The 121896-nt window shown below is 42.0% G+C and overlaps 4 protein-coding genes and 1 pseudogene across 4 annotated transcripts; 4 read left to right on the top strand and 1 right to left on the bottom strand.

Annotated features, from left to right (window-relative positions):
* The first annotated feature begins 395 nt into the window (after positions 1-395).
* LOC132480780 (zinc finger protein 836-like) lies at positions 396-18251 on the top strand. Its single transcript, XM_060085209.1, has 4 exons — positions 396-479; positions 9465-9552; positions 11625-11751; positions 15598-18251. Exons 2-4 carry the CDS (start codon positions 9538-9540, stop codon positions 17958-17960), a joined length of 2505 nt encoding a protein of 834 aa, XP_059941192.1. The 5' UTR covers positions 396-479; positions 9465-9537; the 3' UTR covers positions 17961-18251.
* On the top strand, positions 18017-18842 carry LOC132480695 (putative zinc finger protein 818). The gene is given in 3 exon segments (XM_060085076.1): positions 18017-18093; positions 18224-18422; positions 18513-18842. Coding segments are annotated over 3 exon segments (606 nt in total).
* Positions 18843-36151: 17309 nt separating this feature from the next.
* LOC132480855 (zinc finger protein 701-like) lies at positions 36152-54215 on the top strand. The gene is made up of 4 exons (XM_060085367.1): positions 36152-36867; positions 39088-39159; positions 42256-42407; positions 54149-54215. Exons 1-4 carry the CDS (start codon positions 36770-36772, stop codon positions 54163-54165), a joined length of 339 nt encoding a protein of 112 aa, XP_059941350.1. The 5' UTR covers positions 36152-36769; the 3' UTR covers positions 54166-54215.
* A 1207-nt stretch (positions 54216-55422) lies between these two features.
* LOC132480694 (zinc finger protein 69-like) lies at positions 55423-96814 on the top strand (the record flags this gene model as incomplete). The annotated part of the gene is made up of 7 exons (XM_060085075.1): positions 55423-55474; positions 56653-57005; positions 69926-70079; positions 88135-88202; positions 89594-89661; positions 90959-91085; positions 92889-96814. Coding segments are annotated over 6 exons (708 nt in total), but the record flags the coding sequence as incomplete, so codon positions are not given.
* On the bottom strand, positions 92771-94171 carry LOC132480814 (paraneoplastic antigen-like protein 5; annotated as a pseudogene).
* Positions 96815-121896: the final 25082 nt, after the last annotated feature.

Below are 121896 nucleotides of genomic sequence, written 5' to 3'. Positions count from 1 at the left end.
AAATGTTCCCAGATCCAACCACTGCCCTACAGCTACCACTTGGAGACCCACATTCCCAACCTCTGAATTGCTTGAGCCTCTGGAACGCGGCATGCGAGCAAACTGCTGGGAAAAACAGCTTTTTATTGAAGCCGTTTCAACCTGTTAGGAGGAAACGTTAGTTTTACGACATCAGTGGCCAACACATCTGTAAAGCTTTTACCATAAAACTTCTAGATAGTAACCTAAAATCGGCACTTTCAAAGTGCCGGAAAGTAACATACCTCAGCCCCTTACTACGCCCCTGGCGATCTCCGCGATGATGTGAGCACCCTTGCCCCGCCCCTCGCGGTCGCGCTCCACTCAGTTCAAGTCCCTGGAAGCCCTGCCTCTAACTCTGCGCGTGCGCAGTTTCTTATGGAACCGGAAGCAGAGAGCTCGGCGTGGAGCTTGGCGTGGAGCTTGGCGTGGAGCTTGGCGTGGAGCTCGCGCTCCCGGAGGTAAGTTTCTCCTTTCTAGTGTAAATTTGTGCTGCGTGGTCCACCATATCCCACCCTCAGCGTCTTGGGAGTCACTACGGACTTAAAATGCCGGCCCCCGGCCTTCCGCCCCCAGTAAATCCAGACGTCGCCGTCACAGGTCTGGTGTTTTCCTTTGCGTTTGAAATCGCTCTGAGGTGGGTCCCGGAGCCCTTGACAAAAGCCTTAGGTCCAGGTAGACACCGCCTTTCGCTTCTTTTTCCTTCATAAAGCCCTTTACTGCCTCTGCCCTCCCCCTGTAAAGCCCTCTTCCGTGAGGTGGATTCGCGGCTGCGCAGCCTCCCCCCCTCGGCCCCTGGAGGGCGGCGCTGGTCGCCCCGCTCCCGGAGAGCTCGCGTCCTCTCCCAGGTCCTGGGATTCTGCAGAGCCCGCCCCTCTCCGGAACCCCCTCCCTCCCTCGCAGCCTCTTTGTCCTCGTGTCTCCTCAAGCCGGTCCTTCTGCTCCGCAGGCCTCCCCTTCGTAGTCAGCCCTTCCCCTCGCCCCGCGTAGGGGGAGGTGACCTGGCCAGCCGTGTGACACCCAATGTTCTTCGGTCTCCCCAGTGGAAAATACGTTTTTCGGGTAGGCGGGTATCTTATTTAGTCGCCATCCCTGTAAATACGTGGGAGAGGGGGACCAGGAGAAGCTGAGACAGAGAGCGACTGAGAGAAGAATAGAAAAACCGAGGTGAGAAAAGAATGAGGGAGAACCAATAGAGACGTAGAGGCTTGGCTTAGGGACTTGTAAAGAGACAATAAAATGGAAGAGACTAAGCCTTGCAAGTAACAGGTGGATAAAGTAAAGAAGTGAATTATACAGAATCTAATTATACATTAGATTTCCTCTCATCCACAGATTAGAGGAAAACATAGATAGAGGGGCCCTGATTCAGCGGTAGGAAGGGAGGCAACAGCGATGAGGCCCTTCACACAGAGAGCGGGGGGAGAGCGTAGATGAGGTGGAACCATGGCCTTCAGAGCATCAAGGTGCTGGGAGAGAGAACAGCAGAGGAAGAAAGAAGAACACCAAGGAACCATAGCCACCTGGGGTGCCAGAGAGTGAGGAGGGAGGGAGTGTATCACGGACAGAAGGGGTGTAACCCGGAGGGCAGAGAGGGAGCAGAGGTGGGGGAGGAAAGAGCATCAAGAGGGGGAACAGGTTGCAGAGCGGGGCAGGCCAGGTGTGCGGGAGGAAATGGAGAGGAGGGCAGGCACAGCGGGAGAGCGGAGGGGAGCAGAGAGACGGAGACGGAGAAAACTAGGGAGACAGATAAACGGAGTGAAATGGAAGCACCTAGTAGTGCAGGTAGAGCGGGAACTGGATGCAGGTGGGTGGTGGTGAGTTGTTTGGATGTGGATGATTAAGCTGTGATGTATGATCTGTGGTTTCAGAAGGTAGTAAATTTAAAATTTGTTTTCTTAAATTATACAGATGAGCGTGAGAATTGGAAAACTTTCTTATAAGGTTTGTGCATTTTGCAGTTATTTGTATCAGAAGATAACTTCCATCTCCAGTCCCTATTCAGCCAGGGGGCAGTGACTTGACTCAAGACAGCTGTGGGTCACCCCCTTTCCTTTTCCTGGCATGAGATAGAGCACAGGGGAGAGAAGTGGGGCAAGAAATGACTGACTTTGTTACTGCGTGGTGCCTCTTTGAAGGAACATTAAAAGTGAGTTTTTTTCTAATGGATTCACTTTTTTCTCTTTCTTTTTTTTTTCATTTTTTTTACATTTAATTCTTTTTGTAACTTGGAATAAATCTTGGTGCATTAAATTTCTACTTCTCTAATTATAAACTTCTGAAATAAGCTTTGGTGATCTTCTATAATCAACTCGTGATTCTTTTCTAAATATGATATATTCTCAGTTTTTATAACTTTCACACCAGAATTTTAAAAAAATTCACAAAATACTTCTTTTTAAAATGTGTTTAAGGTTTGTTTGAGGCCTGCCTCCTGTCTCCTCTTTATCTTGTGTATTGGGAAAGTTCTTTGGTAACTAGTAAATAATTTTAGACTGTTATGATGAGTTAAGATGATACTAAGATGTCAGTCATCTTTTATATTAACAGTCAAAACCTAGTTTAACCAGTTAGTATAATATTCAGTTTTTTTCCATTGTATTTGATCTCTTAGGATAGTGAGCTATGAAGTGATAGGAAGATGCTTCCCTCAGGTCCCACTTGACTGTTCTCTACAAATATTGAAGGATTGGGTGTAGTGACTTGGAACCTTCTTCCATCAGAGCCCCTCTATTCATGATGAAGTTTGCTCAGAGCTGATTTCTAACCTGACTCTTTCCAATGTTTTCTTCACCGGTGGTATATTTTTGCAAATCTGCATGTTTAAAAGATTTTACTGCAGTCTTCTGGAAAAGAATTAAATGCTTGGTACCAGACCAGACCTTGAAACAGAAGGTTCCTTTGCTGAGGCAAATGAAAGATGGTCTGGTGTTTTAGGTTGGAAGGATGATAAGGACAAACTCTGCCCACTGGCCCTTCTGGATCCCACTTAAGAATTCAGTTCCACCTAATTCTGTTCACTCAACCTGGACTTTCTCATACGTGTCTCCCCTCTGGGCCTCAGGGAGCTCACTTGTAACATGGAGATGAGAGACTAGACCAGAAACTCTCAGCTTGGGTAACTTTGAGCCCTGAAATGATTGGCCAAATCGTGTATGTGTCTGTGTGTGGCAGTTCTTTTTAGAGGGGAGTGTCCAGTTCTATTTAGAATTTTGAATGGGTCCCTGTCTTCCCAGAATGAAAAACAAAAGCAAAATGCTAGAATGGAGACAAGAACGTAGGGTCAGAGTGGAAGTGACCATGGTCAGATGTATTTTTCTGCGTTAAGTGTAAATTTGAAGAGAGTTTATATCAATTCTGCCCCTCAGACCTCCACTGGCTCTTATTTGTCCTCAGGACAAAATCCGAACTCCTCACTGTGGCTTCACATCCCTGTGTCATCCTCAGGGCCCCGCGAGTGTCTCCTGCCTCATCGTGGGATCTGGCCCTTTTCCCATGGTTCACTTTACCCCAGTCACATTCACCTTTTGGTGTTCCCAAACACCAAAACCGTTTCTCTCTCAAATCTTAGTTCCCGTTCTTACCTTCTGCCTTTAAATCCCAGTGGCTCAGGTCCTTTGTGCTCCTTCAGGATTAGGCTCAGAGAGGTCTCTCCATCCCTTCCTGACAATCTCTGTCACGTTGACCATTTATTGCCTCTGTATCAATCAGCGTCATCAGAAATGCCATTTTCTTTTCTTTTTTTTCTTGAATTTTATTTTATTTATGTATTTCTTACACAGCAGGTTCTTATTAGTTATTATTTTATATATATTAGTGTATATATTGTCAATCCCCGTCTCCCAATTCATCCCACCCCTCCTCCCTCCCAAGAAATGCCATTTTCTATTGCTTTGGAGTCTTTCTTGTTTTTTCTCCATTGAAGGAGTACAGTGTTTCTCTTCCTTCCGGGATGGCTGCAGCATCTCACTCTGGGGATGTGTTTAGATGCTAAGACTGTGGGTTGGGCTAAATAATCCTCAGGGAAGACCAGGTGAACAGTGTAGGTGATAAGGATGGTTCCCATGTTTGTTTTGAATATTTCAACTGTAATTGATCCTTACCCCATGTGGCTACTTAATAACTCAAAATAAGAACCAAAAGATGTAGGGAGTCCTAAAAAGCCATACAGAATTGGTGTCCTCATGCCGTGTCCTGAGGTGTCTCCATGTTTAGTGTGCTGTGTGACTGCTCCGCTGTAGCCCCCAGTGTTCCAGGCTGTGCACATCCAGGCACCAGTCGCCACCATGGACAGGAGCATTGCCTTCCAGCAGTTCATCTGCTCAGAATCATGGATAATGATTTCACTCTGCTAAGGCGGGGGGCAGAAGTCTGGAGCCTAATGGGGCATGAAGGAGCCCCCCCCCTCAGACAGCTAGGGGATTTTTTAATTGCCTGTGAGTGTGGAGGACAGGAGACAAGAATCCTGGGGGCCAATTTTTGACCTTCATACTGAAGGTCAAGTGAATGCCCAGTGTTCTTCGGGAGGTAGCTGGTGACTGTTCCTGTTGGGACTCCTTTGCTGAGCAGGCCTTTATGCCTTTTAGCCCTGTTTTCCCATGAGCGCATGGAGAAGAGGTAGAAAAATGGGGAATTAGAGGGGAGCCTATAGTGGTCTGCAGGAGGGATATGGCATCAAGTGGGAGCTTCAAGATGAGCCCAATGAATGGTGTTTGCATTTGTCCCTTGTGGGGTCAAGGGGTGTGTGGAACTGCTGGCAAAGGGTGTTTCAGTTCTGGCTGGAGCACCTGGAATTGGGTTTATGGGTAGTTGTGGGCGCATTGCATGGTTTGAGGTGCCATAGTGTCTTAGCTCGGGTTCCCTGGGACCTCGCTGCTGACACTGAGGTTTACATGCATTGGTTTAATTAGGTATTTTTTTTTTTTTTTTTTTTTTTTTTTGCGGTATGCGGGCCTCTCACTGCCGTGGCCTCCCCCGTCGCGGAGCACAGGCTCCGGACGCGCAGGCTCCGGACGCGCAGGCTCAGCGGCCATGGCTCACGGGCCCAGCCGCTCCGCGGCATATGGGATCCTCCCAGACCGGGGCACGAACCCGTATCCCCTGCATCGGCAGGCGGACTCTCAACCACTTGCGCCACCAGGGAGGCCCTAATTAGGTATTTCTTGATCCTACCTGAGGAGGAATGAAGACAGTGGATGTAGGCAAAGAGAAACATTTTCCTCCATTGTGGTTAAAAGTGTGGCCTGAGCTGAGTGCACAGGAATCTTTGGGTGCAGGAAGATGGGTGCCTTGTCCTTAGGTGATGACTCAAGAGCGTGTCCCACAGCATCTATTCCACAGGTGACTTGGGTGTTATGGAGGTTAAGAAACATGCAATTTTTAGAGTAGTAACATAGGGCAAATTGCAGAGATTATTTGCCCACTGTCACAGGAGGGATTCAGGATACTTCAGTGTTATTTAGTATTTGGGATTGCAAATGAAGAAAGTTTCACATCCACTCTGAAAGATACAAAAGAGACTTTGGAATGTTTTCCTGGAAGATGTTGGGTTTGTTACCAAACCAAACTTGGGTCCCCTTGCTTGAGTGCAGTGAAGCCAATCTGTTGACACCAGGTTGTGGTGAAGGAAAGTGCAGCGTTTATTGTAGGTGCCAAGCAAGGAGTCCAGGTAGCTTGTGCTTAAAAGGCCTGAACTCCCTGAAAGCTTTCAGGGAAACTTTTTTTTTTTTTAAACCCTGAGGAGGGGCTGTGCCCTTTTAAAATTAATTAATTAATTAATTAATTAATTAATTAATTAATTTTATTTATTTTATTTTTTGCTGTGTTGGGTCTTTGTTGCTGTGCGTGGGCTTTTCTCTGGTTGCGGCAAGTGGGGGCTACTCTTCATTGTGGCCTGTGGGCTTCTCATTGCAGTGGCTTCTCATTGCAGAGCACAGGCTCTAGGTGCACAGGCTTCAGTAGTTGTGGCTTGCGGGCTCAGTAGTTGTGGCTCACAGGCTCTAGAGCAAGGCTCAGTCAGTAGTTGTGGTGCACGGGCTTAGTTGCTCTGCAGCATGTGGGATCTTCCCAGACCAGGGCTCAAACCCATGTCCCCTGTATTGGCAGGCGGATTTATTTATGTATGTATGTATGTATGTATGTATTTATTTTTTTTTTATTTTTTAATTTTTTTTCCTTTTTGCGGCATGCGGGCCTCTCACTGTTGTGGCCTCCCCCGTCGCGGAGCACAGGCTCCGGACGCGCAGGCTCCGGACGCGCAGGCTCAGCGGCCATGGCTCACGGGCCCAGCCGCTCCGCGGCATATGGGATCCTCCCAGACCGGGGCACGAACCCGTATCCCCTGCATCGGCAGGCGGACTCTCAACCACTTGCGCCACCAGGGAGGCCCTGTATGTATTTATTTATTTATTCATTCATTCATCTATCTATCTATCTATTTATCTATTTATCTATTTATCTATTTATTTATCTATCTTATCTATCTATCTATCTATCTATCTATCTATCTATGCTGGGTCTTTAGTTGCTGCATGTGGGATCTAGTTCCCTGACCAGGGATTGAACCTGGGTCCCCTGCATTGGGAGCGCAGAGTCTTAACCGCTGGACCACCAGGGAAGTCTGAGGCAGGAGGATTCTTAACCACTGCGCCACCAGGGAAGCCCCAAAGACTTTTAAAGACAGGATGAGGGAGGGGCATTGTGGGGTGTGTGATCAGCTCGTGGACATTCTTCTGATGGCTTGGTGCGGTAAGTGGGAGTCAACATCATCAGCCTTCTGCTTCTAACCAGTCTGGGGTCTGCGTCCTTATGGGCAGCATATAGTTAACTTTTTTCACCTGGTGGGGGTTTCAGTATCTGCAAAACAGCTCAAAGGACAGGCCTCAGAATGTTATCTATAGTCCTTGAGGAGAAACTAAAGGTCCTTGATGTTGTTTAATGGCTAAAGTATTCTTATTTTGTCTTGTTTGACTGTTTTCCTTTCTTTCTTCATTTTCTCACTTCTATGATTAAATTGTTTCTTTGACTAAAGTTTTCTACAGACAAAAGGCAGGCAGAGAGCATCGAGCGGGGGCTCTGTTCTGGGAAGTCCCCATAGGGTCCTTCTTGGTTACAGGTTCTCATTGGGGCATGTCCATCATTGGAAACATCTTACTTTTTTTTTCTTTTTTTTTTTTTTTTTTTGCGGTACGCGGGCCTCCCACCACGGAACACAGGCTCCGGACGCACAGGCCCAGCAGCCACGGCTCATGGGCCCAGACGCTCTATGGTATGTGGGATCCTCCCAGACCGGGGCACGAACCCGCGTCCCCTGCATCGGCAGGCAGACTCTCAACCACTGCACCACCAGGGAAGCCCCGAAACATCTTTTATTTATTTATTTATTTATTTATTTTCTTTTTGCGGTATGCGGGCCTCTCACTGTCGTGGCCTCTCCCGTTGCGGAGCACAGGCTCCGGACGCGCAGGCCCAGCGGCCACGGCTCACGGGCCCAGCCGCTCCGCGGCACATGGGATCTTCCCGGACCGGGGCACGAACCCGTATCCCCTGCATCGGCAGGCGGACTCTCAACCACTGCGCCACCAGGGAGGCCCAACATCTTTCTTTTATATATAGCTTTATGAGATCAGTGTTTGGTCTGTGGCCACTGTGAATAAAAATATGGTGTTTTGTGTCTGGTGGTTCCTTGGGTGTCTCATATGTATTTTGCCATCAGGCATGATTTATTAGAGTTTGGAATGTTTTCTGGTATTTTATAGCAGGATGAGTGAATATGGGTCATATGGAGACTGTGTTGGATTTATGAGATTTTGTAAGTTTACTTGAGCCCAGAAGGGAAATTATGAGTAGTAAGCTTCAAATGGCAGAACATTTTCATTAGAGAGATTCTGGTAGGTATGTGTCTATGGGCACAACTTGAGAAGGGTCATTAAGTTCTTTGATGTAGGAAAGATTGTTCCAAGAATCAGAGTACCAGCAACACCACCGTAATCTGCATTCCAGAGGCACATCCTTGGGAAAATGTAGCTGCTACTTCCTTGCTCCTGGGCCAGTATTGGTTCTTCTACTGTCCTCTCCCTACCTGTCTCAACAAAACATGCGTGTGCACACACACACACATGCACACACACATGGTATAGAGAACAGGGAGCCCTTATGCTTTGTTGGTGGGAATGTAATTGGTTCAGCTCTTAGTGAAAGCGATATGGAGTTTCCTCTATAAATTAAACAAAGAACAGGCACACAATCTGTGAAACCCACCTGTGACTAGATATCCAAAGGAAACAAAGTCATTCCAATGAAGGAAATATTTGCACTCCAGTGAGCATTATTGCATTATTCCCAACAGTCTAGGTGTAGAAAGAACCAAAATGTCTGTTGACAAATGAGTGTATATAGAAATTTATATCAGCCATAAATTATTATTATGACATTCTGGCATTACGATGATTTTTTCTGACATAATTTCGGTTGAATAAGACCCAGTTTATATGGAAACTAGAAATGTCAAACTCATAGAGCCATAGAGTATAAAGGTTGTTATGAGAACTTGGGTGGTTGGGCAGTTGGGGAGATGTTAGCCAAAGGTTACAAATAGTTCGGTTGTGAAATGAATAAGTACGGCATGGACATCTAATGTACAGTATGCTGACTGTAGTTCGTACTGTGTTACTATATGCTTGGAATTTGCTGAGAGAGTAAAACTTACATGTTCTCACCTCACAGACACACGTTGGTAATTGTGAGTTGATGGAAGGGTAAATTACTTTATTGTGATAATTGTTACACAGTGTATACATCTGTAAGATAATCACATTGTGTGCCTCCCATGTACAGCATTGTTATTTATCACCTATACCTCAGTAAAGCTGCAAAAGAAAACTAAAGTGCTCGGTGTGCTGGGCTTGCCTGCTCTGAGTGCTTCTCAACCCAGGCTTCACCGTAGATTGCTGAGGCGTTTTGTGTATACATGTTTTGTACCCTCTGACCAGAGATTTCCCTTCATATAGTTGGTATGAGGTCCAACCTCAATAGTATTTAAAGTGTCCGAGGTGATTCTAATCTGTATCCATCGCTGAGCATCGTGACTCTGGGTCCCCCCATTCCCGAGGGCTGAGATCTGGGCTGAGGGTGAGGGCTCTGCTCTGCGTGGGGATGGATCAGGGCTGGTCTGTGACCTGCAGGGGATCGTCGGGTCCAGCTGAGGTGCCCACTGCTGCTGGGTACATGAGGGCCTCACAGGAGGGGAGCCTGATCTGAAGGAAAGTGTGGGCAAACTGACTTGTTGGTCTCTGTGTGGGAGTTACTGTCCTGAGCCCCTCCTGGGACAGTGGGCAGCAGAGGACTGTCTGTTCCACATGCTGAGGGCTTCCCTGTGTGTGTGGTGGTGACTCAGGAAGCGGGTGTGTTGATTGTGAGCATTAAACAGCATCTTTTCCACTTCCAAGGTCGACTTGAAAGACTCATTGCCTGAGGAAGAAGCCCTGAAGAGGAGGGAGAGGAAAGAAGGAGGAGTCAGGAATGGCTCTTTCTCAGGTAAAGTCATATTTTCATTTGATTCTCAGTCTGTTCTTTCTGAAATGCCCTTCTTTGGACTCGCTAATCTCGTCTGACTCTGAAGTATCCTGGTTGACACTTGTACTTTCACTGTCATTAAGAGCCTTCCCTCAGTCCCTGTCAGCTCCACTTAGATTTCATTTCCCTATGACAGAGTGATCTGGATGATGAGAGCCCATGGTTTCCACTGGGCGTAGTCCTGGGCAGGATTGGAGACGTGGTGTCAGCTGTTGGGCAGCAGGAATTGTTTCGGGGTCCCATGTGGATGCAGTGTCCCCTCTCTATAAACCAGGATAAAGAAGCTGCATGTAGGAGGGTGAGAGGGAGACACAAGAGGGAGGAGAAATGGGGATATATGTATATGTTTAGCTGATACACTTTGTTATAAAGAAGAAACTAACACACCCTTGTAAAGCAATTATACTCTAATAAAGATGTTATAAGTAGAAGTCAGGTCTTAATATGCACAATACCTGGTAAAATCTGGATATCAGACTAATTAAGAGAAATTTGTTCTGGCTTTTTCTAAGGCAATTGAAACTAAATGTAGCTGACTTCAAAATCTTAATAATAGGGAATGGAAATGGTCAGTTCAGAGACAGACATCAGTGGTAGAATGTGTTTTAGTCCATCATCGAATTTAAACTATGAAATCAGCCTAAATCTCTGACAGTTGGAAATTCTTTAAATCATTTTCACACCTCCATTCCTCAGAAATTGTCTTTTCACTCTTTGGATTGTATCCTTTGACACACAGTTTCTACCTTTGATGCAGGCAGTGTTCCAGCTTCATTCTTTTGTTAGTAGATATCTAGTTTCTTAGCACCATTTGTTATTGAGACTCTGCTTTCCCTGTTGTACAGTCTTGGCATCCATGTCAATACATTTTTCATATATACCAAGGAGTATTTCTGGTATTCTAATCTGCTCCATTGTTTTATGTATCTGTGTTTCTGCAGATACATAAAATACATACATAAATACATACATACATAAATACAGATACATACATAAATAAAATCATCATGATTTTATTACTACGTAAAATATCTTTTTCAGTTGAAATGGTATCTTAAATATGTTCCATGGCCTTGAATTTTTTCTACACTCTCCTGTTAATGTATTTTGTTTTTTCTTTCAATTTTTAAATGTTTTTTGGCTGCACTGCTCGACTTGCAGGGTATTAGTTCCATTACCAGGGATTGAACTTGGGTGCTCAGTAATTAAAGTGAGGAGTCCTAACCGCTGGACTGCCAAGGAATTCCCTTAATGGTTTAAATAGTAATAATATTACTAACATTTTATGTACATTTTTGTGTGTGCCCACATCTGTAGTGACCTTTCAAGGTTTCTCCAGGAATTCTCTGTCAGTGTACTTTTACTGTTCTTTCTGTTACTAAATTTTCTGCTTCTTTAGCTTCAATTCCAGAGCCCAGCCACCTTAGTTCATGTGCTTGCTCTGTCATTTCTTAGCTTCTTAACCTCAGTTGAGTTTCTCAGACTGTCTCTGACAGTTTTCTCCTCTGTAAGATGGGAACAGATCTTACTCTAAAGAGTTGTTAGGTTGATAATAAGCTCACATCTATAAAGCCTTTAGAGTAGTTTTTTGCATATAGGAAGTATTCAACCACCATTAGTCATTGCTGTTGTCGTCATCATCATAATTTAAGATTTTGACTTTTTTTAAAGCCACTGTGGACTTAAGACATCACTCATTTTATAGCTCATCTAGATATTGAATATCACTCAGTATGTAAAACATAATATGTAATACTTCTGCATAGACAATCCATTATTGAATTTTATTTGTATGTATTTCATATATTTTCCCCCAAAATGAAAAATCCACATTAGCTGGAGGATATCATAATCTCATGAAAAAGCATAAGAAATTAAAATTAGAGACTGATAATTTTCTCCAAATACCTTTACATGGATTTGTCAGAAAACGTACTTAAACTGAATTCATCCTTACCCCTCTCTTCTTGTCATTTTGTGTGCAAATAAGAACTCTCCTCAGGGCCCCTTGGTGAAATGTATTTTCATTTCAGGAACAGTTGACATTCAAGGATATTGACATAGAATTCTCTCAGGAGGAGTGGGAATGCCTGGAACCAGTTCAGCGAGCCTTGTACAGGGACGTGATGTTGGAGACCTACAGGAACCTGCTCTTCCTGGGTGAGGATAACTTCCCTCTAGAAGTAGGGATCTTCCCTTGGTATCTTTACATTTCCTTTGTGTGCCTCATTTGAGCTGGTTTTCCTTGACTGATATGAAATCCCTGTTGACTCAGACGTGAAACGCTTCATGATATATACCTTTTCCTCCGATGATCTGCTCACTTCATGATCCATCAGGGGTTGTTCCAGAGCTCATGTAGTTATGGCAAGCTTTTGATATACCCACTTTCCTATTTTCTACCCATGGGCTTTTGATTATGGAGTTCTAGGAAAAGAACTATGTTTCTGCATGTTATACTGTTCCCTGTGTATTCAGAAGGAGGCAAGCAGTGGGTGAATTTTTGAAATATTTTTCTAGACCCATTGGTAATGTCCTCAATCCTCTGGTGAACAAGGAACTAAGTTTCTGGAAAATCCACAGCAAATCATGTTTCTTTGTTCTTAACTGGAGGAATTTCTGTTTCTCATCTGCATATTTTACCCACTTTGTAGCAAAAGAAAGAGCCCTAGGCTGTAGAGAGTGAGGTGAATGCCTTTGGGGATGTATCAAAGTTTGAATATAGGTCAGATCTCAGAAGGGCTGAGGGGAAGCCTCATTATTAATAGTGTTTGAGAAACTCTGAACACTCTTGTTGGAGAGTTCTATGAGAATACCAGTGTTTGTTTATTATTATGAACTCTCAGAGGAAGTTTTTCTGCTCCATAACTTATCACTCTTTCAACACGTAAAATGTATTCTTTCACCCTGCAGTGGTGCTGCAGCTCCTACAGAGACAAAAGCAAAGCCTTTATCATGATCTAGAACACTCCATATCTGGCTCCTGTGAACTGGTTGTTGCTTGACTTTGAGGAGCGTGAGGCGGGCTGTTTTTCGTTTCTCTTTTAAATAGTACCACATTTTATTAGTGTCATTTATTGATGTCTGTCTGTTGTGTTGGCAGCAGGGGGAAAAACAGTCAACTTTCTCATGCATTGAATATGATGGTAAAATTTCCTCAGTGTGCTCCTGCTGGCTAAGGGTGGCCTGTGGTGAAAGTTGAAAGCCAGTTCCCATTCCTGGAACATGCCCAGCATGGGCTAGGAGGCGCTTTGTGGAGGGAGGAATCCATCCCCTCCCTGGCACTCATATCTTGCCTAGGGATATTCAGCAGAAAAGGTTGCCAGTCTCAGGCTGGCAGCGGCCCTGAGCAGAGAAATGCCCACCAGGAGAATCGAGACCAGGCCATGAGTCTGGCAGGCTGGCAGTGAGTCCCTGCTGCCCAGTGATCCCAAAGCCTCCTGCTCAATTGAGTACCAGTTGTCCAAAGCGAGCTGTTTTATTGGGGTTTCTTGCCCCCTCATCTCTCCTTCAGGGCATGATTTTATTGGAAGCTCAGTTCTCAGTCCATATAGATAAGAGCTGATGCCTCCAGACTCAATACCTGAACATTTCCCAGTTCCATCCACATTTGATGTTTTTAGGATACGTAATCAGAAGATGGGAGACACTGGCTGTTCTCTTATTCCATCTGGCACCTCAGAACCTACATGGAGCTGTCTCAACCCCTGTCTGCTTATTTAGATCCCTCAGCCATTTCTTACGTTCTGCTTTTGCCACAAACTGCAGGATGTGTGTAACAGCCAGTTTGAATGGATCTTATGTAACTTTTACTTAGGAAAACTGTAAAGATAATGGACAGAGAGATCCTTTTTTTAATCCCCAGTCTTTCATGAGGTGAATATGTGAATATTCAGGGTTTTGCTTTGGCATCTGTGGGTAAAGCTCATGGTTCCATCTGAAGGTCCTATAGAATCTGACACACGTATCTTGCATTTTTTCCACTCTTGTACTGCTCTACCTAGTTGGGAAATGTATACTCTTCCTGATTTTGTACTCCTCTAAGTTTGTATGATTGTGCTTCTATAACTCTGTTTTTGAAATACATAGCCCTAGGCTCTGAAATTTTTCTAGTTTGTTTGCTGTGATAATCCACCCTTAGTTAATGGACAACTTCTGGTGGACTCTCTATGGAGTGGGTTTACTGGGTAACGGAAAATCAGAGAATACTTTTCCTCATATCTTGTAACATTTTCCTGCTACATACAGAATCACCACTTCAAGCTGTTTAGTGGAGAGTTCAGCATGTTCCAGGTTACCATCAGAGCCTGGCCGATTAGTCTTTCCACATTCTTTTTTCTGGTTTTGTGGAATGACACGAAGGCATGTCTCAAGGGCACTGTGACAGTGTTTCATATATGCTAATGACCATCCCCTTTCAGCCTCAGTTAAATGGTATAGGAATTTCTCCTAAGAAAAGTGTCCAAGTTCACATCCCCATATTTGTGACATTGTTGAGTAAATTGTTGTTGATGCCATATTTTTCATCACCTGTGTGTGCACCATTGTTCACTCTGCGTCTGCACCTAATTTTGAAGCATCTTAATGAGAGAGCTTATGAGGTGGAGTGACACCTCCAATGATGAGCCAGAAACCATTTCCAGGAGGGAGGCTTGAACAACATTTTTAGTTACACAGCTCACGTCTTCTTGCATCTCCCTTGAAGTTTTCTTTTTAAACTCTTGGAATTTGCTGTAATATTATGTGATTTATGCTGCTTGTCTGGGAAGTCATGCTTAAGTTATGTTGTTTTAGTCTGTAGGTCCAGGTTCAAATCCTGTTTCTCTCACTACTTTCTGTGTCAGTTGGGATTGTGTACATAAAACTGTGCGTCTGCTGTCCTAATTTGAAAAATTGTGCTAAGTTTCTTCAAGCCATTTAAAGGAAATTATTACTGTTAGATGCCTTTGAATAGTGCATGTTTTTAGTAAAGACTCAAAAGGTACTTTTGTATATCAAGATATATTAATAGTCTGTCATGTTTATTGACATCCCTTTGCATTTTATATTGTATGCTTATTTATTTGTTTATTTTTGCGATTTGTCTCAACAACGTTGTTTCTGACTGTAGTTAATAAATTTACCAGTTGCTCACTCTTTATTATGTATATTTTGGAGCCAATGAACTGGATGTTTAAGGGCGCTTCATAGGTTGGGAATTGCTCCATTAATTGGTTGTAAATATAAATGGAGAATATTTTATTCATAAATATTTAATTTTGATTTACGGATGATTGGCTTTTAGATGTTTTATGCTTTTTCATGGGTACGTAGTTTTATAGGAGGTACTGAGAAAAATATTTTGTTTTTTAAAAAAGTTGTTTTATCAAATTCTTCATTTTATCTATGCTATATTTGTTTCCCAATTCTATCTGCAACTCATTTAGATTATTCATTAATATGCTAGTTTTCTTTTATTTTGGCCATGCTGCACAGCTTGTGGGATCTTAGTTCTCTGACCAGGGATTGAACCTGGGCCCTCTGGAGTGAAAGTGCGGCATTCTAACCACAGGTCCGCCAGGGAATTCCCGCTAGTTTTCTATTACTGACTGTTAAAATATATTGTCTGCTATTTAACAATTATTTGTGACTATTAGGTATGCAGAATATATGCATAGTGTAATGTATTTTTCTTCTCAGTTCTGAGACAGCGGTTTGTTTACTGTTAATTGGTGTGTGCTTACACATCATGGTGGAAATACACACTTCCTGTGATAGCTAACAGAAGTTATTCCTATGTGAGTATTTTAGGCATAGGTTGTTTGAAAGTACAGTACCCTAAAATTAATTACTTTTTCTTTAGTAAAGAATCATTCCTTTTGTGTTCCTAAAAACTTTAAGATCTTTGTTGGAAAGTTAATAACTTTGGTATAAGTGTTAGTTTTGGTGTAATATCAGGTATATAACATGAAGCATTTATTTATGAATTAAAATGAATAGGCTACTTATGGTTCTTTTATCTTCTAGACATCTCTCCTATACACGTGATCAAGAAATTACAACTACAAGTAAACACTGGTAGAGGAGAAGTATTACAAACAGTGATGTTGGGAAGACATGAAAGGAATAAAATGAAATATTTTTACCTCAGGGAAGTCCAGGAAAATATATCTGACTTTGAGTCTCAGCAGAGAAGTGAGGTAAGAAATTACAAAGGAACTCCTATGTCCCATAATGAAAATCCTACTGATAAGAGAGATGGACTTGGTAGGAGTGTTGTAGGAATTAAGCCTATTGAAAATAGGCTTGCATCAAGCTTTTGGGATGAATTGCGTATATTTAAAAGTGAACAAAAAATTGATGAATTTAATCAAGCTGACAAGACTATCAACTGTAGTGCCTCATTTTCACCACTTCAGACAATTTCTCCTGTTGTCCAAACAAGCATTTCTGATACAAATGGGAATGATTTTATGCATCCTTCAGTACTGACACAAGACCAGAGGACACACAGGGAACAACCTTACAAATGTAATGAGTGTGGCAAAACCTTTCATCAGGTCTCAGACTATACTCGACATCAGATCATCCATACAGAAGAAAAATTACATAATTGTGATGTATGTGGCAAAGTTTTTAGTCGAAATTCAGACCTTGCAGTTCATCAGAGAAATCATACTGGAGAGAAATCTTACAAATATAACATGTGTGGCAAAACCCTTAAACATGGCTCACACATCACTGGACATCAGGTAATCCATACAGAAGAGAATTTATATAAATGTGACATGTGTGAAAGAGTCTTTCGTCAAAAATCATTCCTTGCAGTTCATCAGAGAATTCATACTGCAGAGAAACCTTACAAATGTAATGTGTGTGATAAAGTGTTTCATCACAACTCGAATCGTAGAAGACATCAGAGAATCCATACAGGAGCAAAACCATATAAATGTGATGTATGTGGCAGAGTCTTTAATCGAAGTTCAATCCTTTCACTTCATCAGAGAATTCATACTGGAGAGAAACCTTACAAATGTAACGAGTGTGGGAAGTTCTTTAGTCGAAAAGGAACCCTTGCAAGTCATTGGAGAATTCATACTGGAGAGAAACCTTACAAATGTAATGAGTGTGGTAAAACCTTTTATCACAGCTCAATCCTCAGTCGACATCAGATAATCCATAAAGGAGTGAAATTACATAAATGTGATGTATGTGGCAAAGTTTATAGTCGAAATTCAAATCTTGCAGTTCATCAGAGAACTCATACTGGAGAGAAGCCTTACAAATGTAACGAGTGTGGCCAGGTCTTTAGTCAAAAAGCAACGCTTGCATGTCATCAGGCAATTCATACTGGAGAGGACCCTTACAAATGTAATGTGTGTGGCAAAATCTTTCATCATAGCTCGAACCTCAGGAAACATCAGGTAATTCATAAAGGAGGAAAGTTATATAAATGTGATGTGTGTGATAGAGTCTTTAGTCAAAGTTCATACCTTACAAAACATCATAGAATTCATTCTGGAGAGAAACCTTACAAATGTAATGACTGTGGTAAGGTCTTTAGTGAAAAAGCAGTCCTTGCAGTTCATCAGAGAATTCATACTGGAGAGGAACCTTACAAATGTAGTGAGTGTGGCAAAGTCTTTAGTCAGAAAGCAGCCCTTGCAAGGCATCAGGTAATTCATACTGGAGAGAAATGTTACAAATGTAATGAGTGTGGCAAAATCTTTCAGCAGAGCTCAACCCTCACTCGACATCAGAACATCCATACAGGAGAGAAATTACATAAATGTGATATATGTGGCAAAGTTTATAGTCGAAATTCAGACCTTGCAATTCATCGGAGAAATCATACTGGAGAGAAACCTTACAAATGTAATGAGTGTGGCAAGGCCTTTAATTACAGATCGAAACTCAGTAGACATCAGTTAATCCACACAGAAGAAAAATTACATAAGTGTGATGTATGTGGCAGAGTCTTTAGTCAAAATTCATATCTTGCAAGACATCAGAGGATTCATACTGGAGAGAAACCTTACAAATGTAATGAGTGTGGCAAAACCTTTAACGATAAGTCAGCCCACAGTCGACATCAGATGATCCATACAGGAGCAAAACCATATAAATGTGATTTTGATTTTTGTGGCAAAGACTTTCGTCGTAATTCACACCTTGCAGCTCATAAGAGAACTCATACTCGAGAGAGACCTTATAAATGTAATGTCTGTGGCAAGGTCTTTACTCAAAATCCACACCTCAGGATTCATCAGAGGAGTCATACTGGAGAGAAACCTTACAAATGTAATGAGTGTGGCAAGGTATTTAGTCAAAATGCAACCCTTGCAAAGCATCAGAGAATACATACTGGAAAAAAAACCTTACAAATATAATTAGTGTGGTAAGGTCTTTAGTCAAAATTCACTACTTGCAACTCATTGTAGAATACATGCTGTAGAGAAACCTTTCAAAAATACTGAGTGCTGAAAAGCCTTTACTCAGATTTCAACCCTCACTACACATTAGGTAATAAATACAGAGGGGAAACCATATTAATGTAATATAGGTGGGAAGGACTTCCTTCAAAATTGACACTTTCAGTCCATGGGAGATTCCTAGTGGTAGAAATCATGCACATGTCTTCAGTGTGGCAAAGCCTTACGATTGGATAATCCATGCTAGACAGAAACCATAGAAATGTAATGAATGTCTCAAAGTCTTTAGTCAGAATTCATACCTTAATATCCACTAAAGAATTTATACTGGAGAGAAATCTTTCAAATATAATGTGTGGCATATCCTTCAGTTTACTTTCAATCCTACCTTACCATCAGGTAATCCATACTGGTGAGAGACTTTAAGTGAGGGTTTTGGCAGGTGTCCACATGTTACGCTTCATTGGAAAAATCACGCTGGAAAGAATCAGATAAACGTATTTAGTATGACCAGGCCTTTCGAGAAGAAATTCATTCACTAAAGAATTCATTCTGGAGACTACCTCACAAATGCCATGCATTGGAAAAACCTTTACTCAGGGCTCACATCTCACCAATCATCAGATAATCTATACTGGACAGGACATTACAGATGTAATGAATGTGTCAAAGCTTTTGCGTTGTGCCTTAAAAAGTGAGTATTGCAAGGTTTCAGATTATTGCTCATTCATCACTAGATATCAAAATACTTATCCTGGAGGGAAACCACACAAATGTAATGTGTGTGGCAAGAAATGTTGTAAAGATTTTCATTGGTGTAATGATATGGAAATATTTTGAGCCCTTCTGACAACAGACTGTGTCAGAGAATCTATACTAGAAACAGATGTCTTTAGTTCTTGGAGATTAATCTGAGATTGCATACAGCAGAATAATTACAAGTCATGTATGGTAAAACGTATGACATGATGTGTATGACAGGAAGAAGGACATTTGTGGAAATGGCCCATTATCTTCAGTGTATAAATATTTAATTATTTGTCTTTTTTTGAAAAGGCTGTGTTGCTCTTAATGCCTTTCAACCTGAAGTTTGAAGTCTGTTGATTTTATGCCTTAATTACAGGCCTTTCAGAATGGTCTCTGGGAAAGAATCAATAAGATGCGGGGGCTGACTTCATTAGCTATAGTTCATCCACATCCATGTTCCCTGGTAAAAGTGGGACCCTTTATTATCAAATTCAGTAGCGTGTGAATTAACATTAGTTGGGGGGTGGCAGTGAATAGTGTAAAACTGTGACATGACTAATCATGCTTACTATATTCAGGCCCTTCTGTAGATAGGCCATTACGGGTTACAGCACAGAATGGTCTACCAACTGGCCGTGAACAGAGCAGAAGGGACATTAAGGAACTGGACTTTTCGCAGGAGGAGAGTGACAGGTTCCTAGGGACTGATTATGTGGTAGAAACAGTACAAAGGAAAAGCTGATCACTTTTTGCAATGAATGGGAATAGCTGTTCTATATATATGTATGTTTAATGAAAAATTAGTCTTCTTGGAAATTGAAAGAGAGCAGTTAGCATGAGAGAAAAACAGTATGTGCATGTGTATGATTCACATTTGACTGTTGCCATTACATTTTGCTTTGGTTTAATTCTGAATCAATAAAAATAGGTGTTCTTTAATTAATAAAATCAATCATTTTTCATAACCCTGGATGCATCATGTTTCTTCCACCAGCACAGTTTTGTTCCACATCAGTGCTTTATAACAGAAGCACCATTAGGCTCTCAGGGTTGAAAGAATCTGTAACAATTTCTTTCCGTGGTGGAATCAAACAACATACGGTTTAGGAATTAGATATTCATAATTTGTACCTGACTTATTCTCTGCAAACTCTGCTCCAGAATATTTATGCGGCTATAGTGAAAATACCGTAGGAGTGCATTTAAGGCTCTGCCTTCTATTAAAGAACAAATATTGAACCAAGTAAATTTAAAGAACTAACTGGCTTTCTTGGATGATTTGTGAATCAGTGTGCATCCCATCTAGTATCAATAAATAAAGAGGGGCTCAAAGCAGCTGTACAAAATGGAAATCATTTGTAAATAGAAACCAGGCAGGATAAGAAAGATATTTCCAAAAGAAAAAAGTTTATTTGGCAAGGTTACCTTTTGCTGGGGGAGGGATTGCAAAGGCCTTATCCTGTAGATTACATCTGTAGTGTTGTTCAGGGAATTCCAGATTTAAGGTCACATTCCTGGGAGGGGTGAAACTGCAAGTAAGTCTTGGTTTGCTGTCCTGGGGGCAAGCGACTCCACATTGGGACTGTTTTGTTTTTTTTGAACATTCCCTAAAACCTGCTCCACATCCATGAGTATGCATTACATGAATGTAGTGCTTCATATTCTTTATTGTGTCCAAGGTAAACCTAAGGCATGCACCTTGATTTACATGACGGGAAAATACGAATATAGTACGCATATGCAAAATATTAGAAAACTTAAAAATCATAAATCTCTTTTATGCTTGAATCACTCAGTGAAATAATTTGAAAATACCGATGTTCATGAGTTTTCTCTTAAAAATGAACAATGTACAATGGGAATTTTTTTTGTTTGATAGATAAACTTGAAATTTCATACATTCACTCCCCAAATATTTTTTTGTTGTTGCTAATTGTAATTGTAGCCATTCAGTGGAAAAAGGTGGGACCCCACTAAAAGTCATTTAGATTGATATTAATGTTGAAGTGTTATGAGAATGTATGTTACATTATTCAGGTTTCTAGGGGGACAGGGGAGACTTCTAAGTTGTTCAAAAAATGATTTGAGACAACAGGGAATGGTCACTGGCTTGGTTTGTTAATGTGATCACTATTTGAGGCTTGTTGGAGGATATGCATATGGTTTGAACTACCAGTTTGCATCACAGGAGGGATCCATCAGGCTTCCTCATCAGCTTTCCCAGAGAAGCAGAATAGGAAGAGGTTGTGAGACTTAGAAGGTGTCAGTAATCAAACATCAAAAACTGGAGTCAGACTCTTTAATAAAACACCAAATGTTTACTCCTGATTTCTTGGTTAGGATACACCATAGTTTTCTTTTCCTTTTTAAAAAATATTTATTTATTTATTTGGCTGCGTCAGTCTTAGTTGCGGAGCATGGGTTCGGGTTCTTCGTTGCTGCATGCGGGCTCAAGAGCCCACAGGCTAATTTGCCCCATGGCATGTGGGATATTCGTTCCCCAACCAGGGATCGAACTCACATCCCCTGCATTGGAAGATGGATTCTTAACCACTGGACCACCAGGAAAGTTCACCATACTTTTCTTCATGCTAATAATTCATTACAGTTTTCCCCCTGCAGCAGACATAAGTTCCATTGTTCAATAGGGTTGTTGAAAAAGTCTGTAAAATACTATTTAAATAAATTGCCTAAGATATTTTTACCCTCGTTTAATAAAAATTAATGCATGGAACTGTTATTTAGATAATCTAAGCAATTTACCAGAAGAGCAATTATCCAAAGGCTATTAAAATTTTGATTATAATCATTGTATTAAGCAATAGGTTACATGGTTTCTTTACTTTTGATTTTTTTGTTTGTTTTTGTTTTGTTTTTTTGGCAGTACCGCATGGCTCGTGGGATCTTAGTTCCCCAGCCAGGGAATGAACACAGGCCGTGGCAGTGGAAGCACTGAGTCCTAACCACTGGACTGCCAAGGAATTCCCTACATGGTTTATTTTCTACTGTAATACATATATTTTTTAAATACTCCTTTTCTTTAGCATTATTTTTTCCTTCCAGACATATTCCCTTTTTACACCAAGGGATGTATAAATCTGTGGGTTGTTTGGGGACTCTTGTGACATGAATATGCTCATAACGCAATGACATGTACAAAGTAGGGGCACTATAAACCTGATAGAAGAGTGTTCTTTTAGGGGTTCAGTTAAATGGAAGAACTGGAATGGTCAAATGGTGACGTGAAATCTTTTACCTTGGGAGTTGGCTATGGTCAGGTGTTTGAACATCAAGTTTGTGGAGTTGAGCAAACAGTGAACTTGTTACCGAGTCCAAGCTTTCTCTGTTAGCCACACAACAGGCTGGTAAATCGGGAGACGAGGAAGGTGCTGAGACAGGGAACAGCAGCTTTTTCGGAAAGCCGGCAGACCAAGAAGATGGCAGACTCGTGTCTCAAAAAACCCCATCTTATTGAGGTTTGGAGGCCAGTTACTTTTATAGAAAAGAGAGGCAGAGGAGGTGGGGAACTAAAGTAAAAAGGCCATAAGTCTTGCATATATCTCCTGGAATGGCCAGCCTTGGGGAGGGGATGCGTTAATTTCTTCTTTCTTGCAGCCATTCACAGGTGGACAGGGTCAGGATGCTTCCCTGAAGAAAGGCACTTTGGTTTAGCATTCAGGCAGATGGGCAAGGTTCCCTGAGGTAGGCTGTTGTGTATAGACAGTATCCTTTTAGTGAACAAAAGCAACAGGAAGCAAAGGTTAAAGTAAAAGAAACAGATCCAACATGGAGTCAGGATTGACTCTTCCCTGTTACTAACTGAATGAAATTATAAGGATGAATAACAAAGATCGCAAGATTCCAACTATAGTTTTTGACAAGGAGACAATCTCCATTGCCAAATATCTAGAAGCCATTCTGACACTTCTCAGTGATTGGTATTCACATTCAGCGTCAGTGAATTCTGCAGAGAAAATAAGATTTGTGCTACTCATACCATGACAACTGACACCAGATATCCTCCACTTAGAATTTGATCCTGACCAAAAAAATGTTTTCCTTGGATAAGTGATCTTAATTTTGATTTGTATTATCTTTTCTCTCACAGTTCAAGTAAGAGTCACTGTTATTAAGGCTTTATGCCCAATAACTTACTGAATTTTCATGTCTGAAAAAAGCACTGACGTTTACTTTCATTTCACAAATGAAGGATTTTAGGGCAAAGACAGATTTAGACCCATTCAGTTCCATCCCAGCAAGTGACTGAATCAGGAATTGAATCCATGTTGTCCAGCTTTAAAAACAAATCTCTTAATCAAGTTGCTACACTAACAAGGCTAATTATTTCTAGCCTTCAAATACTCAACATCTGTATTTAATTTTGCATCTCTTGCCTTTTTTTTTTTTTTTTTTTTTTTTTTCGGTATGGGGGCCTCTCACTGTTGTGGCCTCTCCCGTTGCGGAGCACAGGCTCCGGACGTGCAGGCTCAGCGGCCATGGCTCACGGGCCCAGCCGCTCCGCAGCGCGTGGGATCTTCCTGGACCGGGGCACGAACCCGCGTCCCCTGCATCGGCAGGTGGACTCTCAACCACTGCGCCACCAGGGAAGCCCTGCCATTTTTAAATGACTTAACTTCATATGTAATTGTGGTTATGGTAACTTCCTATTATGTCATTACAAGCATAATTGTTTTTATTGCACTTTGCTTTATTGAGCTTCACAGATACTGTTTTTTTAAATTTTTTTTTTCCCTCCTAAACTGAAGGTTTGTGGCAATCCTGTGTGGAGCAAGTCTTTGGCACCATATTTCCAACAACATTTGGTCACTTCGTGTGTTTCTGTCACATTTGGATAATTCTCTCAATATTTCACACTTTCTCTTATTGTATTTGTCATGTTGTCTGTGACCAGTAATCTTAACAATACTAAGTCGTGAAAGAAAATGCCTGCTGCTTGGAAGGAGGCCACCCCACTGGCAAAGGAGGAGCCTGTGGACAGGTCTTATTTGATCTTTTTCTTGGGACAGGTTGCTGGCGTGGCCACAGTTCATGGGGCAGTTGACAGGATGGGGATGCAGGGAAGAATAACACGTGGGGCAGGTCCTCTTGTCCCAGTTGTGTTTCTGGGCAAGCTCCTGAGGGAAGGCTCCATGATGCCACCCCTCAGGCAAAGCACCAAGTGCAGGGTTGACTCTGGATATTGTATTCTGAGAGAGTACGAACATCCTCCACCTCTTTGCCCACAAAAATCCAAGGCTGCTGGCCTGGAACGCCCTCAGGGTCTTCACAGAGATCTGTATGTCTGCATCCACTTGGCTGCCTCCTTAAAGAGATTGCAGCAATAATGTATCTTTTATTTAACATTTTGTACTGCCATTGCACAATTTATAGTCTACAGTAAAGTATAAAATTCATAAGCACTGTGAATGTACGAAATTCATGTGACCGATTTAATTGCAGCATTTTCTTTATTGGGGTGCTCTGGAACCAAATTTCCAACATCTCCAAAATATGCCTGGGGTTTTGTTTCAGATTAGTTTCTCCTCTAGAGAAAGCCTTGTTTGATGTGGGAATGCTTTCCCAACTCATAAACCTCTTTCCCTTACAGACTCTGCCACTCAGACTGAAATAGGTAGATACTCATGTGAGCCCTTCCTGCTGCCAGGATTTCATGTGGTGTATCGGTGTTGGTCGGGGAGGTTGACAGCCAGTGTCTGAGATGTGTTTGTGGTTCTGACATACCATCTCCTAGAACTCCATATTCAACATCAATTCAACTGTAGTACAACTACAGTGTACAGCTGGTGAGCCGAGAATGTTTCTGAAAAACTTTGTTCCCATTTGCCAATCCTGTGAACAATTAAAAGTTTCTAATGGACGTCACCAGTGTATATTAGAGATGCTTCCTTTTCTATGACCCCCCTGAAGGCAGACTGGTGTTCTGCCTTCAGAACAGAAATGCCTTCAGGCAGAAACAGGAAATGCTGAAGTCTCATACTTGCTAGATAGTGATGTTGAAAATATTTTCCATGGGTGCTTTTTCAAAAATTTCTGCTCTCATGGCAAATTATAAATGTTGACATATTCAGTTTTCATTTTCACTCAATTCAGAATACATTCGAATTTCCTCCTTTTCCCAAAATTACAGGTAGATAATTATTTTCCAAATATTTGATTTCCAGGAGATTTTTCTGTTATTGATTTCTATTTTAATTCCATTGTGGTCATAGAAACATTTGGTAGAACTTGAATTCTTACAATTTATGAAGATGTGTTTGGTAGCCAGAAATATGGTTTGTCTTGCTGTTGCAGAATGTGCACTTTGAAGACTGTGTAAAATTCTCTCATTAGGTGGGTTGTTCTTGAAAAACAACAAAACAAAACCCCTCAGTTTTCTTCCTCCTGTGGAAGGAAAATTCAGACCTTCCTACTGTATGTTTCTTTCCTCTGTGTCTCCTTTATGCTGACACTACAACCACCCTTACACAGCACTTTTGACAATTTTGGTCACCAATGTGTGGGGATTTTCCCCACAACAAGCAAGTCCGTACAACCCCAGCTGGGTGTCCTGCAATGCAACTCAGTTCTGACCCTGTCTTCACAGAAATAACATGGAGACCCCACAAGACTTCCCCTCCAGCACATTTCATATGCCAGTCACGAGTTCAGGTTATCCACCTGTGCTTCTTATTAACTGGTTATGTATCACAGTTTCCAACAACTCTCTTTTTCAGTTCAATGAATTGGCTGGAGCACCTCACAAAACTCAGGAAAACACTTCCATTTACCAGTTTATTAGAGGATATGATAAAGGATACAGATGAATAGCCACATGAAAAGATACATGGGTGAATTCTGGGATGGACCCAAGTGCAGGACCTATCATTGTGGAGTTGGGGTGTGTCACCCTCCCAGCGTGGAGCTTTCTGAACCAGCTAGGGATTTTATGGAGGCTTCCTCAAGTAGGCCTGATCAATTATTACCTCCTTTTCTAGCCCTACTCTCCTCTGAAAAAATGGAGGGTAGGGTTGAAAATTCAAAGCTTCCAGTCATGGCTTGGTCCTTTTTTAAAATTGAAGTATAGTTGATCTACAATATTGTGTTAGTTTCTGTACATCAGCAATGAATTCAGTTATATATATAAATTTTCCGATTCTTTTTCATTATCATTTATTACAAGATATTGAATATAATTCCCTGTGCTATAAAGTAGGACCTTGTTGTTTTTCTGTTTTATATATAGTAGTTTGTATCTGCTAATCCCAAACCCCTAATGTATTCTTCCTCCCCCTTTCCTCTTTGGTAACCATACGTTTATTTTGTATGTCTGAAGTCTGTTTCTGTTTTGTAAATAAGTTGATTTGTATCATTTTTTAGATTCCACATGTAAGTGATATCATAATATTTATCTGTTGCTGTCTGACTTCACTTAATCTGATAATCGCTAGGTACCATCCATGTTGCTGCAAATGGCAATATTTCATTTTTTTGTGGGTAATATTCCATTGTATATAAGTACCACATATTCTTTATCCATTCATTTGTTGATGAACAGGTTGCTTCCATGTCTTGGCTATTGTAAACAGTGCTGCTGTGAACATACAGTTGCATGTATCTTTTTGAATTATAGTTTTGTCTGGATATATGCCCAGGAGTGGGATTGCTGGGTCAGATGGTAACTCTGTTTTTAGTTTTTTAAGGAACCTCCGTACTATTCTACATAGTGGCTGCACCAATTTACATTCACACCAACAGTCTGAGGGTTCCTTTTTATCTAATGTGGTCTTCAATGGCTGTTTTTATGTGGGAGCATTCCTGTGTAGCCCACGTGAGTCTAATATATTTGGTGTGAGGGCTGATTTTAGTATGGATGCCCGCCATGGCTTTTCTCACTGTGTACTGGCTGTTATCCCCTTGATAGGGGATGTGATTGGAGTGGTGGTGACCAGAGGCTGCACTGGATGTTGAATGGGGCCCGCTCTTTGCTCTGTCGTTGTCACAGCCCTTTCGGGGGCTGGGTCTGCTCTCCAGTTGTTGGAGTAGAAGCTCCATACCCACTCTGAGCTTCAGCGTGAGGTTAGGTGGGGCTGGAGCACTCCTGCTGGGAGAGGAGCCAGTGAGTATTCCTCCGCAGGAGCTGCCCACCCGGAAGTGCTCTCTGTGGAGTCGCCTGTCACTCCTGTGTGCTCACAGAGTTGTAGGCGATGCCCTCGGCCACGCCTCAGCCACGGGAACGCAGGAAATTGGCCTGGATGTCCCTCAGGCGCTGTACTCACAAAGCCACAGGAGCAGATCTGCCTAAGTCAGGCTCCGGGACCCACCATAGTGGCGCACCTGGACACCCCTTGGGAGCTATGGAATCAACCCACACCCCGGCCTCACCTACGTGTGCGCTAACATCAGACCTACCCCAGCCACTGGAGCCCCAGTAATCCTCTCAGATACCCCGCAGGCGCAGAGTTTACAAAGCCACCAGCGGGTGCACATCCTCCAAAGTTGCAGCGTCCCCAGACCCGCTCAGATTTCAGCCCCGTGTGTGGGCAACCCGCTGACGCTAGGAGCTCCTAATTAAGCTCGTGGAGGCTGAGCCCTGGCTGCTCCGGCAGCTTTCCATGCCCCACCCCTCGCCTGTAGCGCTCCGCCCAGGCCCTGCCCCCAGCCGCCCCGCCTCTTCACTCCGCACAGGCGCAGTTCCCAGCTGGAGGCGGAAAGCGCCCAGCAGAGGTCACAGTGCCGGGGGTAAGTTTCTTTCTAGTGGAAGTGACTTCACGGTCGCCCTACACGTCCTCAGGATTTGCGCGTGACTTATGAAATACCCACACCCGCCCTTCCTCTCCCACTAAATCCAGGCGTAGCCGGTACAGTCCTTCCCTTTCGGCTTTGAAATGGCCCTGAGGCCGGTCCCTGCCCTTGGCTTTTCTGCCTTCGGTTCACATAGACACCGCCTTTTGCAACATTTTCCTGCTTAAAACCCTTTACGACCTTCCTCCCTTCCCCCCCATGAAAAGTCCTTCCTCGAGTTGTATTCTAGACCCCGCAGCCTCGCCCTCTCGGCCCCTGGAGGGCAGCGCCGGCCGCCCCGCTCCCGGACAGGCCGCGTCCTTTCCCCGGTCCTGGGGTTCTGCAGAGCCCGCCCCTCTCCGGAGACCCCCTCCCTCCCTCCCCGCCCCCCTTGTCTTCGCGTCTCCTCAGGCCGGTCCTTCTGCTCCACAGGCCTCCCCTTCGTAGTCAGCCCTTCCCCTCACCCCGCGAAGGGGGACTTGACCTGGGCCAGGCGTGTGACACCCAGTGGTCTTCAGTCTCAGATTCTACCTCGCCGGAGAATGGCCTACAGAGCAACATGGTATTGGGAGAAAGAGGACAATGGTCACAAGAGGAAGGAAGAGAGAGCAGGAAGGAAGCATAGCCACTTGGGGCGCCAGAGAGTGGGGAGGAAGGGCGTGTAAAGGGAATAAAAGGGATGTGGTCGAGGGAGAGAGGAAGCAGAGATGGGGGAAGAAAGAGGCGGAAATATATGGAGATTTAGGACAGTCAGAAAGGTGGGGAGAAAGAGCATTCAGAGGGGGAGCAAGTTGCAGACTGGGCATCACAGGTGTGAAGGAAGAAATAGGAGGGGAGAAAAAGCAGTAGAGGGGGACAAAAAGAGAGAATATAGGGAGCTAGACAAAAGGGAATGAAATGGGAGCACCTAGTGTATATAGTGCAGGTAGAGGGGAAACTGGGTCCAGGTGGATGGTGGGTTGTTTGGACACGGATGATTAAGTTGTGATGTACGATTTGTGGCTTTAGAATTTAATACATTAAAATTTTTTTAAACTATACAGATAGAGGATGAGAATTGCATAGTATCTGTCTACAAGGCTTCTACATTTTGTAATTATTTGTATCAGAAGATAGCTTCCATTTGCAATCCCTGTTCAGCCAGGGGGCAGTGAGTGACTTGACTCATCAGTCAGTTGTGGGTCACCCCGCTTCCCTTTTCCTGACACAGGGTAGAGGATGGGGGAGAGAAGTGGGATTAGAAATGACTGACTTTGAATTGCATGGTGCCCTTTTAAAGGAAGATTAAAAGTGTTGTTTTTTTTCTAATGCTTTTACTTTTTTCTTCCTCGTTTCTTTACACTTAATCCTTTTTGTAGTTTGGGATAAATCTTAGTACATTCAATTTCAACTTTTTATAAATAATTGTTAACTTCTGAAAAAAGCTGTGGTGGCTTCCTACAATCGACTCATATCATTCTTTTCTAAATAGGCTATATTCCCAAAATTGTTTTAACTTTGAGACCAAATTCTTTAGATTAAAAAAAAGAAATTCTTTTCAGTTTGTTTCAGGTATATTTGAGGCCTGCATTTTACCTGAAAACTGGATTTGCCTCTTGATGGCCCTTGAGCCAAAAGACACAACAAAGTCAAAGTCTAGGAGAAGGAAGGATGTATTACTTACCCCATGTAAGGAGAACACCTAGGATCTTTCCCAAAGCAGTATTTCCTGGAACAGCAAAATGAGGGAAATTTTCAGTTAAGGGTGCATGCATATTCATGAAGGGGCTCCGTGGATATATGCAAATTCATCATGGGGCTTGAGCAGAGGAGAATTCAGCATAGAATTGGGGCAAAGCTTGACAGAGTCTGGGTCTAGTTGACTGAAGTCACTAGGGTTAGCAAAGGTTAGCATTATCATGCTTTATGTTCCAGTTAGTCTGGTGGTTGAGTGCTTGAGGAGGTTTGGATCCTGCAAAACAGCTCAAGAACATGCTTCAGGTTAATCTTTACCTTCAAAACAGGAGTGGGAGTCTTTACAACTGATTTTTTTTTTTTTTTTTTTTTTTTGCGCGGTACGCGGGCCTCTCACTGTTGTGGCCTCTCCCGTTGCGGAGCACAGGCTCCAGACGCGCAGGCTCAGCGGCCATGGCTCACGGGCCCAGCCGTTCCGCGGCATGTGGGATCTTCCCGGACCGGGGCACGAACCCGTGTCCCCTGCATCGGCAGGCAGACTCTCAACCACTGCGCCACTAGGGAAGCCCACAACTGATTTTTTGTCTCTGATATGGTTAAGTTATTTCCCTGGCCTGGCAATAGCTGTTTATTCTACATTCTATTGTTCCCTTAAAATCAGTAACTACTGAGGCCTATTCTTTTGTAAGGGCAAGAATTGTGGCCAGGTGTAGATCACAGAATGGCTTAGGCTTAAAATGGCTTCTCTTCTGTCAAGGAAACTATGTCTGATTCTCTTTCTCCAGGGACCCTCTACCCTTTTGCCTACAAAATTCCCCCCTTGAGAAATTTCACTTATTTTTGAGCGGTACAGGACTGAAGGCCATTCTTCTGTGTTGCTTCTTGCTGAGACTGGGCATCGTAGTCTCCTTACTTAGAGGAGTGAAACTCTCTCACTTCTAGAGCTAGAAAAGCTTTGGGGCCCACAGGAGTAGTGTCTGAACCTTGCTTAAAAGTCATTATTCTAGCAGGTGTAGGAGAGGCACAGCGAGAGAGACAGTTGACAGTGACCTTGTAAAACACACAGCCAGTTATCAATAGTACCAGTAAGAGAAGCAATGTCATTAGCAGAAACTTGAGCCAAGAGCCCCCTGGTATAACAGATATATGATTTGCAAATAATTTCTCCCATTCCATAGATAGTCTTTTTACTATGAGCATGCTTTAATGCACAATAGTTTGTAATTTTGATGTCCAATTTTATCTGTTTTTACTTTGCTATCTTTGCTTTTGTGGTCATATCTGTTCAATCATTGCTGAATCCAATGTGATGAAGGTCTTTCCCTATGTTTTCTTCTAGGAGTTATATACTTTTTTAAGTCTTATGTTTAGATCTTTGATCCATTTTGAGTTAGTTTTTGTATAGGGTGTGTGTCACGTAATGGTCCAACTACATTCTTTTGTATGTGTTTATCCAGTTTTCTCAATACTTTTTGTTCAATAGACTACCCTTCCCCTATTGAGTGGCCTTGACACTCTTGTGGAACATCATTTGACCATATATGGAAGAGTTTATTTCTAATATTTTTATTCTATTGCACTGGCTGGCTGGCTGTCTTATGCAAGTTCCACATTGTTTTGGTTAATTTAGGTTTGGAATAAGTTTTGAAATAAGGAAGTGTGAGACCTCCAACTTTGTTCTTTTCAAGCTTGTTTTTGCTATTCGTGGTCTGTTGACATTCCATGTGAATCCATGTTTATTTATTTCTTCAAAAACGCTGTTGGGATTTTGCTGGGTATTGCTTTGGATCTGTTGATTGCTTTGGGTACTATCGTCATCTTGACAATATTTTCTTTCAGTGCATGAATTTGGGATATCTATGCATTTATTTTTGTCTTTTCTAATATTTTTCAGCAATGTTTTTAGTTTACAGTGTGCAAATCTTCCCCTTTGGCTAAGGGTATGCTTATGTATTTTATTCTTTTTGCTATTGTAAATGGAATTGTTTTCTCAATTTCCTTTCTGATTGTTTATCATTAATATAGAAAAACAATTGATTTTGCATGCGGATTTTATACCTTGAAATTTTTCTGAGTTCATTTGTTATATCAGGGTGTTTTTTGTGGAATCTAATGGATTTTCTACTATTAGATTATTCTCGCTCTAAGCAGAGATATTTCTGCTTCTCCTTTTCCTAATTACCCAGTTTCCTAATTACCTTTTATTTATTTTCTTGCCTGTTTGTCTGGCTGGAACTTCCTGTTATGTGTTCTTTTTATTTAATTTTTTGGATGAGTTGGGTCTTTATTGCTGTGCGTGGGCTTTCTCTAGTTGCGGCGAGCCGGGGGCTGGGGTCACTCTTCGTTGCGGTGTGCGGGCTTCTCATTGTGGGGGCTTCTCTTGTTGCAGAGCATGGGCTCTAGGTGCGTGGGCTTCAGTAGTTGTGGCACGCGGGCTCTAGAGTGCAGACTCCGTAGTTGTGGCGCACTGGCTTAGTTTAGTTGCTCCGTGGCGTGGCATGTGGGATCTTCCAGGACCAGGGCTCGAACCCGTGTCCCCTGCATTGGTAGGCAGATTCTTAACCACTTCACCACCAGGGAAGTCCCCTATTATGTGTTTTATAGAAATAATGAGAGCAGGTGTCTTGTTTTGTTCCTGATCTTAGAGGAAAAGTTTTCAGGCTTTCACCACTGAGTGTGATGTCAGTTTCAGGCTTTTTATATATGTTCTTTTTTGTTCTGAGCTAGTTTTTTTTTTTCTTTTCTGTTTTTAGTTTATGATTGTTTTTATCATAAAGGCTTTTAACTAGTCTAATACTTTTCTGCATCAATTGAGATGACCATGTATTTTTTTCCTTTCATTCTATTCTATTGATTTAATTATAATGAAACATTTCCATATGTTGAACCATCCTTGCATGTGAAGAATATGTCCTCCTTGGTCATGTTGAATAATCCTTTTAATGTGCTGTTATATTTGGTTTAATATTGCTTTATTGATAATTTTTGTATAAGTATTCATTAGAGATATTGTACTCTGGTTTTCTTGTAGTGTCTTTGTCTTGCTTTGGTATTAAACTAATTCTGGCATTGTAGATGGAGTTTGGAAGTGTTCCCTCCTATTCAATTTTTTTGGTAGGGTTTGAGGAAGATTTGTCTTGTTTTAAAATATTTGGCAGAACTCTGCAGTGGAAGTCTCTGGGTTCCCTTTTTTTTTTTTTTTTTTTTTTGCTGTACGCAGGCCTCTCACTGTTGTGGCCTCTCCCGTTGCGGAGCACAGGCTCCGGACGCGCAGGCTCAGCGGCCATGGCTCACGGGCCCAGCCACTCTGCGGCATGTGGGATCTTCCCGGACCGGGGCACGAACCCGTGTCCCCTGCATCGGCAGGCAGACTCTCAACCACTGCGCCACCAGGGAAGCCCTCCCTTTATTTTTGATTAGTGATTTTCAATTAGTGTTCTTCATGACTCAGTCTTGGTAGGTTCCATATTTCTAGGAATTTATGCATTTCTTCTAGGTTATTCAATATTTTGGCCTATAACTGTTTGTTGTATTCTCTTCTAATTTTTTTTTATTTCTGTAGAATCAGTTGTAATCAGTCCCTTCTTTCATTTCTGATTTTAGTTATTCAGTCTCCAAGAACCCCTTCAATGAGGATTTTATTCAGTTGCTTTAGCAGCAGTCATGGGTCGGTTAGGGTCTCAGATGCTAGTCTTTTCCACACACTCAAACTGTGCCTGAAGAATTATTCCTCCTTCATGTATGGTATTGTCCTTGGACTGCTTTTCCAGACATGTCCACCTACCCAGATTCCTGATACATCTAACTATACAGAATCTATTTCTCAGTCTGAAATAGAAAACACTTACAAACTGTTTCCTGCTGCCCAAACTGAGCTCAATGTAATGATCAAAACAGCGGAAGCTTGTGTGTGAAGGAGGATGCCAGACCCTGAGATATGGGGTAGTGTTCCTATGACCTCATCTCCTCAAAGAATTTCAATCATCTTTTCACCTTTTTTTAAAAAATATATTTATTTGGCTGTACCACGTCTTAGTTGTGGCATGCAGGATCTTTTACTTGTGGCATGTGGGATCTAGTTCCCTGACCAGGGATTGAACCCAGGTCCCCTGCATTGGGAGCACAGAGTCTTAACCATTGGACCACCAGGGAAGTCCCAATTGTCTTTTCAACTTGAGTGGCAATGGCGGTTCACACTGGAGAATAGGAGCTGGGAATAGTTTTGAAAAACTTTTAAATTTCTTGGATCTATTAGGAATTTCTAGTGAGCATATCCAAAAGGAGAGAAATTCTTCCTTTTCCATTATTCCTGGTGGCAGACAGGGTATCATGTGGACAGAGGAGGAAATACTGAGGTCTGAGCCATGGAGGACCCACAGAGAAGCACGTGTGTCTCAGTGGATTCCCTGCCTCCCTGAGAATTTCCTTTACCCCAAATCTAACGCTTTCTGAAATCTCTGAGGACCCCTGAAATACCACCATTTATGGGCAAAGAAATGGAATCACACAATCAAGGACTTTCAATTTTTCAGTAAGTTCAATGAATTTTTAATTAGTACAAAAGAAAGAACGTGATGTCAATAATTGAGATTAGAAAATATTTGCCCCATTTCTCCAAATCAATACAAATCAACTGTGAAGCCTAGATGAAATGGACATTTTCTACGAAAATATATTCTACCAGTATTGACTCCAGTAGAAATAGGAGTCTAAACAAACAAATATCCATAGAGGTAAGGGAGAGTTTTATGAGTCCCATACAAATAAAAGCACCAGGGTCAGATTAGCAGGTAGATTCTTCCATTCTTTTAGAGAACAGATAAGCCAATGCTACGTACTCAATTCAAGCCTTAAAGAGGAAGTACAATTTCCACATTGTTTACATAAATCAAATAAAATGCTGATACTCAAATGTCCTAAAGTTTGTACCAAAAAGAATACTATGTAGAGATCTCACATCTGCGTACAGGTGGCAATATTTAAAATAAAATAGAGCAAAATAATAGATGATGACTGTGAATTTTATGTCTGGAATTCAAGCATGATTCAGTGTTTGGAAATCCATTAATACAGTACATCGTAGTAGTGGGTATAAAGAGAAATCAGGGGATCTTATAGTTACAAAAACATCTATTTGGAAGAATTGAACATGTATGTATGTTAACTTAAACTCAACACTGGGAATTGATGCATTTTTTTCTAACATGTCAAAATGAAGTGATTATCTTGCTCTTTGGGAAGCACTAGAGTTATTCCACTAAGGTTAGAAAACCACACTAAAAAAAGCATATGATCACCTGTTCAATTCATTTCTCATCTGTTGGAGGTTTAGCCAGGGCAATTTAAACTGGCATGAGAATGGGAAAGAAAAATATAAAACTGTGTTTGCAGATCATGCAATCATACATCTGGAAACACAAAGGAATTGATAGAAAATCTACAAAAGGTAAGTCAGGAAGATCATATAAATATACAAAAACAGTAGCTTTCATAGGTGCAAAAAACAATCATTTACAAGTTATAGTGCAAGAAACTTTAATTAGAAAAGCATAACCAGAAATGAAATAAACTAATTGGAAGTAAATCTAACAAACTTTTTAAACCTATGTGAAGAAAACTATAAAACATTCCTGAAATATATGAAAGTGGATATAAACAAATGGAAAATCACATCACATTCCTGGGTAAAAAACTCAGTATTATAACAAGGTCAATTCTCCTTAAGCTAATTTATAAACTTAACCTGTTCCCGATATAGACACTCAGTTTCTGAAGCTAGCAATGTTATCGAGAAAATCTTACAGAATAAAGAACAAGTAAGAATAGCCACAAAAGAGAAGCAAAAAAGAGTGGCTATCCCTGGGAGACATGTTTATTCATGACTGGTAGATAAGTGAAGTTAAAAATTCAGAAATATGCCAAAGTGCGTAACAAAAGTTAATAAGTAGCAAAACCTACAGTGCAGATACTAGTATTCGGGAAATGGAAATTCCTATCACAATGACAAGAAATGGTTTTATTTGTCACATCCTATAGTCAGACAAAGGTCAAAGAGTAAAAAATAATTAAAATATGGTTGAATTATTTAATAAGGCTTGATTCTCAAGCACCTGAGTGTAGCCAACTCCTTGCTCACAGTCTCCAAAGGAGTCCCTCATACAATGACATATTTGGGGTTGAAAATTTTCCTCTGATTTTTTTTTTTCCGTGCTGCCGGGCTTGCGGGATCTCAGTTCCCCTACCGGAGACTGAAACCCGCCGGGCAGTGAAAGCCCAGAATCCTAACCGGGGAACTCCCCGCAAATTCTGATTTTTGATGCCTCCAAGTGAATGGGGAACACAAGAAAAAGTTATGCTCTGAAGGGAAGTAAGTATAAAACTGCACATTCCGCACAGGCACAATTTTGCACTTCATGTCACACTCCAGTTTCCATCACCTACTCTAAAACTCAGGCTGTCGCTTAATTAAAATAAGAAGTTGTAACTGCCTGAGGTCTCACAAGTTCCGGGATCCAGCCGCCGCTCACAACCCCCCGTCCCTCCGTCCCTCACCCCCAGGTCCCAGCGCTCCGCCGCCTCGCTGCTCAGAGGATCCGCTTCTTTACCCGCTCGCCCCTCTCACGTAAACCGTTCTCAACTCCCCGCTTCCAGTGTAAGGGGTCCGCGCATCTCTAACTCTGCACCTAACCTGGGTGCAGAGGACACCAGACACGTTCAAAGGATCCAAAGTAGAGAAGCAGAGCCTCTCAGGAGAGAAAAGGAACAGACCAGAATCTCCCAGGGGTTGGGTGCGAGGGCCAGACCCGGCGTCAGCAGGGCTGCACCACCAGAGACACGGCCTCCACCCGCTCCACCCGCCGGAGCGTCCGAGATGCGCCCCTCGGCGGCCCCGCCCCCTGGCCCGGTGGTGCGCATGCGCACGCGCAATTACCTAGGGACGCGGAAGCGGATCCTGCGGTCAGACTGGCGCCCTCGGGTGAGTGCGTCTCGGTTTTTTGGTTCGTAAGTGCGCTATGCGATCTCCAAACCCCGCTTCTCCATACCTGCGTTTCGAGGGTGTCCCAGCAAATTAAAACCTCTGAAGGCGGTCGTCGCTCTCGCTCTGAGTCCGCCCCTTTCGCCTGTCGCGGCGTCGCCAGAAGACTCGGTTCGGTCCTGGGAGTCTGGGTCCGGTTCCGGTTAAAATCGCTCTGACGCAGGTACCGGCCCCAACTTTTTGCCTCCGGTCCGTAGAGACACTGACCTCCTGCAGCGACGTTTTCCTACTCTGACTCCCTTTCTCAAACCTTGATGTGACTCCCGGCTCCCCTCCACCACCCCCCCGCCCGGGCCCAATGCCGTTTTGTCAAGTCCTCACTCAGGAGGTGGCTCGCCCTTGACCTCCCTCCAAGGAGAGCAGAGAGGGAATACAAAGGCAGAAGAATATGCAGTTAGTGAGGCATCAGAACGTTTGGGGAGAAAGAACGACAGAGATTGCAGCAGAGCGAGGCCTAACAGTGTGAGAGGAGGACTAGGGAGGGAGGGAAACAAAATGATGCGTGTGAACGAGAGGAGAAAACACAGAAATGGACACAAAAGGAGAGGAGAGAAACAGAAGGACCCAGGGAGACATATACAGGGAACAAAGCACGTGGTGCTGGAGAAAGGGGGAACCCAAACCCAGGTGAGTACTGAGTTGATTAAATATGGAATATTAAGTTGTGAAGTACTAAGTGGTGTCTCTAAGCTAATCTGTTTAACATTTGCTGACATGTTTAAATTATGCAGAAGAGAATGACAGTTGCAAAAGCAGGTGTTTGAAGCGTCTGCATTTTCTAATCATTGCTTCAGATGATAACTCCATTTGCAAGCCCCGTTCTTCCAGAGGGTGGAGACTTAGGTCAGTCAGTTCCAGGTCATTCTCTTCCCTTCTAAGAAATGGGAAGTATTTGTGTCACCACACAGTGCTTTTGAAAATGGTCATGATTGACAGTACCGTTGCCCTACTATGGCTCATGTCAATCTTTTTAAAATTTGATGTATCCTCACACTTGTTTTAACTTTAATCTCAGAAGTGATTGGGTATGTTTTAAATGTCCAAATTATTTTCACTCTAAATTTCATTGTTCAGATTATGAGGTTTATATGCTTTCTACTGTATCCTGCATTGGAACTATTCTTTGATGTCTGCTAAATAACTTCACTATGCATGTGATAAGGGTGTTGATTGTCTTTTAACACTCAAAACCTAGTTTAACCAGTTAGTTTAATATTCAGTAGCTTCTCCTTAAGTGATCTGCTCAATTAGTGAGCTCTGAGTTTAAGTGTCCAACTAAGTAGATTGTCCCCCAAGTCCCCTTTGTCCTTTCTGTGCAGATGTTAACTGGTGGGCTGGATTTGTAACTGAGCTGGGCTCTTGGACTCTAATCAGTAGAAATTGGTAACAGGCCAGACGAAGAATTCAGGCAAAGCTTTACTGGGACTCGTGAGCGAGAACAAGAAACAGGTGCCCTTGCTCGCCCCCTGATGGGGGGTGTGTGGTGCGAGCTGGTCCCTTAAAGGGGGTGAGGGCAGGGGCAGTTCGGTGGGTCGGGCCAGACGTGTAGCTTGGGTGGTCCGCCCACCCCCTTGGTGGTGCCGGGTGCAGGGATCATGTGCAGGACCCTGCTTTGGCTCTCAGCGCCTCAGAAGTGGCAGTTGGGTTTTGGCCTTTTTGTTTCTGATTGTTCATCAGCTGTTTGCCCAAGCTGTGCATGTATGCAGTTATTTTTAGTGCCTTATGGTTTCTTTGTATTCTGTGTTCAGGACACGTTTGTCCAGGTGCAGGCACTGTAGTCAAGGGTCCCAGGTTCCAGCCTTTTCTAGATTGATGTGAAGCTTTGTTCCCACAGAACCCACGTGTTCATGATGAAGAGATTGTCAGGGCTCATCTCCACGGGTGACCCTCTTTCTTGTTTTTCTGGAGGAATAACTATTTGTAATTTCATAGTTTTTGACTATAATGTTTTCTGGAAAAGAGGAATTAAACGTTTGAATTTGATTAAACCATGAAAGAGAAGCTTCTCTTGCTCAGGAATACGAAAGGTAATCTGGAATTAGGATATTTAAACCCTTTCTACCTAAACCTATCCAGGCTGCCACTTCTACCGAGTTCTGCTCACCTAACTCAGATTTCTTCAGGGTAACTTGGTAATATGACTCCCCCTCCGAGCCTCAGTGTACCCACCTGTGACATGGAGAAGACAGAGGAGACCAGTTTGCCCGGTTATAACTGAAATTTTAAACATGTTCTGGTCTACCAACAATTATGAAAAAACACTTAAAAAAAGAGGCAGGGGCATAGGCCCAGAGACGGAGGCATACCTTTTTCTCAGCTTGTCTGTCTCTGTATCGGGGTAAATCATAAGTTTGATTGCATCATCTCTTGGCATTAAATCTTTTATTGTTTCCCATCACCCTCAGGACAAAAATCTAAATTGTTCAGTATAGCTCCACAGGGAGATCTGGAGCTGGGGTGGCCCCTCCAGAGTTGCTCCTAATTAACAAAAGGGACAAGCTTCCATCTCATGCGTCAACCGGTCACTGGATGCTGGCTGCCTCCGGAAGAGAGCAGAAGTTGGAGGAGGCACTTCCCTTTGGATTAATGCCAAGTGGACAAAGGATGGTGCAATTGCAGTCGAGTGGGCGTTTTGGCAGCAGGGGGGCTTCCTGAAGAAGTGGGTGACAAGCTCACTAATTGGTCTTCGTGTAGGAGTTTATTGTCCCTGTATCCCTCGTGTTACAGTTGGCAGCAAAGGACTGTCTTTCCCCCACGTTAAGGTTCTCCTTTGGTGGCTTTGTGGCAGATGCCAGAAGGGGGGGTATGTTGGTTGTAAGCATTAAACAGCATATTTCGCTCCCACAGACTCATCTTACCTGAAGAATCTAACAAGAAATTCAGAGGAGGAGGAAAGAAGAAGGAATGGAGCTTTCACAGGTAAAAGTCATATTCTTTGTTGATTTGTTCTCTCCTTCCTAAAATGACACAGTTTGGGCTCATTAATCTTCTCTGTCTCTGAAATGTCCGATTTACTCACACACAGGGCCTTCCCTCCGTCTCCCCTCACCTCCCTGCAGATTCCATGTCACTGTGACCCAGTGATGGGGAACTTGGGAAGAGCCCCCTTTCAGGTGGTCATCCCGTGAAAGGTTTATACTGAGGCGTGGATTGGAGATGGGGAGTAGGCTCTGTGTTGTCAGTGAGGTAGGGCAGTGAGGACTGTTTAGTGCTCCCTTCTGGTGCCCTTTCAGCTCCATAGAAACCAGGATGAAAGAGACTACATGTGTAAGTGATGTGCTCCTGTGCACAGATACCTGAGGAGGTCTAGACTGGAAGACTGATATGGGGAAACATGCTTTGTCAGATTTTATAAGTGCCTTTGAAGTTAAGTGAATCGGTGTGTTTCTGACTCTAAAATATCAACACTTTAAAACAGAATGGGAAGTTTCGAAACAGATGTAAGGAATGGATAGGGTGTCATTTAACAATAAGGGTTCTTTAAATTATTTACAAAACATTTATCTCACACAGCCTGTAGTGTTCACGTAGGGACTCTCATGCAGCAGGTGTTTTAGATAAAAATGGTTATAATTTAGCCAAGACATAGGAGCAGCACTTTCTGTCATCAGAGAGGCTGGAGGCGAATTATAATTTTACTAATTCTTGTTCAGTGTTATTTTTTTTTTAATTTTTAAAATTTTTTTGCAGTATGCGGGCCTCTCACTGTTGTGGCCTCTCCCGTTGTGGAGCACAGGCTCCGGACGCACAGGCTCAGTGGCCATGGCTCACGGGCCCAGCCGCTTCGCGGCATGTGGGATCTTCCCGGACCAGGGCATGAACCCGTGTCCCCTGCATCGGCAGGTGGACTCTCAACCACTGCACCACCAGGGAAGCCCAGTGTTATTTTTTTTTTGTATTGAACATCTCATGTATATATTTTCATGGTTCAGCTACACACAGCGATGCAGTTTAGAGACTACGAAGTAAAATATCCCCTTCCCTGTCACATCTTACACTGTCACTTACTGTCTCCATCAGAAACCAATGTTAATCCCCACTGCAGATCTTACAAAAATGCATTTATATATGGTAATGTGATTTTAGAAAGTACTCTTTAATAAATATTTTGTTATGGTATTTTATTCTGCACATTTAAATATTTACGTACCATATATCTTAGACTTGTTTTCGTGTTAGTAAACTTAGAGTTGACTTCCTTTTTTTGTATCCTCATGGAGCATTTTCTTAATGAAGACACATTGGTCCTGTACAGTTTTTACTGTGATAAAAAAAAAAGGTCATAGTGGCTGCTTCTGAGCATGCCGACTTTACTATAGATGTCTAAGAATTTCTTCAGAATGGGAAACTTGAGCGTGATTATTGGGTTAATGATGGTGTTCATAAGGAAGCACAGATACTACAGTTACTAAACAGGATTTTAAATCAACTGTCTTAAATGTACTAAGACTTAAGGGAAACCATGGAGAACGAACTAAAGGAAAGTAGGAGAACATTGTTTCAAGAAACAGAAAACATCAATAAAGAGATAGAGTTAGAACTTCTAGAGCTGAAAAGTACCAAAACTGAAATTGAAAATTCACTAGAAGATATCAACAGCAGATTGACAATCACAATAAACAGTTAGTGAACTTGGGGCTTCCCTGGTGGCGCAGTGGTTAAGAATCCACCTGCCAGTGCAGGAGACACAGGTTCGAGCCCTGGTCTGGGAAGAGCCCACATGCCGTAGAGCAACTAAGCCCATGTGCCACAACTACTGAAGCCCGTGCGCCACAACTGCTGAAGCCCGCGGGCCTAGAGCCCGTGCTCCGCAGCAAGAGAAGCCTCCGCCATGAGAAGCCTGCACACCACAACCAAGAGTAGCCCACACTCTCCACAACTAGAGAAAGCCTGCACACAGCAACAAAGACCAAATGCAGCCTAAAATAAATAAATTAAAAAAAAAAGAACTAGTGAACTTGAACATAGGTTAATTGGAATTATCTACTGTAAACAGAAGAAAGGTGAACTCCTTTACCTCCTATACCTCAAGAACACCTGTACCTCAAGAACTGAATACAAAGAATCTAATTATAAAATAGAGGCCTTTAATAGACCTTTCTTCATAGAAGATATAGAAGTAATCAGCAAGCAAATGAAAAGATGTTCAACGAAATTAGTAAAATGCAAAATCAAAACCACCATGAGGTATCATTTTACATACAATAGGATGACTATAATAAAACAGAAAAGAACAAGTTTTGGTAAAGATGTAGAGAAGTTAGTATCCTGATACATTGCTGGTAAAATGTAGCCACTGTGGAAAACAAAACCATGTGACCTAGTGATTCCACTCCTAGATAAATACCAAAAAGAATTGAGAACACGTATTCAAATACATACTTCTACGTGAAACTTCCAGCAGCACTATTAATATTAGAGAAAAGGTGGTTATAACCCAAATGTCCATCAAGGGATAAGTGAATAACCTGTGGTTTACTCATACAGTGGAATATTACTTGGCCATGAAAAGGAATGCAGTACTGATACGTAACTGTAGCATGGCTGAGCCAAAAAAATTATTCACAGTGAAAGAAACCAGACAAAAGGTCACATTTTATACCATCCCAGTTATATGGAAATATCCCAAACAGGTACATCCATTGAGACATTGCATTACTGGTGTCCAGGGACTGAGGCAAATGGGGGAGAAAGAAGCAACTGCTTCATGGGTAAAGGATTTCCTTTGGGGATGATTGAAATATTTTTGAACAAGAAAGAGATGATGTTTGTTCAACATTATAAATGTACTAAGTGCCACTGAATGGTACTTTAAAAATGGCTAACTTTATGTTATATGCATTTCACCTTGGTTACATAAAGAGAAGCCTAACTTGCTCAAAAGTATCTTACATGGATCAGTCAGAACATTCACCCCAGACAAGTCAATCCTTACATGTGTCTGCTTCTGTAAGTTTGTGTCAAACTCAGAACTCTCTCCTTGTCCACTTGGTGAAATGTGCTTTCCTTTCATAGACTGTTTACATTAAAGGATGTGGCCATTGAATTCTCTCAGGAGGAGTGGGAATGCCTGGACCCTGCTCAGAGGGCCTTGTACAGGGACGTGATGCTGGAGGCCTGCAGGAACCTGCTCTCCCTGAGTGAGGATAACTCCTCTCTGGAAGTCGGTAACTACAGGAGCACCTAACATGCTTTTGGATATATTTCCAGAAGTGGTATCGCTGGGTGATAATAGTAGTTCTATTTTTAGTTTTTTGAGAAACCTCCCTACTGTTTTCCACAGTGGCTACACCAATTTACATTCCCACCAACATTATAGGAGGGTTCCCTTTTCTCCACATCCTCACCAACATTTGTTATTTGTGTTCTTTTTGATGATAGCCATTATGACAGATGTGAGGTGATATCTCATTGTGGTTTTGCTTTGCATTCCCCTCGTGGTTAGCCATGTTGAGCATCTTTTCATGTGCTCATCGGACATCTTCATTTCTTCTTTGGAGAAATGTCTATTCCGTTCTTATGCCCATTTTTTAATTGAGTTTTATGTTTTTCTGATGTTAAGTTTTATAAGCTGTTTATATATGTTGGATATTATCCCTTATTGGTCATATAACTTGCAAATATTTTGTCCCATTTAGTAGGTTGTCTTTTCATTTTGTTTATGGTTTCCTTTGGTATGCAAAAGCTTTTAAGTTTAATTAGGTCCCTTTGGTTATTTTTGCTTTTATTTCCATTACCTTAGGAGACAGATCCAAAAAAATATTGCTGCAATTTGTCAAAGAGTGTTCTGCCTATGTTTTCCTCTAGAATTTTTATGGTTTATCATCTTATATTTAGGTCTTTAATCCATTGTGTGTTTATGTTTGTATATGGTATTAGAGAATGTCCTAATTTATTTCTTTTACATATAGCTGTCCAGTTTGACCACCACTTAGTGGAGAGACTGTCTTTTCTCCATTGTATATTTTTCCCTCCTTTGTCATAGTTTAATTGACCATAAGTGCGTGGGTTTATTTATGGGCTCTCTATCTTGTTCCATTGATCGATGTATCTGTTTTTTTGTCAGTGCCATACTGTTTTGATGATCTTATAGTATAGTCTGAAGTCAGGGAGCGCAATTCCTCCATCTCTATCCTTTCTCAAAATTGTTTTGGCTATTTGGGGTCTTTTGTGTTTCCATAGAAATGTAAAAAATTTTTGTTCTAGTTCTGTGACAAATGCCATTTGTGTTTTGATAGGAATTGCATTGAATCTGTAGATTGTTTTTGGTAGTATGGTCATTTTAAAAATGATTCTTAATATTTATTCTTCCAACCCAAAACATGGTATATCTTTCCATATGTTTGTGTCATCTTCAGTTTCTTTCATCTGTGTCTTATGGTTTTTGGAGTGCAGGTATTTTACTTCCTTAGGTATGTTTCTTCCTAAATATTTATCTATTTATTTTTGATGTGATGGTAAATGGGATTGTTTCCTTAATTTCTTTTTCTGATACTTTGTTGTTAGTGTATAGAAATGGAACAGATTTCTGTATTATTTCTGTATCTTGCAACTTTACCAGATTCATTGATGAACTCTAGTAGTTTTCTGGTGGCATCTTTAGGATTTTCTATATGTAGTATCATGTCATCTGCAAAGCTTGAGAGTTTTACTTCTTTCTTTCCAATTTCTATTCCTTTTATTTCTTTTTCTTCTCTGATTGCTGTGGCTAGGACTTCCAAAAGTATGTTGAATAGAAGTGGAAAGAGTGGGCATCCTTGTATTGCTCCTGATCTTAGATGAAATGCTTTCAGCTTTTCACCATTAAGTATGATGCTAGTTGTGGGTTTTTTATATATGGCCTTTATTATGTTGAGGTATGTTCCCTCTGTGTCTGGTTTTTTGAGAGTTTTTATCATAAATGGATGTTGAATTTTACCAAAAGGTTTTCTAGCATCTGTTGAGTTGATCATAAGGTTTTTATTCTTCAGTTTGTTAATTTGTATATCACATTGATTGATTTGCAGATATTGAGAAATCCTTGCATCCCTGTGATAAATTTCACTTGATTGTGGTGTATAATCCTTTTAATGTATCACTGGATTCAGTTTGCTGTTATTTTGTTGAGCATTTTGGCATGTATGTTCATCAGTGATATTGGCTTGTAATTTTCTTTTTTTGTTATATCTTTTTTTTTTTTTTTTTTTCGGTACACGGGCCTCTCACTGCTGTGGCCTCTCCTGTTGCAGAGCACAGGCTCCGGACGCACAGGCTTAGCGGCCATGGTTCACGGGCCCAGCTGCTCCGTGGCATGTGGGATCTTCCCAGACTGGGGCATGAACCCGTGTCCCCTGCATCGGCAGGCGGACTCTCAACCACTACGCCACCAGGGAAGCCCCTGTGATATCTTTTTCTGGTTGGTGTGAAGGTGATGCTGGCCTCATAGAATGAGTTTGGAAGTGTTCCTTCCTCTGCAATGTTTTGGAATAGTTTCTGAAGGATAGATGTTAACTCTTCCCTACATGTTTTGTAGAATTCACCTGTGAAGCCATCTAATTCTGGACTTTTGTTCTTCGGGAGTTTTTTTTTTTTTAATAGAAGTATAGTCGATTTATGAAGTTGTTATTAGTTTCAGGTGTACAGCAGTGTGATTCAGTTATACATATATATATATATAATCTTTTTCAGATTCTTTTCTCTTATAGGTTATTATAAAATACTGAGTATAGTTCTTTTTGCTGTACAGTAGGTCCTTGTTGCTTATCTATTTTATATAGAGTAGAGTGTATATGTTAATCCCAAACTCCTAATTTATCTCTCCCTTATCCCCTTTCCCCTTTGGTAACCATAAGTTTGTTTTCTATGTCTGTAGATCTGTTTCTGTTTTGTAAATAAGTTCATTCTTAGCATTTAAAAAATTTTTAGATTCCACATATAAGCAATATCATATGATATTTATCTATGTCTTACTTCACTTAGTATGATAATTCTAAGTCCATCCATGTTGCTACAGATGGCATTATTTTGTTCCTTTTTATCGCTGAATCATGTACCATTGTATATATACACCACATTTCCTTTATACATTCATCTGGTGATGGACCTTTAGGTAGCTTCCATGTCTTGGCTATTGTATATAGTGCTGCAGTGAACACTGGGGTGCATGTATCTTTTCTATCTTTGGGAGTTTTTAAATTACTGATTCAGTTTCATTACTGGTAGCTGGACTGTTCATATTTTCTATTTCTTCCTGGTTCAGTTTTGGGAGATTTTATCTAAGAATTAGTCCATTTCTTCTAGGTTGTCCACTTCATTGGCGTATAGTTGTTTGTAGTAGTCTCTTATGATTCTTTGTATGTCTGTGATGTCATTTGTAACTTCTCCTTTTTCATTTCTGATTTTATTTATTTGTGCCCTCTCTCTTTTTTTCTTTATGAGTCCTGGTTAAAGGTTTATCAATTTTGTCTATGTTTTCAAAGAACTAGCTTTTAGTTTCATTGATCTTTTCTATTTTTTTTTTTTAGTGTCTGTTTCATCTATTTTTTCAAATACATTTTTAATCTCCTTTTCTCTTTTCCTTCTGGGATCCCTATTATGCAGATATCGGCATGCTTTATATTATCCCATAGGCCTCATATATTGCTTTCATTTTTTTTTTCATTTGTCTTTCTGCTCTGCTGGTTGGATGATTTCCATTATTCTATCATCCAGGTCACCTATTCATTCTTCTGCATTACTCATTTTGCTCTTTATTACCTTTACCTCAGCTTTCATCTTGGCAAATGAATATTCTAACTTTACTTGGTTCCTCTTTATAGTTTCTAGTTACATTTTACAGTAATCTGCATTTGTGTCGATAGCCTTTCTTAATTCCTTCCATATTTTTATCATCTTCTTTTTGAATTTGGAACCTGTTACACTGGAGAGGTTGGTTTCATTGTTTGTTCTTTCAGGGGAATTCTCTTGATCTGGAATTGGGAGTGGTTCCTCTGATTCTTCATTTTACGTATATTTCTCTCACCCTGTGATTTTAGGAGATAAGTTATCTATCAATACCATGATCTTGGAGGGCTGTTTTTCTGTGAGAGCATCCTTGTGTAGCCTGCATGAGTGTAATGTTTTTGGTGCAAAGGCTCATTTTAGTGTGGATGCCTGCCGCATCTTTCTTCAGTGTGTGCTGTTTATTACCCCCTTGATAGGTGGTGTGACTGGTGCTGTGGGGACCAGAGCCTGCACTGGATATTGAGCAGGACCTCCTCTTTGCTCTGTGTTTGTCTCAGCCCTCTTGGGGGCAGGGTGCTCTCCAGTTGTTGAAGTAGAAGCTCCCATGTCTGTCTCTGAGCTTCAGTGTGAGGCAGGCCAGACTGGAGCACTGCTGCTGGGAGAGGAGCCGCTGAGTGTTCCTCCGCCGCAGCTGCCCACTGACGAGTGTGCTCTGTGGTGCTGCCTGTCACCCGTTGTTTGGGTTCACAGAGCACACTGTTGCTGGCATTTCCCTCGGCCCCACCTCAGCCGTGTGAACGCCAGCAGTTGGCCCTGGTGACCCTCAGGCTCTGTGTTCATAAAGTCACCAGCGAAGATCTGTAAGTGCAGATCCACTAAAGTCATGTGCCAGTACCACAGTAGTTGCTCTTCTGGACCCAGTGCAGGAGGTACAGAAGTAGCCTAGGCCTCAGCGCTGCCTCTCCATGCGTGCACCCACAAAGCCCAAAGCTGCTAACACTGGACCTCTTCCAGCCACGGGAGCACCCGTAATGCTCTTGGGTGTCCCGCAGATGCTGAGTTTACAAAACTGGCAGGGCTGCAGCTGCAGAGTAAATCTGCGGATTGCATAGTTGCAGAGAGTGGGCTCAGATTTCAGTCCTGTTTCCTAAATCACGTGGCCCCTGGGGCTCGGCTCTGATTTCAGCCTTGCCTCTGCACATGGGTAACGCGCTGGTGCTTCCGTGCTCCGAGAGCTCATAGAGGTGGCGTTGCACCTGCTGTGAGCTTGCCAAGAGTTAGGCTGCTGTGGCAGCGGCCCCGCCCCGCCCCTTCACGCACCCGTTAACAGTGGCACTGCTATGGCAGGCCCGGGTTCCATCTGTATACACCCCCAGTTGCGGCACGTACCACACTCCAGTCCCTTCAGTCTGTCTCCGTGCAGCCAACCGCAGTCCACTCCCTGGGTCTGTCTTCTGAAGCTCAAGTTTCAGCACCCAGTCACCTCGTGCACCAGCAGACGTGCATCTTGGCCTGGGGAATGCAGTGAGGTGGCATGGATCGTCAGTGCTGGCTTTGTTCTGCCTGCTACAGGCTGGTTGGTGCACTCCCCTCTGAGCCTCTGAAGCTCTCTGTCTGTCCCAGCTGATATGCCGGTCAGCAGGGTTCCCAGCAGGGTGAGGGAACATTTCCTCTTTCACATCTCCCTCCCAGGGTTGCAGGTGCTGTTCCGATTCCTTCTTTTCTTTTTTTCTTTCTTTTCATCCCACCTGGTTACGTGGTGATCTTTCTTGCATTTTTTTTTTTTTTTGGCCAGCATGTGCGGCATGCGGCTTGCGGGATCTTAGTTCCCTGACCAGGGCTAGAACCCGTGCCCCCTGCAGTGGAAGCGCAGAGTCTTAACCACTGGACTGCCAGGGAAGTCCCTTTTTTGCAATTTTGGTTGTCTGAGATCTTCTGCCAGCATTCATTAGCTATTCTGTGAGACTTGTTCCACATGTAGATGTGTTTTTGATGTATTTGTGGTAGGAGGTGAGCTCCACATCCTTCTATTCCATCATCTTGGTTCCTTCTCTTTTCTCTTGTTTTTTTAGTCTCCATCTTATTTATTTCTCCCCTGATTTTTATTATTTCTTTCCTTCTACTAAGTTTTCTTTTTGTTTCTTTTTCTTTCTCTAGTTACTTTAGGTATAAGTTTAGGTTGTTTGAGATTTTTCTTCTGTCCTGAGGTAAGCTTGTATTGCTATAAACTTCCCTCTTGGAACTGCTTTTACTGTGTCCCATAGGTTTTGGATCATCGTGTTTTTGTTCTCATTTTCCTCTAGGTATTTTTTATTTCCTCTTTGATTTCTTCAGTGATCCATTGGTTGTTCAGCAGCATATTGTTTAGCCTCCATGTCTGCGTTGTTTGCAGTTTTTTTCCTTGCAGTCGATTTCTAGTCTCAGTGTTGTGGTTAGAAAAGATGCTTAATATGAAGTCAGCCTCTTTAAATTCACCAAGGCTTGTTTTTTGGACTGGCTTGTGATCTATCCGTGGGGAATGTCCCAAGCATACTTAAAAAGAGTGTCTCTTCTGCTGCTTTTGGATGGAGAGCTCTTTCTGTATCAGTTAAGTCCATTTAGTCTAATGCGTTATTTAAGGCCTGTGTTTCCTTACTGATTTTCTGTCTGCATGATCTGTCCATTGATGTAAGTGGGGTGTTGAAGTCCTCTACTGTTATCGTGTTACTGTCGATTTCTTCTTTTATGTCTGTTAATATTTGCCTTACATATTTAGGTACTCCTATGTTGGGTGCATATGTAATTGTTATATCTTCTAGGATTGATCCCTTGATTATCATCTCATGTCCTTTTTTTGTCTTTTTTAACAGTCTTTATTTTAAAGTCTATTTTGTCTGATATAAGTATTGAGATTCTGGCTTTCTTTTGATTTCCATTTGTATGGAATACATTTTTCCATCCCCTCGCTTTCAGTCTCTGAGTTTCTCTAGGTCTAAAGTGAGTCTCTTGTGGGTAGCATATATACAGGTCTTGTTTTTGTATCCATTCATGCACTTTATCTCTTTTAGTTGGAGCATTTATTCCAATTACATTTGAGGTAATTATCGATATGCATATTCTTACTGCTGTTTTATTAATTATTTTGGATTTGTCTTTGTGGGTCATTTTTTCCCTTCTTCTGTTCTGCAATTTGATGACTATCTTTAGTGTTATATTTGGATTCCTTTTACTTTTTTTTTTTTTTTTTTGCCGTACGCGGGCCTCTCACTGTTGTGGCCTCTCCGGTTGCGGAGCACAGGCTCCGGACGTGCAAGCTCAGCGGCCATGGCTCACGGGCCCAGCCGCTCCGCGGCGTGTGGGATCTTCCCGGACCGGGGCACGAACCCGTGTCTCCTGCATCGGCAGGCAGACTCTCAACCACTGCGCCACCAGGGAAGCCCCCTTTTACTTTTTTGTGTGTATTATCTATTATAGATTTTTGGTTTGCAATCACCATGGGGTTTTTGTATAGCAGTCTCCATGTACGTGATTGTTTTAAGTTGCTGATCTCTTAATTTCAAATGCATTTTAATAACCCTGCATTTATACTCCACTCCTCATGATTACTGTTTTCGATACCATGTATATATTTTTATATTTATTTATTTTTATTTATTGACTTTTGGCTGCATTGGGTCTTCGTTGCTGTGCGTGAGCTTTCTCTAGGTGCAGTGAGCGGGGGCTACTCTTCGCTGCGGTGTGCGGGCTTCTCATTGTGGTGGCTTCTCATGTTGCGGAGCACAGGCTCTAGGCACATGGGCTTCAGTACTTGTGGCATGCAGGCTCAGTAGTTGTGGCTCATGGGCTTTAGAGTGCAGGCTCAGTAGTTGTGCTGCATGGGCTTAGTTGCTCCACGGTATGTGGGATCTTCCTGGACCAGGGCTTGAACCTGTGTCCCCTGCATTGGCAGGTGGATTCTTAGCCACTGCGCCACCAGGGAAGTCCCTGATAGCATATTTTACATCTAATTGTTTTTTTGTGTATCCCTTAACTGCTTATTTTGGATATAGCTGATTTTACTACTTTTGTCTTTTTGCCTCCGTACTAGCTTTGTGTGTGGATGATTTCCTACATTTACTGTATGTTTGCCTGTACTGGTGAGCTTTTTCATTTCATAATTTTCTTGTTTCTAGTTGTGGTCGATGCTGACGTTTTAAAGCTCTATTGTTATTTGTTTTGTTCAAGCCACTGATAACTTTCATCTTGTAAATTTCATTGTTATAAATGACCTTCATTTTCTTTATTCAATCATTAGTTCCATATTTTTTATGATATTCTTTTTTAAAATAATTTATTTATTTTACGTATTTTATTTTTGTCTGTGTTGGGTCTTTGTTGCTGCATGCGGGCTTTTCTCTGGTTGCGGTGAGTGGGCACTACTCTTTGTTGCAGTGCACTACTCTTCATTGTGGTGCATGGGCTTTTCGTCGTGGTGGCTTCTCTTGTTGCGGAGCATGGGCTCTAGGTGCATGCTTTACTAGTTGGCACACAGGCTCTGTAGTTGTAGCTTACAGGCTCTAGAGTGCAGGCTCAGTAGTTGTGGCACACGGGCTTAGTTGCTCCATGGCATGTGGGATCTTCCCAGACTGGGGCTCGAACTCGTGTCCCCTGCATTGGCAGGTAGATTCTTAATCACTGTGCCATCAGGGAAGCTCTATGGTATCTTAGTGTTGTTTGTTTTATACCTAATACCTAATTTGAGGCTGTGGATTCATGAATAAATATCTTTTTATATTTTATAGGATTTCTTTCTTGAGTGTTTATGACTTAACATTTCTTTCCCCAAAAGCTGTATAACCTCTAGAAAATTTTGAAAAACTAGTCTGAGTTATTCCTTTTACTCTGTTTCATATTAGTACCTGCTATGAACACATACACCTTTTTTTTTTTTTTTTTCCGGTATGCGGGCCTCTCACTGTTGTGGCCTCTCCCGTTGCGCAACACAGGCTCCGGACGTGCAGGCTCAGCGGCCATGGCTCATGGGCCTAGCTCCTCTGAGGCATGTGGGATCTTCCCGGACCGGGATACGAACCTGTGTCCCCTGCATCGGCAGGTGGACTCTCAACCACTGTGCCACCAGGGAAGCCCCACCTTCTTTTAATAGACTATTTTTTTTAAGGAATTTTAGGTTCACGGAAAAATTGAATGGAAGTTATAGAGAGTTTCCGTGCATTTTCTACCCCAGACATGCGGGCCCTCCCCAGTGATCACCATCCCACTCGAGAGTGGTATGTTTGTTATCACTGATGAACCTGCACTGACACAAATTAACACGTCAAAGTCCATATTTATGTTAGAGTTCACTCTTGCTGTTGTATATTCTGTAGGTTTGGACACACGTCTACTGACCTGCATGTAACATAATAGCACCATAAACGGTCATTTCAGTATGTAAAAATACTCTGCCCTATCTACTCATCTCTCCCTCCCTCCCAAAGTGCAGTTGCTTGGTTATGTGGTAATTTTCTGTTTAATCTTTTGAGAAACCCCCAGACTGTTTTCCAAAACAGCTGCACCATGTGATGTTTCCACCAGGAGTGAGTGTATGAATTTTTCAGTGTCTCTACATCTTCACCAACACTTGTTATTGTCTCTTTGATTACAGCCATTTAAGGGGTATGGAGGTGTATCTCGTTCTGGTTTTGATTTGCATTTCCCTATTGAATAATTACGTTAAACATCTGTTTTTTGTGTGTTTATTGGATATTTTTCTATATTCTTTGGAGAAATATCTGCTCAGATCCTTTGCCCATTTTAAAATTGGGCTATTTGACTTTCTGTTGAGTGTAAAAAGTTCTTTGTATCTTCTAAATGTAAGTGCCTTGTCAGATATATATACATATATATATATATATATATATATATATATATATATATATGGTTGGCAAGTATTTTTTATATTCTGTGTTTCCTGTTCACTTTTAGGGGGCAGAGGTTTAAAGGGTGCAGGAGATATTATTTATTTAGATTTTTTTTTTTGTATACTAGGTTTCTGTAGTATCCACAGTTAACAGTCCCAAAATGGATTTTCATGACTGGGAGGCCTTCAGGTTAGCCATAAGAATTCCTCAGTCTTAAGTTTCTGGGAGGAAAGGTGCTTAGGCCCACTTGGGAGTGCTTTCGTTTCAACTAATATCAACCTTACCTGCAGCCTCTGAGAACTGTGTTTGCAGAAATAATCGTGTTGGTCACAACACCCATGCTGCTCTCCTTAGATCCCGCCATGGCTACTCTCTACTGGCCACACTCATCTTGGTTTTACACTTCCTGTTTACAAAAGTAATTTTCAACATATAAGACCTATTTTGACCAAGGTAAAAAGGTTTCACTCCCAGAAACCTTGGTCTAGGGGGTACAGTGTCACCCCATTCGACAGGAAAGCCACCTTACATTGACTTAATCCTTTGGGAAGATGATAGTGTCTTAGTTGATCCTTTTCCTAATATCTGTCTAATAAAGTGGAGCTAAAGTGTATTTGTTTCTTTTTTGTCCATCCTGTTTTGTTACCAGGATGCATTTAATAGGAAAATTCATGATGTGGATAATGCCAAAAAGTGAAAATTCAAAAATTAGATGTAGTTTGCTTTAAATACAGCACTGGTTATTGATATCTGTAATTAACTTTTCTGTAAAAAACAAACAAAAATGCATCATTTATTATAAATGTTTATTGAATTCCTAGGGTACAGAAAATAGAAAGCAGCACATTGACAACTTTTTAAAAACTGTTTGATCCCCTTTATCCATTTTTCCCAACCTCCCCACCCCACGCCTTAGTTAACTACAAATCTGTTCTGTGTCTTTAGGTTGTTGTTGTTTTTTTTTAAGATTACACATGTAAGAGAAATCATAACGTTTTTGTCTTTCTGCATGTCACTTCAGGTAGCATAATGCCCTTCATGTTGTCACACATGGCAAGATTTCATTCTTTTTTTTTTTTTTTTTTTTTTGCAGTACGCGGGCCTCTCACTGTTGTGGCCTCTCCCGTTGCGGAGCACAGGCTCCGGATGCGCAGGCTCAGCGGCCACGGCTCACGGGCCCAGCCGCTCTGTGGCATGTGGGATCTTCCCGGACCGGGGCACGAACCCGTGTCCCCTGCATCGGCAGGTGGACTCTCAACCACTGCGCCACCAGGGAATCCCAAGATTTCATTCTTTTTAATGGCTGAATAATATTACATTGTGTATAGATACACATCTCACAGTTTCTTTATCCATTTCTTTTTTTATGGACACTTAGGTTGTTTACTCATCTGTTGTAAATAATGCTGCAGTGGGACTTCCTGGTGGTCCAGTGGTTAAGACTCAGTGCTCCCAACGCAGGTGACCTGGGTTCAATCCCTGGTCAGGGAACTAGATCCTGCATGCTGCAACTAAAGGAGTCTGCATGCCGCAACTAAAGGAGCCCGCATGCTCACAACTAAAGATCCCGCATGCCGCAATAAAGATCCCGCGTGCTGCACCTAAGACCTGGTGCAGCCAAATAAATTTTTTTTTAAAATGCTGCAATGAACAGGGAGATGCATGTATCTTTTTAAGATAGTGTTTTCATTTTCTTCATGTAAATACCCAGAAGTGGAATTGCTGGATATTATGTTAGTTCTGTTTTATTTATTTGAGGAACATCTGTATTATTTTCCATGGTGTCTGCACCGATTTACATTCCCACTAACGGAGCACAAGGGTTCCCTTTTCTCTGCATCCTTGCCAGCACTTGTTATTTCTTTTATATATATATATATATATATATATATATATATATATATATATAAATATATATATATAATTATATATATATATATATATATATATTTAAATGTCATTCTAAGAATTGTGAGGTGATATCTCATTGTGGTTTTAATTTTCATTCCCTTGATGATGAATGAGGTTCAGCATCTTTTCATGTATCTGTTGGCCATCTGTATGATTTCTTTGGAAAAAAGTCTGTTCAGATCTTCTGCCTAATTTTTAATCAGAATTTTTGTTGTTTTTATTGTTGAGTTGTGAGTTCTTTATACATTTTAGATATTAAGTCCCTTATCAAATATATGATTTGCAGATATTTTCTCCCAGCCTTTAGGTTGCCTTTGTATTTTGTTGATAGATTCCATCGCTGTCCACAAACTTCTTAGATTGATGTAGACCTACTTGCTTATTTTTTTTTCTTTTGCTTTTACTTTTGATTTCAGATTTAAAAAATCATTGACAAGATATCAAGGAGCTTTCTTTGTTTTCTTCTAGAAGTTTTTTTTTCAGGTATTACATTCAAGTCTTTATTCTGTTTTGAGTTAATGTATGCATATGGTGTAAGATAGTGGTCCAGTTTCATTCTTTTGTATGTGCCTTTCAGTTTTCTCAATACTAATTATTGATGACACTGTCCTTTCCCTCTTGCATAGTCTTGGCTCCTTTGTTGTGAATTTATTGATTGCTTGTGCATGGGTTTATTTCTGGGCTTTCTATTCTCTTCCATTGACTTATGTGTCTGTTTTAAGGCCAATAGCATGCTGTTTTAATTACGATACTTTGTAACATCATTTGAAATCAGGGAATGTGATGCCTTCACCTTTTTTATTCTTTTTCAAGATTGCTTTGGCTATTCGGTGTCTTTTTGGTTCTATACAAATTTTAGGATTATTCGTTCCATTTCATGTACATGTTTTTGCATGTAGAGAAGTTTTTTGGCTCATTTGTGTAAATAACAAGTGGTGTGATTGCTAGATCATATTTAAGATTATGTTAGTTTTGTAAGAAACCACAAACTCTTCCAAAGTGGCTATACCATTTGGCATTTTCATCAGTAATGAATGAAAGTTTTTGCTGTTCCACATCATTTCTAATATTTGGTGTTTTCCATATTCTGGATTTTGGCCGTTGTCATAGGTGTTTAATGGTATCACATTTGTTTTAACACATATTTTCCTCAATTAAATCTATGGCTTTTTTTTTTTCTTTTTTTGCAGTACGTGGGCTTCTCACTGTTGTGGCCTCTTCCACTGCGGAGCACAGGCTCCAGACGCGCAGGCCCAGCGGCCATGGCTCATGAGCCCAGCTGCTCCGCGGCACGTGGGATCTTCCCAGACCGGGGCACGACCCCGCGTCCCCTGCATCGGCAAGCGGACTCTCAACCACTGCGCCACCAGGGAAGCCCAAGAGTATACATTTTTGAGCACAGATGGAACAACTAAAATATTCACCACTGTCAAATTTAGGTAAAGAGAGATTTTATTCCAAAGGATTATGACAGTAGAGAGAGTGCTGCAACCACAAAATCTGAAAAGTCTCAACACCAGACAGAAAAGAACTTTTCATTTATACTGAGGGCTAAAGAAGTCTAGGAAAAAAATCCCATATGCAGAATAAATGAGCAGGTGGCATGACGCACAGTTGATCAGGGAACGTTTTACCCTTAAGTCACCTACTCTTGGGAGTGGATGGTGTGGCAACAGGCTTCTTCTGAATTACAGTGCTCAAGAGTGGTCCAAAATTCAGGGGCCTTGGGAGAGGAGAAAAACGTAAGTAAATGTTGCTTAAATCATGTTTACAAGCATTGTTCCGAGTGATCAATGAGGACAAACAATTCAGTAATCGTTGACAAGGCAAAGGGTGGGATTTTGGAGGGTCTGTATCTGGATGGTTCCTAAGGAAACAAAGGGGCCAACGTAAGTCTCATTGAAACTAATGGGGAAGAGTGGTTCTTAGTAAGTAAGCTGTTAAAAGGGGAAAGGAATCCTTTTACCTTTGCTGTTTTCCAGAGTTACAGAAATAGACTGAAGTCCAACGTTGTCACTATATAATGACACCAAGGAAAATTCAAAAGATAATGTATGTTAATTTTGAAAATTTGAACAATAGACACTCAGTTTCTGAAGCTAGTGATGTTATCGGAAAATCTTATGGAATAAAGAACAAGTAAGAATAGCCACAAAAGAGAAGCCAAAAGAAAGTGGATGTCCATAGGAGACATGTTTATTCATGACTGGTAGACCAATGAAGTTAAAAATTCAGAAATATGCCAAAGTGCACATGAAAAGTTAATAAGTAGCAAAACCTACAGTGGAGACATTAATATTCGGGAAATGGAAATTCCTATCACAATAAGAAAGGGTCTTATTCATCACATCCTATAGCAAGATAAAGGTCAAAGGGTAAAAAATAAAATATGGTTGAAACACACCATTATAAAACAATTATACTCCAATAAAGATGTTAAAAAAAAAGACAACATGAAGGAGGAAAAAAAATACGGTTGAATTATTCAATAAGGCTTGATGCTCAAGCACCTGACTGTGTAGCCAGTTACTTGCTCACAGCCTCCAACAGAGCCCCTCAGACAATGACAGGTTTGGGGTTGAAAATTTTCCTCAGTGATTTTTGATGCCTCCAAGTGAATGGGGAACAGAAGTGAAAATTATGCTCTGCAGGGAAGTGAGTGCAAAAATGGCACATTCCGCAAGGCACAATTTTGCCTTTCCTGTCACAGTCCAGTTTCCATCACCTACTCTAAAACTCAGGCTTTCGCTTAATAAGAACGTGTTAACTGCCTGGGGTCTCAGAAGTTCCCGGATCAGACCACGCCCACAACCTCGAGCCCCGCCCCCTCCCCCCGTCCCAGAGCTCTCAGCGCCTCGCTGCTCAGAGGATCCTCGTCTTTGCTCGCCGACGGTTCTCAACTCTCTGCTTCTGCACCTAGCCTGGCTCCAAAGGACACCAGACCACTTCAAAGGATCCGAAGTAGAGAAGCAGAGCCTCTCCGGAGGGAAGAGGAACAGACCAGAATCTCCCAAGGGCGGGTTCGAAGGCTACACCCGGCGTCCACAGGCTGCGCCCAGCCATCAGCCACCACTTCCACCCACCGGAACGTCCTTGGACGCGCCCGTTAGTGGCCCCGCCCTTGACCCGCCTCCTTGCGCACGCGCATTTGAGGTGCAGACCCGGAACGAGGGGTGCGCTCTCGCGAGTGAGTCTCGGTTTTTCGGTCCGAAACTAACGGCGCTATGCAATTTCAGGCCCCGCTTCTCCACACCTCGGTTTCGGGGGTCTCCGGTAAGTTAAAACCCCCTGAACGCGGTCGTCGCTCTCGCTCTGAGTCCGCCCCTTTCGCCTCTCGCGGCGTCGGCAGAAGACTCGGTTCGGTCCTGGGAGTGTGGGTCCGGTTCCGGTTTAAATCGCTCTGAGGCAGGTGCCGGCCCCAAATTTCTGCTTTCGGTCCGTAGAGACACTGACCTCGTGAAGCGACGTTTTCCTACTCTGACTCCCTTTCTCAAACCTTGGTGTGACTCCCGGCTCCCTTCCCCTCCCCTCCCCACCCCCACTCAGTACTGTTGCCATCACCCCTTCTCTCTTTTTTTTTTTTTTTTTTCCCGGTACGCGGGCCTCTCACTGTTGTGGCCTCTCCCGCTGCGGAGCACAGGCTCCAGACGCGCAGGCTCAGCGGCCATGGCTTACGGGCCCAGCGGCTCCGCGGCATGTGGGATCTTCCCGGACCGGGGCACGAACCCGTGTCCGCTGCATCGGCAGGCGGACTCTCAGCCACTGCGCCACCAGGGAAGCCCCACCCCCTTTCTTTGATGGCTCATTGAGTCGTGACAGTTGATGTATCCTCACACTTGTTTTACCTTTAATCTCAGAAGCCATTGGATATGTTTTAAATGTCCAAATTGCTTTCACTCTAAATTTCATTGTTCAGATTATGAGGTTTATATGCTTTCTGCTGTATTCTGTATTGGGACTGTTCTCTGATATGTGGTGGATAACTTCACTATGCATGTGGTAAGGATGCTGATCACCTTCTAACACTCAAAACTTAGTTTAACCAGTTAGTTTAATATTCAGTAGCTTCTTTCTTCCCTTAAGTGATCTGCTCAATTAATGAGCTCTGAGTTTAGGTGTCCAACTAAGTAGATTGTCCCCCAAGTCCCCTTTGTCCTTTCTGTGCAGATGTTAACTGATGGGCTGGATTTGTTACTGACCTGGGCTCTTGGACTCTGATCAGTAGAAATTGGTAACAGGCCAGACGAAGAATTCAGGCAAAGCTTTATTGGGACTCGTGAGCGAGAACAAGAAACAGGTGCCCTTGCTCGCCCCCTGATGGGGGGTGTGTAGTGCGAGCTGGTCCCTTAAAGGGGGTGAGGGTAGGGGCAGTTCGGTGGGTCGGGCCAGACGTGTAGCTTGGGTGGTCCGCCCACCCCCTTGGTGGTGCCGGGTGCAGGGATCATGCGCAGGACCCTGCTTTGGCTCTCAGCGCCTCAGAAGTGGCAGTTGGGTTTTGGCCTTTTTGTTTCTGATTGTTCATCAGCTGTTTGCCCAAGCTGCGCATGTATGCAGTTATTTTTAGTGCCTTATGGTTTCTTTGTACTCTGTGTTCAGGACACATTTGTCCAGGTGCAGGCACTGTAGTCAAGGGTCCCAGGTTCCAGCCTTTTCTAGATTGATGTGAAACTTTGTTCCCACAGAACCCACGTGTTCATGATGAAGAGATTGTCAGGGCTCATCTCCACGGGTGACCCTCTTTCTTGTTTTTCTGGAGGAATAACTATTTGTAATTTCATAGTTTTTGACTGTAATATCTTCTGGAAAAGAGGAGTTAAGTGCTTGAATTTGATTAAACCCATGAAAGAGAAGCTTCTCTTGCTCAGGAGTATGAAAGGTAATCTGGAATTAGGACATTTAAACCCTTTCTACCTAAACCTATCCAGGCTGCCACCTCTACCCAGTTCTGCTCACCTAACTCAGATTTCTTCAGGGTAACTTGGTAATATGACTCCCCCTCCGAGCCTCAGTGTACCCACCTGTGACATGGAGAAGACAGAGGAGACCAGTTTGCCCGATTATAACTGAAATTTTAAACATGTTCTGGTCTACCAACAATTATGAAAAAAACACTTTAAAAAAGAGGCAGGGGCATAGGCCCAGAGACGGAGGCATACCTTTTTCTCAGCTTGTCTTTCTCTGTCTCTGTATTGGGGGTAAATCATAGTTTGATTGTGTCATCTCTTGCCATTAAATCCTCTTATGGTTTCCCATCACCCTCGGGACAAATTGTTCAGTGTCGCTCCAGCAGGGAGCCCTGGAGATGGGCTGGCCCCCAGATTTGCTGCCAATTATTGCATCAGATGGTAACTCCATTCACAATCCCTGTTGATCCGGGCGGCAGAGACTTAGCTCAGTCAATTCCAGGTCCTCCTCTTAGTTTTCAAAAAATGGGGGAAGAATTTCTGTCACCACATGGTGCTTTTTAAAATGGCTATTATTAACAGTACTATTTTCCTCTCCCCCTTTCTACTGTGGCTCATGCCATCCTTTTCTAAATTTAATGTATCCTCACACTTGTTTTAACTTAATCTCACAACCCATTGGTTATATTTTTTTAAATATTTACTTATTTGGCTGCGTCTGGTCTTAGTTGCAGCACATGGGATCTTTAGTTGTGGTGTGCAAACTCTTTAGTTGCGGCATGTGGGATCTAGTTCGCTGACCAGGGATCGAACCTGGGCTCCCTGCATTGGGAGCACAGAGTGTTAGCCACTGGACTACCAGGGAAGTCCCTGGATATTTTTTAAATTTCCAGGGAAATAACTTTACAGTATTTCACTATGTGTGTGGTTAAGGCTGTTGATAATCTTTTAACATTCAAAACCTAGTTTAACTAGTTTAACATTCAGTAGCTGCTTTCTTCCCTTAAGTGATTTGCTAAATTAGTGAGCTCTGAGCTGAAGGCTCCAGCTTAGTAGATGCTCCCCTCTAATTCCCTTTGTCCTTTCTGTGCAGATGTTGAAGGATGGGCTGGATTTTTTGTTTTTAATTTTTTGGCCACACCATGTGGCGTGTGGGATCTTAGTTCCCTGACCAGGGATAGAACCCACACCCCCTGCAGTGGAAGCGTGGAGTCTTAACTACTGGACCGCCAGGGATGTCCCAGCATGGGCTGGGTTGATGGGGAATTTTGTTCCAACAGAGCCCATGTGTTCATGATGAAGAGATTGCTCAGAGCTCCTCTCCACAGGTGACTCTCTTTCATGGTCTCCTGGAGTAATAACTATTTATAATTTTGTATTTTTGATTCTGTTTTTTGGGAATAGAGGAATTAAACATTTGGGTTTGATTAAACCATGAAAGAGAAGCTTCTCTTGCTCAGGAATATGGAAGGTAATCTGGAATTAGGACAAACTCTTTGTATTTAAACTTATCCAGGCCATCACTTACACTCAGTTCTGCTCACTCAGCTCAGACTTCTCCAGGGTAACTTGGTAAAATTACTTCCCCTCTGAGTCTCATGCACCACCTATAACATGGAGAAGATACAGCAGACCAGGTTTTTAGAGTCTGAGCAAATGGGATCCCTGAAATGATTTTGAAAATTGGTCCTGTGTTTGCATTTGGCAGGTTTTTTGGATGTGTGCCCAGTTATCATTAGAATTTGAAATACGTCCTAGTCCTCCAGCAATAATGAAATCCACTAAGAAAGAGGCAGGCGCATAGGCCCAGAGAAAGAGGCGTGACTCTCAGCTTCTTTCTCTATCTATGAATCGTGGGGTAAATCTTTTTTCTTTATTTGAGACTTGTGATGGTTTCATAGTGTATGCAGATGTCAAATCACTATTTAGTATACTTGAAACTAACATGTATTGTACATCTATTATACTTCAAAAAATTAGAAAAATTAGAAAAAAAAGCTAATGTGACTTTAGAAAACATTTGATATAAATGCAACATTCGATATCAATATCATAAAAACAGATGGTTGGTTCTTCATCTCTTCAGTAGAATATTCTGTTTTGGACTTTGGGCCAAATTTTAGGAAGAACCTTTGACAATGTAAGATGCTTACATGAGAAAGCAGAACTGAGCCAGAGGACTTGTGGCAACTTTTTGGATAATTGCTTAATTACAATCTTCACGTAAACACTGGAGCACTGTAACTGAGTGCGAGAACCAATATTGGTTTATGATGTTTGTCATAAAAAAATACACAGTATGTTTTACTGAAGGCAGAGGTTATGAAGAAAAGATTAGACCACGTGGTTGTGGAAACTTGTAGTGTTGGATGTGTTGCTGTGTGTGTCCACGCTCATCAGTATCAGTGAGGGTATGAGTGGGCAGGTAATGCAGTCAAATGGAGAGCAGTTCCTACTCTGATTGAGGGGGTAAGAAGGCTACTTGTTGAAGATAGAAAATACCTCATCAAGATGGACGACCCTAGCTCCTTAGGTATTATTATATCCTCATATTTAATGACCTGGCTCCAGTCCCAGCTGGCATAAAATCCACTTTTTAAACAGTGCTCGAAGTTGCACCAGTGGATGTGTTGGGAGCCACATCCTTGTACCTTCTGGTAAACACAGATTTTAGCACTAGTAATCCAATAGGAAAGTAATAAAGTGATATTCACAATAAAATGACATTACTGTGAAAGTCATATTGCTGTAAACACAATGACGTCTACCAACTGGTGTATGCTTCCTTCTGCTTCTGCAGTTACACCTCTGCTCATTCAATGTCAACAACTTATTTCCAGTAAGACATTGAAACACAGATATTTCTTTCGTAGTAATTATGTTTTCATCGAGTGTTACATGATTAAGGGTATCGTCTCGGGACTTCCCTGGGGGTCCAGTGGCTAAGACTCCACACTGCCAATGCAAGGGGCCTGGGTTCAATCCCTGGTCAGGGAACTAGATCCCACGTGCTGCAACTAAAACTTCTGCAACTAAAAAGATCCCACATGCCACAACTAAGACCCAACGCAGCCAAATAAATAAATAAATACAATTTTTAAAAAAGGATATCGTCTTACTACTCAAACACCTTGTTTCAAATGGCCTATAAGTAGACCCCACTGAATGATGAGGAGCTGGGTAAGTCAGTTACTATAAGGTAGGCTTTCAAATTTTGTTCAGGAGAGATCTCAGGAGATGGTTGCCAGCATGTGGAACTGAGTGCAAGCTATGAGAGTGGAAAACATGTTCCCTTTTACACAGAGCTTACATTCTTTTAGGGAAAATAGATATGTGAATATTTTAAAACATACCTTGTTAAATGGAATAATAGAAGCATGCGTAAACTGCAGAGGTGAATAATTCTTTCTGGGTGGGATTAAATGGGACCATTAGGGGAAAAGAAAGAATCAGGAGAGGCAGCTCTTACAGCCATTTCATCTTAGTTTATTTTTATTATTCAAGTTGGATTTAAATAGTTTATATTAATTTAACAGCTAATAAAGGAGAAGGAGCATTCCAAAAGAAAGTAAGTGTGTTGTCGGGGTGAAGAAGAGGATATTAGCATCCTGTAATGTTGCTTGGATGCAGAGCGTGACGCAGAGTGAAAGAAATGCAGGCAAAGCAGGGGTCCTGTCACCAGGGCACTCACGACATAGTCTCTCCTAAGGAGCTTGATTTGATCCTGTTGACACGAAGAGGTCATTGAGAGGCTAAAACAAGATACTGATAGGTCAGTGTTGCATTTTAAATAGTGAACTCTCATAAGTATATGGATTATGGATTGAAGGAAGAAGAAATCACAGGCAAGGGAAACACTTCGCAAATCTTTGAAATTATCTGAGTGACACGTGAGGATGCGTGTGGGGTAGAAAGCATCATATGAAAGGAAAGGATGAATTTGAAACCTATTGAGAAGGTAGAGTCTGTGTCCTTTGATGATTTATTAGATGTAGGTAAGAGGACAGGATGGAGTAATTGAAGATGATACATTGTTCCCTGGAAGAATAGATACTGTGCCACTAATTAAGTTGAAGAAACAAGTATAATTACAGGTTTCAGGGTAAATCTTAAGTTTAATTGTGTCATCTCTTGGCATTAAACCCTCTTAGGGTTTCCCATCGCCTTTAGGTCAGAAATCTGAAGTCTTCAGTAGAGCTTCAGCAGGGAGCTCTGGAGCTGGGGGGCCCTTCAGAGTTGCTCCCACTTGTCGGATGGGACAAGCCTCCTATCCTGCACCAGCCAGTCACTGGATGCTGGCTTCCTCTGGGGGAGCCAGGGGCTGGGACGAGGCACTTGCCTCTGGCTGAGGACCAGGTGGACAAGGACGGCGCAGTTGCAGCGCAGTGGGCATTCCAGCGGCAGCAGGGAGGGCTTCCTGAAGAAGGGGGTGACAGGCTCACTGACTGGTCTCCTTATAGGAGGTTATTCTGTCTGCATCCGTCCTGTTGCTGTGGCCCTTCTCTCCCCCATATTAAGGTTCTCCCTGTGTGTATACTTGTGGCAGGGGAGGGAGGTATGTTGATTCTAAGCATTTAAGAACGTATTTTTGTCACACAGAATAATCCTACCTGAGAAAGCAGCTCAGAGGAAGAGGACAGAAAGGAGAAGGAATGGCCCTTTCCCAGGTGAAAGTCATATTCTTTGTGGACTGTTCTCTCCTTCCTAAAATGACACGTTTTGGACGCGCTGAGCTTCTTGGTCTCCGAAGTTTCCTGTCTAAAATATTTACTCACACACAGGGCCTTCCCTCCGTCTCCTCTCACCTTCCTGCAGATTCCATGTCACTGTGACCCAGTGACGGGGAACTTGGGAAGAGCCCCCTTTCAGGTGGTCATCCCGTGAAAGGTTTATACTGAGGCGTGGATTGGAGATGGGGAGTAGGCTCTGTGTTGTCAGTGAGGTAGGGCAGTGAGGACTGTTTAGTGCTCCCTTCTGGTGCCCTTTCAGCTCCATAGAAACCAGGATGAAAGAGACTACATGTGTAAGTGATGTGCTCCTGTGCACAGATACCTGAGGAGGTCTGGGAAGGAAGACTGATATGGGGAAACATGCTTTGTCAGATTTTATGAGTGCCTTTGAAATAAAAGGAGTGAATCAGTGTTTTTCACTCTAAAATACCAGTACTGTAAAGTAGAATGGGAAGTTGAGAAACAGAAATAAATAATAGACAGGGTGTTATCTAACAATAAAGGTTTTAAAAATTATTCACAGCACGTTCGTCTTACAGAGACCCTCCTGTTCATGTAGGGACTCTCATGCAGCGTGTATTTTATTTATTTATTTATTTATTTATTTATTTATTTAAAAAGATTTATTTATTTATTTACTTTGGCTGTGCCAGGTTTTCGTTGCAGCACGTGGGATCTTCATTCCAGCATGCGGGATCTTTGGTTGCAGCATGCAGGATCTTTTTTATTTGCGGCATGCATGTGGGATCTAGTTCCCCAACCAGAGATTGAACCTGGGCCCCCTGCATTGGTGGCGTGGAGTCTTACCCACTGGACCACCAGGGAAGTCTCAGCATGTGTTTTAGATAAAGATGGGTATAATTTAGCCAAGACATAGGAGCACAAATTTCTGTCATCAGATAGACTGGAGCCAAATTATGATTCTACTGCTTGTTGTTCAGTGTTATATTTTTTTGTTTTAAACACTTCATAGATATAGTTTTGTAATTCAACTTCACACAGCGATGCAGTTTAGAGACTAAGAAGTAAAATCTCCCCTTCCCTGTCACATCTTAACACCATCACTTACTGTCTCCATCAGAAAACACTGTTCGTTCTCAGGGCAAATCTTACAGAAGTACATTTATATGTGGAAATGTGATTTTAGAAAATATTCTTTACTAAATATTTTGTTATGGTATTTTATTCTTCAAATTTAAATATCTACATACCATATATCTTAGACTTGTTTTCATGAACAGACATAGAGATGACTTTCTTTTTTGTATTCTCAGTGGAGCATTCTCTTAATGAAGATAAATGGGTCCTTTACAGTTTTTACTGTTATAAGAAAAGGCCGGGACTTCCCTGGTCGTCCAGTGGTTAAGAATCCACCTTCCAATGCAGGGGACGCAGGTTTGATCCCTGATCGGGGAACAAGATCCCATATGCCGTGGGGCAACGGAGCCCCTGCGCTGCAGCTACTGAGCCTGTGCACTCTAGAGCCCATCCGCCACAACTAGAGAGGCTGCGTGCCGCAACAGTTGCTCGTGTGCCGCAACTAAGACCTGATGCAGCCAAATAAGTAAAATAAATTTATTATTATTAAAAACAAAAGCCACAGTGGCTGTTTCTTAGCATGCCAACTTTACTACAGATTTCTAAGAATTTCTCCAGAATGGGAAGCTTGAGCATGATTACTGGGTTCATAATGGTGTTCATAAGGAAGCACAGATACTACAGTTACTAAATAAAGATTTTAAATCAACTGTCTTAATCGTACTCAGAGACTTAAGGGAAACCATGGACAGAGAACTAAAAGAAAGTAGGAGAAAACTGTTTCAAGAAACAGAAAATATCAATAAAGAGAATTAGAAATTCTAGAGCTGAAAAGTACCACAACTGAAATTGAGAATTCACTAGAGGATTTCAACAGCAGATTGACAATCAGAATAAAGAATCAGTGAACCTGAACATACGTTAACTGGAATTATCCCCTCTAAATAGAAGAAAGGTGGTAAAAAGAAACATGAACAGAGACTAAGAAACTTTTGAGACATTCCCAAGAATACCAGTATACACATAATAGGAGTCCTAGAAGGAAAGGAGAAACAGGAAAGGGCAGAAGTAATATCTGAAGAAATAAGAGCTGAAAAACCTCACAAATTTATTAAAAATGTGAACCTGCAAATCCAAGAAAGTCAACAAACTCCAAGTATGATAAATTCATAGAGAGCTTGGGCAAGACACATAGTCAATTGTTAAAATACAAAAAAAGAATGTAGAGAGTAGCAAGACAGAAATGACTTCTCATGTACAAAGATGCTTAATAAAATCAACAGCCTCTTTCTCAGAAACTGTGGAGGCCAGGAAGGAATCTGATGATATACTTAAATTTTGAAAGATTAAAAAAAATTCATTATCAGGCAAACTATGCTTTAAAATTGGTAATGAAATTTAGAGACTCCTAGATAAACAAAAGCTTAGGAAGTTCACACTGACAGACTTATACTACATGAAACACTAAATGGAATTCTTGAGGCCAAAATGAAAGGCTATAGCAGTACCTCAAAGGCACAGGAACAAATAAAGAACAGTGGTAATATAACTACATAGGTGTATATAAAAGGCAGTATTACTGTATTTTTTGGTTTATAACTCATTTTTTAACCTGAATTAAAAGGCAAATATGTAAACAATCATTATAAATCTGTTATTGAATGCAAAATATATAAAGAAGTAATTTTTGACAATAACAATATAAAGGGAGACAGGATATATATATATATATAATATATAATCTGCAGGGTAACCACTAAGAAAATAATTTTAACATATACAGAAATGTGAATATGAAGGGAATCAAAATGTTATGCATGTACAGACATACACAAAGAAGGAAACGAGAGGAATTACAAGACCAAGAAAATATTGGACGTACAGAAAGCAAATAGCTAAATAGCAAAAGTAATTCCTCCCTTGTTTATTGGGTACTTTTAATGTAAGTAGATCAAACTCTTCATTAAAAGTCAATGATTGCAAGAATTTTTATAAAATGATTCTACTGTATCTTTCTACAGAATGCTCGCTTTAAGATACTCAAATAGGTTGAAAGTGAAAGGAAAAAACATTGTGGAAATAGTTAGCAATCTTAGCTACACGAATGTCATATTAAATAAACTTTAAGTCATAAAACTGTTACCAAAGAAGTTCAAAGATATTTATATATATATATATATAAAATTATATACATGTATATACATATATATAAGGTACATGTAAGGTATATGTATTTATATACATAAAAGAGTCAATTCATCAAGATGAAACAACTGTAAACAATATATACATAAGTAGAAAGCCCCACAGTTTTTGAAGCAAAATTTGAGGAGAGATAGACAGTTCAACTATAATAGTTGGAGACCTCAAAATACTCTCCTTTTAAACTTTTTTTTTTGGCTGTGTTGGGTCTTTGTTGCTACGTGCGGGCTTTCTCTAGTTTTGGCGAGCGGGGGCTACTCTTCATTGCAGTGTATGGGCTTCTCATTGCGGTGGCTTCACTTGCTGCGGAGCATGGCTCTAGGCACATGGGCTTTAGTAGTTGCAGCCTGCAGGCTCAGTAGTTGTGGCACACGGGCCGTAGGGCAGGTGGGCTTCAGTAGCTGTGGCGCGCAGGCTCAGTAGTTGTGGCTCACGGGCTCTAGAGTGCAGGCTCAGTAGTTGTGGCGCATGGGTTTAGTTGCTCCACAGCATGTGGGATCTTCCCAGACCAGGGATTGAACCCGTGTCCCCTGCATTGGCAGGCGGATTCTTAACCACTGCACCACCAGGGAAGTCCCTCAATACTCTCCTTTTAATAACCAGAGAGGAGCTCATTAAGGAAATAAAGAACTGAGCAAAACTGTAAACCAAGCAAACACTGTAGACCTAAGAGAAATATACAAAACACTCCATATAACAAAAACAGAGTGTACTCAAAACTAGGAATAGAAGGGATTATCTTTGGTCTTAAAAAGGATATTTATTAAAATCTCACAGTTAACATCATACTCATTGTTAAAGATGGAAAGCTTTCCCATATAATCAGGAAGAAGCAAGTGTGGGGACACATTTTTGGCACTGTATGTCAACATTGTACTGAATATCTAGCCAGATAAATTAGACCTAAAAAAAGAAAGAAAGAAAAGATGTCAAAATTAAAAAAGAAGTCAAACTACATTCACAGAAAACATGCTCTTATACGTAAAAACATCTGAGCAATCCTTAAAAAGACCATTAGTGACAATAAACAAATTCACTGAGGTTACAGAATACAATATCAATACCCAATATTCAATAGTATTTCTGTACACTAGCAGTAAACATATTGAAAGTAAGTGAAACAATTCCATTTACAAGACCATCAAAAAGAATAAGAATTTATCCAAGGAATTGGAAGATTTGTACAATGAAAACTAAAAGTATTGCTTAAAGAATTGAAGGAAAATTTAAATAAATGTCAAGATATCCTTTGTTGATGGTAAGACTTAGAGTAGTTAAGATGGCAGTACTCACCAAAGTGTTATAAAAATTGACAGCAATCCATGTCAAAATCCCAGCAGCCTTTTCTGTACAAGTGAGAACCTGATCCTTAAATTCATTTTGAATTAGTATGGACCCCAAATACCCAAAATAAGTGTGAAAAAGAGTAAAGTTGGAGGACTTACACTCCCAACATCAAACCTAACTGCAAACCATGGATAAAACTGTGGTTCCAGCTTGAGAAGAGTAATACAGATCAAAATGATAGACTAAGAGTCCACAAATAAACCCATACATCTATAGCCTATTACTTTTTCACAGGGTGCCAGAAACATTCAAGCAAAAAAAGTACTCTTAAAAAGTAGTCTCTCCAGTTGTACTGGGACAACTGGATATCCATGTGAAAGAGAATGAAATTGGACCTGTGCCTCTCACCATATAAATCAGTAAATTCAAAATGAATCAAAGACTAAGTGTAACAGGTAAAACTATAATATCCTTAAGTGAAAGCATAGGGATAAATCTTCATGATGTGGACTGGCAGTGGATTTTTTTTTAGATAGGACACTGAAAGCAAAAGATAGAAAGACAAAAATAGATAAGTTGAGCTTCACCAAAATTAATAATATTTGTACACTGAAGGACACTGTCACATAATTGAAAACATAATCTACCAAGTGAGAGGAAGTATTTCCAAATCACATATCTGGTGTCTATTACCTAGAATATATGAAGAACTCCTATACATCAAGAACCAAAATACAAAGAACCTATAGCAAAGGACTTTAATAGAACTTTCTTCACAGAAGATAGAGAAGTAACTAAGAAGCAAACAGATGTTCAATGAAATTAGTCAATAGTAAAATGCAAAATCAAAGCTACCATGAGATATAATTTCACACTCACACCTGATACGATGACTATAATAAAACAGAATAACAAGTTTTGGTAAAGATGTAGAGAAGTTAGAATCCTGATAAGTTGCCGGTAAAGTGTTGTAGCCTTTGTGGAAAACAAAACCATGTGACCTAGTGATTCCACTGCTAGATAAATACCAAAAAGAAATGAGAACAGATAATTCAAATACATACTTCTGCATGAACGTTCCAGCAGCATGGGGCTTCCCTGGTGGCACAGTGGTTGAGAATCCGCCTGCCGGTGCAGGGGACACAGGTTCAAGCCCTGGTCCGGGAAGATCCCACATGCCGCGGAGCAGCTAAGCCTGTGTGCCACAACTATTGAGCCTGCGCTCTAGAGCCTGCGAGCCTGAGCTACTGAAGCCTGAGTGCCTAGAGCCGATGCTCCACAACAAAGAGAAACCACCACAATGAGAAGCCTGCGCACCGCAACGAAGAGTAGCCCCCACTTGCCACAACTAAAGAAAGCCCGCGCTCAGCAACAAAAACCCAACGCAGCCAAAAATAAATTAATTTTTAAAAAAAGTTCCAGCAGCAGTGTTAGTAATAGACAAAAGGTGATTACAACCCAAATGTCCACCAAGGGATGAGTGAATAACCTGTGGTTTACTCATACAGTGGAATATGACTCGACCATGAAAAGGAACACAGTACTGCCACGTAACTGTAGCGTGGCTGAGCCAAAAAATTATTCACAGTGACAGAAACCAGACAAAAGGTCACATTTTATACCATCCCAGTTATATGGAAATATCCCAAACAGGTACATCCATTGAGACATTGCATTACTGGTGTCCAGGGACTGAGGCAAACGGGGGAGAAAGAAGCAACTGCTGAAATGGGTAAAGGATTTCTTTTGGGGATGACTGAAATATTTTTGAACAAGAAAGAGGTGATGTTTGTTCAACATTATAAATGTACTAAATGCCACTGAATGGTACTTTAAAAATGGCTAACTTTATGTTATATGCATTTCACCTTGGTTACATAAAGAGAAGCCTAACTTGCTCAAAAGTATCTTACATGGATCAGTCAGAACATTCACTCCAGCCAAGTCAATCCTTACACGTCTGTTTCTGTAATTTTGTGTCAAACTCAGAACTCTCTCCTTGTCCACTTGGTGAAATGTGCTTTCCTTTCAGGGACTGTTGACATTCAAGGATGTGGCCATTGAATTCTCTCAGGAGGAGTGGGAATGCCTGGACCCTGCTCAGAGGGCCTTGTATACGGACGTGATGCTGGAGACCTACAGGAACCTGCTTTCCCTGGATGAGGATAATTTCCCTCCGAAAGTCGGTAACTACTTTTGTATATCTTTGCACTTCCCCTTGGGAGTCTTTTAAGAGCCCCTAGCATGCTTACGAGAGTTTCAAATTCCTGTTCTTAAGAGAGTGAAGCTGTTTGTATTCAGAATGAAAGGCTTCATAAAGTGGCTTATGACTAACTTCTCCTTTCTTCAGAAGTTTGGCCCATGCTTGATTAGTAGTGGTTTGTAGAATATTAGTCAGAAAGCCTTATGGCAAATTAAAAAAAAATTTTCAATCTGTGGTTATACTCTTGAGCTTCTGATTGAGTAGTTCTTGGAAGGGTGCTAGATATCTACACATTTAAAATCATCTCTAAACATTCAGGAGGCAGTCAGTTGATTACTTTTTGAAACACTTTTCTAGATCCATCTATAATATCCTTTCTTCTTAGCTGAACAAAGCACTGAATATAGCATTATCATGTTGGGTTTTTTTTATAAATTGAAATCTCTTTTGAGGTGAACAGTATCTTCACTATGGAACAAGGGGAAGAGCCCTGATCTGTGGAAAGTGAAGTGAAAATAGGGAAAAATACAGAGAGGTCAGGATGTATTACTGTTATTATTTTTTTTGGCCTCACCATGCTGCTTGTGGGATCTTAGTTCCCCGACCAGGGGTTGAACCCAGGCCCTCGGCAGTGAAAGCACAGAGTCCTAACCACTGGACTGACAGGGAATTCCTGGTCAGAATGTATTTAGATGTGAACTTAAATGAGAGCTCAGATGGGCACAGAGCAAGCTTCTTCATTAAATATTCTTTGAGAAGTTCTCCTCAAATGGGAAAGAACCATGGGAAAATAGAAGTCCATTTCATATGAGTTCTCAAAGGAAATTTAACCCTGCACAAGCATCCTTATCACTGTGTTACTCAAATATATGCAAGTTTAAACTCCCACTCTGCTATGGTACTCCAGCTCATTCAAAGCCAAAGCAAAGGCTTTATCATGACCTATAACACTCTACTATCTGGCCCCTCCTACCATTTTGATGTCTTGGTTTGAGAGGGATGGAAAGTCCTCTTTCCCCTTCATCTCTTGGTTTTCAGTTAATACATATCAGAGCTAAGTCCCCTATAGTTCTGACCCCAGGACCTATTTAGTTTTCTCCACATTTTATAGTTTTGGGAGAACTTCTCAGGGGATAGGCAAAATAGCTGCTCTTCCACTATACCTGGGGTGCCATGAATCTTATGGGGCTGTGTCAGGCCTTCTCGGCCTGTTCAGGCTCCTGAGCCATTTTTTCAGTTTGCCACATGTATGTAAAGAGGAATGGGGTGCACATTTTGAGGTTGTTACTCAGAAGTAATATAATGACTAGAGACTGAGATCCTCTTTGATCCCAGCTGCTACATGGTAGTATATCTCAGTCTTTCAGGCGTTCACCCTACTACAGCCTGTGGGTAGAGCATACCACCCCTTCTCAAGAGGACCACAGTTTGACCCTGTCATTTTTTTCTCATATCTTGTATTTTTCTCCCTCTTCAGCTCTCTGCCTAGTACTGGAACATAGAAAGACCTTAGTCGTTCTGATTTCTTTCTCTCTTCTAAGATTTTGCCTCTGAAACTTGTTTTGTTTTTTTTTTTTAATTTTAATTTAAAAAAAAGTTTTTGGCTGTGTTGGGTTTTCGTTGCGGTGCATGGACTTTCTCCAGTTGCAGCGAGCAGGGGCTACTCTTTGTTGCAGTGTGAGGGCTTCTCATTGTGGTGGCTTCTCTTGTTGCGGAGCACAGGCTCTAGGCATGTGGGCTTCAGTAGTTGCAGCAGCAAGCTCAGTAGTTGCAGCTTGTGGGCCGTAGAGCACACAGGCTTCAGTAGTTGCAGCACGGGGGCTCAGTAGGTGCAGCACGTGGGCTCTAGGGTGTGGGGGCTTCAGTAGTTGTGGCGCACGGGCTTAGTTGCTCTGCGGCATGTGGGATCTTCCTGGACCAGGGATCGAACCCAAGTCCCCTGCATTGGCAGGCAGATTCTTAACCACTGTGCCACCAGGGAAGTCCCTGAAACTTGTTTTTTAAACACACATTCCAGGGGCCTAAAGTTTCAATCTCTTTGCGCCTTTAGTTCATAGGCAGCTTATGGTGGACACTTTGATGTAGGGGGTTTACTGTTTAAGAGAAGATTCTTGGAGCAAAACACTGAACAATATGTTGCAATGTTATCCTGCTCTACATGCAGAAATGTTTCTTGAAGCCACTGGATAGAGTGGTCAGCATGTCCAAGAAACTAAGATAGAAAGTATCAGGAGACCCTGACCAATAAGGACCTCCAGTTGTCCTTCTAGTTCTTGTGGAGTTTAACAATGCCTCTCTAGGGCAGGGTGACAGTGTGGGTAGGAAACAATATGGTCATCAACTCTGAGGTGGCAATAAAAGTTGAAAGAACTTATCCTAAGGAGAACACTGTCCAAGTTCACAACCTCATACCTGTGAGACTGATCAAACTACTGTTCACGCCACATTGTTAATCCTGTGTGTGCCGTCCTTCATTCACTTGCAACAAATAGGATTCTGATATGTCTTATTGAGGAAGCTTATACATTTGAATGGTGCTGACATGTTTTCTTTTTTTAAATTAAAAACTTTTTTTAATTTTATACAATTTTTAAAGGCTACATTCCATTTACAGTTATTACAAAATATTGGCTATATTCCCCGTGTTGTACAACACATCCTTGAGCCTATCTTACACCCAATAGTTTGTCCCTCCCACTCTCCCACCTCTATATTGCCCCTCCCCCACCTCTATATTGCCCCTCCCCCACTGTAACCACTAGTTATCTCTCTGCATCTGCTGCTTTTTTGTTGTATTCAGTAGTTTGTTATATTTTAAAAATTCTACATATAAGTGATACCATACAGTATTTATCTTTCTCTGTCTGACTTACTTCACTTAGCATAAAACCTTTCAAGTACATCCATGTTGCTGCACATGGCAAAATTTCATTCTTTTTTATGACTATTATTCCACTGTATGTGTGTGTGTGTGTGTGTGTGTGTACAGCACATTTTTTTTTATCCATTTGTTTGTTGATGGACCCTGAGGCTGCTTCCATATCTTGGCAATTGTAAATAATGCTGCTGTGAACATTGGGGTGCATGTGTTTTTTTGAATTACTGTTTTGGGCTTTTTTGGATATATACCCAGGATTGGAATTGCTGGGTTATATGGTAATTGTAGCTTTAGTTTTATGAGAAAACCTCCATACTGTTTTGCAAAGTGGCTGCACGGATTTAAATTCCCACCAGCACTGTAGGAGGGTTCCCTTTTCTCCATATCCTCGCCAGCACTTTGTGTTCTTTTTGAGGTAACCATTCTGACAGGTGTGAGAGGATATCATTTGGTTTGGATTTGCTTTTCCCTGATGGTTAGTGACGTTGAACATCTTTTCATGTACTTGTTGGCCATCTGCATTTCTTCTTTAGAGAAATGACTGTTCAGTTCTTGTGCCCTTTTTAAAATCGGGTTGTATGTTTTGGTTTTTTTTTGCGGTATGCAGGCCTCTCACTGTTGTGGCCTCTCCCGTTGCGGTGCACAGGCTCTGGATGCACAGGCTCAGCGGCCATGGCTCACGGGCCCAGCCGCTCCGTGGCATGTGGGATCTTCCTGAACTGGGGCACAAACCCGTGTTCCCTACATTGGTAGGCGGACTCTCAACCACTGCGCCACCAGGGAAGCCCGGTTTTAAGTTTTTTTGATGTAATGTTGTATGAGCTGTTTAAATATGTTGGATATTAATCCCTTATCATTTATATCATTTGCAAATATTTTCTCCCATTTAGTAGGCTGTCTTTTCCTTTTGTTGATGGTTTCCTTTGTTGTGCAAAAGCTTTTAAATTTAATTAGGTCCCATTTGTTTACTTGTGCTTTTATTTCCATTACTTTAGGAGATGGATCCCCCAAAATACTGCTGCAATTTATGTCAAAGAGTGTTCTGCCTGTTTTTCTCTCAGAGTTTTATGGTATATGGTCTTATATTCAGGTCTTTAATCCATTTTGAGTTTAGTTTTGTATATGGTTTTAGGGAATGTCCTAATTTCATTCTTTTACATGTAGCTGTACAGTTTTCTGAGCACCGCTTGTTTGAAGAGACTGTCTTCTGCATTTTATATTCTTGCCTCCTTTGTGGTAGATTAATTGAACATGAGTACCTGGATTTTTTTATAGTCTCTCGTGTTCCACTGATCTATGTGTCTCGTTTTGCCAGTGCCATACTGTTTCAATTACTGTAGCTTGTAGTATAGTCCCTAGGGAGCTTGATTCCTCCAGCTCTGTTCTTCTTTCTCAAGATTGTTTGGCTATTCAGGGTCCTTAGTGTTTCCATACAAATTAAAAAAAATTTTTTTCTAGTTCTGTGAAAAATGCCATTGGTGTTGTGATAGGGATTACATTGAATCTGTAGATTGCCTTAGTAGTATGGTCATTTTAACAATATTGATTCTTCCAATCCAGGAACACAGTATATCTTTCCATCCTTTTGTGTCATCTTCAGTTTCTTTCATCTGTGTCTTGTAGTTTTTGGAGTACAGGTATTTTGCCTCCTTAGGTAGGTTTATTCCTAGGTTTTATTCTTTTTGATGTGATGGTAAATGGGATTGTTTTCTTAATTTTCTCATTCTAATACTTCATTGTTAATTTATAGAAATGCAGCAGATTTCTGTATATTAATTACGTATCCTACAACTTTACGGAATTCATTGATGAGCTCCAGTAGTTTTCTGGTGGTGTCCTCAGGCTTTTCTATGTACAGTATCATGTCATCTGCAAAGAGTGATAGTTTTACTTCTTCCTTTCCAACTTGTATTCCTTCTATTTCTTTTTCTTCTCTGATTGTTGTGATAATTTATTCAAAATTATGTTGAATAAAAGTAGCCTGAGTGGGCATCCTTGTCTCGTTCCTGATCTTAGAGGAAATGCTTTCAGCTTTTCACCACTGAATATTATGTTAGCTACGGATTTCTTATATATGGCCTTTATTATGTTGAGGTATGTTCCCTCTGTGTCTGCTTTTTGGAGAGTTTTTGTTTTATCATAAATAGATGTTGAATTTTATCAAAAGGTTTTCCAGTATCTATCGAGATGATCAATAAGGTTTTCATTCTTTTTCTTACGATCAGTATTTTTTTAACTGAAGTATATAGTTGATTTACAATGTTGTGTTAATTTCTGCTGTACAGCAGTGATTCAGTTATTTTTATATATATATATATGTTCTATTTTTATGTACTTTTCCATTATGGTTTATCATAGGATATTGAATATAGTTCTCTATACTATACAGTAGGACCTTGTTGTTTATCCAGTCTATATATAAAAGCTTACATGTGCTAACCCCAACCTCCTACTCCACCCCTTCCCCAACCCCATCCCCCTTGGCAACCACTAGCCTGTTCTCTATATCCGTGATTCTATTGCTGTTTCATAGATAGGTTCATTTGTGTCATATTTTAGATTCCATATATAAGCAATAACATATGGTATTTGTCTTTCTCTTTCTGACTTACTTCACTTAGTATGATAATCTCTAGTTGCATCCATGTTGCTGCAAATGGCATTATTTCGTTCCTTTTTATGGCTGAGTAGTATTCCATTGTATATATGTACCACATCTTCTTCATCCATTCTTCTGTTTATGGACACTTAGGTTGCTTCCATGTCTTGGCTATTGTGAATAGTACTATGGACATAGGGGTTCATGTGTCTTTTTGAATTATAGTTTTGTCTAGATATATGTCCAGGACTGGGATTGCTAGATCATAAGGTAATTCTATTTTTAGTTTTCTGAGGAACCTCCATACTTTTTTCCACAGTAGCTGCACCAACTTACATTACCACCAACAGTGTAGGGTTCCCTTTTTCCATACCCTCTCCAGCATTTGTTATTTGTAGAATTTTTTTTTTTTTTTTTTTTTTTTTGGCGGTACGCGGGCCTCTCACTGTTGTGGCCTCTCCCGTTGCGGAGCACAGGCTCCGGACGCGCAGGCTCAGCGGCCATGGCTCACGGGCCCAGCCGCTCCGCGGCATGTGGGATCTTCCCGGACCGGGGCACGAACCCGTGTCCCCTGCACCCCTGCATCGGCAGGCAGACTCTCAACCACTGCGCCACCAGGGAAGCCCTATTTGTAGAATTTTTAAGGATGGCCATTCTGACTGGTATGAGGTGGTACCTCATTTTAGTTTTGATTTCCATTTCTCTAATAATGAGCGATGTAGAGGATCTTTTCATGTGCCTACTGGCCATCTGTATTTTTTCTTTGAAGAAATGTCTATTTAGGTATTCTGCCCATTTTTCAACTGGATTTTTTGTTGTTGTTGAGTTGTATGAGCTGTTTGTATATTTGGAAACTAAGCCCTTGTCGATCGCATTGTTTGCAAATATTTTCTCCCATTCTGTAGGTTGTCTTTCCGTTTTATTGATGATTTCCTTTGCTATGCAAAATGTTGTAAGTTTGATTAGGTCCCATTTGTTTCTTTTTGCTTTTATTTCTATTGCCTTGGGAGACTGACCTAAGAAAACATTGGTACAATTTATGTCAGGGAATGTTTTGCCTATGTTCTCTTTTAGGAGTTTTATGGTGTCATGTCTTATGTTTAAGTCTTTAAGCCATTTTGAGTTTATTTTTGTGTATGGTGAGAGGGTGTGTTCTAACTTCACTGATTTACATGTGGCTATCCAACTTTCCCAACACCACTTGCTGAAGAGAATGTCTTTTTCCCATTGTATATTCTTGCCTCCTTTGTTGAAGATGAATTGACCACAGGCATGTGGGTTTATTTCTGGGCTCTCTCTTCTGTTCCATTGATACATATGTCTGTTTCTGTGCCAGTACCATGCTGTCTGATTACTGTAGCTTTGTAGTATTATCTGAAGTCTGTGATGATTATGCCTCCTGCTTTGTTCTTTTTCTTCAGGATTGCTTTGGCAATTCTGGTTTTTTTATGGTTCCACATTTATTTTGTTTGGGACCCTCTTTACTTCCTGTACCTGGATATCTGTTTCCTTTTTTTAGGTTTGGAAATTTTTCAGCCATAATTTCTTCAAATACACTTTTGACCCCCTTTTCTCTTTCTTCCCCTCTGGAATCCGTGTTATATACAGATTGGCACACTTTATTATATCCCACAGATCTCTTATATTGCTTTTATTTTATTTTTTCATTTGGTTTTCTGTCTGCTGTCATGATTGTGTGATTTCCATTATTCTACCCTTCTGGTCACTTATTCTTTCTTCTGCATTATTCACTGGGCAGTTGATTGCCTTTAGCTGAGCTTTCATCTGTACAAATGAGTTTTCTAGTTTTTCTTGGTTCCCCTTAATAGTTTGTAGTTCCTTTTTACAGTACTCTGCATTTCTGTTGATAGCCTTTATTAATTCTTTCAGTATTTTCAGTATCTTCTTTTGGAAGTCGGTGTCTGTTAGACTGAAGAGGTCTGTTTCATTGTTTGTTGTTTCAAGGGAATTCTCTTGGTCTTTTAACTGGGAATTGTTCCTCTACCTTTTCATCTTAATTATATTTGTCTTACCCTGTGAGTTGAGGAGAAGCAGTTGTCTACTGTGGTCTTCGAGGGCTATTTGTATGTGGGGTGTCCCTCTGGAGCCTGTGTGGACTTCATATATTTGGTGCAAGGGCTGCTTTAGTATGGATGCCTGTTGCGTGTGTCATCAGTGTGTGCTGATCGTTATCTCCTTGATAGGAGATGTGCAGGTGAGGTGGCTGGTGTCGGGTCCTGGGGTTTTAGGCAGCGGTGGTGGCTCAGGTGCACCCCCTGAGCACGTAAGGGGAACGGAGGTGGCTTGTGACCATTCCTGGAGTCTGGGTGGGTACCGGTGGCAGCTCCTGACCACGTCTGGAGTCTGTGAGGGTGGCAGAGGCGGATCGTGACCAGCCCTGGCGCCAGTACAGGTGGTGTCCTGTTCTCTGAGAGCAGGCACGTGCACAGGGAAAAAGGGTATGATGGCGAGTCACCCCTTCCCTCGCCCACCCCTCAAACAATGGTGCCTGGCCTCTAAGGCACCCCGGGCTTCCTCCACATGCACCCTCAATTGTGGTTGCACCAGAATCCAGTCTCCCCGCGCCCCACCCCCCAGACCTATTTCCGCACAACCATCCCCAGTCCTCTTCCCAGGCCTGATCACCAGAGCCTGAGTTCCAGCTCCCAGGATGTGCATCTCAGGCTGGGAAGTGCAGGGCAGTGGCACTGACTATGTGCTTCTCCCTCCGCTCTGGCTGCCACAAACCGTCTGCTGCGTTCTCCTCGGAGGCTCTGAAGCTCCCCTTCTGTCTCAGCAGATCCCCCTGCCAGTGAGGGGGCTTCCCAGGGTGCAGGAACCTTCCCTCTTTCACAGCTCCCTACTTTCTCACTTTTTTTTTTTTCCTACCCTATTATGTGGGGATTTTCTTGCCCTTTCAGCAGTCTGAGGTCGTCTGCCAGTGTTCAGTAGATATTATGTGAGAATCGTTCCCCATGGAGATGTATTTTTCATGTATTTGTGGGAGAAGGTGAGCTTCACATCCTACTGCTCCACCATCTTGGTTGCTCCTTCTGGTTTTTATTTTTCAGTTTTTTAATGTGTTGTATCATATTGCTTGATTTGCAGATATTGAAAAATCCTTTCATCCTGGGATAAATTTCACTTGATTGTGATCTATGATCTTTTTAATGTATTGTTGGATTCAGTTTGCTAGTATCTTGTTGAGCATTTTTGCATCTATATTCATTGGTGATACTGGCCTGTAATTTTCTTTTTTTTGTGATATCTTTGTCTGGTTTTGGTATCAGGGTGATGCTGGCCTCATTTTTTTTTTTTTTAATTGAAGTGTAGTTGATTTACAATGTTCTGTTAATTTGTGCTGTATAGCAAAGTGATTTGGTTATACATATATGTACATTTTATATTCTTTTCCATTAGGGTTTATCACAGGATATTGACTACAGTTCCCTGTGCTATAATAGTAGGACCTTGTTGTTTATCCATTCTATATATAATAGTTTGCATCTGCTAATCCCAAACTCCCAGTCCATCCCTCCTGTGCCCCCTCTTCCCCTTGGAAACCACAAGTCTGTCCTCTGTGTCTGTGAGTCTGTTTCACAGATAAGTTCATTTGTGTCCTATCTTAGATTCCACCTATAAATGATGTCATATGGTATTTGCCTTTCTTTTTCTGACTTACTTCACTTAGTATGATAATCTCGAAGTCCATCCGTGTTTCTGCAAATGGCAAAATTTCATTCTTTTTTATGGTAGAGTAATATTTCATTGTATGTACATAGTACAATATCTTTATCCATTCATCTGCTGATGGACATTTAGGTTCCTTCTAATGTCTTGGCTATTGTAAATAGTGCTGGTATGAACATTACAGTGCATGTATGTTTTTGAATTATAATTTTCTCCAGATATATGCCCAGGAGTGGTATTACAGAATCATATGGTAACTCTATTTTTCGTTTTTTAAGGCACCTCCATACTGTTTTCCATAGTGGCTGTACCAGTTTACATTTCCACCGACAGTTTAGGAGGGTTCCTTTTTCTCACACCCTCTTCAGAATTTATTATTAGTAGACTTTCTGATAATAGCCTTTCTGACCGGAATGGGGTGATAACTTCATTGTAGTTTTGATTTGCATTTGTCTAATAACTAGTGATGTCAAGCATTTTTTCATGTGCCTTTGGTCATCTGTATGTCTTCTCTCGCAAAATGTCTATTTAGATCTTCTGCCCATTTTTTAATTAAGATTTTGTGTTTGTTTTTTTGATACTGGGCTGTTTGTATATTTTGGAAATTAATCCACTGTGGGTCACATCTTTTGAAAATATTTTCTCCCATTCTGTAGGTTGTCTTTTCGTTTTGTTTATGGTTTCCTTTGCTGTGCAAAAACCGTTAAGTTTAATTAGGTTCCCTTTGTTATTATTTCCATTGGTCTAGGAAACAGATTCAAAAAGATACTGCTGTGATTTATGTCAAAGAGTGTTCTGCCTATGTTTTCCTCTAGGAGTTTTATAATATCTGGTCTTAACATTCAGGTCTTTAATCCATTTTTAGTTTATCTTTGTATATAGTGTTAGAGAATATTCTAATTTCATTCTTCTACATGTAGCTGTCCAGTTTTCCCAGCACCATTTATTGAAGAGATTGTCTTTTCTCCATTGTATATCCTTGCCTCCATTGTGGTAGATTAATTGACCATAGGTATGTGGGTTTATTTCTGGGCTTTCCTGTTCCATCGATCCATATGTCTTTTTTTGTGTATGTCAGTACCATACTGTTTCAATTACTGTAGCTTGTAGTTTAGTCCTTAGGGAGCCTGATTCCTCCAGGTCTGTTCTTCTTTCTCATGATTGCTTTGGCTATTTGTCTTTTGTGTTTCCATACAGATTAAAATTTTTTTCAGGCTTCCCTGGTGGCGCAGTGGTTGGGAGTCCGCCTGCCGATGCAGGGGACACGGGTTCGTGCCCCGGTCTGGGAAGATCCCACATGCCGCGGAGCGGCTGGGCCCGTGAGCCATGGCCGCTGAGCCTGCGCGTCCGGAGCCTGTGCTCCGCAATGGGAGAGGCCACAACAGTGAGAGGCCCGTGTACTGCAAAAAAAAAAAAAAAAAATTATAGTTCTGTGAAAAATGCCATGGGTAATTTGATACATATTGCATTGAATCTGTAGATTGCTTTGCATAGTATAGGCATTTTGGCAATATTGATTCTTCCAATCCAGGAACATGGTATATCTTTCCATCTCTTTCTGTCCTCTTCAGTTTTTTTCATCAGTGTCTTACAGTTTTCAGAATACAGTTCTTTTGCCTCCTTAGGCAGGTTTATTCCTAGGTATTTTATTCTGCTTGATGTGATGGTAAATGGGATTGTTTCCTTAATTTCTCTTACTGATCTTTCATTTTTTGTGTATAGAAATGCAACAGATTTCTGTGTGTTAATTTTGTATCCTGCAACTTTACTGAATTCACTAGTGAGCACTAGTAGTTTTCTGATGGTGTCTTTAGGCTCTTCTATGTATAGTATCATGTAATCTGCAAACAATGACACTTTTACTTCTTCCTTTCCATGGATTTCTTTTATGGCTAGGACTTCCAAAATTATATTGAATAAAAATGGTGAGAATGGGCATCTTTGTCTTGTTCTTATCTTAGAGGAAATGCTTTCAGCTTTCCACTGTTGACTATAATGTTAGCTGTGGGTTTGTTACACATGACTTTTATCATGGTATGTTCCCTCTATGCCTGCTTTCTGTAGAGTTTTTATCATAAATAGACGTTGAATTTTATTAAAAGGCTTTTTGGCATCTATTGAGATGATCATATGGTTTTTATTCTTCCAATTTGTTAATGTATGTATCACATTGATTTGCAGATACTGAAAAATCCTTGCACAACTGGGATAAATTCCACTTGATCATGGTGTGTGAACCTTTTAATGTATTGTTGGAGTAGGTTTGCTAGTATTTTGATGAGTATTTTTGCATCTATGTTCATCAATGTTCTTGACTTGTAATTTTCTTTTTTTGTGATATATTTGTCTAGTTTTGGTATCAGGGTGATGCTGGCCTCACAGAATGAGTTTGGAAGTGTTCCTTCCTCTGCAGCTTTTTGGAATAGTTTCAGAACGATAGGTGTTAACTCTTCACTAGACATTTTGTAGAATTCAGCTATGAAGCCACTGGTCCTGGACTTTTGGTCTTTGGGAGTTTTAAAATTACTGATTCAATATCATTACTGGTAATTGAACCATTCATAGTTTGTATTTCTTCCTGGTTCAGTCATGGGAGATTGTACTTTTCTAAGAATTTGTACATTTCTTCTAGGTTGTCCAATTTTATTGGCATATACTTGTTCATAGTAGTTTCTTATAATCTTTTGTATTACGGTGGTATCTGTTGTAACTTCTTTTTCACTTCTGATTTTATTGATTTGGGACCTGTCCCTTTTTTCTTTTTTTTTCATGTTTCTCAGAAAAGGTTTATCAATTTTGTTTATCTTTTCAAAGAATCAGCTTTTAGTTTTATTGATCTTTTTTTTTTGTCTCTTTCATTTATTTCTTCAAATACATTTTTTATCTCCTTTTCTCTGTCTTCTTCTGGGATCAGTATTCTACATAGATTGGCATGCTTTATATTATCCCATAGGTATTGTATATTGCTTTCATTTTTTTTCTTTTGTTTTTCTGTCTGCTGTTCTGATTGGGTGATTTCCATTATTTTACCTTCCATATCACTAATTCATTCTGCATTATTCAGTTTGTGATTCACTGCCTTCAGCTCAGCTTTTGCCTCAGCAAATGAGCTTTCTGATTTTACTTGGTTCCTTTTTATAGTTTCTAGTTCTGTTTTACAGGAATCTGCATTTCTCTCAATAGCCTTTCATAATTCTTTCAATATTTTTATTACCTCCTTTTTTTGTACTTGGAGTCTATTAGACTGGAGAGTTCTGTTTCATTGTTCTTTCAGGGGAATTCTCATGATCTTTCATTTAGGAGTGGTTTCTTTGTTTCTTCATTTTACTTATATTTCTCTGACTCTGATTTTAGGAGAACCACTTATCTTCTGTGGTCTTTGAGGGCCGTTTCTATGTGGGAACATCCCTGTGTAGCCTGTGTGAGTCTGATATTTTTGGTGTGAGGGCTGTTTTTAGTATGGATACTGTGCACGTCGCTCCTCACTGTGTGCTGTCCGTTATCCCCTTGATGGGGGTGTGACTGGTTTAGGGGTGACTAGAGCCTACGATGGGTATTGATTAGGCACTCCTTTTTGCTCTGTGGTTGTCACAGCCCTGTTGGGGCAGGGTCTGGTCCCCAGTGGTTGGAGTAGAATCGCACATCTGTTTCTGAGCTGCCATGTGAGGTAGGCAGGACTGGAGCACTCGCACTGGGAGAGGATCCTCTGAGTATTCCTCCGCAAGAGCTGTCCGCCGGTGTCTGCGTCGTGTGGTCACCTGTCACCTGTCGTGTGGGCTCACGGAGCACAGTGTTGTCAGCACTGCTCTCCACCCTGCCTCAACCATGGGAATGCAGGCAGGAGGCCCTGCTGGCCCTCAGATTCTATGTTCACGAAGCCAGCAGCACAGATCAGTAGATACAGATACACTGAAGTCAGTTACCAGGATCACAGCGCAAGCTACGGAAGCTGCTGAGACCCTGGCCCCGCCTCTATGTGGGTGTACCCACAAAGCCCGCAGCTGCTGATGCCGGACATGCCCCCGCCACGGGAGACCCCGTAACCCACTTGGGTGTCCCACAGATGCTGAGTTTACAAGGCCTGTGGGGAAAGGGCTCTGACGTCGGCCCCACGTCCGTGGGTAGGCAGCCCACACTTGCGTGCTCCGAGAGCTTGTAGAGGCAGAGACGTGCCTGCTGTGAGCGTGCCAAGAGTGGGGCTGCTGTGGTGGGCCACCCCTCCCTTCACGTGCCTGTTGATGATGGCACTTCTCACACAGGTCCGGGCTCTATCCAGGTACACCCCTGGCTGTAGCCTGTGCCACACTCCAGCTGCTTCAGGCTGCTTCCATGCAGCCATCCCGTCCTCTCCCAGGGTCTGTCCGCCAAAGCTCGAGTTTCAGCACATAGGTGACACAGGTCTTCTGTGCTCGTCCGTCTCTGTCCTGCCTGCCGCAGGCTGCTTGTTGCCCTCTTTCTCCTCTGAGGCTCCCTTTCTGTTGTGGCTCATCTCCCACCAGTGAGGGGGGGTTCCCAGGTTGAGGGAACCTTTCCTGTTTCACAGCTCTCTCCCCAGAGTTCAGGTCATGTCCCGATTCCTTCTTTGTTTTTTCCTTTGATCCTACCCGGTTATGTAGTGATCTTTCTTGCAATTTCAGTTATCTGACACCTTCTGCCAGCATTCAGTAGGTATTCTGTGAGAATTTTTCCTCATGTAAGATGTATTTGTGGGAGGAGATGATCTCCACGTTTTTCTGTTCTGCCATCTTGATTCCTTCCCTTTCCTATTGCTTATTGAGTCTCTATTTTTGTTCTGATCTTTGTTATTTCTTTTCTTCTACTAACTTTCATTTTTGTTTGTTCTTCTTTCTCTAGTTCCTTTAGGTGTAAGGGTTAGGTTGGGTTGTTAATTTGAAATTTTTCTTGATCCCTGTATTGCTATAAACTTCCCTCTTAGAAGTGCTTTTGCTGTTTGGATCGTCATGCTTTCTTTTTCATTTGTCTCTAGGTATTTTTTATTTCCTCTTTTTTTCAGTGGTCCGTTGGTTATTTAGTAGCATATTGCTTAGCATCCACATCTTTGTCTTTTTGCAGTTTTTCTTTCCTGTAGTGAATTTCTAGTCTCAGTGCTGTAGTTGGAAAAGATGCTTGATATGATTGTAGTCTTAAATTTACCAGGACTTGATTTGTGGCCTGGCATGTGATCTATCCATGGTGAATGTCCATGTGCACTTGAAAAGAATGTGTATTCTGCTTTTGGATGGAATGCTCTCTCTATATTTATTTTTTTAAAATTTTATTTATTGTTAATTTTTCTTTATTTGTCTTGGTTGCACCGGTCTTAGTTGCGGCATGTGTGCTCCTTAGTTGAGGCATGCATGTGGGATCTAATTACCTGACCAGGGATTAAACCTGAATTCCCTGCATTGGAGGGTGGATTCTTAACCACTGCATCACCAGGGAAGTCCCTCTCTCTATATCAAGTCAGTTTAGTCCAATTAAGTCAGTTTAGTCTAATGTGTTATTAAGGCTTGTGTTTCCTTATTGACTTCTGGATGATCTGTCCATTGAGGTAAGTGGGGTGTTAAAGTTCTCTACTGTGACTTTGTTACAGTCGAGTCCTACTTTTATGTCTGTTAATATTTGCCTTGTATATTTAGGTGGTTGTATGTTGGGTATATTTACAATTGTTATATCTTCTAGATTGATCCCTTGATCAATAGGTAGTGTCCTTTATCTCTTGTAACAGTCTTTTTTTAAAAATTATTTTTGGCTGTGTTGGGTCTTCACTGCTGCGCGTGGGCCTTCTCTAGCTGCGGTGAGCAGGGGCTACCCCTTGCTGCAGTGCACGGGCCTCTCATGGGGGGCCTCCCCTGTTGAGCATGGGCTCCAGGCACGTGCGCTTCAGTAGTCGTGGTACGTGGGTTCAGTAGTAGCTTGTGGGCTCTAGAGCGCAGGCTCAGCAGCTGCGGCACATGGGCTTAGTTGCTCCACAGCATGTGGGACCCTTGAAGACCAGGGCTTGAACCCATGTCCGCTGCACTGGCAGGCAGATTCTGAACCACTGCGCCACCAGGGACGTCCCAACAGTCTATTTTGTTTGATACAAGTATTGCTGCTGTGGCTTTCTTTTGCTTTCCATTTGTATGGAATACCTTTTTCCATCCCCTTACTTTGAGTCTCTGTTTTTAGTTCTAAGTTGAGTTGCTTGTAGGTAGCATATATACACGTCTTGTTTTTATATCCGTTCAGCCAGTTTATGTCTTTCAGTTGGAGTATTTAGTACTTTTATGTTTGAGGTAATTATTGATATGAATGTTCTGCCATTTTGTTAATTGTTTTGGATTTGTTTTTGTAGGTCTTTTTCTCCCTTTTGTGATTTGCTTTTTTTTTTTTTTTTTTGGCGGTACACGGGCCTCTCACTGTTGTGGCATCTCCCGTTGCGGAGCACAGGCTCTGGACATGGAGGCTCAGCAGCCATGGCTCACAGGCCCAGCCGCTCCGCAGCATGTGGGATCTTCCCGGACCGGGGCATGAACTCATGTCCCCTGCACCGGCAGGCGGACTCCCAACCGCTGTGCCACCAGGGAAGCCCCTGGCTAACTATCTTTAGTGTTGTGTTTGGACTCTTCTTTTTTGTGTATATATCATAGCATTTTGGTTTGCAATTGCCATGAGGTTTTTATATAGCAGTCTATATATCATGATTAAGTTGCTGATCTCTTCATTTCAAATACATTTTATAAACCCTCCATTTGTACTCTCCTCCTCTCATGATTACTGTTTCTGATATCATATTTTACATCTAATTGTTTTGTGTATCCCTTAATTACTGTGGATATAGATGATTTTACTACTTTTTGTCTTGTTACCTCCCTGCCCTGTTAGCCTTGTGTGTGCAGGATTTCCTACCTTTATTGTACGTTTGCCTTTATTGGTATACAAACTATTTTGTAGTATTTTTAGTTTCTAGTTGGGGTAGATGCTGACATTTAAAACTCTACTGTTACTTGTTTTGCTTTTAGACCACTGATAACTTTCATCTTGCAAATTTCATTGTTATAACTGGCCTTCATTTTTCTTTATTCAATCATCAATTCTGTATTTTTGATGATATTCTTAGTGTCTTTGTTTTATATCTACAATTTGGGGTTTGGAATGAATATTTCTTTAATATTTTATAGAATTTTTTTTGAGTGTTTGCCTTAACTTTTTAATTTATTTTTATTTTTTTGATGTGGACCATTTTTAAAGTCTTTTATTGAATTTGTTACAGTATTGCTTCTGTTTCATGTTTTGGTTTTTTGGCCACGAGGCATGTGGCATCTTAGCTCCCCAACCAGGGATTGAACCCACACCCCCTGCACTGGAAGGCGAAGTCTTAGCCACTGGACTGCCAGGGACTGCCAGGGAAGTCCCCGACTTAACATTTGTTTCCCCGAAAGCTGTAATAACCTCTAGAAATTTTTGAAAAGATAGTCTATTCCTTTTTACTCTGTTTCATATTAGTACCTATTATGAACCCATACACCTTTGTTTTAATGGGCTTTTTTTTAAGGAGTTTTAGGTTCATGGAAGAATTAATTAGGTAGAAGTTATAGAGATTTCCCATGTATTTTCCACCCCAGATATGCAGACCCTCCCTCATAATCAACACCCAACAGAAGAGTATGTTTGTTATCACTGAGGAACCTACATTGACATGAATTACCCCCTCAAAGTCCACATTAGTTAGAGTTCACTCTAGGTGTTATATATTTTGTAGGTCTGGGCAAACGTATACTGACGTGTGTACCAAAAAGTAATTTCATTATTTAAAAATCCTCTGTGCTCCACCTATCCATCTCTCCCTCCCTCCTAACTGCTGCAATGACAGATCTTGTTACTGGCTTCATACATCTGCCTTCTGCAGCATGTCGTCTAGTTGGAATCAAACAGCTTATATAGCGTTTTCAGATTGTCTTCTTTGACTTAGTTATATCCATTTAATTTTCTCCATGAGTTTTCATAGTTTGATAGCTCATTTCTTTTTAGTGGTGAATAATATTTCCCTTGCCTGGATGTACCACAGTTTATTACTCCATTCACCAACTGAAGGACATTTTGGTTCCTTCCAAGTTTAGATGATATGGATAATGCTGCTATAAACACTTACATGCAGGGAATTTATTTCTGCATGTTTGTTTTTTGTTTTGTGGCATGTAATAGTTCCTCATTGCTTTTTGTTGCCTCATAATAGTCCATGAACGAATACAACATTTTGTTTATCCATTTGTGAGTTGCTGGACATTTGGGTTGTTTCCACCTTTTGGCTATTGTGAACAATACTGCTAGAAACATTTTGAACAACATTTTTTGTGGACATATATTTACATTTCCTTTTGCATGAAGCTAAAAGTGCAGTTGCTTGGTCATGTGGTAATTTTCTGTTTAATCTTTTGAGGAACTGCCAGTGTCTTCCAAAAGCGCTGCTGCACCACTTGACATTTCCACCAGGAGTCAGTGTATGAGGGTTCCAGTTTCTTTACATCCTCACCAACACTTATCTTTCTCTTTGACTACAGCTATTGTAGGGGTGTGGAGTTGTACCTCATCCTGGGTTTGACTTGCATTTTTCTATTGAAAAATTACATTAAACATCTTCTTTGCGTGCGTATTGGCTATTTTTCTTTGTTCTTTGGAGAAATGTCTGTTCAGATCCTTTGCCCATCCTAAAATTGGGTTGTCTTTTTTTGTTGAGTATAAATAAGTTCTTTATATCTTCTAAATGCAAGTGCCTTGTCAGATATTTATGATTGGTATTTATTATTGTTTTGTAGGTTTCCTTTTCACTTTTAGAGGGTAGAAGCTTAAAGGCTGCAGGAGATAACTGAGATTTTGTTTTTAAACTAGGTTCTTATAGCACCCACAGTAACAGTCCCAAAATGGATTTTCGTGACTGGGAGGCCTTTAGGTTAATTGTAAGTATTCCTCAGTCTTAAACTTTCTGGGATTAAAGGTACTTAGGCCCACTTGGGGGTGCTTTCGTTTCTACCTGCAGCCTCTGAGAACTGTGTTTGCACAAATAATCATGTGGATCACAACACCCATGCTGCTCTCCTTAGACCACGCCCCCTCCACCCATGGCTACTGTTTTCTGACTACATTCATCTTGTTTTTACATTTCCTGTTTACAAACGTAACTGTCAATGTGTAAGACGTGTTTTGACCAGATGAGGTTTCACTCCCAAAAACCTTGGCCTAGAAGACAGTGTCACCTCATTTGACAGGAAAACCACCTTCCATTAACTTAATCCTTTGGGAAGATAAGTGTATTGTTGATCCTTTTCCTAATAATATCTGACTAATAAAGTGGAGCTAAGTCTACTTGTTTCTTTTTTGTCCATCTTGGCTTGTTACCAGGATTCGTTTAGTAGGAGGAAGTCATGATGTGGATAATGACAAAAATTGAAAATTCAAAAATTAGATGTAGTTTACTTTAAATACAGCACAGCTTACTGATATGTCTAATTAACTTCTCTGTAAAAAAAGAAACACCCCCCCGCAAATATCCCCCCGTTCATCATTCAGTCATAAGGTATTTGTCTTTCTGTGTGTCACTCACTTCAGGTAGCATAATGCCCTTCATGTCACACATGGCAAGTTTTCATTCTTTTTAATGGCTGAATAGTATTACACTATATATATTTAGACATGTCACAGTTTCTTTATTCATTTATATTCATTGATGGACACGTAGGTTGTTTACTATTGTAAATAATACTGCAGTGAACAGGGGGATGCATATATCTTTTTGAGATAGTGTTTCCATTTTCATCATATAAATACCCAGAAATGGAACTGCTGGATATTATGTTAGTTCTATTTATTTGAAGAACATCTGTACTGTTTTTTGTAGTGTCTGCACTAACACAACACAAGGATTCCCTTTTCTCCACATCCTTGCCAACACTTACTTGTCGCATATTTATATCTATATTAAAGCCATTCTAAGAATTGTGAGGTGAAATCTCATTGTGGTTTTAATTTTCATTCTCCTGATGATGATGTTGAACATCTTTTCATGTATCTGTTGACCATCTGTATGATTTCTTTGGAAGAAAATCTATTCGGATCTTCTGCCCATTTTTTTTTTTTAAATCAGAATTTTTGTTGTTTTTGCTGTTGAGCTGTGAGATCTTTATGTAATTTAGATTTTAAGCCTCTTAAATATGATTTGTAAATATTTTCTCCCAACCCATACATTGCACGTTGCCTCTGCATTTTGATAGATTCCATTCTTGTGCAAAAACTTTTTAGATTGATGTAGACCTACTTGTTTATTTTTGTTTCTTTTGCTTTTACTTTTCAGATTCAAAAAATCATTGACAAGATATCAAGGAGCTTACTATGCTTTCTTCTAGGAGTTTTTTTTTTCAGGTATTACATTCAAGTCTTTACTCTCTTTTGAGTTAATTTATGCATATGGTGTAAGATAGTGGTCCAGTTTCATTCTTTTGTATGTGCCTTTCAATTTTCTCAATACTAATTATTGATGACACTGTCCTTTCCCCCTTGTATATTTTTGGCTCCTTGTTGTAAATTTATTGATTGCATGCATATGTGTGGGTTTATTTCTGGGCTTTCTAGTCTCTTCCATTGACTTACGTCTGTTTTAAGGCCAGTAGCATACTCTTTCGTTTCCATTCTTTGTAACATCGTTTGAAATTAGGGAATGTGATGCCTTCACCTTTTTTATTCTTTCTGAAGATTGCTTTGGCTATTTGGTGTCTTTCTGGTTCCACACAAATTTTAGGATTATTTGCTCTATTTCATGTGCATGTTTTTGCATGCAGAGAAGTTTTGGGCTCATTTGTGTAACTTCCAGGTAGTGCGATTTGCTAGATCAGATTTAAGACTGTAAGAAACCGCAAACTCTTCCAAACTAGCTGTACCATTTAGCATTCCCATCAGCAATGAATGAAAGTTTCTGCTGCTCTGCATCATTTCTAATTTTTGATATTTTCAGTGTTCTGTATTTTGGCCACTATCATAGGTGTTTAGTGGTATCACATTTAACACACATTTTCCTCAATTAAATCTATGGCATTTTAAACTTTTTCTTACTAAGTTTTAGTCACAGGTTACCATTCAACCTTGAAGTTTTCTATAAGGAAGTTTTGATTTCTATTTTAATTTTAATTTTTTTTGCTGCAAATAATTGTTTTGCTGAAAGTTTTACTTTCATTTTAGGTTCGTAGGATTTGCTGGCAAAATAACCACTCTTACACTCAGTTAAACAATAATTCAGAGAGTTCATTGAATTAAAAGATTACATTATACTAATTAAGAATAGTATAACTAAGAAATTATAGTAAAGACAGTTTTATTACATCATGGAATTGGGGAAGCACCTACATCCAGATGCAGGTAGCACTGGGAAGTCCCTTCAGCAGCAATCTGGAATCCCAGCTGGGAAGGCCCGGTCGGTGCATCCACCCCATGGGTGAGACTTGTTTGGTACTGGAAGGATTCTTGCTTTTAGCATCAGGCCACAGGCTGACGATAGTCAGCCTACGTGCAAATTTGTAGCTCTGGTTATTGCCATAAATGCCTTGGTTTTAAGTCATAAGTCTTGGAGTGTTCTCTGATCCCTGGGGGCTGGCCAGGCCCTCAGGGTGCAAGAAGGCCCCAGACTTACGCCCTATCTCTTTTTTTCTTTTTTTGAAACTTTCAGGGAAATTTATTAAACAGAAACATTGAATGAAACCATTAAAGAGAAGGCATAACAACACACAGAGGAACTTCTAACGGCCACCGGAGCCAACGGGTCCCAGCACCCCCACCCCAGGGTCACCAACAAGGTACCCCCAATACACCCCACCCGGCGGCCCTACATCCCCCCACAGTCTCCCTTCTTGAGGGCCCCGCGGGTGGCCTCTCCCCAGGTAGATGGGCGCCGGCAATGCCCGCTCCCCCCAGGGCAGACCCTCTATTTCTGGCCCACATGCCCGGGGCCTGGCCCTGCCCGATGGCGGGCACAGGACAGTCCCACAGCAGGGCACGCACCACCGAGCCGAGGACGTGGAGTCCCGAGGAACAACGGGGTGGCACAGCATAACACAAGCCCTGGGGGGCCTCCCGCAGACCTCCTGCAGCTGCGGGTCCAGGTCTTCCTTCCCAAGGTCCCAGGTGGGCTCCCAGGTCCTGGGGTGGGCGCTGGCTGTGACCACGTCCATGCCGTCCTCCCCGCCGGCTCCTGAGACTGGCTTCGGGGTCTCCGCGCCAGGTAGGGGTTGGGGGAACTGCTCAGAGGAGAACACACGCACATTTCCACAACAAGCAGCGCTGGGCCTGAATGTACGCCCAGAAAAGCACACGTTGAGCTCACGACACTGGCCCACAGAGACCAGAGCCTTGGCTGGCACGAGGCGCACCTCAGGGCTCTGCGGGGGGGATGATGGCTAGGGTGTGTGTGTTGGGGGGAGGGGAGTGGGGACGCTCCCTGGGTCCCTCTGGGGCCTAAAGGGACACATTTGGGCTTGCCAGTACAGGGAACAGCCTGTCCCAGAGGGGGGACACTGAATAGGGGTCCCCTCTCGGGAGGAAGGCCCAGGAACCCTGAGTGGCCCCTAACGCCTCCCAGGCCAGTGTGGGTGGCAGCCATCTGCAGGTGCCCCTCACCTAGGCCGGGGCTGGCCACTGAGGGCTGCTCCCGGATGGCAGGCTTTGGGGCTGGCGCTGGCATTGGCAGCTGGTGAGTTGTGGTTCTCCAGGCCAGTCCCAGGTCTCCAGTGGCCATGCACAAACCCAAAACACTCCTCCCTCCCTCCAACAAATTCTCTTGGACCCCGCCCGGACCCCCTCCCCCTCCCCCTCTTCTCCACATCTCCCTCCTCCCTCTCCTCCTCCTCCTCCTTTGGAACACGCTTCCCTGCACCCACACTCACACCAAAGCCAGTTGTGGGGTACTGGGCAACCGGTTACTCAGCGCCCTGCCGCCAAGCTGAGCTGACGCTCTCGCCTGGGATCGTCTCCTCAGTGTTTGCTGTCCTTGTCCCTACTGCCCTTTCAGGCTGCAGGGGGAGGAGACTCGCCCCTGCCGTCACTGATGCAGAGGCTCCAGGGTGCTGCCTTCCTGGGGCTCCCCTCGAGCGGTGTACATGATCCTGAAGTTGGACCCTGTCTCTGCCCACAGCCCTTCCTCGCCAGCGCCGGCTCCTTCTGGCAGGGGCGGCCCCGGGGGAGGCGCCTCTAGGCCCCGCGTGGCCTTAGCTCAGAGCCCACAGGGTGGGCGTTCGAGGGTGGCCAGAAGACAGGGCTGAGGCCAGAGCCCCCGACTATCCTCTTTCAGCCTCTCGCTCTGAGGCGCGGGTACCCCTCCCCGCTCGTGTCGCCGGTGCCTCCCTGAGCTGGTGTTGGCTGGGTTGGTGGAGTCCCTTCCAGCTGGTGGACGCCGAGGGGGCTGGGCCTGGGCCTGGCCGCCCTGCCCCTCGGCCCCAGGCAAGGCCCCCACTGTTTCTGTGGACCGCCCCTTCCCCTCGTTAAAATACTTGTGTTGCCTGCTAGGGGAGGGGGTGCCTGGGTATCTTGAGCCTATGCTCCCTAGGGCTTGGGGGGGCTCATGGCCCCAGCCCCCATCTCGTTTCCCACCTCTCCTGCTGCAGGCTGAGGCTTCTGCTTTGCCGGGGATTGGCCCTCATCCCTAGGACACCCTGGCTGTGGCCTTCCTCCCCAGTCCCGCAGCAGCATGGGACCTGCGTGCGCTTCAGTGACAGGGTGGCCCCTTCCTGGACGGTCTGCGTGCTGCTCTCACGAAACAGCCTTGCCTGCTCCCTGACCGGAGAGACGGGGACACTGGTTTCTGCCAGCACCTGGGCGCCAGAGGCCGTGCGGCCCCTCCTACTTGCCTCTGCTTCTCCCTGGTCAGGGCCATGGCGGCCTCTAACTCCTCCTCATCTCGAATGAGCTTCAGTAACTCCAGGAAACTGGGCGCACCCCCTCGCTGCTCCATGAGCTTGAGCTTGCCCTGGAGGGAGGTGCTCATGGAGGTCTGAGCTAGGATGTATTTCAGGCGAATCACGTCTGCCCTTCCCACTGACTCGGGGCTGTGCTTCACAGCGTTCTGCAGCACGGGCTCTAACCGTACCAGAAAGGCAGAGACTTTCTCTCCGGACGTCTGGAAGGTCTGGAGGAACTTTAACTGTGAGGTTCTATAGTCCTCCTTATTCCCGAAGATCTGCTTCAGGGCGTCCAGGCACTGCGCTACAGTCATCGAGTCGCTGTTGGCCCGGAGCGCCCGCATGATGGACAGGGTGGGGCCGTGTAAGCTTTCCAGCAAACGACGCTGCTTCTCTACCTCAGACACCTGCCACATCTGCATCATCTCAGTCACCTGGTCTAGCCAGGCTTCGAAGTTCTCTTAGCCAGGCTTCAAAGTTCTCTTCGCCTGGGCCTGGGCAAGTGTTTCCCGAAAACACCTTCAGTTTTCGGTACCACACGCTTCCTTTCAGAGGCGGCGGGTCTGGTGGCTTGACTGGAGCCAAGCCTTTGGGCTCCACGTCCTCAAGGTACGTCCCCAGGGTATTGACCACATCTGCCATTCTCTGGCCCTCATGTTTCAGGAAGTACTTCAGTCTTGATAAATTCATCATCTGACATACGGGGTTTCACCACCACTTCCCAGGTACCTCCCTTTCCTGGGATCTGACTGGGCGTCGAAGCATAATTGACCGTGTCGGCCAATTCAATGAAAACTGCCTTAGAGTTGTCTTCCCTTCTGAACATTCTGCCCAGCACACTGTAGGCACCCAGGGGGCTGTAAGCCCGCCTTCAGGGTCTCTTTAATTTCCTCTTCACTACACTCCACAGGGATGCCCACCATGAGCAGGGCCTTCCTGGGGTCCAGGTCCATCCCCTTGCACCAATCCTCCAACAGACTCACAGCCATTGCTCCCTCTATCTACGGACTGATCTAGTACAAGGGGCAGGAATCAGCGCACAGAGTTTGACCAGGACTCAAGGAATTCTGAGTCAATGCCAAGTATGAAGGCAGAGTCGTTCCGGGTTTGCACAGCCTCTGCTTGCCGTGGACTCCTCCTCAAAGTCCAAGGACTCTTCCGTGTGTACTGGAGGTGCCTACAGGCCGAAGCGCCTGTGCTCCACAAGCACCACGCGACCGTTACCACTGCTCGCGCGGTGCCCACTCCGCCCCACCTTATCTAGTGATTTACAAGGTGTGCTGCCTGCAGGTAGCTCAGCAGTTTGGCTTGTAGCCAGCTCTTCGGGTCACTGCCTGGTCAGAGGCCTAATGCTGCCTCTGAAGCCTGAACAAGACTACTTTACTAGCTTCCCCAACATTAATTTATTCTAATAATTATTCTCCCTGCGTAGATTCTTCATGCACATCTTGGTATGCTGATATTTAAATCTCATATTTTTTATACTCCATGGTTTCCTCATTATTACTGCTCCTAACAATGTTTCTCAGAAATTTTCTTACGTTCCTTGAATTACATATTTCAATGAAGCCTCTTTTGTTCCCTGTCTTCTCTTTCAACTAAATTTCATCAAAAGTCACCTGGTCCTTGTTGATATACATCCTATCATCGTCCTGTTCTTCAGGCTGTTAACTGGCTGCTTCTGTTGTCAACCACATCTCTGTACATAGAACTCTGCCATGGATCAGCACGGCACTGCCAGAATTGTTTCTATGGTTAAACCCTGCTATGAACACCACCTGTCCATACAAGTCATTCTTTCCCCTCTAGGTTGTTTAGTAACGCCCCTTAAGCCCTTAAGGTTACTATTTTCTGTTGCTGTTCCAGAAGTCAAAATCATTACTTTTTGTTAAGTGCATATTAATTTCCATTGATAAGAGTAAGTATAGCTTTAGTGATATACATACAGTAAGAGCACTTCTCATCTGATGTCTGTTTTATGTTTGGGATTATGTTTGGGATTATAATGTTAAAAGATCCAAAGATATGATTTCAAATACTTTAAAAAATTCCTGCAAAAGAGATCTATTACTTTTATATGACGAAGCTGTTTGCACTAAAAAGCTTCATGCTAAAATTGATATTCTGTTTTAAAAATGTATAAGTAGTTTAAAAATTATTCTTACCAAATATAATCACTTCCACAAAGAGTTTAAACCTTGGCAAAAGCCTCCTGCTAGTTTTGTTTCCACCAGTCAACCTGTCGCCCCTGCCAAGAGATCATCATCCAGCAACCACGATCATCCTCCATTGCTGTACCCTTGAGAGGGTTTTATTGCATCCACATGTGTTCACACAGAGTGAATTCATTCATTCTCCAGGTTTTGCTTTTAGGTCCTGCAAAGAACATTCTTGTACACATCTTCCAGAACAAATAATATATGCCTAGGAATGGAATTTGTGGGATACTCAGCTTGATCATGTTTAAAGCAAATATTGGAATAGACGTAAACCTACAGTCTTCCCATAACAGCACTCTCTGTCTTCCTAATATCTTCCACATTTCCTTCATACCAACAATATAGTTTCCATAGAATGAGTCATGTTTATGCTTCTTGCTACAGCGGTTCTTCTTTTCCCAAGGTTAGGCTTTCATCTGCTGCAGTACAGTCCTCTTCCCATAGATTTGCAAGCACAAGCAGTGCTCCCACATTGCCCCCTACTTCACTCTTGCTTTGTTAAATCCCAGTCCCAGCCTTCCCTCAGATTTTTGTAGATCTAAGAGAATTCTATTGGTACTTCTTAGTACTGTGTCAATATTTAGCACTTGGGCTCGCCAGTTCCCATTAAGACCCACCCCTCCCCATACCCCACACACTGCATAAGGAAGGAACTCTACTTGCACACAGTACAGTTTGCTCAGATCAGCGACTCAGTCTGGTCACTGTGTACATCAACACGTGCTGGACGTGACTCCTATCATCTGGGAATGGCAGGACAGTCACAGTGTAAGTGACACAACTCACTGCCCGTATCTTCCTTGAAACATTTCTTTCTAAGATACTGGTTATTTCCTTCAAATTTTCTTAAAATCTGTACTGCCTGGATGGATGATGTTGCTTAATACATATGAACATGTCATGTTACTCTGCACACCCAGGTTCATACTGTCTCTTGAATTTGCTTTCTGTGTGAGTTAGAGATAGATGTGTGTTTTTGTATGAAATACTGTGATAATTTACCTCAAGAATAATTAAATAATTAATGCTGTTATAGGGGCTTGAAATATTGCATGGCAGATAGTAAGGACTGTAAAGTTACCTTTAGTTAACTGGATGTGTCATTTTTTTGGTCATGGTTATTAAGAAATTGACCTTGGCCTACATTATATTTTGACTGTTGTCTTTTTCTAATTATTTTCCATATAGATGTTCCTTAAGATAACATTTTTCAAAGCATACATTATATACCATATATATATATATTTTTGCCATACAAGTGTACAATTAAATGACACTCCACAGTTAGGTAGTTGAACTATGTAGAACCACAGGCATGACATCAATGATTGAAGATTTCAGACCGTTTTTTCCAATTCTTAAACTTTATACATACATTTAACTGAATCTGATATTTCAAAATTCAGTGCTTATCAAGATATTATTTTTCCTATTGTGTGTTCCTTCTGAAATGAAAATTATTTTTTTTTTCTTGGTACCTACCAAAGAATCTTTTAGAATTCCAGAGACTTTTTATTTTGTGTAAATGTGTTATTATTTATTACCTTACCTGCTTGATTTATCATGGGTTATGTAAATGCTTTATCAGTTATTATTGTGATATACAGATTTTAAAAAATATTTTCTTACATCATACTCACATGTGATTAACATTATAAAGGTTAAGGATTAGGGAAGACAGTCTCAAATCTCAATGATGATTTCATGCCTGGAGTTTTATAAGCCAGTACATAGGTAGACGTTCTAACTATGGACTACCATTTAATTATCCAGATACATTGCAAAATATATATATAGTATGTAGGGGCTTCCCTGGTGGCGCAGTGGTTAAGAGTCCGCCTGCTGATGCAGGGGACACGGGTTTGAACCCTGGTCCAGGAAGATCCCACAAGCCATGGAGCAACTAAGCCTGTGTGCCACAACTACTGAGCCTGCACTCTAGAGCCCACGAACCACAACTACTGAGTCTACGAGCCACAACTATGGAAGCCCGGGCGCCTAGAGCCCATGCTCTGCAACAAGAAAAGCCACCAGAATGAGAAGCCCACATGCCACCACAAAGAGTAGCCCCTGCTCTCAGCAACTAGAGAAAACCCGTGTGCAGCAGTGAAGACCCAATGCAGCTAAAAAATTAATAAAATTAAAAAAAATTATATTAAAAAAAGCTCAATGAGGTACCACCTCACACCTGTTTACAATGGCTGTCATCAGAAAGAACAAGCATTGGCAATGGTGTGGAGAAAAGGGAACCCTGTCCACTATTGCTGGGATTGTAAGTTGGTGCAACATTTATGGAAAACATTACTGAAGTTCCTCAAAAATTAAAACCGTCAGATGAACCAGGTATTGCACTTTGAAGTATTTACTGGCAGAAAAGAAAAACAGTAATCTGAGAAAATATAGGCATTTGAATATTCATTGTAGCATTATTTCCAGTAGCCAAGATAGAGAAGCAGCCTAAGTGTCCATCAATAGATGAATACTTAGAGGAGATGTTGCATGTCCATTCCACACAGTGGAAATATCAGTCACTCTTAAGAAGTCCAGCCATTTGCAACAACATGGATGGATCTAGAGGATTTTATGCTAAGTGACAGAAGTCAGGTGTAGAAAGACAAATAGTGCACGATCTCACTTATACGTGGAATCGAAGAAGCAAAAGCACAAGACAAGGGAAACATTCACAGATAAAGAACAAATGTGTGGCTGCCAGAAGGAAGGGCAGTGCCGTGGCGGGTAAAACAGGTGAAGGAGGTTAAGAGGCACAAACCTCTATATAATAGATAAGTCACGGGGATGTAATATCCAGCATAAGGAATATGTTTAGAAGGACCATGGTGGTAGCTCTGAGGAAAGATGGCTACACATATCATTGTGATCATTTCATAAAGTATGCAAATGTTACCTCATATAGTACAGCCAATACTAATACTGTTGTATATCAATTATATTTCAATAAAGAGAGACTCCATCGTAGAGAGAAACCATACAAAACTTGTGTGGAAAAGCCTGTAACTAGGGCTCATGCCTTACCTTATATCAGAATATACATCTTTGAGAAACAAAACAAATGTCATATATAACTGTATAGCAGGGTGATAATTAGTTGGAAATAATATTATATGTTTGTTAATGCAGCTTCTATCAGAAATAATTTGTCCCTTCTTTGTTCACACAAAATACATCCAACCTTGTACGTTAAGGATAGAAGGAAAAAAAGTTCTACCAAAATATGACTTCAGTCACAAATGAGGATTTCTTAAGTTTCACGAGATTCCTCTTGAATCAGAGTCCTATATGGAGGCCTCATCACTCATAACACATTAAGCTGAAACAGAGAAATAAAACTTAAATAAATCCTACCATTTATTGAAGAAAAAGGAGGTACCCAGTGGTCTTTGGTCCACAGCAAATGTGCAGTTTCGCTGAGCAGATGTTCTCAGGTCCCTATTCCATACGGCCAGGAATGGGAAATGATCTTTTCTGGACTCTGTCTTTTCCCCTGAGAATGGATATCCAGTATTTTGTGTTTTGTTGTTCTTAACTTAACCTACTAACATCCAACAGAGTATTACGAACTATGCCTTCCTTGAGCAATAGGCACTTTTCCCCAGTACCTTCCCAGGACCTTTAGCCCATGTGCCACAACTACTGAAGCCCACGTGCCCTAGAGCCCGTTCTCTGCAACGGGATAAGCCACCGCAACGAGAAGCCTGCGCACTACAAAGAGGAGTGGCCCCCGCTCGCCACAACTAGAGAAAGCCCACGCGCAGCAACAAGGACCCAATGCAGATAGATAGATAGATAGATAAATAAAATTTATTAAAGAAAACTACAGTGAGATATCACCTCACACCCCTTAGAAGGGTTATCATCAAAAAGCCAAGAGATAACAAGTATTGAGCAGAATGTGGGAAAGAAAAAGGATCACTAGTGCACTGCTGGGAAGAATGAAAACTGTTGCAGCCACTACGGAAAACAGTATATAATTTCCTCAAAATATTAAAGAAAAAAAACCTATCAAATAATGCAGGAGTTCCACTGCTAGGTATATATATCGGACAAAATAAAACCACTGTCTTAAAAAGATACCTGCACTCCCATATTCATTATAGCAGTATTCACTATAGCCAACTCATAAAAACAACCTAAAGTGTCCAAGAGATGAATGGATTAAAAAAAATCTAGTAGACATACACAATGCAATATTATTCAGCCATAGAAGAGAAGGAAATTCTGTTATTTCTACCAACATGTATGGTCGTTGAGACTATATGCTCAGTAAAGTAAGTCAGACATAAAAATACTGATCTCACTTATATGTGGAATATACATATATAGAAGAACAAAAGAGACAAAAGCTAACAGAAGTAGAAAAAAGTAGATTAGAAATAAACGAAACAGAGAATAAAAAGTACAGAAAACCACAACCCTACAATATGGTTGTTTGAAAAGGAGGAAAACACTGACACCTAGATTTACTCACAAAGAGAAAAACTACTGAAATCAGGGATGAAAGAGGGGACATCACAACCGTTTACAAATGATTCTACAGAAATCAAAAAAACTCCAAGAGAATACTAAGAACTATTCTATACCTAAGTGTTGGATAACCCAGAAGAAATGGATACTCTCCTAGAAAATATAACCTCTCAAGACTGACTCATGAATAAATAAAAAAATGTGAACAGACATTCCTATTAAGGAGATTGAAATCACTAATTGAAAACCATTCAACAAAGAAAAGCCAGATAGCTTCACTGCAGAATTCTTCTCAACATTTAAAAACAATTAAGACCAATCTTACTTTCATTCTTCAGAACAACTGAAGGAAAGGGAACAGTTCTACTAAACTCCCTCTATGAGGCCAGTTACTCCAATAACAAAGCCAAAGACACTACAAGAAAACCAGAGGCTACAGTCTCTAATGAATAATGATGCAAAAATCATCAATAAAATAATAATAAACTGAAACCAACAGCACATTAAAAGGATTATATACTGTGACTAATAGGGATATATTTTTGAAATATAAGGATGGTTCAACATATGAAAATCTTTTTATGTAAAACTGCACATTAACAGAATGACGGGAAAATAAACACCATGATCATTTCTACTGAAAAGCATTTGACAAGCATTTCATGATAAAAACACTCAGTAAACTAGAAATAAAAAAAATACGACCTCAACATAATAAAGGCCATATATTAACAGCCCACAGCTACCATCACACTTGATGGGGAATGACTTAAAGCTTTTCCTCTAAGATCAGGCACAAGAGAAGGATACCTGCTTTCACTATTTCTAAAAACATTACTGAAAGTCCTAGCAAGGACACATAGGCAGGAATATAGATAGAAAGTATCCGAATAGAAAAAGGAAGAAGAATTTTTTCTGTTTACAACCTACATGATCTAATGTGTAGAAAACACTGAAGATTCCACACACACACAAAAATCCTGCTGGAACTAATGAATGAATTCAGAAAATTAGAAAAATAAAATATGTAGGTATAACCTTATCCAAGGAGGAAAACATTTTTACACTATAACCTAAAAACACTGCTGAGGGCCTCCCTGGTGGCGCAAGTGGTTGAGAGTCCGCCTGCCGATGCAGGGGATGCGGGTTCGTGCCCCGGTCTGGGAGGATCCCATATGCCGCGGAGCGGCTGGGCCCGTGAGCCATGGCCGCTGAGCCTGCGCGTCCGGAGCCTGTGCTCCGCAACGGGGGAGGCCACAGCAGTGAGAGGCCCGCATACCGCAAAAAAAAAAAAAAAAAAAAAAAAAAACACTGCTGAAAAATATTAGAAAAGATACCAATAACTGCAAATATATCCCGAGTTCATGGATTGGTAGGCAGTATTGTCAAGATGTCAATACTACCCAAAGTGATCAACAGATTCAACACAATTCTTAGCAAAATCCCAACAGCGTTTCTTGAGGAAATACATAAATCCATCCTAAGATTCATATGCAATCTAAAGACCCTCATAGCAAAAACAAGTTTGAAAATAACAGTTGGAGGTCACACAATTATTTCAACATTATCACAAAGCTAAACTAATCAAAGTGGCAGAGTACTGGCATGAAGACAGACCCATGGAACAGAACAGAGACGTCAGAAATAAACTCTTGTGTATATGGTCACATGATGTTCCACAGGGTGTCAGTACCACTCAGTGGGGGAAGGTCCGTCTACTGCACTTGGCTGCGAGGAGATCAAGATGGTGGAGTAGGAGGATGTGGAGCTCAACTTCTCCCACAAATACACCAAAACTACATCTCCACATGGAACGATTCTCACAGGATACTTACTGAGAGCTGGCAGAAGATCTCGTACAACGAAAACCGCAAGAAAGATCCCCACTTAACCGGTTAGGACGAAAGGGGGAAGAAAGGAGTTGGGATGGGAACTGCACCCCTGGGAGGGAGCTGTGAAGGAAGAAAGGTTCCCACACCCCGGGAAACTCCTCGACTGTCTGAGAGGTCCACCAGGACGGGGTGGGGGGGGGGAGCTTTCAATGCTAGAGAGGAGAGTGCAGGAGCTGGCCTGTGGCCAGAAGGCTAGGGAGAGAGCAGCACAGCCAGTCCTTGCCCTGCTGCTGCTGCATTTCCCAGCCCGAGGTGTGTGCCTCCTGGTGTGCGCAGCAACTGAGTGCTGAAACTCAGGCCGCGGCAACATACTCGGCGAGAGGTTTCAGTTTTGCTGTGCAGAGACGGCCCAAAGGTTCTGGAGTGTGGTCTGGGCCACAGCTGGGGTTGTGTGCAGGACACAGTGCAGGTTTGCAATAGGAGCCCACGATCAATGCACAAAGGGAGGGGCATGGGTCTGCTATGGTAGCCTCATTGTCAGGGTGCTCAGGGGGGCACAGCTCTGGCTGTCGCAGGCTTTGGGAGTGCGCACGGGTGGCAGGTTTGGGGAGCGCACACGTCACGTGTCACTGGAGGGGCATCTGACCCTATTATTAGCACTCTGGCAGCAGGGTTGAGTTGGGGAATGGCACCAGCAGCAGCGGACTTCGTGGGCTCACACACGTGGAGTTGGGGCTGAATCTGAGCCTATTACCAGTGCTCCTGCGGTGGAGGTGGGTCTGAGGGCAGCACCAGCAACCGTGGACTTTGTTGGCACACACACCGGGGAGCAGGCGGTGTCGTAGAGTCACACATCCCAGTGGAGAGCTACTGGGGAGGAATACATCATAGCTCCTTTCCCAGCAGGGTGATCCAGTCCCGCCTACCTCACGTCACAGCTTAGAATTGGACTTGGGGGCTTCTACCCCGACCAGTACTCCAACTACAGGGCTGTTGCAGCCACCGCGCAAAGAAGAGGCCCTGCCAAACATCCACTGTAGGCTCTGGTCACCACAACAACAAACATACCACATATCAAGAGGACAACAGCCAGCACACCCTGACAAAAGACGTGGCAAGCGTCCATACCAAAATAGCCCTTGCACCAAAAATTTTGGACTCCCACACACAGTCTATTCAGCGATGCTCCCGCATAAAAGCAGCCCTTCAACAGTAGATAACTGTTGCTCCTAAATTCAGAGAGAAATATAAATAAGATGAAAAACCAGAGGAATACTTCCAATTAAAAGAACAAGATAAATCTCCTGAAACAACAAAAAATTAAACAGACCTCTTCAGTCTATAAACCCCAAGTTCACAAAGGAGGTAATAAAAATGCTGAAGGTATTAAGAAAGACTATCAAATAGAAATGCAGATCACTGTAGCAAGGAACTAGAAAACATAAAGAGGAGCCAAAGAAAACTAGAAAACTCAACTGCCAAGATAAAAACCTAACTAAATGTAATGAATAAGGAGACTAAATAAGGCAGAAGAACAAATAAGTGATCTGGAAGACAGAGTAACAGAAATCACACAATGAGAAGAGCTGAGAGACCTACATCAAGATACATTAAAATGGCAAAAGTTAAGGAGAGGATTCTAAAGGCAGCAAGAGAAAAACAAAGTCAGTTACAAGGGAACCCCCATAAGGCTATCAACTGACTTCTCTACAGAAACTCTTGCAGACCAGAAGGTAGTGGCAACATATATTCAAAGTCCTGAAAAGGACAAACCTGCAACCTAGAATACTCTAACAAGATTATCATTTAGAATAGAAGAAGAGGTAAAGAATTTTTCAGACAAGCAAAAACTAAAAAAATACAGCAATCCTAAACCCACCCTAAAAGAAATATTGAAAAGATCTTCTCTAAACAGAAAAGAAGCAAGAATCTATAGGAAAGGGAAAAATCACAATACAAAAGGCAAATATATAAAAGGATTGAAAATCACATAAATGAGCCAATTCACAGATTAAAAAACAATCAAAAAAATTTTATGAAAGCAATTATAACTACAACAAACATCAAAAGGATAAACATGAAGATGTAAAATAGGACATCAAAATCACAAAATGTGAGGGTTAACATACTTGAAAACCAGGGTAACCACAAATCAAAAACACAATAGAGTCACAAAAACCAAAAAGAAAGGAACTCAAGCATAATGCAAAAGAAAACTATCAAACCACAAAAGTAAAAACAAAAAGACAAAAGGAACACAGAAGAAATACAATATCAACTGGAAAACAAGGTTTAAAATGGCAGTAAGTACAGACTTATCAAGAATTACTTCAAACGTCAATGGACTAAATTCTCCAGTCAAAAGACATAGTGGCAGGGCTTCCCTGGTGTCGCGGTGGTTGAGAGTCCGCCTGCCGATGCAGGGGACGTGGGTTCGTGCCCCGGTCCAGGAAGATCCCACATGCCACGGAGCAGCTGGGCCTGTGAGCCATGGCCGCTGAGCCTGCGCGTCCGGAGCCTGTGCTCCGCAACAGGAGAGACCACAACAGTGAGAGGCCCGCATACTGCCAAAAAAAAAAAAAAAAAAAGACATAGTGGCAGATCACAAAATAAAACAAGAACCTACAATATGCTGCCTATAAGAGACCCACTGTAGAGCAAATAACACATACACATTGAAAGTGAGGGGATGGAAAAAGATAGTTCACACAAATGGAAATGACAAGAAAGTGGGGGTACCAATACCCATATCAGACAAAATAAACTTTAAAACAAAGGCCATAAAAAAAGACAAACAAGGACACTATGCCATGATAAAAGGATCACTACAAGAAGAGGACATTACACTTATTAACGTATACGCACCCAATATAGGAGCACCTAAATACATAAAATACAGATATAAAGGGAGGAATTGAAGGGAATTCAATAATAAGATGCTTTAATACCCCACTAATATTAATGGACAGATCTTCCAGACAGAAAAACAATAAGGCAACAGAGATCCTAAATGACACAATAGAACAGTTAGGCTTAATTGATACCTACAGGATATTACATCCAAAAAACCCAGAATACACATTCTTTTTCAAGCGCAGATGGAATATTCTCTACAATACACCACATACAAGGATAAAAAATAAATCTCAAATAACTTAAATGGATAGAAATTATTTCAAGCATCTTTTCTGACCACAACGGCATGAAACTAGAAATTAATCACAGAGAAATAAGAAAATGATTACATGCAGACTAAACAACATGCTACTAAAAAACCAATGCATCAACGATTAAAGCAAAGAGGAAATCAAAAAATATGTTGAGACAAATGACAATGAAAACGCAACCATAAAAAAAAAATCTATGGAATGCAGCAAAAACAATCCTAAGAGGGAATTTCATAGTGATAGAGGCCTAATTCAAAAAAGAAAAAAAATCTCAAACAACCTAAACTATCACCTAGAAGAATTAGAAAAAGAAGAACAAAACCTAAAGTCCAGAAGGAAGAAAATAATAAAGATCAGAGAGGAAATAAAACAGTGATAAAAAATAGAAAAAAATTAATAAAAACAATTGCTGGTTTTTTCAATAGATAAAAATTGACAAACTTCTGACGAGGCTCATCAATAACAAGAGAGGACCCAAACAAACAAAATAAGAAATGAAAGAGAAATAACACCTGATACCACAGAAATACAAAAAATCATAAGACAATTCTATGAAGTTATATGCTAACAAAATCGACAACCTAGGAAAAATATACAAATTTCTAGAAACATACAGCCCCCCAAAATTGAATCAAGAAGAAACAGATAATTTGAACAGACTGATCACTAGAAATGAAACAGAATCTGTAATTAAAAAAAAAAAAAAAAAAAACGGGCTTCCCTGGTGGTGCAGTGGTTAAGAATCTGCCTGCCAATGCACGGGACACGGGTTCGAGCCCTGGTTTGGGAAGATCCCACATGCCGCGGAGCAACTAAGCCCGTGTGCCACAACTACTGAGCCTGCACTCTAGAGCCCGTGAGCCACAACTACTGAGCCTGCGTGCTGCAACTACTGAAGCCCACGTGCCTAGAGCCCATGTTCCACAAGAGAAGCCACCACAATGAGAAGCCTGTGCACCGCAACGAAGAGTAGCCCCCGTCCGCCGCAACTAGAGAAAGCCCGCACGCAGCGACGAAGACCCAGTGCAGCCAAAAATCATAAATACATAAAAATAAATAAATAAATTTATAAAAACAGAACAAAACCAAACTCCCTGCAAACAAAAGTCTGGGACCAGATGGCTTCATTGGGGAATTCTACCAAACATACAAAGAACTTATACCTACCCTTCTCAAACTCTTCCGCAAGACTTAAGAGGAGGGCACATTCCTGGGCTTCCCTGGTGGCGCAGTGGTTGAGAGTCCGCCTGCCGATGCAGGGGACACGGGTTCGTGCCCCGATCCCGGAAGATCCCACATGCTGCGGAGCGGCTGGGCCCGCGAGCCATGGCCGCGGAGCCTGTGTGTCCGGAGCCTGTGCTCCGCAACGGGAGAGGCCACAGCAGTGAGAGGCCCGCGTACAGCAAAAAAAAAAAAAAAAAAAAAAAAAAAAAAAAAAGAGGAGGGCACATTCCCGAAGTCATTCTATGAAGCCACCATCGCCCTGATACCAAAAACCAGAGAAAGACAATACCAAAAAATAAAATTACAGGCCAATATCTTTGATGAATATACATGCAAAAATCTTCAAAAAATATTAGCAAGCTGAATTCAGCAACATATAAAAAGGATCATATACCATGATCAAGTTGGATTCATTCCAGGGTCACAAGGATGGTTCAACATTCACAAATCAATCAACATGATACACCACATCAACAAAAGAAAAAAACACATGATCATCTTAATAGATGCAGAAAAAGCATTTGATAAAATTCAACATCCATTCATGATAAAAACTCTCACCAAAGTGGGTATAGAGGAAATGTATCTCAATATAATAAAAGGCATTTTTGACAAACCCACGACAAAGGCAGCAAGAATATATAATGGAGGAAAGACAGTCTCTTTAGCAAGTGGTGCTGGGAAAGTTAGACAGCTGCATGTAAATCAGTGAAGTTAGAAAATTCCCTCACACCATACACATAAACTCAGAATTATTTAAAGACGTATAAAATATAAGACATGATACCAGAGAACTCCTAGAAGTAGATACAGCCAAAACATTCTAACAGGCGCTTCCCTGGTAGTCCAGTGGTTAAGAATCTGCCTTCCAATGCAGGGGATGTGGGTTTGATCCCTGGTCAGGGAACTAAGATCCCACGTGCCACGGGGCACCTAAGCCCACATGACACAACTACTGAGATCGCACACTCTGGAGCCTGTGGGCCACAACTAGAAAGAAAAGCCCACATGCCACAACGAAGAGCCAGTGCACCTCAAAGAAGAGCCCGTGTACTGCAACTAAGACACAACGCAGCCAAATAATTAAAAAAAAAAAAAAAAAAAACCATTCTGACATAAATCGTAGCAATATTTTCTTAGATCAGTCTCCCAAGGCAAAAGAAATAAAAGCAAAAATAAACAAGTGGAACCTTATCAAACTTATCAGTTTTGCATAGCAAAGGAAACAAAACGAGGGCTTCCCTGGTGGCGCAGTGGTTGAGAGTCCGCCTGCCGATGCAGGGGACACGGGTTCGTGCCCTGGTCCGGGAAGATCCCACATGCCGCGGAGCGGCTGGGCCCGTGAGCCATGGCCGCTGAGCCTGCGCATCCGGAGCCTGTGCTCCGCAACGGGGAGAGGCCACAGCAGTGAGAGGCCCGCGTACCGCAAAAAAAAAAAAAAAGGAAACAAAACGAAAAGACAACCTATAGCCTGGGAGAAATACTTGCGAACAATGTGACTGACAAGGGCTTAATTTCCAAAATATACACACAGCTCATACAATTCAATATCCAAAAATCCCACAAAAAACCGATCCAGTCAAAAGTTGGGTAGAAGGGGCTTCCCTGGTGGGGTAAGAAGACCTAAATAGACATTTCTCTAAAGACATACAGATGGCCAATAGGCACATGAAAAGATGCTCAGAATCACTAATTACTAGAGAAATGCAAATCAAACCTCACACTGGTCATAATGACCATCATTAAAAAGTCTACAAGTAACAAATGTTGGAGAGGGTGTGGAGAAAAGGGAACCCTCCTACACTCTTGGTGGGAATATAAGTTAATGCAGCCACTATGGAAAACAGTATGGAGGTTCCTTAAAAAAGTAAAAATAGGGCTTCCCTGCTGGTGCAGTGGTTGAGAGTCCGCCTATCGATGCAGGGGACACAGGTTTGTGCCCCGGTCTGGGAAGATCCCACGTGCCGCGGAGCGGCTGGGCCCGTGAGCCATGGCCGCTGAGCCTGCGCGTCCAGAACCTGTGCTCCTCAACGGGAGAGGCCACAACAGTGAGAGGCCCGTGTACAGCAAAAAAAAAAAAAAAAAAAAAAGAATTCAAAAAGTAAAAATAGAGTTACCACATGATCCTGAAATCCCACTCCTGGGAATATATCTGGAAAAGATGAAAACTCTAATTCAAAAAGGATACATGCATGCCAATGTTCATAGCAGCGATATTTACAACAGCCAAGACATGGAAGCAGTGTACATGTCCACTGACAGATGAATGGATAAGGTGGAATATTACTCAGCCATAAAAAAAGAATGAAATACTGCCATTTGCAGAAACATGGATGGACCTAGGGATTATCATACTAAATGAAGTCAGTCAGACAAAGAAAGACAAACATTATATGATATTACTTATATGTGTGTTGTAGTTGTTCAGTCAGGGACGAAAACGAGTCCAACACACGAGACGTATGCATTAAAGCACAGTGGTAGAGGGCTGCAGCTCGCTCAGGCAAAACAGCCAAGCCCTCAGTCCACTATGGCGTATTGATTTAAGCTTTATCTAATACAAAAAGGTTCTTTTTAGCACAGGCTGTGTCGTCCTTGAACATCTAAGCAATGCACCTCCTTACTTTCTTATGTTCCCGATTATACCAAGGACATGCGTGGATCAGTGCCCAGAGCAATCAGTACTGCTTGCAGTCCTGAAACATTCTCAGGCACCCAGCTTGTTAGGTGAGCCGACTCTTGGGTCACGTCTTTTCCCATGTCCTCAGTTACCCTGCTACATATGTGGATCTAAAAAATGATACAAATGAACTTATTTACAAAACAGAAACAGACTCACAGATACAGAAAACAAACTTACGGATACCAAACAGGAAAGAGGGGGAAGGATAAATTAGGAGTATGGGATTAACAGATACACAAGGATGGTTCAACATATATATACTACTATATGGAATAGATAAAAAACATATATATACTACTATATATAAAATAGATTAAAAAACAAAGATTTACCATATAGCACAGGGAAGTATATTCAATATCTCATAAAAACCTATAATGGAAAATAACCTGAAAAAGTGTGTGTGTGTGTATATGTATGTATCTGTATATATACAGATATAAAACTGAGTCACTTTGCTGTACGCTGAAACCAGCACAATATTGTAAATCAAGTATAATTCAATAAAATAAACAAGCAAATGAACAAATAAATAATTTGTAGAGTGAATTAAAAAAAAAGATGTTGAGGAAACAATATCCACATCAAAGAATGTAGTAGGACCATTATCTTACACAATATACAGAAATTAATGGAAAATGGATCAAAGACCTAAACATAAGACCTGAATGTATAAAAGTCCTATAAGTAAATATAGGGAAAAACTTGTTGACACTGGATTCAGCAATGATTAATTGGATATAACACCAAGAGCACAGGCCACAAAGTAAAAACAGATAAACTGGACTACATCAAAATCCTAAACTGTTGTTCATCAGAGCACACTCAATCAAGTGAAAAAACACTGAAATGGGAGAAAATGTTTGCAAATGATATAACTGAGTATAGGTAAAAATTGAGAATACATAAAGACCTCTAAAAGGGTCTGATCGCCAGTTCCACCATGGCAGGGGGCCTTTCCCCAATTCAATCCTCAACACTAATATAAAAAATACAGACCTGATGACTAAATAAACAAAAATCAAGACCATACATAATGCACAGAAATGTACAAAATGAAAGTAGCAGTGCCTTAAACAAAACGAACTATAGCTTATCATCGAAGGTATCACACCAATTCATAAGCTTTTATTAACATGCTTCAAAATTAGGTCTTGGGGCTTCCCTGGAGGCGCAGTGGTTGAGAGTCTGCCTGCCGATGCAGGGGACACAGGTTCGTGCCCCGGTCCGGGAAGATCCCACATGCTGCGGAGCCGCTGGGCCCGTGAGCCATGGCCGCTGAGCCTGCGCGTCTGGAGCCTGTGCTCTGCAACAGGAGAGGCCGCAACAGTGAGAGGCCCGTGTACCGCAAAAAAAAAAAAAAAAAAAAAAAAAAAATAGGTGCTGAGGTAGAATGAATAAAGGCACACACAGGTGACAAACTGTGTAGCGTGAACAACAGTTTAGTCAACAGCCTCACAGATATGAGGACGAGAACCTGGACAATGTTATTCGTAGGAGAAATTCCTAGACCATTTACTGAGGCTCATAAAGGGTGATCGTTGGTATATGTAAGCAACATCGTCATAGTGCCCTTGAGACATGCTTCTGTGACCCTCCTCAACCAGAATAAGAACCTGGAAAGACGTATCTGTCAGGCTCTCAGGATACTTTCTATCTCACACTGTAGAACATGCTGTCCACTCCAGTAAGTAGCTTCAAGTGGTGATTTTGTATGCAGCTGGAGAATACTGCAAGGTATGAGGGAAAGTATTCTCTATAAAAACTTTCTGCTACCAAGTAAACCCACTCCATAGAGTCCACTAGAAGTTTTCCACTAACTAAAAGTGGATTATCACAGTAAAAAAAACTGGATAAAATTTCAAACCCTAGGAATATCTATTTCAGAAGTTTTAGAGTCAAATCAGGCAAACTTAAAGAACATATGAAATCAGGAAGTGTCTACATTACCCAACTAGGAAGAGCACGCCAAGAGAGAAAAAAATATAAGATATGGGGGTCAGATATGATAGGATCTTGAGATGGGACCATGTTCTCTACCCACAGACGCCAAGCTAAGAGCCTGAAAAGGTTCACATATGCTCCTCTTGTAGGACTGGGGATCAAAGAGAAGATGTCTCTGTCCATGGTCCTTACAGTTTTCCTAAGTAACAATTACGTAAGGTTCAGTCAACCTGGCCACCACTCGCATGACTGAAGTATGTGGCAAAAGCAGAATGGAAGAAATGGCTGGGAAATCTAACTAAGCAGAAAGGGCTTCAGACAGCTCCATGTAGGTTATGAGTTCCAGATGGAATTAAAGAACAGCCAGTGTTTACTATCTGTTACTATCTGTTGATTACATCTTCTCAGAACATCAAATGGGGATTAAACTGACATAGGTTCAAGGGTTGGACTCCGGAGGCATCAACTCTTATCGCTATGGACAAAGAACTGAGCATCCAGTGGAATCAAGACCAGAAGGAGAGATGAGGGAGGAGCAAGAGACCCCTTTAAAACAGCCTGCCTCATGCTTCTTAAAGTCAAGAAAGACCGAGTTCACAGAAGGCATATAACAAAGTGTTGTGGATCAAGATAAAGACTGACTTTATCTTTGTTGGAGCCACAGCACCACTGGAAGGTGAAGCGGTAAATTTCACACACTGAAGCACAGAGTGAGAAGTTGCAGAGAAAAATTTCCTCTGCGAGCTCACAAGGAATAAACTTCCGTTTTCCCAGAGAACTCTCCCAACAATGGGAGAGTTTCCCAAACACTATTAAGGGTGTGGCGTCATCTCTGCCCTTCTGACACCTGACCTGTGTTCACACTTTTGCTACTTCCCCACTCATTAGGTTTTTTGATACTTTCATGTCACTCTTGACAGTCCAGGGCTCATTCTCTTGCTTCAAGATGGAGATAATATTCAGATCAGAAAGAGAAATCCCTGCTTATTAGAAGTAAGAAATGTGAAGTGCTGTGGCTCTTCCAGAATCCCAGCTCTTTGTTCAGCTGGGTAGTAAGGACATTACAGGTGGGTCTGCAAAAACATTTCACAAATTCATCCACTGCCTCCTTTTGAATGCAGAGGGAACAGTGTAATATGCAGACACCTAGCTCTCTTCCTAGAACTACTGAATCTAAAGCACAGGGGTAGAAAACACAGGAAATCGGGTACTTTAAAAGTTTCCCATTGCACTTTATAAATACTCAAGCTCTGGAACAACCTCCGACGTATCATGAAATGGGCAGATCACCTGAAGAAAAGGACCGTTTAAACTACTGACACTGCACATCCTGAAGCATTTCATGTCCGAGTCAACAGGGATTTCAGATCAGTCAGGCAAAACAGGGGCTCCCAAGAGGCACACAGGAAAAATGCAAAGATATCCAAGAGCAGATCCCAACTTCTAGAGGGAAGTTATCCTCACCCAGGGAGACCAGGTCCCTGTACAAGGCCCTCTGAGCAGGGTCCAGGCATTCCTGAATGCCTGAGAGAATTCTACGGCCACGTCCTTGAATGTCAACTGTGCCTGAAATGAAAACACATTTCACTAAGGGGCCATGAGGAGAGTCCTTAGTTTTACACAATGTGAGAAGGGGAGACAGGTGTAACAATCAATCTGGTTGAAATATGTAAATGGCAAAGCTATGTAAAGGTATTTGGAGCAAATTATGTGTCTCTAATTTTAGTATCTTATGTTTTATGTAAGCGAGTATGATATCTTCCAAACAATGTAGATTTTTGATGTTTGTCGACAATACATGAGATACACACAAATAAAACTAAACACCAATTGTCTATACAGATATTATGTTCTACACACTGAGATATTCAATATCTAGATGAGCTACATTATGAGTGGCGTTTTCAGAGATGACAAAGTCCAGAGTGAATTTAAAGAAAGGTCAGAATCTTAAATTATGATCAATAACAACCACAATGACTAAAAGGGTCTAAATACTTCCTATATGATAAGCAGTATTCTAAATGTTACATGTATTAACTTGTTATCAACAGAATAGCTCATTAGAGAAAGATGTGTTCCCATCGTACAGAGGAGAAAACTGTCAGAGACACTCTGAGAAACTCGACTCAGGTCAACAGATAAGAAATGACACAGCAAGCACCTGAACTCAGGTGGCTGGGATCTGGAGTTGAAGCTAAAGAGTGTCAAAGATTTGGAACTGTTAAAATTCACAAATCTAAGGACATGTATAGGCTAAAAGGATGGAAAAAGATATTCTATCCTACAGAGAGTAGAAGTGGCTACATAATATCAGACAAACTAAAAACAAAAACTGACACAAGGGACAAAGGATATTATATAATTAAAAATGGTCGATTCAATAAGAAGATTCAACAATTATAAATACACACACACACGCACACACATCTAACACTAGAGCTCCCAAAAACGTGAAGTAAAAATTAACAGAAATGAAGATAGAAATGGACAGCAGCACAGTAATAGTATGACATTATAAGACCCCAGTTTTATTTATGGATGGAACCATACAGAAGATCAATAAGGAAACAGAGAATGTCAATAACACTACAGACTGCCTGGACGTAACAGACACGTACACATCACAACCACCCAACAACAGCAGAAAAGACATTCTTCCCAACTATCCATGGAACATTCTCCATAACAGACCACATGCTGGGGCACAAAATAAATCTCAAATTGAAGAAGACTGAGGTCATAAAAGTATCTTATCTACGGGCCTCCCTGGTGGCGCAGTGGTTAAGAGTCCGCCTGCCGATGCAGGGGATACGGGTTCGTGCCCCGGTCTGGGAGGATCCCATATGCCGCGGAGCGGCTGGGCCCGTGAGCCATGGCCGCTGGGCCTGCGCGTCCGGAGCCTGTGCTCCGCAACGGGAGAGGCCACAACAGTGAGAGGCCCACATACCGCAAAAAGAAAAAAAAAAAAAAAAAAGTATCTTATCTAACCACAATTAAATGAAAACAGAAATAAGCAGACGGGGGGAAAAAAACACCAAAAATGTGGGGGGAAAAGCCAAAAACCAATGGGCCAAAGAAGAAGTCACAAAGGAATTTTTAAAATATCTGGAAGAAAATAAAAATAAGACATACCAAAATTTATACGATACAGTGAAAGCTACACTGAAAAATGCTTATAATAAAGAAAAGATCTCAAATCAGAAATCTATTTTTACACCTAAAGGAAACAGAAAAAGAAGAAAAAAACTAAACCCAAATTTAGAAGAAGAGGTAAATCTGAAAGATGAGACCACAGATAAATGAAACAGAAAATAGAAATATATAAACTAACAAACCAAGAGTTGGTGTTTTGACAAAATTAAATTTACAAACTCTTAGCTATACTATGAAAAAAAGAAGATTCAAGTAACTAAAAACAGATATAAAAAGAGAGAGATTGCAACTGATGTCACAGAAATTTTTACAGGATTATAAGCGAGTACGATATACAATAATAGGCCAAAAAATTACATAATATAGAAGATAGAGGAAAATTCTTAGAAACATATAACCTACCAAGCCCTAATCACTGAGAAAAAGTCTGAACAGAAATATAACTGAAGAGATTCAAGCAGTAATCAAAAACTTCAAAGAAAGACCTAGGACCAGATGGCTTAACTGCAGAATTTTACCAAATATTTATGGAAGAATTACCTCATATCCTAATAAAGATCTTCTGAAGAGGGAACACTGGCAAACTTGTTCTACGGAGCTGGCATGATTCTGATACCAAACTCAGAGAAAAACACAAGACGGAAGGAAAACTACAAACTAATATCCCCGATGAATACTGATAAAAATATCATTAACAAAATACTAGCAAACCAGATTCACAGCAAATTAAAACCATTTTACATCATGACAAAGTGGAATTTATAAGGCAAGGATGATTCAACATACAGAAATCAATTAATGCAACGCACCACATTAACAGAATGAATCAACCCATGATCATCTCAATTGCAGAAAAAAGCATTTGACAAAATTCAACAACCTTTCAGGATAAAAACCTCAACAAACTAGGAACAGTGAACTATCTCAACATAAGAAATGCCATATGTGAAAAGAACAGTTAACATCATGCTCAATGGTGAAAGAGTGAAAGCTTTCCCTCTCAGATCAGGAAGAAGTCAAGGATGCACACTCTCTGCGCTACTGTCCAAAAAAGTACTGAAAGACTTAGCCAGAGTAATTAGACCAAAAAGAAAAAGAAAAGAAAAATCAAAAAAGTAAAATTATCTTCTTTAGTAGATGAGGTTTATAAAACTGTAAAGATTCCACAAGAAAACTGCTACATCAAAAAACAATTTTAGAAAAGTTGCAGGATATGATATCAACATGCAAAAATCAGTTGTATTTCTATACACAATGCACAAAATCAAATGAAAATTAGAAAACAATCCTATTTCTATAGCATCAAAAAGAATTAAACACTTAGGAACAGATTAGCCAAGGAGGTGAAAGACTTGCACACTGAAAACTACTAAATGTTGCTAAAAGAAATCTAAGATGATACAAATAAATAGAAAGACATCCTAAACTCATGGATTGGAAGACTTAAAATGCCCAGAAAATCCTAAATGTTTTATAGATTCAATGGAATCCCTATCAAAATTCCAATGGCAATTTTTGCAGAGATACAAGAAAACATGGTAAAACTGATAGGGAATCTCAAGGGACCCCAAATAGCCAAAATATTCTTGAAAAAGAAGATGGAGGCCACCCTTTTTTAGATTTCAAAACATAGTACAAACAAAGTAATCAAGAATGGTGTGGTATTGGGACGTCTCTGGCGGTTCAGTGGTTAGGACTCACTCTCACTGCGGAGGGCCTGGGTTCCATCCCTGGTCGGGGAACTAAGATCCTACAAGCAGCGAGGCTTGACCCCCCCACCCCCCCTCCAAAAAAAAAGATGGTGTGGTATTGGCATTAACTCAGAAATAATTCTTGGAATATATGTAAAGTGTATTTAAATATATATATTATTTATTTATTTTTGGCTGCGTTGGGTCTGTTGTTGCACGCGGGCTTTCTCTAGGTGTGGGAAGTAGCGGCTACTCTTCGTTGCGGTGCGAGGGCTTCTCATTGTGGTGGCTTCTCTTGTTGTGGAGCATGGGCTCTAGGCACACAGGCTCAGTAGTTGTGGCACACAGGCTTAGTTGCTCCGCAGCATGTGGGATCTTCCCGGACCAGGGCTCGAACCTGTGTCCCCTGCATTGGCAGGTAGATTCTTAACCACTGTGCCACCAGGGAAGTCCCTTAAAATGTACTGACAAGGGTACCAAGACTACAATAAGGGGAAAGGACAGTCTAACAAATGGTGCTGGGAGGGCTTCCCTGGTGGTGCAGTGGTTGAGAGTCTGCCTGCCGATGCAGGGGACACAGGTGCGTGCCCCGGTCCGGGAGGATCCCACATGCCACGGAGCGGCTGGGCCCGTGAGCCATGGCCGCTGAGCCTGCGCGTCCAGAGCCTGTGCTCTGCAACGGGAAAGGCCACAACAGTGAGAGGCCCGTGTACCGCAAAAAAAAAAAAAAATGGTGCTGGGAAACCAGGTATCTACCAGCAAAAGAATGAAACTGGAAACTTACCTGCATCAAACGCAGAAACTTCTTTGTGTCAGAGAAGGCAATCAACACAGTGAAAAGAAAACCTCTAAAGAACGGAGGTGATGCAAGTGATTTAAAGAATTTCTAAAATCAGTGATGAAATGAAACGCCCTCTATCACTGATGTTCCTGAACTTTCCATTCCATTCTCAATCATTAAGATTGTGAAGTCAGTGACTCACTCATTTAACTTCAACTGCATTAGAAAAAGAGCAAATTTCTACTTCTTGGTCTCTTTTCTAGCACTTACCAGGTACTGTACATATTAATACCATCACTTCCATGTGCAGCTTCTTTATCCCGGTTTTCAGAGAGCAGACAGTGCACTGAGATGGGGCCCTAAGCGATCCCTGCTGCCCAGTAACACTGACACCACGCCTCCAATCCATGGAAGTGAAGCCCTGCCCAGTGGGGACTCCTCACAAGTTCCAGGTCACTGGGTCATGGGGAGGCGGGATCTAAGTGGAGATGTCAGGCCCTGAGGGAAGGACCCAGGTGAGTGTGAATGTACAGGTGTCAGGCAGGCTACTTCAGCGTCAGAGATTAGCGAGTCCAAAGAAGGGCATTTCAGGAAGGACAGACAGAAGAATCAGCTGAGAAAATGACTTCACCTGAGAAAGAGCCATTCCTGACTCCAGTTCTTTCCTCTCCCTCCTCTTCTGAGTTTCTTCCTCAAGCAATAGGAGGCTTTAGAGGTCGATCTTGAAAGTAGGAAAGATGCTGTTTAATGCTCAGAATCAACACACCCCCTTCCTGAGTCACCACCACACACACAGGGAAGCCCTCAGCATGTGGGACAGACAGTCCTCTGCTGCTCACTGTCCCAGGAGGGGCTCAGGACAGTAACTCCCACACAGAGACCAACAGGTGAGTTTCCCACCCTTTCCTTCAGATCACGCTCCCCTCCTGGCGAGGCCCTCACGTACCCAGCAGCAGCGGGCACCTCAGCTGGACCCGACGATCCCCTGCAGGTCACAGACCAGCCCTGATCCATCCCCACGCAAAGCAGAGCCCTCACCCTCAGCCCAGATCTCAACCCTCAGGAACGGGGGGACCCAGAGTCCTGATGCTCAGTGATGGGTCCCGATTAGAGTCATCTGGGGCAACATAAATATTACTGAGGTTGGGCCTCACCGCAGCTATTTAAAGGGGAATCTTTGGTCAGGGGCACAGAACTTGTATATGCAAAATGCCTCAATGATCTAATGGGAAGCCTGGTGGAGCAGAACTCAAGAGGAAAGCCCAGCACACCTTCTTTTGCTTTTCCAGCTTAATCGAGGTATAACTGATGAATAAAAATGGTGCACGTATAAGGTGTACAATGTGATTATCTGACAGATGTATACACTGTGAAATAATTATCACAATCAAGTAATTTACACTTCCATCAACTCACAATTACCATTTTGTGTCTGAGTAGTGAGAACACTGAAGTGATACTCCCTCAGCAAATTTCAAGTATGTAGAAACACAGTATGCATGACTATAGTCAGCATGATGTATATTAGATCCCCAGAACTTATTCATTTTATACCTACAAGTTTGTACCCTACGACCAACATCTCCCCATTTTCCCCACCACACAGCTCCTGGTAACAACCTTTCTATTCTGTTTCTATGAGTTTGACATTTCTAGTTTCCACATATAATATCTTTCTCTGTGAGGCTTATTTCACCTAGCATGTTCTCTAGGTTCATTTATTTTGTAATAAATGGCAAAATCCTTCATTTTTATGGCTGAATAACATTTCATTGTGTGTGTATACACACACACACACACACACATTTTCCTTATCCATTCTTTTGTCAACAGACATTTTGGTTCTTTCTACATCCTGGCTATGGCAAATGATGCAGTAATGCTCATTGGAGAGCAGATATTTCCCTCAAAATATCGATTTTGTTTCATTAGCTATCTAGCCAGAATAATTTTTGATATTGTGTGCCTGTTCTTTTTTTAATTTATTGAGGAAACTCCACGTTGTTTTCCATAATAGTTGTACCATTTACATTCCCACCATCAGTGCACAAGGGTTCCCTTTCTCTGTATTGTGCGTGCGTGCATGTGTGTCTGCATGTTTTCGGACAGAAAGGGAGAGGATAATAGAGTAACCAGCACTGGCCTGGCAACAAGAAAGTCTCATACAGCTTCCCAAGGATGAGCCTCTGGACTGCAGATCACTGTGGTGTTCCTGCCCTCTGATTCTTGGAAAAATCGTTCCCTACATCACAGGACTTTGTCTCTTTGTCTCCTGTTAAGTTGTGCCCACAGACCCATACATAATAAGACCTCCTTAACGAAAACCTTCTGCCATTTGAAGCTTAGTACTCATCATTTCCCTTCTGGACTCAAACTGACAAATTCTCATGAGGTCCAACACACTCTCCACATACCCCATAACCCCCCCTCCTATCCTGCTACAAAATACCAGAAAACATTCCAACCTCTAATAACTCGTGCATTCATGCTGGAATAATACATATGAAGACACCTAAGGACCCTCTAGACCCAAGACACTATATTTTAATATAAAGCATTATTTTTTTAAATTTATTTATTTATTCATTTTTGGCTGTGTTGGGTTTTCGTTGCTGCCCGCAGGCTTTCTCTAGTTGTGGAGAGCGGGGGCTACTCTTTACTGCGATGCACAGGCTTCTCATTGCGGTGGCTTCGGGCTCTAGGTGCGCGGGCTTCCACAGTTGTGGCTCGCAGGCTTAGTTGCTCCGCAGCACGTGGGATCTTCCCGGACCACGGCTCGACCCGTGTCCCCTGCATTGGCAGGCGGATTCTGAACCACTGTGCCTTGGAACCGGAGAAGTCCCAGGACACTAATTTTTTTTTTTTTTTTTTTTTTTTTTTTTTTGCGGTACGCAGGCCTCTCACTGCTGTGACCTCTCCCGTTGCGGAGCACAGGCTCCGGACGCACAGGCTCAGCGGCCATGGCTCACGGGCCCAGCCGCTCCACGGCATGTGGGATCTTCCCGGACTGGGGCACGAACCCGGGTCCCCTGCATCGGCAGGCAGACTCTCAACCACTGCGCCACCAGGGAAGCCCCCAGGACACTAATATTTTAATTCACAGTGCCCCTAGCCCAAACAATGTCATCTCCAAATCTAATAATAAAAGCAAGATGTCTGGGGCTTCCCTGGTGGCGCAGTGGTTGAGAGTCCGCCTGCCGATGCAGGGGACATGGGTTCGTGCCCCGGGCTGGGAAGATCCCACATGCTGTGGAGCGGCTGGGCCTGTGAGCCATGGCCGCTGAGCCTGCGCGTCCGGAGCCTGTTCTCCGCAGCGGGAGAGGCCACAACAGTGAGAGGCCCGCGTACCGGGGGGAAAAAAAAAAGCAAGATGTCTCCAACGATGCACATGCCCCAATGAGAACATACATCTTCCAAGGAAACACTCCAACTTCTCTTTTGTATCTTTCAAAGTGCATCTAAAACTTTCTTCACTTGCAACCCAAAATACTCAGAAATACCAAAAGTAACCCAGAAAATGATTTCTGAGACATTCCCTATATTACTCCATGGGTTGCATGATGATGATGCTTGCCCCCCAAAAAACCCAACAAAAGTCAGCGTGTGGAGTGGATGCTCGGGGGCACCCTCTAGATCCAGCACCTCGGGACTAAGGCACCCATCCTCCTGCACCCACAGCTCCCTGTGGGCTCAGCTCAGGCCTTGGTTCTACCATCCTTGCACGATATTATTTCCTTTGGCCTAATTCCACTCCTTACGTTCCTCCTCAGGTGTGATCATGACTTACCCAGTTAAAACTAGTACATGCAAAGCAGTTTCAGCACATGTGTCCCAGGCAACCTGAGTTGACATTAGGGCACCCCAAACCATTCCATGCAGCCCACAACCACCCATAAACCCACTTGCAGACGCTCCAGCCAGAACTGAGACGTGCCTTCCCAACATTCCACACACCCACGGATCCCACGAGGAACAGGAGCACACAGCATGCACTGGGCTCTTCTGTTTGACCACACTTGCTGCCGTATCCCTCCTGCAGACCCCTCCACTTTTCCCCATTTTACTATCTCTCCTAAGGGCATGACTGAGCAAATAGGACTAAAAGGCACAGAGGCCTCTGGGCACAGACATCACAGTAGGAATGCTGCCACCCAAAGGACGCTAGGCATTCTGTATGAATATCAAGAAGTTGGCTCTCCTGGGAAAACCTGCCAGCAACTGGGGACGATATAGAGTCCGGTTACAAAGGCTACTGAGTTCAGTGGGGAAGTCACCAAGAGAGAGGGTCCCCAGGTCTCACTGATCTCACTGTCCTGATCTCCCCACACACAGCTAACTGCAAGACACCCTAGCTCTTTACGAGGGGCCTCCTTCACGCCCCCTTACGTTCCTGACTTTCTGCCTGCCTTTAACACAGTGAAATCAGTATCCCTGACTCTGAACAGATGAACTGCTGGAAGGCAAAAACCTCTTGTCAAGGTGGCGACTGGTCCCTGGGATGTTTAGAGCCTGGAAGACCTGAGAACTATAGTGGATCAATGACACAGCGGACTACACGTGAGGACACCTCAGCACACGGGCTGCGGGTACCAGTCTAAAGTGCTTACTAGGGTTCCCTAAATCGTTCTGTTCTTATTTTGAGTAATTAAGCAGCCACAGCGGGTAAGGATCAATTAAAGTTGAAATTTCCAAATAGAATTACCATATGATCCAGCAATCCCACCCCTGGGCATATATCCAGACAAAACTATAGTTCAAAAAGATACATGCACCTCTATGTTCACAGCAGCACTATTCACTATAGCCAAGACATGGAAACAACCTAAATGTCCACCGACAGATGAATGGATAAAGAAGATGGGATATATATATAAATACATATATATTTATATATATATTTTTTAATATATTTATATATATACACATACACACAGGAATATTACACAGCCATAAAAAAGGACACAATAATGCCATCTGCAGCAACATGGTTCCAACTAGACATTATCATACAAAGTGAAGTAAATCAGAAAGACAAAGATAAATACCATATGTTATCACTTATATGTGGAATCTAAAACATGACACAAATGAACCTACCTACAAAAACAGAAACAGACTCACGGACATAGAGAACAGCCTTGCGGTTGCCAAGGTGGAGGGGATTAGGGGAGGGATGGAGTGGGAGGTTGGGGTGAGCAGGTGTAAGCTCTTATATACAGGATGGATAAACAACAAGGTCCTACTGTATAGCACAGGGAACTGTACTCAATATCCTATGATAAACCATGATGGAAAATAATTTTTAAAAAAATGTTCAAATTTCCAGAACAAATAAGCAAACCATCATCATCACTTGTTCAAGTCCCTTGGTCTTCCCTGAGGATTACTCAGCCCAACCCACAGTCCTAGCATCTAAACACATTCTCAAAGTGATGTACTGCCGTCGTCCTGGGAAAAAGAGGAACGCTGTGTGCACTTCAATGGAGGGAAAACGGGCAAGACTCAAAATAATCAATGGAGAAGGGCATTTCTGTT

This window comes from Mesoplodon densirostris, chromosome 19, assembly GCF_025265405.1.
Source record: "Mesoplodon densirostris isolate mMesDen1 chromosome 19, mMesDen1 primary haplotype, whole genome shotgun sequence".
In the NCBI taxonomy this organism is placed as follows: Eukaryota; Metazoa; Chordata; class Mammalia; order Artiodactyla; family Ziphiidae; genus Mesoplodon; species Mesoplodon densirostris.
This window is presented reverse-complemented; position numbering and strand designations above follow the sequence as displayed.

What these genes read in the sequence shown, in the direction of transcription:
- LOC132480780 (XM_060085209.1), top strand. An exon ending in CAGGAACCTGCTCTTCCTGG is followed by an intron (nt 11,752 to 15,597) that starts GTGAGGATAACT and finishes TTTATCTTCTAG; the next exon opens with ACATCTCTCCTATACACGTG.
- LOC132480855 (XM_060085367.1), top strand. Translation starts at nt 36,770, where the DNA reads ATGGACACAAAAGGAGAGGAGAGAAACAGAAGGACCCAGGGAGACATA. An exon ending in AAGGGGGAACCCAAACCCAG is followed by an intron (nt 36,868 to 39,087) that starts GTGAGTACTGAG and finishes TCGCTCCCACAG; the next exon opens with ACTCATCTTACCTGAAGAAT. An exon ending in AAGGAATGGAGCTTTCACAG is followed by an intron (nt 39,160 to 42,255) that starts GTAAAAGTCATA and finishes TTCCTTTCATAG; the next exon opens with ACTGTTTACATTAAAGGATG.